Raw genomic sequence first — 144,179 nt, forward strand, 5'->3', positions numbered from 1 at the left:
ACTTCTGAGGTCATCAGTCCCCTAGAACTTAGAACTACTTAAACCTAGCTAACCTAAGGACATCACACACATCCATGCCCGAGGCAGGATTCGAACCTGCGACCGTAGCGGTCGCGCGGTTCCAGACTGTAGCGCCTAGAACCGCTCGGCCACTCCGGCCGGCTGGGACTTAACATCTGAGGTCATCAGTCCCCTAGAACTTACAACTACTTAAACCTAACCTAAGGATATCACACACATCCATGCCCGAGGCAGGTTTCGAACCTGCGACCGTAGTGGTCGCGCGGTTCCACACTGGAGCGCCTAGAACCGCTCGGCCACACTGGCCGGCTGTGTAGTGTGTTCATTTTCCTAAAAAATTGTCACTACCGTTAAGTGCAAACTGAATACAAACTTTGCATCATTATGTAAGTCAAATAATGGTAATAACTGGGCAACTAGAGCTAACGGAGTGTTGGGACTTGGAGATGTAATGGGACTTAGAGATGTAACAAAACAGCTAGATTTATCAGCTGGAAAGTCATGTGGTGCATCAAGTAACAAATGATACGAAATATCCTGTTTGTGACTTTTATGTTGGCATGCCAGTTCTCTCGCTTACTACTGCTAGAAATTGTTCCACATACTTCATTATCCTGAAAGTAACTTTCATTGAACAGTCGTGAGTCTGCTAGACATAAACGCCTTTGGTATTTAGTTGTGACATATATACGATTTGTTAGAGATGGTCGTAAAAATGAACTGAATCGAAATGACCACAGCATTCACAATCAGAGGTTTGTGGGAACTAGGCACTTTGTGAATCAGGCGGAGACGAATATACTGCTTAGGTAGTTGCAGTGTTCATAATGAAAAGTGAAACTTGTGGTCTTCTGCATAGAGGAAAGGAGTGATGGAAAGATATGATGTAACACTTAAAAACCATCAACACTCTACAATGAGGATATTTGCGTTCCAGTTTCTTGAAATCGCCGAACAGTCCCTCATGATTAACCACAGATGATGGAACATTTGTACTACAAGGGCCATGTTAGTGTACCACGCGACGAAGAATTCCTCAACAATGGTGTAATTATTCCGAAAAGATCTGTACATGTATGCATTATAAAACCTCAATGTTGCGCTTTTTTGTTTTTGTTTTCGTTTCTTTGGAAAAAGTTTTACACCACCTTTTTCTAAGACTCTATCTTTTTCCCAAATTGTCCCATAACTGATGTAGAACCTTAATTAAAAAAGCAATTCAAATCAGAATAATTAATCCCCACAGATATATAAATGTGCATCAGTACCAGTGACTGCCAATAGTCAACTAACGTAGATTACATTTTCATATCGAACTGGACGTTCACCTAAATAAGAGCCCTCTATAAAAAATCTTGCCCTGGGCTGTGAGCGAGCGAACATGTAAAGGGCCGTAACAGCCACCAAGAGGACCGCCGCAGGAGAATTCGCAGAATGGACTCTCGGACACCTGCAAAAGCCGATCGCCAGTGGTCAGACGCCCCGTGCTTTGAGGAGGCCGTCCCTCTGCGATGGAAGCTAAAAGTCACATAACAGATTGTATCTCCTGTCGTGTCTGGAGACGTCAGCCTGTTTTTAATATAATTTGTGTGGCAGGAGGGGACTTGCCATTTTTGGCAGAGACATGAAAGAACGCTTTGTAGGCAGAATGGTAGAAAGCAGGACTTCTTCGAAATACACAGACGACTATAGATAACATCTGTGAGTGGAGTGAGTAGAGTTTATCACGCCTTTGAAGTCGCTGCCCCCCGGCCTCAAGCATTGCAAGACAAAAATTTTAACGCCATTTAAAAATGCTACTATTGGTTAACGTAAATGTGCGAAACGCAGCTTTACTTACGAGGGACGTTTGAAAAGTCTGTGAAAAGTCCGAGAGATGGCACCAACGGCGCGTATCGAGGTCATGTTTAGTTAGTAGCGTCTTTGTAAAGAAGGCACACCATGTTTCAGCCATATTGGTCTATTTCCTTATGTTTGGCATTCGTGTGAATCAAGGAAATCCAGTGATTGTCATAAAATGGACGAAAAACAATTTCGTGTGGTAATTAAACATTACTTTATGGAAGGTAAAACTCCTTAGGAGACTAAAGAGAAGCTTGACAAACATTACGGTGACTCTGCACCTTTGTTAGAACAGTTTATAAGTGGTTTCAAAATCTTCGGAGTGGCCATATGGACACAAGTGATGTTGGACGTTCTGGACGCCCTGTGGAGGTTGCGACTCCAGAAATCATTGATAAAATCCGTGATATGGTGATGGATGACAGAAGAGTTAAGGTGCGTGTGATTGCTAGTGCTATGGGCATCTCTAATGAACAGTAACATAATATTTTGCATAAACATTTGGACATGAGAAAGCTATACGCAAGATGGGTTCCGCGATTGCTCACGCTTGACCAAAAACGGAATCGTGTGAAGTGTTGCAAGGATGGTTTTCAGCTGTCCAGGAAGAATGTGCAGGACTTTAAGCATCGTTTCGTCACTGTAGATGAAACATGGATACATTACTATACTCCTGAGACCAAACAACAATCTAAACAATGGGTTACCAAGGGAGAATCTGCACCAAAAAAGGCCAGACCATTCCTTCGGCCGGAAAGGTTATGACGACTGTCTTTTGGGATTCGGAAGCGATAATCCTCATCGACTATCTGAAAAAGGGTAAAACTATTACGGGTGCATATTATTCACCGTTACTGGACCGTTTGAAAACCGAGCTGCAAGAAAAATGCTGGCGATTGGACCGCAAAAATGTCCTTTTCCACCACGGCAATGCACCAGCACACACCTCATCAGTTGTGGTCGCAAAATTAATGGAAATAGGATTCCAACTCGTTTCACATCCCCCCCCGTTCTCCAGACTTAGCTCCCTCGGACTACTCTTTGTTCCCCAATTTGAAGAAATGGCTGGCGGGACAAAGATTTCATTCGAACGAGGAGGTTATTGCAGCAACTAATAGCTATTTTGCAGACTTGGACAATTCCTATTATTCGGAAGGGATGAACAAATTAGAACAGCGTTGGACGAAGTGTACAAGTGTAAAAAGAGACTATGTCGGAAAATAAAAAAGGTTTACCCCAAAAACGTAAGTAGTTTTTATTTTTGCACGGACTTTTCAAACGAGGTCAAGCGAGGTCCAAAAGAGGTCCATTCCCACTGACCACGCACAGAAACAGAAAGAGGGTAGGACACAGTTTTTCAGTGCCAAGTCTTAGGTACCTTGTTAGTGGTCAAATGCCTGAAATGGCAGTCAGGGAAAGAGACCAGCATCCTTCAAGACAACTTTCCACGAGTCGGCGCCCGGAATTTCTATTGTTCAGCCAATCGAAGTTACGTGACGATAGAAAAACGCAGAAACATGAGTCTTTCCTGTAGAAAGCAGACGGCACAAGATCACTCTCCGACCGAGTCTCATCAGCCGAGTGTCTCTCCATCCGAGCCTCTCTACAGCCAGGTGTCTCTGCAGCCAGGGGACTCTTCGAGCAGACTTGATGAGCTCGGGACTTAGGCTTTTTTTCTGATTTGAATTCAGATGCAGATGCAAGTTATTGGTACGAAACCATTGACTGATTCTGTACTCACTTCAGCCTCAACCTGCAAATTAACATGGTTTTCAGTTTAACGATCGATGTGCTTTTAACTCTGGCCATAGATACAAACGCGTATCCTTCTGTAGCGCTTTTAGTCTTTCAACACTAACCCTTCGGTGATAAGGGTACGACTTATGCGAATGCAACTGTTTTATCCTGACTTACGTTCGTTTGAACCATATTCCAAATACCCTTGTCCAAGCTTGTCAATGAATTAGCTTTTTATTTCCAATGTTTGTCAAACCATTTGTCATGCATTTTAATGTAATAAAATGAGTTATTTGTCATTCTTGTTTAATTTCGTATAAAAAGAATTCCTTAATCATTATTTTGGAGGGCAACGAATTAACAATGTCATATAAATAGGGCCACTTCATGTACATCTAATTAACATAGCAAGCATCCTCTCCACACGTCCATTTACAATGTACATCATTATTCTGAAAATATTTGTACATGCATGTACGGTACACCCCGCTGTTGTTGCATTTTTTTTTTTTTTTTTTTTTTTTTTTTTTTTTTTTTTGTACAGAGGCTTGCGTGCAGGTTTCTCTATTTTTTCCCTTCTCTTTTCCGTACAATGCATCGGAACTTGCCGAAATCTGGTTTCCGATTTAGTATTCTACATTCGATAAATGTGTCTTGCTCGATGCAGTCATTTCCAATCCAGAATGATGCTAGAAGGAATAAGTTCATTTCATTTTACATTCGCGTAGTCGATATGTCATCACATTTTGGTCCCCTGTACAGCTGATTAAGACATTTGCTACTTAACTTTTTCGTTAATAATACATTACAGAAACACATATTACAGACACATAATTTTACGTGAATGTCGCTAAAATAAATGCCTTAACATGTATGTATCATGTGATTTCAGCCACCTGAAAGTTACCTGCAACATGGTGAGATTACTGGATACCATGTTGGTTACCGAGTGCGAAATTCGACAGAGTCTTTCCTTTTTAAATCCTACGAAGTAATTCCGGGGACTGACCTCCAAATAACGTTGTCGAATTTGCAAAAGTTCACGGAGTATACTATCGTTGTGCAGGCATACAACAGAGCAGGAGCTGGACCCCGCAGTCAGCAGCTTGTTGCTTCAACTGATGAAGATGGTAAGTAGTTGAGTAAATATTAATAATTATTTGGTATTTTACATGACATATATTTGAATGGACAGTATTTATAGTCCAGAAAGTCGTCTTCTTAGGGAATGAGGATTTGAAAAGATTGTTTGTTACTGCCAGTAGCTGCTGATTGGATGTGAGTGAGGTAGCTAACAAATTTATTTTTTTCTAATACGAGCTTCAGTGCTCTGCACAGTTCTAACGTGGTTGTATGAAAATCATAAGACCCCCTTGATAATTTTGTCATTTATAACAAAGTAAATATGGTCAATTGCTCTCTTCCTGAACAACCTCCCACGGAAAAGCATACAAAAGCTGTCACTGATAATTTATTTTTTAAAACAATTCATCTTTACTTCCATAGTGATTTTAAGTTAATACCAACACGTTTATGATAAGCACGCAGATGGTTCCCATATTTTTTGTTAATTTTATCATTATTAAACATCTCTAAAGTTAGGTGGCACGATATTAACATGTAGTCCTATTTATTTACTTGGTATATGCAGAAAAATTTCTCGGTTTCTCCAGACAATAGTGTTGATGTTATTGCTTTGTTCTATTGTTATATGTTGCACAGCAATGTAACGAGGCTCCAAATTGATCTGTAGAAGAGTTTTATTTATGTAGCTTTCTACATTAGCCACCTTTTGGGAATTCCATCAAAATCTAATAACTAAAATACTCTGCTGTTACGAAATTATTTTATTTTGGTACAGCTTTTTAACAACAAAACTTCGTCCAAAGTTTACTAATGTTTATCAAGTGTCTGTTCCATGACTTTATGAGTTAAGAAACGTATGAGAAACTCAGTTACTGTGAGCCACACGAAGAACGCCTCAAAACTGTAGCTGCAGATGCAAACATAAAAAATATGCACAATCCGGTACTGCTGCTTGAAGATATATGAAATATCTGTCGCCACAGAGTATTATAAGAAAGAGTAAGTGACATTCACATGAAAATTTAACTATGAGGAAAATTTGCTAAATAGGTGCTGCATTTGGCAAGCTGCCACTACAAAAATACGGAAAAACAAAATTTTCAGTAACTCATGTAATTTGTACGGGTCGTCAGGGTAGAATAGCTCACACACGTCGTATGACGTTCAGGTGCTTTGAGGTGGGCGGAGGAGCTGTGGCAGTGCAAATAAATTAGTGACACACAAACATATACACTCCTGGAAATGGAAAAAAGAACACATTGACACCGGTGTGTCAGACCCACCATACTTGCTCCGGACACTGCGAGAGGGCTGTACAAGCAATGATCACACGCACGGCACAGCGGACACACCAGGAACCGCGGTGTTGGCCGTCGAATGGCGCTAGCTGCGCAGCATTTGTGCACCGCCGCCGTTAGTGTCAGCCAGTTTGCCGTGGCATACGGAGCTCCATCGCAGTCTTTAACACTGGTAGCATGCCGCGACAGCGTGGACGTGAACCGTATGTGCAGTTGACGGACTTTGAGCGAGGGCGTATAGTGGGCATGCGGGAGGCCGGGTGGACGTACCGCCGAATTGCTCAACACGTGGGGCGTGAGGTCTCCACAGTACATCGATGTTGTCGCCAGTGGTCGGCGGAAGGTGCACGTGCCCGTCGACCTGGGACCGGACCGCAGCGACGCACGGATGCACGCCAAGACCGTAGGATCCTACGCAGTGCCGTAGGGGACCGCACCGCCACTTCCCAGCAAATTAGGGACACTGTTGCTCCTGGGGTATCGGCGAGGACCATTCGCAACCGTCTCCATGAAGCTGGGCTACGGTCCCGCACACCGTTAGGCCGTCTTCCGCTCACGCCCCAACATCGTGCAGCCCGCCTCCAGTGGTATCGCGACAGGCGTGAATGGAGGGACGAATGGAGACGTGTCGTCTTCAGCGATGAGAGTCGCTTCTGCCTTGGTGCCAATGATGGTCGTATGCGTGTTTGGCGCCATGCAGGTGAGCGCCACAATCAGGACTGCATACGACCGAGGCACACAGGGCCAACACCCGGCATCATGGTGTGGGGAGCGATCTCCTACACTGGCCGTACACCACTGGTGATCGTCGAGGGGACACTGAATAGTGCACGGTACATCCAAACCGTCATCGAACCCATCGTTCTACCATTCCTAGACCGGCAAGGGAACTTGCTGTTCCAACAGGACAATGCACGTCCGCATGTATCCCGTGCCACCCAACGTGCTCTAGAAGGCGTACGTCAACTACCCTGGCCAGCAAGATCTCCGGATCTGTCCCCCATTGAGCATGTTTGGGACTGGATGAAGCGTCGTCTCGCGCGGTCTGCACGTCCAGCACGAACGCTGGTCCAACTGAGGCGCCAGGTGGAAATGGCATGGCAAGCCGTTCCACAGGACTACATCCAGTATCTCTACGATCGTCTCCATGGGAGAATAGCAGCCTGCATTGCTGCGAAAGGTGGATATACACTGTACTAGTGCCGACATTGTGCATGCTCTGTTGCCTGTGTCTATGTGCCTGTGGTTCTGTCAGTGTGATCATGTGATGTATCTGACCCCAGGAATGTGTCAATAAAGTTTCCCCTTCCTGGGAAAATGAATTCACGGTGTTCTTATTTCAATTTCCAGGAGTGTACTTTATTGTGCTGCGTTACTTAACTTAAGTTGTACAACAGTTCATTGGATGTGCTTGCTGACAGATACAGCAAAGCAGAGGCCTGTCAAGGCGTGCGTTGCCGAATACACTGTCACCAAGACTACGTCGTTCTGGGCATCACACTGTCAATCACTGTTGTAAACATTTGTCCCTACGGGAAGGCTAAAGGCGATCCCACTTGTAGACTAAGTCTGGGAGGCTCATCTCCACTATGTACTGTGGCTACGAACAGCAGTCCTGGAACTCCGTACCAGAACTGTAATACACAATTGCCGAAAATGAATCGTTACTACCTGCGTGCGTCGCTTATCACAACGCGGAGGTCCATCTCAATGGCGGCAGCGCGGAGGTTGCTGATTGTACCGCACTTGTGGTTGGCGGCGAACTTCAAAGCGCCACCAGTGGCGCCAGTCGGGAACTGTCTCAGTTCTCCAGCTCCAGTTGCGTTCATTTGCAAGGTCACAACAGTGTGGACCTTTTATTAGGAATCTGACATAGTTTATGCGCGCAGTTTTTACTGTGGACGTAACTTAACACTATAAAAATAGTCAAACAAATGAGCGGTTCAGCAGAAGCTGGGTGGCAGTGCAGTAAAAACTGCAACGTCGATTTCGATTTCCAGAAACGCTGTTGTTGTATCCGCCTGGTAGTCGATTCCTCCTCACACCAGGCAGACCGTGCGGGCAACCGCCCCGCCAGGAAGACGTACTGAAACGGGTCTCCCAACACCGAGATACACTACTGGCCATTAAAATTGCTACACCAAGAAGAAATGCACATGATAAACGGGTATTCATTGGATAAACGTTTTATACTAGAACTGACATGTGATTACATTTTCACGCAATATGGGTGCACAGATCCTGAGAAATCAGTACCCAGAACAACCACCTCTGGCCGTAATAACGGCCTTGATACACCTGGGCTTACACAGTGTACTGCTTTCAGTGCTATCTTCAGTGTCGATATGGTGTCGTTTGCAACTATTGGATTACAGGTACCATATACGTCACACTATAAACTCCCACAAAAGTTCTGTAAGTCTGTGAGTGATCGACAATCATTCAGTAACGTTAATGTACATGTTGTGTACCTTGAACTGAACTATGAACGCAAAAGACACGTGGATTACTTAGACATGATTCATATGCTTCGTGCCACAATGCTAATTTTATTTCACCCTGCAACTGCCTAGAAAAATAAGTGTGAATTTGAGACAAAAGAATAGTAAATTACGAATCCTTCTCCTTCAACAGTCTCACCTCTGCCGCCCCATATGTTCCTGTCACACTAATTCGCCTCACTTCACACTTTTACGTTTTTTTAACTACTTCTACCATAGATACTTTTTGGTTGAACCCAAATTTGCATAAATTTCAAAATTTTTAATTTCTTTCATGTAATTCGGAATAATTGAAAGAGTTTTATGTATTAAAATTTGTAAACGCAATCTTTTTACTTATGTTTTCAGGGAAAGTTTGTTACACATAAACTTGAACACTGTAGTTTTGTTTCAGTGCCTGGAGCTCCTCCAACTGATGTGCAATGCACTGCATTATCGGCATATAGCATTCTGGTTCTGTGGTCACCACCCCCTGAGACAGAAATAAATGGAATTCTTCTGGGTTATCGAGTCATGTACCATGCTCTCTCGAACTGGGATGGTGAGTTTAAAGTTTAATATTCACTCTGATCAACTACTTACATTAACAGCATACTGCAAAATTTTTAACTGCCGTTTGACATCCCTTAATTTTAGTAATACCTTATCTGTCATTTAATACAAAAGATGCACAGTGCAGTGCGATATATAAATACCAGAAGCATATTATTATAAAAACAGAATGTATTTTCTAAAAGAAATAGATTCACGTTGTGTGTTTGCAAGAAGTGCAGACAACGCAATTTGGAACACTTTCGCAGATTATGTGTCAATTATGCCGTTTATTTTTTGAAGTAGCAGTTCCCAGTCTCACAGAGCTGAAATAACTTGTATCAGACATTTCTGTCACTTAAATAATTGACTTGGTCCTTAGGAAGCAAACCAGAACCTTTTACAGCATCAGCTAGTGACGCTACCATGATTGAAAACAGAGATTCATGCGTAACGCCATTAAAATGTAGCCTTTATAAATGGTTGAATAGGAAGTATATTACAACTTTTTTTGAAAAATAAGTAACATTTTTCCTGTTTCGAGATTGTCTTCAAATATCCTGAACTTAAGGCAATTTTAAAACACCTATTCAACAATATTACCGATGTTTTTTTGTGTGCCCTGTAGCGCGAGTATGCACCATTCTGTAGTAAATCACCTCAAAATTAAGTTCCAAAGTCTGTCTTCATTAACTGTGTTTCACACCAATATCCCTAGGAAATTAGTAGAGTTCTCAATAAGAAACTTCTCATTTTGGATGAGAATACAGATTTCGGCGCTCTGATTACAAAACAGTAAAGTTTGTATACTGAGTTTCTAAGGAGTAAATAAATCATAACCCTAGTATCAATTGTGCACATCAATTAAACTAAAATCATCTCCAGATGCAAAGTGCTATGCAAGAACATTCATGACCTGTTCAGACACAAGTTTATGTTTTTACATGATTTAACAAGTTAAAAGCCAAAGTGAGCCTTTTTGCAAGCACTGTAACATATAAACTTATTTCTGAAGGGTGAAAAAAATTTTTTTCGTAATACGCAGACAGATAACATCATTCTTCGTATCCTATTTTACTGTTTCATTCCTTTTCTCAAACGTATTATATTTTGAGCGTAGCTGCAGAAAGATCTCTCTGTTTTCCTTCGTAACTATGTGAAAGCATTCATCTATACTGAAATCTTATTTTATATTCTTATTTCAGATATGTTCACTGTGGATGAACAAACAACAATAGAAAACAAGATTGAATTATTGGATCTCGCGCCTTTCTGTAACTACAGCATAGAAGTGAAAGCCTTCACACGGAAGGGTGATGGAGTTGCTAGCCGTCCAATCTTTTGCAGAACACAGGAAGATGGTATGTTTTAAAAAATTATCTTAGTTATTTAACAATTCGTCGTATTCTATCCATGTTCGATAAGCTAAAAAACGGAACATTTTTCTTTTCTCTCCTTGTAGAAACATTAAATTAGCTTGTAGCAATTATAATTATAGATATAGTATGTAAACAACTTCTGGCTAGTAATAGAATGGCAAGAAGGAAACAAAGGAAGCAAGCTTTCCCCACCACACAAACCGCCACAAAATGAATGAGAGCAAAACTTGCCGTTCTTCACTAGAAGCTCCAGAACTCTTAAGATGCAGTGCCGTATTTATCTCTTTTTTCTTGAGTGATTCTTAAATAATCGAGCTCGTCCTCGAACTACTGTCGGCCTAGTCCACAGATACATTTAGCCCGGTCTACCAATGTTTTTATCGCACGTCTTTTCTGATTGGGATGGTGATTGGAATTTTTGTGGAGCTATCTATCCATGTGCATGAGATTCCTGCAGGCTTCGTCCCCTAAAATTTTGTCGAGTTTTTTAAGTACCTGTACAACCAAAAATCAAATTTGACATTGTTTCTCTTTTGTCATATTACACTTCAAATTAGAGCTAACATCAGAAAATTTAGAAATTCCGACTCTTCTTTTTTCCATGAGATCATATAAACAACAATAGGATTTCTTCTTGGCCTTCTGAAAGGATGCTTCTTCAATTTTTTCTATATAGAAATGCACTAAAACTGTGCTGAGTGGGTTTTCCATAGCCACGCCATCAATTTGATCATGGAATTTGATGACCCACTCAAAGTAAGTTGATATGAGACAGTGTTTAAAGAAATCAGCAATATCCTTTTCGAAAATGCCTTCTAACTGCAATATTGTCTGATTAAGAGGAGTCATAGTAAACAATGATAAAACATCAAAACCGACCATAGCATGTATCATACTGTATGGGACACACATATGTTGTAATTACTTTCTTTCATATGAATTATTAACTAACATACTAGTTTAGGCAGACACTTCTCAGGACACCGTAGTCTCAGACGCGTAACTTTTGCAAAACTTAAGAACTTGAAGCTTTTTCATTGCAGATTAGTATTTAGTAAAACTGTTGCTCTTTCTATTTATGATATCAGGTAGTTTTCCTTGGTGTTCAATGTTATTGACTTTTAGGCTAACCCAGAATACTAACAGGCAGAATTATAGTCGTGTGCGATATCAATTTGTATTATCTAGCGGTAGATGATGTCTGATAGTATGTAAGCAGCTTTGGAAAGGCAATCTCATTCAGCTAACATTAGCATGTATCTGGCATTCGCTTCTGCTAGCAGCCTGCGCAGAACTCTACGACGTCACAGACCAAACAATGTCTGATAACTTCTCCGAACAGAATCCACAACCAAAGGCTTGCGCGAAGTTTCAGGTAGAGGTTTCCAGTGGCAGGACTAACACAAAATTCTGAGGCAGACGTCTTCAATAGGAACCCTACTGTACAATTACCTCTGTGTCTTGTTTCGTAACTCCAGTAAATCTTGAACAATACAAGTCTCATGTTCATTTGGCCAGCTTGTGTTTCCAGCTTCGCAAACTGAATTTTTGGTAGAAAGAAATCGTCACGTTGGAGGACGTGGTCTCCGCTCTCTACGAACTTGACGATGCAACATAAGAATGCCCTGGAGTTACAATGCATTATGCCAATAGCTTTTCACAGATGAACCCATTTGAAAAAGGTCGAAAGCCTTGAAATAATAGAATTCCCAGCTGCGGGTTCTAGCATGTATTATTTGTTTTCTGTCTCCTTTGACGACATCCGCTGTCCAGCCCACTGTGTGGCTATTAAGGCGGATTGGCTGTCACTTTTGGTGTTACTTCCTGTGCTCTCACCCTCCACCTGAAATTATAACATCAAAGTAGTTGCACCTTCGCATCCATTACTAACTAAATGTATGTATAGTATTTAGAATGGCCGTTTTGCGTGGGAAACCTGGTATATGCCTCCACCTAGTGGCACTATGACTACAGGTCACATTCTGCTAGACACAAATCTTAATTCGTTGCTGATGCGTGGATGCGTGGTACTTCGAAAGTGTTATATCATTCCTCATAGAGACATTAAACCAGAATGACGTAAATAATAATTATTAGTGTTAAGGACTCTGCTAATCATTTTCTCACAGAGACTCTGTAAGTAACAGTCGCAATTTTAAGAACATGCAGTGCCAAGGATAGGAAGGCTCGTTAATCCTAAAGTTAGCAGTGGAGGCAGTCATTCGATTGTTAGGTAATGGACAGCTATTGTATAGGCGGTTCAGACCTAACAGGACCAAGTAATCCCGACATTTTTCACACCATGGCCATGAATAGTTGATAATGTAGTTGTACTCTCCGGTGCATAAAGGGTCCTTGTGATAATTGTACCTAATGTTCCGTAATTGATGGAAACAAGACATCGAATCCGAAGGCCAGTGCTTCCCAATAGAATCTAGATAATTACAGCTCATCGTTAGTTAGGTTTAAGTAGTTCTAAGTTCTAGGGGACTGATGACCATAGATGTTAAGTCCCATAGTGCTCAGAGCCATTTGAACCATTTGAACAGCTCATCGTTATCGTACAAGTGTTTGCTGTGTACAATAAAAAACAGTCGTCATCTCCAGAATTAATTAAAGTTAAATTTGGTAAATGACTGTATTGACTTCGAAATTACGCAATTAGCAAACACAGTAATGCAGTAACTGAGCAAAGCGCACTCGCGCGAGCTTAGATGTAGAATACACTTCTAAGATGAACACTTCAGGCGTTAATTTTTTAACTCAATGACCAGTGTTAATTATAACTATGAAGACCAATTACGTGCAACGACTAGCGACACTTCATGGAAACTGCACTGCATTACATAACTCACGATGGCGTTGTTTATTTGAAAATTTGCTTACTGGTGACCAATACTGATTATTATTCTCCGCTGATTACTTTGAAAATGATTGCTTTTCAGATTAATGCCGTAAAAACTTTCATTCATGGCAACAAATATTTGTCAACCTTAATGTTACGTAACCATAGGCACATAGAATGATTAGCCAGAACATTACGACCTCCGACCTGCTATTGATATAAAGCCGTTCAGGTGATAGCTGCGTCACCTGGCGAGGAGTGCCTGCTAGACAGACACATGAACGGTAACATGAAGTGTCAGTGAGCGTGCAGTCCATGTGTAGAAATGGGATGGCGATCGATCTGTCTGAATGTGACCAAGAGGAGATCGTGATGGCCCAGAGGATCGGCATGAGCATGTCGGAATCTGCACGACTTGTCCGGTGTTCGAGGATTGTTTTCGAGGATTTCTGTGGTGAGTGTCTTCAACACGTGGCGAAACGAAGGTGAAACTACCTCCAGGGCAGCCACCCTTTTTACAGATGTCGGACATCGTAGGCTGGGCAGACTGGTGAAACAGGACAGACGGCGAACTGTGTCTGAACTAACATCAGACTTTAATCCTGGAGAGGGTACACGTGTGTCTGAACACACAGTGCACGACGAGCCTCCGCAGCCGACGACCCATGCATGTGCCAATGGTAACACCACGACATGAGCACTTGTCCATCGCACTATAAGTTGGCGCAATGGCAGAGTGTGGCATAGTCTGATGAACTCCGATACCTTCTTCATCATTCCAAAGGGAGGGCGCGATCCATCCTCTTCCAGGGAACAGCTCCTTGACGTCTGTACTGCGGGACGGAGACAAACTGGTGGGGTCTCCTGTATGCTCTGAGGAACATTCACTTTGGCATCCATGGGTCCAGTGGAGCTCGTGTAAGACACCATGATGGCCAAGGAGTAGCGTACTCTGCTTGCAGACCACGTACATCGATTCATGACAATCATATTTCCTAACAGCTGTGGCACTTTTCAACAAGATAATGCGCCATGTCACAAGGCCAGAATTGTGATGGATTGATTCGAGGGACACAGTGGTGAGTTTCAATTGACCTCCCAACTAGCGAGACCTGTGCCTACTGAACACATCTAAGATGTGACAGAACATGGCGTCAGAGATCATCGCCCACTCCCTGGAATTTATGGGGGTAGGTGATTTGTGTGTGCCAACTCCCTCCAGTGACCTATCAAGGCATATCTGCTTCCTCGCCACGATGCGTCGCAACTGTTTTCCGTGCCAAAGGTGGACATACAGGCTATTGGGTAGGTAGTCATAATGTTCTGGGTGGTCAGTGTAATATCATTTACGAAACACAACTTGAAGTCATAAAATTATTTTGACTACGAGAGAGCCAACATACTTTTGTCTTCGAAATATGAATTGCATTTAAATCACTTTTTGTTTGAAATGATTGTTGCAGTATTAGTGCAATACTATATGAACAACTACAGTCACCAATGCATTTTATTACAATTATTATTTGATTGAAAATCATATGTAAATTTAACTGAATCCGTTTTTCAACTATTTCTTTAATTTTTGACTTTCTCGGAAGTTACAAGGATAGGACAGTGCTACTGATTAACGACTTGGGTCAATAATGTTTCACTCGCAAAGTTTATTCTTTGAGCAAACATACTCTTAATGTTCGAGACAATTTATTATTACGGTGACATGCCTATTACACAGCTATAAAAATACTGGTTGGATCTTACTTTGCGATGAGTTGTTTGTGGTACGATGTAATACTTATGAAATTCATTACTGCCCATAGGCTCTTCTTGATAAGCGAACAGCCTCAATAAATTTGGGCAACACAGTATTCTTTATTAATTTCAATATCTTCTTGCGACCATGTACAGAGCCGATATGCGTACTTTGCCTTGAAGCATGTTATAACACCGTTTCCAGCACAATCTTCATTGGCAATTACACGCCAACACACACCACAGATCAAGGATAGGAAATAAAACCACAGATGCTTCACAACTCCGCTCTGCCCTGTCCTCTCTGACTAAGCGCTATCGCGCCAACGATATTATAGTTACAAGAAGGATTTTCTTTGTATTTCGTACAATATAAATTTCCCTGACATTGCCAAAGTGTTTAGTACAACCATTTGTCATACAGATTTCTTACTTATTCTTTCAGCATACTTTTTTTTCAGGAACACTAATTACTGAAAAAATTCATAAATACATATAGTTACACAAAATGATTTTAAATTCATGAAATCAAGGAGATGAAAAATACTTGAGGCACTAAGTTGTAGTGTAACAACTTGACATTTTTGATGTATAAATATTGTTGGTGTTACCACGTAGGAAGGATGAATTCTTACTCTCTGCTCCTTGGAGCAGCGCCACAATTTGCACCGTATGGTCAACATACTGAAACATCTTGAGTATTCCAAAGTACGCATTTGGCACCTCAATTTTACTGCTGGTGCAGTGCTTGCTTGCAAATTATAGTTTCTGCTCAGTTTTCCATGGAAAGGGCAATTAGTGAACCTCAATTTAGGCATGTACTTTTACAGTAACTACAAGTTAGGTGAATGCATAAAGGGTATAGTTGTTCATTAGCACGTGTGATAAAAGTGATGTGAGGCAAGGGATGGAGAAAAACAAACCCAGTATCGAAACAAAACCTAATCGTGTCAAATGCCATCAAACGTGGCACCAAAGCAACCCCGTCTAACACATGACACATGCAGGAAGACCTTAACAATCCCATACTCTCATCCCATTATACACTACGGTAAGATTTATAACATACGTTATCTTTTCAAAAAAAATTCGGTACTATGATAATTTGGTGCCAGTAGTGTTTTGGAGAGAGATGCGGCTGGCATCCCTGCACATACCTGTGTTTAATGTGTAATGCCGGAAGTTTCATTTTTGTATGCCTGTTAGTTCTTGTTCAGCGCTGTATTGAGCGGAACATTGTGTCACACAGTTTGCGAATTTCTAAACGGCAGAGTTAGAGCAGCAACACGTGCGCATTAAATTTTGTATGAAACTCGAGAAAACATTTACGGAGACACACCAGATGACGCAGGACGCCTACGTTGATGAGTGCTTGAGTCTTACTCGGTGTTACGAATGGTTCACACAGTTTAAAAATAGCCGGACGGAAGTTAAAGACGACCTTCGTTCAGCATTCATGTCGGGAGCATCAACGAAACTGTGCGTGCCAATCGAAGACTGACTGTCCGAGAGATTGCACTAGAATGTAACACTTCAGTTGGATCATGTGATGAAATCCTGACACAGCATCTATGTTGCCGCGAAGTTCGTACCACGGCTCATGAGTCATGACCAGAAAGATTTTGGCCCTTGCAAGCTGTGAAGAGCTTTCGGATCGCGCAAATGAGAATGAGATTTTCCTTAATAGAGTCATAATTGGTGAAGAAGCGTGGGTCTACGGCTGTGATGTTGAGACGAAGGTTCAATCTTCACAGTGGAAGGTTCTCCAAAACCAAAAAGAACTCGTCAGGTCAAAAAAATGGTTCAAATGGCTCTGAGCACTATGGGACTCAACTGCTGTGGTCATAAGTCCCCTAGAACTTAGAACTACTTAAACCTAACTAACCTAAGGACAGCACACAACACCCAGCCATCACGAGGCAGAGAAAATCCCTGACCCCGCCGGGAATCGAACCCGGGAACCCGGGCGTGGGAAGCGAGAACGCTACCGCACGACCACGAGATGCGGGCTACGAGATGCGGGCTCGTCAGGTCAAATGTCAAAGCCATGCTGAGAGCTTTCTATGACTTTCATCATAAAATCGTGCCACAGGGACAAACTGTTAATTATTATTGATGGCACTATCGGGACGTGGTGCGACGACTGCGAGAAACGGCCTGAAGTAATCCGAGATAATTCATAGCCCTTGGCATCACGATAACGCAGCCGTACGTTGGTACGTGACTATTGCGCAAAAAACGAAATCACTGAGCTACCCCATCCTCCGTGCTATCCTGACCTGGCGCCTGAGGACTGTTTTTTACTTTCAAAGTTGAAAACCGCATTGAAAGGACAAAGATTTGGAACGGTAGACGAGATAAAAGAAAATTAGCAGGCGACGCTTCGCGCGATCCAGCAAGAGGCATACCAAGACTGCTTCCAGAGGTGGAAACAGCGTTGGGAGTGGTGTACCAATTGTAAAGGAGAGTACTTAGAAGCAGAGCGTGCACAATAAGTGGAAGGTAAGAGTAAAAAAATTTTGTGGGCGAAATTCCGGAACTTTTTGAACAGGCCTCGTAGTACACGGCATAAGCGCAAAGTGTGGTGATCGAGAACTTTGCTTCGCCACCTGTCCTCCACTTGCCGGCCAAATACCGGCTTTGAAAACTTCCCAAATCTCGAGAAATCATGGCTACCTCTGAGCAGAGAGCTACCACACAAAATAGCGTTTTCAATTGCAGACAAGAAGGCGAGTCTGTGGTGAGCGAATGGGAAGTCAACACAGTATCAGATTACAACCTTCAATGAAGTAATACACCGTTGCACTGACACCTCACTGACGCGTTACACTGAGGTGGGGTACCTCCTAATACCGTGACGATCCTCCTTTTGCCCAGCTTAGTGTTAAATATCGAGCCGGCGTGTACTGAACAAGTCGTTGAAAGTCCAATGCAGAAGTACTGAGTCTTGATGCCTCTATACCATAGTCATCCATAATTACGGAAGTGTTGTCGATGCATGATTTTGTGCACGAACTGACCCCATAAATGTTCGATGAGATTCATGTCGGCTGATCTCGGTGGCCAAATCATTCGCTCAAACTGCCCAGAATATTCTTCAAACCAGTCCCGCGCAATTGTGGCCCGATGACACAGTGCATTGTCATCCATAAAAATTCCATCGTTGTTTGGGACTACAAAGCCCATGAATGGTTGAAATGGTCTCCAAGTAGCCGAACGTAACAATTTTCAGTCATCTGGACCGGATTACCCAGTCCATTCCATGCTGACACAGCCCACGCCATTATGGAGCCGCCACCAGTTTGCACAGTGCCTTGCTGACAACTTGGTTCCATGGCATCATGGCGTCTACGCCACACTCTAATCCTACCCTCACCTCTTACCAACTGAAGTAGGGACTCATCTGCCCAGAGCATGGCTTTCCAGTCGTCTAGGGTCCAACCAATATGGTCATGAGCCCAGAGGAGGCGCTGCAGGTGACGTCGTGAAGTTAAGAAAGGCACTCGCATCCGTCATCTGCTGCCATCACCCATTAACGCCAAATTCGCCGCACTGTCTGAACGGATATGTTTGCCGTAAGTCCGACATTGGTTTCTGCGGTTATTTCACGCGTTGTTTCATATCTATAGCACTGCTCTCGGTCGTTAAGTGAAAGCCGTCGGCCACTGCGTTGTCCGTGGTGAGAGTTAATGTCTGAAATGTGGCGTGTTCGGCACATTCTTGACACTGTACATTTCGGAATATTGAATCCAGTAACGATTTCCGAAATGGAGTGCCCCATACGTCTAGCTCCAACTAACAGTTCGCGTTCAAAGTCTGTTAATTCCCATCGTCCGGCCTTAATCACGCCAGAAACCTTTTCACATGGATTACCTGAGTACAAATGAGAGCTCCACCAATGCAGTGCTGCCCTTCTATACTTTATGTACGCGATATTATCGGCATCTCTATACGTGCATATCGCTACCCCATGACTTTTGTCATCTCAGTGTAAAATAGGAAAAGTAGCTCTCACCAACTCACATCTATTACACGAAATGTAGATAATTGTCGGCTTTTAAATGGTGAGGCAACATCACATTTTCCCTCCTGAAACACGAGACCGCAAGCTGTCTGTATTCCTTATGCGCACGATGTAACGATCACGGATTGCTCAATATCGTGGCAGGTGTCCTTTGCTATAATTAACTACAGGCCAAAAACTGAGGCTTCATACGGAATCTTCGAAAGTACAGCTATGTATTGAGTAACCACTGCAACATCTACAGATAACATGTAGCACATATTGAAAAATGTCTTCCGTCCAGTAAATTGTTGCATTTCCCATTATAGAGTTCACATAAAATTGTTTCTTACATGCACCAATGTGTCAATCTTCTCAGAAAGCCTTCTGTGTAACAGGGAATATGAAAGTGAGGATGACTATCAATTAAGTTGACGAATTCAACGTTAGAAGGTTTCCATTAGGCAGTGTACAGCACAAGCTGCTGAGACATTTCTTTAGTCTCTCATTAAGCTGCCTTTTCAGTTCCAGGTGAACCAGAGGACATTAAGGCGCTGGTTATGGACTCAAGAACAATACTTCTCTCTTGGAGGCCTCCTCGATATCCAAATGGAAGAATCAAGAAGTACAAAGTATACATACGGTCCGTAGATGGTGTCGGTATGGTACGTATCTAGAAAAAAATATTTCCAGAGAATCGTCGGAATTGCTATTATCTCCAAAGAGTCTGTAAATTTGTTCTCGAGTGCCCCAACTCCAAACATAAACACAGCGTGATACTAATAAGTTATGTCAAGTAATTCCTTTCAATGTGTGCATAATCTGTTCTGATATTTGTACAATTACCAGGACAGGGACCAGTACGATTTGCCTTCAGAGCAGACCTACTACAGTATATCACATTTGGAAACTCACCACAGATACGAATTTTGGGTAACTGCCTTCACTATTGTTGGCGAGAGCAAGCCGTCAAGACATGTGGTGCAGGCACCAACCAACCACGTTCCAGCTCGGGTTGCCTCATTCAGTGAATCGGTAACAGTGGCATGGAAAGAAGAACTCAGACTACCTTGCTTAACAGTGGGACAACCCGCTCCAATTTTACGTTGGCACAAAAAGTAAGTCAAGTCTCGATTTCTGGCAGTGTTAACTATCTACAGTATTGACATTGTGATAGCATCTGCAGTAGACATAAAATGTTTTCTTTAAAATCTCAGTGTTTCTTGTTTCATAAATACTGATACATGGTATTGGTTCTCTACAGTGGTAAAACAATTCAAGGGAACAGACACATACAAATAAACTCAGAAGGTACTGTTTATATAAGCTCCATACAAAGCTCGGATGCAGGAAATTATTCTTGCTTGGCGGAAAACGTTTTCGGAAAGGAAGAAATAATATATTTGGTGTCTGTTCAAGGTAAATTAAATGCGTGTACAGATAAAACTTCTCTCTTGAAAGTAGGAGGTAAATTAGTAATTACATTTCACAATAAGACTTCATACTGAGTCTTTGAAATTAACGTCAGGTATTTTGATCATAAGTAGAACAGAAGAATAACGTAAGATTCTGATGTCCGTTCTTTTTTCTTTTTTGCAACCTTCTATGAAGAAAGCAGGAGCAGAGGAAGTAAGTATATCGTTCTCCGGTAAATTTAAGTGAAAATATGTATATCTTTACAAAACTGAGTCCACACTGAGTGCTAATTTTCTTCCTCATTTAGTTCTTCGACATTAGAAAGCCGTTGAAAACCACTTACCTCAAAAATTTTAAAAGATCACTGACTCAAGGAAGTAAAGATCAACATTGAACCACGACAAATACATCATTGACCTCACACTGAGCAAAACGTTTGCATGGCCACTGTCAGTGACTACTGGTGTCGGGATCTGTTTCAGTTCCCGTTACAATCTCAGATACTACCACTGTAGCCGGCCTCTGTGGCCGAGCGGTTCTAGGCGCTTCAGTCCGGATCCGCGCTGCTGCTAGGGTCGCAGGTTCGAATCCTGCCTGGGACATGGATGTTAGTTAGGTTAGTTAGGTTTAAGTAATTCTAAGTCTAGGGGACTGATGAACTCAGATGTTAAGTCCCATAGTGCTTAGAGCCATTTGAACCATTTGAACCACCATTGTGAAATGCTCTGTACATAACAATGTATTTGAGATCAAATGACGAGTTGCAGCACACAGTGACAAGTAAGCAACCTAAGTCAACCTAAGTGAACAAACTACTACGAGCAGCATGACCTTCTTAATTTTTCTGTACTAATTATATCTTTTCCGTATGACGTGCAGACTATTAACCATCTAGTTAAACATGGCTTCTTTTGTGTTCTTAATTCTTCCTGTATCATAGCTGGACCCACACACAGTTCTGCGTTTGATGTTTAAAGTTTTTCTCAGAATGTTAAATTCGGTTTAAATTAAGAACAGGAGACGTCGTGCCATCTGCCGACTAAATACGCAATACATTGAATCCACATTGTTTTTCTTTTTGGTGTTCATAAAGTAAGTATATTGTGCTGCAAAATAGAGAGATCCAGAATTACCTTATACAAATTTGCAAATGCATCTAATACACACTTATATTTTAAGGCATGCACAACGTCGTCAATCTACAAATTTCAAGTCGCATCATACTGTTATATTTCTGTCCATTACCTATGAATAACACTGTTAATGTGTGTAGACTATAAGCTCGGCAGTATCCTTGAAATGCAGTTCTGGAACTAGTTTATTGCATCACTTGTTTTTTTGTGAGAAACACAGTAAAATTCGTCAATGTTGTCAGATTATTTCGCAAAGAACGCATACCTCCGTGCTGAGATCAAAGCGAAGTTCCAACCCGGGACTTAAGGAATCTGTCACAAAAATTGAAATTGCGTGTGTAAATGGCACTGATACAACGATTGGTATTATATGGGCGTCATACCTTGGCTACCTAGGTACAAAATTTTCGCCATTTTCTTCTCTCTGAGTAAAATGTGTTTCTTAGAACTGATCCAAGTTAGAGACATGTAAATGCAGAATGACGGTTCCAGTAGGAGCACGAGTTGGGGGAAAACATACGATATGTTAAATGCACTATTAGCCAATAAAATTGCAACACCATAAGGGTAGCATGCAACAGATATTAAACTGGCAAAATGTGTACTAAATGCTTGATTCTGCAGATGATTAGCATTTCAGGGCAACGCCTCAAAGTGGACGAGAGTGACACCATCAGTGAGGGGCGTTCAATAAATAATGCAACACTTTTTTTCTCGGTTGATTTTGGTCGAAAAAATATGGAATTTGTTGTGAGACATTGTGAAATATTCCTGCTTCAGCCGCCATAGTTCCATGAAGTTCTGATAGATGGCGCCCGTAACGGAGGTGTGTTCCAAGCAGAGAGCTGTCACTGAGTTTCGTTTGGCGGAAAACCACAGCAACACAGATATTCGTAGGCGTTTGCACAATGTTTGAGAAGATCTGGAAGTGAACGTAGGTACAGTGAGTTAGTGCAAGAGGCCTCTGTCATCATCGCAGCAAGGTCCACGAACCTGTCCAGCCTACCACGCGGCGACCAGTCTCACAAGACTGGGACTGCTGCAATGTTGGAGCGTGCAGACACTCTCATTCGAGGTGATCGACGGATCACTGCCGGTAAAGTCATGGCGACGGTGTTGTGGGACTCTGAAAGAGTTATTCTGTTTGATGACCTCCCTCATCGTGCAATGATCAACTCTGAAATGTGTTTTGCTACCCTCAAGAAACTGTAGGAACGACTCCAGCGTATTCATCGCCCAAAAATGCAAACGAACTTATTCTTTTCCATGACAAGGCAAGGCCTGACACAAGTCTGCGCATCCAAGAAGATTTCACAAAACTTCATTAGACTGCTCTTCCTCATCCATCCTACAGCCCACTTCTGGCATCTTCCTGTCTTCACCGAGCGAGGTGGCGCAGTGGTTAGCACACTGGACTCGCATTCGGAAGGACGACGGTTCAATCCCGCGTCCGGCCATCCTGATTTAGGTTTTCTGTGATTTCCCTATATCACTTCAGGCAAATGCCGGGATGGTTCCTTTGAAAGGGCACGGCCGATTTCCTTCCCCTTCCTTCCCTAACCCGAGCTTGTGCTCCATCACTAATGACCTCGTTGTCGATGGGACGTTAAACACTAATCCCCTCCTCCTCCTCCTCCTGTCTTCCATCTATTTGGCCCAATGAAGGATTTATTTATTTATTTATTTAATCGTATGTCTAGGGCCCCCCGTCGGGCAGATCGTTCACCAGGTGCCGGCCTTTCAATTTGATGCCGCTTCGGCGACGTGCAGTCCAAATGGCTCTGAGCACTATGGGATTTAACATCTGAAGTCATCAGTCCCCTAGAACTTAGAACTACTTAAACCTAACTAACCTAAGGACTTCACACACATCCATGCCTGAGGCAGGATTCGAACCTGCGACTGTAGCAGTCGCGCGGTTCCAGACTGAAGCGCCTAGAACCGCTCGGCCACAGCGGCCGGCGGCCTGCAGTCAATGTGGATGATAGGATGATGATGAGGACAGCACAACACTCAGTCTCTGGGCGGAGAAAATTCCAGGCCCAGAGAATTGACAATCCATCACACTGACCATTCAGCTACCGGGGGTGGACGGCCCAATGAAGGATGCACTCCACAGAAGGCAATACGTGGATGACAGGGAGGTTATTGATGCAGCAAGACGTCGGCTCCGACGTCGACCAGTAGATGATGATGTGATATTGATGTTTTGGTTTGTGGGGTGCTCAACTGCGCGGTTATCAGTGCCCATACAAATTCCCAACCTCTGCTCAGTCCAGTCTCGCCACTTACATGCATGATGAGGACAAAATAAACACCCAGTCATCTCGAGGCAGGGGAAAATCCCTGACCCCGCTAGGAATCGAACCTGGGACCCCTTGCTCGGGAAGCGAGAACGTGACCGCGAGACCGTGAGGTGCGGGCTCGACCAGTACAGTGGTAACATGGTACGTAGGCCTTCCCAGTAGGGTGGCCTAAGACCGTCACATCGAACAGAGACTACTTTCAATAATGGGTTTTGGAGCCAAAATACTGGGGGATAATACGACATATTGGGATCCTGAATAAAACCAACCTGCTTTCCGAAAAACAGTGTTGCATTACTTACTGAACATACCTCGTATGTCAGCTATAATAAGGAAACAACGAGTTTCTTAGTTAGAAATTGTACCTGATTGTTGTTTGTTTGTGAGAAGGCCATGTTATGCCTCTTGCAAGAAGAATAAACGTCTACTGGTACGTATTAAAATTCAACAGTGACATGATCATTGTCTATAGAGATTGGGTTCATCATTCTATAATGTTGCTTCTCGAGTTGGTCATGACCCTGCGACTGTCGTGCGGTTATGAAATTAGTCGATGGAGGAGGACCATACTAAATGTTAGGGTCTCAAGTACCTCACACGACTAACGTCGGAGTGGAGAGTCATATTGTTTCCTCGGCCGTGCAAGACCACACAACTATGTCATGTACTTTGAGTCAGAAAATGGGCTTGTTCTAAGCAAGACAATTATTCACACAGTCAGTGTGTTGACGTCTGTAGTACCACACAGTGCCATCAAGGAATCTTTGTTGCACCTTCCCTTGACATGACAGCAGAGAGAGGTGCGTCCAGCTACGACACTGGACAAAGAAGTGGTACAACGTCGTTTCCACAGCCGAGTCCCAGTTCTGTGCAGAAAATCATAAGGGACATATCTGTGTATGGAGGCTCATACGAGAATGAACGTTGCCAAATTGCATTCACTCTCCTTCTGGAACAGCACCTGGTGGTTTGCTGCAGAATTCTTGAACATATTCTCAGTTCGAATATAACAAATTCCCTTGAGAGGAAAGAGCTTTTGTCCACATATCAGCACAGATTTGGAAGGCATCACTCGTGCGAAACTCGGCTTGCCCTTTTCTTGCACGATATCTTGCGAACCATGGCTGAAGGGCAACGGGCAGATTCCATATTACTAGATTTCCAGAAAACGTGTTACACAGTGCCCCACTGCAGACTTTTAACCAAGATAGACGCATCTGGAACAGGTTCCAAGATGTGTGGGTGGCTCGAAAACGTCTTAAGTAATAGAACCCAGTATGATGTCCTCGACTTTGAGCCTTCGTCAGAGACAAGGGCACTGTTAGCAATGCCACAGGGAGGTGAGATTAGACTGCTCTTGTTCTCTATACACATAAATGATCTGACAGACAGGGTGAGCAGCAGTCTGTGACTGATTGCTGACGATCGCATGGTGTACGAGAAGGAGTCACTGCTGAGTAACTGTAGAAGCATACGACCGATGTAATATCTAGTTCATGTGATGAATGGCAATGGGCTCTAAATGTAGATAAGTATACGAGGGGTGTCCGTAAAATAAGGTTCCCAATTTTTTTTCCACTGTGTAAAACATGTTTATTTCATGAATTTTTGGAAATTTCAGACTTAAACCTATTTTTCTACATAGTCGCCACTGAGGTCAGTACATTTTTGCATGCAGTGTACGAACTTTTGAATGCCCGAGTCAAAACAATCTGCCGCCAAGCCGCGCAGTTACCTGAGAACCGCTTCTTCCAGCTCTTCTCTGTCACCGAAATGCGCTCCACTCAGATGTTTCTTCATGTCAGGGAAGACATGGTAGTCATTTGGGCGAAGTCCATGCTGTAGGGTGGGTGTTTGACAATACCCTGTCCAAATTTTCCGATGAGCTCGTTGGTGGCTTTAGCGGTGTGAGGTCGAGCGTTATCCTGATGCAAACGCACCCCCTTGGACAGCATACCCCTCCTCTTGCTTTGAATTGAACTGCGCAATTTTTGCAGTGTCTCGCAATACCTGGCAGCGTTGATTGTTGTACCAGTGGGCAAGAACTCGCACAGCAATAACCCCTTCCTGTCCCAAAACTCTGTTGCTATCACTTTGCCGACACTTTGCTTTTGTCTGAATTTTCGCGATCTCGGCGACTCTGGGTGCTTCCATTGTTTCGACTGTTCTTTGGTTTCGGGTGTGCGGTAATGCACCCAAGCCTCGTCTCCAGTGACGATGGGGTCGAGATATTCCTCGCCATGAGTTCCGTGATCTTGAAGAAGTTCTTGGGCCGCAACGCGTTGACGTTTGTGGTCTTCGGTCAACATTCTTAGCACCCACCTCGCGCAAACTTTAGCGTACCCTAAATGCTCTGTCAAAATCTTGTCAATAGAGGTTTTGCTGACATCAGGGATTATTTCGGAAAGCTCACGAACCGTCACTCTTCGATCTGAGAGCACCGCTGCCTCCACTTTTGTGATTGTTTGGTCAGAAACACATGGGCGTCCGGAACGCTCCTCATCATGGACGTCAGTACGCCCGTTCTTGAATTCTCTGCACCATTGGCGCACGTGTTGTACGCTCATACACTTGTCTCCATAGATTTCGCATAGCTGGGAATGGATTTCTGCCGGCGCAATATTTTTTGCAGACGGGAAACGGATCACCGAGCGCAGCTCACACCTGGCGGGCGAAGCGAGCGGGAGATCCATCACGTACGGCTGCAAAGCCAAGACTGAGCTCTGCAGGCGGCTCGCTAGGGAGGGGGTTTGGAGTGGGGGAACCAAGGTACACTACAGAATCGCGGGATCCACCGTAACAGCGCCAAGGGAACCTTATTTTACGGACAACCCTCGTAAGTTAACGCAGATGAGTAGGAAGAACAGTCCCATAATGTTCGAATACAGCATTAGTAGTGTGCTTCTTGATACAGTCATGTCGATTAAATTTCTAGGCATAAGGTTACAAGGCAATATGAAATGGAACAAGCACGTAAGGTCAGTAATAGGGAAGGTGAATGATTGACTTTGGTTTGTTGGGGTGATTTTAGGAAACTGTGGTTCAACTGTGGGGGTGACCGAGTGTGGAATCCTAACGCAACCCATTCCTGAGTACTGTTGAATTGCTTGGGATTCCCACCAGGTCGTATTAAAGGTTCAAATGGTTCAAATGGCTCTGAGCACTATGGGACTTAACATCTGTAGTCATCAGTCCCATAGAACTTAGAACTACTTAAACCTAACTAACCTAAGGACATCACACACATCGATGCCCGAGGCAGGATTCGAACCTGCGACCGTAGCGGTCACGCGGTTCCAGACTGAAGCGCCTAGAACCGCACGGCCACACCGGCCGGCTGGTCGTATTAAAGGCTGACATCGAAGCAATTCAGCGGCGAGCTGCTGCATGTGTTACCGGTAGGTTCAGTCAAAACAAGAGTATTATGGAGATCCTTCATGACCTTAAATGGGAATCCATAGAAAGAAGACAACGTTCTTTTCACAAAACACTACTGTGAAATTTTGGAGACCGGCATTTGAAGATGATTAGAGGACAATTTTACTGCCACCAACATTTCGTGTAAAGACCACCAAGGTAAGAGAAACTAGGTCTGCCGGCCGGAGTGGCCGTGCGGTTCTAGGCGCTACAGTCTGGAACCGAGCGACCGCTACGGTCGCAGGTTCGAATCCTGCCTCGGGCATGGATGTGTGTGATGTCCTTAGGTTAGTTAGGTTTAATTAGTTCTAAGTTCTAGGCGACTGATGACCTCAGAAGTTAAGTCGCATAGTGCTCAGAACCATTTGAACCAACTAGGTCTCGTGAGGAGATATATAATCTTTTCTTCTCGCCCTATTTGCGAGAGGAACAAGAAAGGAAATGACTACTAGTGGTATAAGGTAGTCTCCTCCATGCATCGTACGGTGGGCTTGCGGAGTATGTATGTAAATGTAGACGGTATTACGTGATTTGAGATCACAACACAATCACCACTGATTCGTGTAGCCCGTAATCTAGATAGCGGTCAATACATTTCTGATGTGTCAAGACCGGTAACAATGCTCTATCTTCGATGTCTCTATGACATTATCTTTCTTTCATGTAAAATTGTACACTTCACAAAACGTAATAACATAGTATCCTATGGATACAGTATCAGTGATCACAAATGCAATCAGTCAACTCAGGCAAGTATCTACGACTAATAATTTGTGGGACATGAAATGGAATTGTCATGTACCCTCAATAGTTGGTAAAGCAGTAAAGAAAGTGGCAGGCGTCGGTTAATTTGTAGCATGCAGGGTAAATTCATTCAGTTTGTGATACAGATACAGTTGTACGATCATCCTAGAATATTCCTCTTGTTGGACATGTACCATATAAAACTAACAGGGAATAATGAATTTCTATAAGGGACAATAAAATGAAAACCGAACACCCGCCACAACGGGACCATTCCTTTCAAAAGTAATCACCACATGTATTAAGAAATGTATCCCACGGGGTGACAAAACGATCAGTTCCGCCGTCAGGTGGCTTGCGGAGTATGGATGTAGATAGATAGATAGATGGATGGATGCTTCGTAGAAAGCACTTAGCCACTGACAGATCCACAACTGTACCCACTCTTGCATTTCTGAAACTGACATCCACGCATATCTTCGTTGAGGTCGTCAAAGATCACATGGCAAAAGGTTTGGGCTGTACAAAGGATGTTGCCGTATCTCCCAACCAAGTCCCGAAGCATAACCTTCGTCCGATTGGCAGTGCCGGGGTGGCAACAGAGTGTTTCCTCTGCTTGTCTAGTTCCTCGAGCGTGGAACCACAATCAATTCGCTGCGCTATGAAGACACGTTCCAAAAACTAAGACGCACCGTAAAGTCAAAATTCCTGGGAATGCTGTCGAACTGAATCATCCTGTTGCACGATGATTCCCACCCCACACTGCCAGCTGAACGAAGACTGCGCTTCAGCGATTTGGTTGGGAAACACTCCAACATCTTCCGTACAGCCCGGATCTCTTACCATACGATTTTCACATCTTTGGCAACCTGATGAAAAACACACACGCACGTCGGTTTCAGCCGGACGAGGAAGTGTAAGAGTGTGGATCTCGTCAGCAGCCGACCGCGCCCTGCAAAGCAGGACTCGATCATCTCGTATCCCAGTGGGATAAATGACATAACACGTGTGGTGTTTGCTTTTGAATGGAACCATTCCTTGGTCCCGTTGTGGCGGGTGTTCGGTTTTTCATTTGACTGCCCCTAATACAAAGAGGATACAACGGTGAATACCATGCATTGCACAGTGGACTGCAGAGTATGGATAGCTACGCAAATGTAGGGCAACATTTATTCAATAAATGAATCAATAATTTCTCTTGAATAACATTTTATACTTCGAACATCTTTATGAGAACCAAGGTCTTTCTCATAAATAATAAATCAATATTATCTCCTTAGTCTTTCTTGACTATTATTGATCATCCAACTTCAAGCTAGAAATAGATATTCTTTTTAAAATTACGGTAATTTTTTAATTTTTTTTAATGCGTTTTCATACTTTAATGTTTCGTTCAAGAAAGTGTCAGAACTTTTCGTTTATTTCACATAAACTAAATATCTTGTTTGTTAATGCCCCCGAAACAGTATCTACATATCACTCAACACACAACGTCCAGCAATATAAACACACCAAAAAAAGTTTTGCACCACCCCTGTTCCCAGAACTCCTGAAGATAGACGTTGACTGTGGATATTGTATCACAGGCACAGTCAATTTGACTGTTCAGAGATGTCACTAAACCCCACCAAAGATGTAAACAACCATGCATGAGCAGCACCTATTAGACGGAGGGGGTCCGACAGCCGATCAGTTCCAGTCATTCCACCAGGAAGGAGGTAAACAGCTAGTGTAGTCTGTAGTTCAACCATGCCTAGACGGTCAATACCGCAGTTCGATCACTTCCTCATTATTAACTTGTCCCAGGAAGGGCTCTCAACAAGGGAAGCGTCCAGGCGTCTCGGACTGAACCAAAGCGATGTTGTTCGGACATGGAGGAGATACAGAGAGATAGGAACTGTCGATGATATGCCTCGCTCAGGCCGCCCAAGGGCTACTATTGCAATGGATGACCGCTGCCTACGGATTATGTCTCGGAGGAACCCTAACAGAAACGCCAAGTCCAATAATGTTTTCCGTGCAGCCACAGAACGTCGTGTTAAGGCTCAGACTGTGCGCAATAGGCTGCATGATGCGCAACTTCACTCCTGACGTCCATGACGAGGTCCATTTTTGCAGTCGTAACACCATGCAGCGCGGTACAGATGGGTGTAATATGATGCCGAATGGACCGCTCAGGACTGGCATCACGTTCTCTTCACTGATGGGTGTCGCATATACCTGCAACCAGACAATCGTCGGATACGTGTTTGGAGGCAAACCCGGCCAGGCTAAACGCCTTAGACACACTGTCCAGTGAGTGCAGCAAGGTTGAGTTTCCCTGCTGTTTTGAGGTGGTATTATGTGGGGCCGACGTACGCCACTGGTGGTTACGGAAGGCGCCGAAACGGCTGTACGATACGTGAATGTCATCCTCCGATAGATAGTGCATCCATATCGGCAGCAATTTGGCGAGGCATTCGTCTTGACGGACGACAATTCGCGCCCCCATCGTGCACATCTTGTGAGTGACTTCCTTCAGGATAAAGACATCGCTCGACTAGAGTGGCCAGCATGTTCTCCAGACATGGACCCTATAGAACATGACTGGGATAGATTTAAAAGGGCTGTTTATGGACGGCGTGACTCACCAACTACTCTGAGGGATCTACTCAGAATGGCGGTTGAGGAGTGGAACAATCTGGACCAACAGTGCCTTGATGAACTTGTCGATAGTATGCCACGACGAATACAGGCAGGCAGCAATGCAAGAGGACGTGCTACTGGGTGTTAGAGGTACCGGTGTGTACAGCAATCTGGACCACCAGCTGTGAAAGTCTTGCTGTATGGTGGTACAACATGCAAGGTATGTTTTTCTTGAGCAATAAAAAGGGCGGGAATGATGCTTATCTTGCTCTCTATTCCAATTTTCTGTGCAGGTTTCGGAACTCTCGGAATCGAGGTGATACAAAACTTTTTTGATATGTGTATCTTGCACCTTTTCCGCTTCGAACAAGGCAAAGGCTGTTTCCTGAAAGTGAGTGGAACCCAAGACTCGAATGTAACCGAAGCGCCCACTACGCACCTAAATCTATGCAGTCAGGTACCGTTCCTAACAGTTGTTGAAGCCTCCTGAAGTGGAAGCATTTTCTGCCAACTACGGTTAAGTGATTTCCAGTCCGTTATCTTTAAAAAAAAAAAAAACGGCCGGAAAACAGGAAAAGAAGGTGTTTGAGCTTTATTTTTGATGCTTTGAAACAAACCTCTTCTACTGCAATCTCTTTGCTTTCCATATTTTGGGAGGAGGTAGTTGGACCAAAACAAGAAACAATTATGTAGCAAACACGGACTCTAAAATGCATACCTTAAAAGGTGTGACTACTTGTTCAGTAGAAGGGATGTGTTTCAGGGCTGCGAAGATGAACAAGTGCTGGTGGCTCTTAAGGTATGCACTTAGAGTCCATGTTTACTAGACTTTTTTTTTCTTCTTTTGGTCCCTACTTCCACCTCTCAGAATATCGAAAGCGATGAACTTGCAGTAGACGAAATTTGTATCACAGTTGCGAAGATGAAAAAGTGCTCATAGCTCTTAACTACGCATTTCAGAGCCCATGTTTACTAGACTTTTTTGCTCCATTTGTATGTACGTCCACAAGGATACTCTGAAAATCACACTCAACTGCGTGACAGAGCGTTCATCGAACCACCTTCACAATAATTCTCTTCTGTTCCACTCTCGAACAGCAAGCGAACATCTGCATCTTTCCGTGCGAGCCCTGATTTCCCTTATTTTATCATACGACCATTACTCCCTAGGTAGGTCGGCGTCAACAAAATATTTTCGCATTCGGAGGATAAAGTTAGTGATTGAAATTTCGTGAGAAGATCCCGCTGCAACGAGAAACGCCTTTGTTTTAATAATGTCCACCCCAAATTCTGTGTCGTGTCCGATCTCTTCCCTATTCCTCGATAATACAAAACGTGCTGCTCTTCTTTGAAGTATTCCGTTAATCTTATCTTGTAAGCATCCCATACCGCTCAGCAGTACTCCAAAACAGGATGAACAAGCGAAGTTTAGAAAGTCTCTTTGGTAGATCTGTTGCGTCTTCTAAGTGCTCTGCCAATACAACGTAGCCTTTGGCTCTCCTTCAGCACAAAATTTTCTGTGTGTTCTTTCCAATTTAAGTTGTTTGTAACCGTAATTCCTAAGTATTTAGTTGAATTTACAAGCTTTATATTTGACTGATTTATCGTGTAACCGAAGTTTAAATGATTCCTTTTAGCACTCATGAGGATGACCTCACACTTTTTATTATTTGAGGTCAACTGCTAATTTTGCACCATGCAGATACCTTTTCTAAATCGTTTTGCAATTCGTTCTGATCTTCTGACCCGACAGTGCCTGTATCACTACAGACGGCTAGCACAACAACGGTTTCTGCGGCTTCATGTGACACAGAAGCAGAGAGATGTGCCGAGAGAGGTGTGCCTAAGACATACACTGGACACATAAAGGCACCACATTGTCTTTTCGGATGAATCCTCATTCTGCGTAGACCATAGCTATGAACATACCCATGTGTGAAAGCTCTTGAAAGCTCTGGGAATGGACGTTGCCAGATTGCAGTGGTCGTCAGCATACAGGCGCAACACTTGGACTGATACTAAAGAGTGCCATTGGGTACACAGCATTATCACCTTTTATTTGCATAGCTGGTAATTTGAACGACACGCATTACATTTCTGACATGTTAAGGCAGCGGTAGTGCTGTATCTTCGAGGTCTCCGTGGCGTTATCATTCAACGAAATAATGCAATGCAGCATGTTGCACGTTCTATACTGAACTATCTACCTGCAAAGGATGTTCGTTGTTTTCCTTGGCTAACTTTTGAAACTTATTCTCACCACTGGAAACATTTGGTCATGGGTTGCCAGGATGCTGGTGACCCACTACTCACCAGCCACTCCGATTGATCAAAATTTTGCCATGGAACTGAAGTACATGAAATAAGATACCCATATCTCTCATCCAGTCTCAAGTACACTCGATGCACACCCAGTTTAAAACCATTGTTTGCATATAGTATGTAAACTCAAATGTTCTTTCCCACCCGTCCTGCTGACCAAACACAGACTTAGGTATACATGTGGCAATGTGCTGTAGCATTCATTCCAATCAGCGACACACGCTTGATGAATGCCCGTAACGTTGTGCCAAATAGTCAGAATCAGACCATGACTTGATACTTCACAATATGTTGTCTGCTGTGCAGTAACGTTCGCTGGAGCATTTGTCTAAAGTTAGGGACTGCTCATTGTGGACAGTTTTCTCGTTGTGATACAATTATAATGTAACCAACAGTGTCGTTCCGTTACCTACAGTCAACTCTGAACGCCAGATTGTGGTTGCACCAACACTCTACCCCAGCGTACTCAAACTTCTGCACACAACACATTGGGGAATGTGGTGATTGAAGACTCTATCATGGCATCCCGTCAACTGGTCCATTTCTGATATCAGCATAGGGGGTATGGTGCAGAGCCTCCAGTCCTGCACCCAAACCCAGAAAGTCCCGGAGCAGCATTTCAACCCTGGAGACCAGACCATTCCCGGGATAATGTGGTTGCTAGTTGTCGATGCCCTCCCTGATGTCAAGTATGTGGCATGGATGGCTAATACATTGACATCAGCTACCGTCTGTATCCTGTCCACCATGTGGCTGGTCCTGGCGGAGGTTCGAGTCCTCCCTCAGGTACGGGTGTGTGTGTTTGTCCTTAGGATAATTTAGGTTAAGTAGCGTGTAAGCTTAGGGACTGATGACCTTAACAGTTAAGTCCCACAAGACTTCACACACATTTAAACATTTTTATGTCCACCATGTTTGCAATATAATAGCTTCTGATAAAGGTCATCACTTCATGGTATCTGTGTTTCAAGGACTCCTATAAATGAACAGGACTGAATTCTGAAGTGGACCAGTTGGTCAGGACTTTCAAAACATATTCGTGCAAGATTATGAAACTAGCCACTTCTTCTGTGCCAGTCAATGGACATGCTCTGCCCAAAATATTGTGCGTGCGTACAGAACCACACACACACAAACACCCACAGTCTTAATGTCGTGTTGACTCCTTTGTATGTGCCCCTGTTTTGGCCAGAATCCCTGGTGGATTTATGGTGTTACCATTGTCAATAGGGGAGGATTAACATTTGAGTAGCCCAGATGCAAAAGGTGAGAAATGCATTTTTTGTGGATTTTGAGTTGAGCACATTGTCAAATAGATTTATTAAGCGCCTACACTATGGAATAGGTTCCAGGGTGCAAAACCCGCTATAAACCGTTGAAAATAGCTGTAGAAAATCGTGTTCTGTTGCAAAAGCCGCTAACTGTTCGTTTGTCTTTGGGTGCAAAGCCCACTAAATCTCTATCGTTTGCAAAACCCGCCAAGTTCAACAGGCATGGCGGTCGCCGTGCCTTGTCTGGATGCAAAGCACACTAGCTAACATCAGATTTACCAATCTAGACATTCAAAGCTACATTTCAGCTGTAAGGATTTGAAGGGATGTTTTTCTTATTCAGAGTTAGGTTGGCTGCGCTGTAGTGAACGCGTACATAACAGCTAAGCTCTCACTGGCGGTACATTCTCGAAATATACGCCGGTACTAAGCACAGTTCAGCTAATCAGCACAATGTTTGTTAACATATTTGAGTGAGTGTTTTGAAGGAAATGAATGATTTTGTGGTCGTTTTAAATGCATAATATGGTACAAACGAAGTAGGAATTCTGAAAAAAATCGAAGCCGTCGTAGTAGTTGAAAATGACCAGAGCGAGTCCGCGGGCGACGGTCCCTCCCAGGAAAAGAAGCGGCGTCCTAATCAGTGGAAAAGAAATATTCCAGAACAGGAAGGTAATGACATGAAATGTATTATTAAAGCAATGTTATGTAATGAAAACTTTGGCGACACAAATTGTGATGACATGCGCGCAAGGCTTAGTGAACGGAATGCCAGATTCAAAACCCCGGAAAAATCGCGTTCACGAAAAGCAAAAACAGGAAATTTGTCTAGTTCGTGGTGTGCCCTTCTACAACTTTGAAGCTAGACAGGGGAACAGCATTCCGAAAAGAGAAAAAATTTCGGCGTAGGGAACGGCCGAACACCAATCACAGCAAGTGTAGAACTTTCAACAGCTCAACTCGGAAATGTCAAGAAGCTTTTGGAGTTCCACGTTGTGAAGGCTGGGCAACCAACGACAGATTCAAATTCTACACTGAACTGTTTGATGAGCAAGAAGGCACTGCCGCCAACAATCCTCACCAGGAAAAAGCCGCAAGCGATATTGAGTTGACGGACAGTGTTAAGGTCAAAGTCACTTAAAATCAATTTTCTGCCAGTTTCATTTTCTAGAATTTTTGTCGCCGTTTTAACTAAGATGCAACTTTCTGCCAGTTTTATAATTTTCTGAAATTTTGTCAATTTCTTACAAAGACGCAACTTGGAGCTTATCTTATTTTCTACAGTATCTTGTGATGTTGAAAGCACGAGGGTGTATTTTTTTAAAAAAAAAAGGAACCTAATGTTGAAAATTCATTTCTGTCCTCTTTTTGACGTTATATTAGTCAGCTTTTGCTGGTAAAATGATGACACCCTCGTATTTTTATACGCCAATTTTATAGAATTTTCAAACTTCTCTTTGAAATAAAACGTATTCTGTTTATATTCGCAATAACTAAATTCCATCCTTCTGTCATTCCTCACTTATCACCAAATAGTGGGTTTTTCCGCCGACTATTTGTTTCGTAATTGGACCGATATATTTACAAAAACTGGCAACTGCATAAATCGAGTCAATATTTCACTTAAGATTAACTTATAAAACATAATTGCAGGTATCTGTCATTAATACCAAGCAATTAATATTTTTTTACTTGTTTTAAAAAAGGAATGAAGCCTATAACATTAATAGCTGTATGGGACAAGTTTTTCGTGATTATCTCAGTTTCACTTATCACGCAGTTAGCGGCTTTCGCATCTGGGCTATTCATTTGAAGTCGTGACTGATCCACCCCCACAGTTGATTTTGGCACAGAGATAAAACCACAACTATTACAAGTCAGCTTACAAACCTACTTGATAGCACTGTTAGGTAATTTCCAAGAATGATTGCCTATCGAAGTCGCGGGTTCCAAACGATACATATCGAACTTTCGATAGTAAATCGATCATTACGCTACAGGGGCAATTCCCTTTTTCCCATAGCCAGGGTAAACTCTGCCAATATCACGCAAGAATATCGGCAGAGTGTCGCATGCGTTAACTTTTCCCTGCAAACGATGTGGATGTATAGGTACTGAAACAAGTACAGTTCGTCTCTTTGTCTGGGACGCCCTTCTCTTTTTATGGAAGACTTAACAGATATCTACAGCCGCTCAGTAATCTCGGTGTGGACACTGGGGTCATCCGAAGACACGAACTCCATAGAATGGTTCACGAATTAGTGGTCGAACCCTTCAGCTTTCAATGTCTTCTAAGATTGAAATCCGTCTGTAATAACTTCAGTACCAGGCAGTATGAGGTGTTTTATGAGACCCACTAAAGTGGCCTTGTCTCGGGACAATACTCTGACAATGAAACACTTCCGGGACTCTCTTTCTATTCCACCGAATTCCCAAATGTGATCTATTTCACTTTTTGAATGTCGTCCTCTCTGGTTCTTTCGTCTAGCTATATGAGATTCGTCTACTTCTACAACTTTATTCGCTCCACCAATTGGTACACTATCATTTGTCACCACCACGTAACAGACTTATCGGCAAAACCTGAAATAGTCACACATGGTATTTGCAGATAATTCAGTTTCTGATGCTGTTGCTTGCAAGGTGTAGTCTCGAATCCAGCACAATACAAGAATTACTCTCGTCTGAATGGATAACTTGGAAGAGTGGAACCACGTATTTTTCAAGATACTCGTTCGTTTTCTGCACTCTCTGCAATGAGATTGCAACTGTATTTCAGTATCGACACTCCTCTTACGAAGTTTTACAGACTTTGCAGCACCACAGTCAACACAGTACCTCCTTCCCTCGTCTGTTAGAACTCCATATTTGCGTCAAAAAGTCAAACAATTCTCTATGCTGGATATAGGCTACATGGAGTTAGAGTTTTCCATGTCAGAGAATCTGCAGAAGAAACGTCAGAAACACCAGACATTACACTTGCCATCGACAGAAACCGTCTGGGTTTCCCAATCAAGTCACAAATAATTAGGGTGGGAATGTAATGTAGACGAACTAAAGGAACGACAGAAAGCAGATAAAAATGACGATCACAAATAATTGATCATAAAACCCGCCATGAGACTCGCACGATTGATTTACTATCGCATGTTCGATATGTATCGTTTGGACCCCGCGACTTCGATAGGCAATCATTCTCGGAAATTACACACTGTTATGCACTCTACCCCCATCTCTGAAAACTACTACGTCAAAAGCGAGCAGAGACATGGACTAATGGAGGTGGACACACTGCCTCCCATCACTCAAAAGGGTTGCAGGGGTTAGAATAAAAAATAATGGAGTGCTCACTGAGATGGAATTACAGTCTCCCCATCTGGTCCAACACTGGCATCCACCTCCCTGCAGGTAAGCCCAAACAGCATCTCAGAGAAATACAATCAGTCAGTAATACTGTACACTGTACTGGAACTAATAAACGAAGCAGTCAGTCACAATGTAGACTTGTAATAGGGTCCTTCAACAACCATTCCAGTCCTCTCTCTTGCCTTTCTTGGTGGACCAGACACGAATCTAACTACTTTTTATACTACTAATCAATTAAAGGTGGAACTGATACATACTATTGATACAGACAAATGGTCAGAGATCCCTGGGTTGTGTGGCCATAAAGTTGTGTCACAGTCCCATGGAGGGAGCAGGTGACACGTGGCTTGAGCATGCCCACTCGTATGATATTGCTGCTAAATATCTGCAATCAGGCATTTGCCAGTCACTCTCATTTAGGTTATAAAGGCCTTATATATGCACTAAAAGATTATTCTTAGCCTGACTTTGCTATTTATGTTTGTCGTTTTGGACTACTCTCTGAATTGATGTAGCAATCTTTCTGACAACTTTTGCTGTGTTTTGGAGTGCAGTTCTGGTCAGCAATTCACTAAGTGAACTCTGTCATGACTGATCACATGAAGCTGCTTATTTGTTCCACCAGTCTCAGCAACATGGTCTATGCAAGTAATCACTAACTCTGTTTCTACTTATGTCCAAGTAGGATAGGAAAGCCTCTTTCTTTATCTATGTTTAGTTTGTCTATGCAGTGGTAAGTGCTCATGTAGCACATGTGACTGGATTCTCTGTTGCACCAAATCACTGTGGAACAGAGCTGTGCCATCTTGTGACTACCGTATTTTATTGTGTATATTGTTGCTGCTTTTATATGTTAGCAAGCCCAGCAATGCTTTGTAATTATTGAATATATATGGGAATTGGATATATGTCCTAATCATAGATATCCCTGGGAAGTCTCAGGATGCAGATTTCATCTCATCATTATGACTTTACCCACTTTACAAGTATGAAACTTTATTATATATATTGTTGCTGCTTTTATATGTTAGCAAGCCCAGCAATGCTTTGTAATTATTGAATATATATGGGAATTGGATATGTGTCCTAATCTGAGATATCCCTGGGAAGTCTCAGGATGCAGATTTCATCTCATCATTATGTCTTTACCCACTTTACAAGTATGAAACTCGAAACTATAATAAATCAGATAGTATATGAATGAAAAAGACTCCTTTGTTTTCGTTTTTGGTTTTTATTGTTTATAAGGTTTTTTTTAATGTGCTCAATATAACTACAAAACCTGAAAGGATGCAACATTTTTCGTTTTTTGGATACAGTGTGGTAAGAGTATGAACTGGTTGTCTGAACTACCAGTTCATGGAAGGCAACATACAATTGAATATGGTAAGAATGCTTCAGTTGTGAATCAATTTCAAAGCATTTTAATGTCTGACCTTGAGTCTTCTTTATTGATACGCCGAATCAAACATTGATTCACCTGAACTTAATGAGTAGATATGTTGGGATCATTGGTCATGGGGTATGAGAGAGATCTTTACAGCTGCCGGATCTATGAAAGTAGCTTCAATGACATTATTTTGTATAGTTTTAGTTAACAAACAGATAGCATTATAAAGTTCTGGGTCATTGAGATTGCATAGTAGTAGTTTGATCAAAGGTCAATAAGTAGCAAACACAACTTCCCTTCCCTAATATACAGGGTTTCTATTAGAACCAACTGCAAGGAAGAAGACAGATCAGCAAGAGTTGTGTATACAATTTTTATTTAAAATTACATGTACAGAGAAGCAATATGTGTGGGAGAAAAAATTTTTCTAATGGTTTAAAGGCCACGTTATCATAGTTAAACTGACTGTGAGAAAGAAAACAAAACCACACAATTTTACAGAATAGCACATTAGTTTCTTTCTTGAAGTCATTTTCAAAAGAAAAGCTGTACAATTTTGCTTAAAAAATAATTATATATGCATCTTAATGTCCATTGGAATGTTCATTAGAGTATTGTAAGAATTTGTAAAATGGTCAAGAACGTTTCAAGATCTTTGCCAATAATGTTTCCTCTTTGCACATTAGTAAAGATTTGATCATGCTGCCTATGAAATGGGCATATTGAATTTGTCCATTCACTGGAGTCTAACCAGACCACAACACAGTTTATATCAGATACTCAACATTTGAGGTGTTTTTCTTGTTGTGGGTTGATTTTAAGTCGGCTAGGCAGTCCCACATATTTTACTGCTGACTTTTTCTTCAACTGCAGAGGAGTGAGGCCTATAAGAGAGCTTCTACATTTAAACAACTCACTACAAAATCACAAAACACAATTTCCATAGTTCATCTATATTCAAACAAGTTCTCAACTCACAACAACTGATAATTAACAAAGCTTTCCAGACAATGCTTCAAAGCTCAACCAAAACCACAAATTCATACTTAGCCCAAAATAGCATAGCATAGAGTCTATATAACAACATTCATTTTTCTTTAGTGCTCAACCAAACTAGAAAATATACTTGCATGTATTCTGAAAACCATTAAATGAGTGTAAGCAAATGCATTTTACATTTCTTAAATGTCAGCCATATCTGTGTGACCAGAATTAATCACTGATTGTTCAGTATTGTGTGACGAGTTCAGAATACATTTGCAAGCTAGTTCTGCAATAAAGTTTATAAGAACTGATATCATACTGTTGGTAAACTAGTTATTCACAAGAAGCACAGTTTATTTTAGTAATGTTACTGAAGTTTGTCAGTGATACAGTCAGAAATATATGACTAATAATTCACGTTCACATGTACACAAACACTGTGAGCAAACAACACTTTCCATTCATTATTGAACGCAGTGCATGTCTATAAAAATACTGTTCTTCAGTTCTTCACAGTACACAAATCACATTGTGATAAAACGTTAGTAGAGATGTTACCGCGTCTCACATAATGTATTTTACTTTATGATATGGCACTGTCCAGTTACTCATGCAAGTCCTGACAAATGCTAACTTCCAGCTGCCATGTGTCGGTGCTGGGAACAATGATCAGCTCTGTTGACAAAACCTCAAAGCAAATTATAAGCACCACTGTACTACTGAAATGTTCAAATATTGTACAAGGTGGTATGACAGTATGCTCACAAATATTATTTTGTGACTGATGCTGTTATCTGAGGTGAACTACTGTCCTTACTTGAACTGAACCTCATGTATTCTGCAGAAGGCTGGAGAAAATTGCAAATGGATAGCTTCCATTTTAACCCAGCTGTTTTTAATTAGGAAGCTGAGGGTATTTGCATTCTATTTGATCTTTTGGTGCACTTACCAGTAACTATCACATTATTTATTAATTTTTACATATTGGTATGTTCTGAATGTGTTGTCCTAGGAAATGGAAAAAATTGATAAATGTAGCAGAAAAACAGTTTATAAATTACCAAGCCTTATTTGGAATGTTAGCCAAGACTTGCTTTTAATAGGTTCCCAAAAACCAGTATCAGAGATGGGTTCTTTCCTCTACGTTGGTGAATAAGTAGTTTGACTACAGAATAAGGTACCAACCAATAACTGGTCCAGTACCAAAAATGGCATTTAAATGGCTACGCAGCTGGAATGTTTCATTTTGTATCTTGTTTACCACAAGCAGCAACTAAACAGCTTGATAACACTGATTGCTCATAGATCAACTATTGATTTATTTCTGTATATTTTGAACTTCATGTTTGATAGGAGATGGATTGGGAACAAAAAAAAGTAATTGTTGTCCATGTCTGATGTGTTTTGTTGCCTTTGAAACATATTTCCTGACTTGTACCATGGAAAAACCTCTGCTATCAACACAAGATTTTTCACTTTATTTTTAAATATCTGTCTTGATCACACAAATTTTTACAATTCAATGTTATAAGTTTTAGCTACTGCCATCTTCAGATTAATGAATTTCAGATCTATTTAGATGAGCTACAGTCTACAAATCCTGTTGATATTATTTGTATTTCTGAACATCATTTAGGCAGTGAAATTGAAATGCTTAATGTGGAAGGGTATACCCTAGCTTCAAAGTATTGGAGAAAAGGGATAGAGAAAGGAGGAGTTGCCACTTACATTATAAAGGGTCACAATTATAAAAACATTGACATTCTTAAGTAATGTAGTGATCAGCATTCTGAAGCATGTGCCACACAAGTACAAACACACAAAAGAAAAATAATTATAGTCACAATATACAGGGCTCCAAATGGTAATTTCCATCTATTAGAGTCTCTTATCACTTCTTGTAATCTCATTCCCTTAGTACAGTTCCAACCAGGGTTGTGGGTACCAGCAGCACTGCTATTGAAAACATTTTCATAGATACCACCACACTCACAAAATATAGTAGAAATCCAATATTTAATGGCCTTTCAGATCATGATTCTGTTGTGACTCGCCGATCTTTCAAAGTGCTGCTGTGCAGTTACGTGCGTCCTCTACATGCGGCGCGCTCTGCCAGCCATGCAGCAGCCGCGCCACTTGAGCGGCCAGGCAGCCAGCGGCCGCTACACTTGGACTCAGTGCTGATTTGAATGTTACCGTGTACACATGTCTTACTTTGTCTACTTGCTCTGTAACTTACATGTGGTGTGTTGTTTTTGAAATATATGTGTTCAACTTGACATCATAACAGATGCCCAATTTCTTACATTTAATATAGTGGAGTCTGATTCAACTAATAACAGGAAGGGGGAAACTAAATGAATAATAAATGAAACAGGAATTGAAGGTATAAAAAACTGTTTGAGGAATACGGACTGGAAAGATATACAGTTCACCTGGGATAAATGAAAAATATAACTGTTTCTCTAATACGGTCATAGGTCACACTGAAAACTACTGCCCTAAGAAAGTAATCAAAGCAAATAGATTAAATGATTCAAAACCTTGGATTAAAAATGGAATAAAAATATCTTGCAAAACAAAAAGAAGACTGTACTTAATGTCAAGGGAAAACAATGACTACAGAGCTAAATCACATTACAAATTACATTGTAAAATTCTAAGCAAAGTAATCAGAACCTCAAAATGTATTTATTTTCAAGAAAAAATAAATGGTTCTAATAACAAGATAAAAACTATATGGAACATAATAAAAAGTGAAACAGCAAAAACTAATCAGGCAAATGAGGAAATTGTGTTAAATGTAAATAATGAGTTGATTAGAGATACCTCCAAAATTGCAGACACTTTCAACAACTTTTTCCTTTCAGTAGCAGACAACTTATGTTTGCATAGTTCCTCAGAAGACAGCTTAAAATATTTAAAAAAATGCATTTCCGCAGAAGTTTGACAAAATTCAACTATATCCTACCCCACCAAAAGAGATTTTTAATATTATTAGCTCTCTTAAAAACAAATGTTCCAGTGGTTATGATGAAGCCAGCACTGTCATAATTAAATGTTGCTCCTCAGAACTTTGTGACATACTGAGTTATTTTTTTAATGAATCCCTCCACAGTGGTACTTTTCCAGATAGGCTTATATACGCTATTGTCAAACCATTACACAAAAAAGGAGACAAATCATCAGTGGAAAACTTCCATCCCATTTCAATATTGGCGATATTCTCAAAAGTGTTTGAAAGGGTTATGTACAGTAGACTTCATAAACACTTAGTACAGGAAGATATTTTCATTCGCAATCAGTTTGGATTTTGGAAAGGATTGTCAACTGATCAAGCTATATTCACTTTTACAGATGATGTATTAGAACCAATAAATCAAAAGTTATTACCACTTGGAATATTCTGTTATCTGGGTAAAGCTTTTGATTGTGTTAAGCATGATATCCTTATACAAAAGTTAAAATATTCTGGGATAACAGGAGTAGCAGGCTCATGATTCTCATCCTATCTTTTTTCTATTTGCAACAGATCTGAAGATGGCAGTAGGTGAAACCAATAATTGTGGATTGTAAAATGTGTTATCAAGACAGACCTTCACATATAAAAGTTCTAAAACATGATCGCGGAATCATTTACAGACTTAATGTCTTCAACAGACACAATTTTTCAGACAATCTGAATATTCTTATAGTCTTATGTAACGTTTAAATGCATCTGCATACAACCAAGAGTGTGCATCATATATTACATGTGTATTCATTTACATGCACAGTTTTAATGCTCATTTTATAAAGCATGTACTTTTTTTCCAGTTCCATCTGCTCCAACAGAATTTCAAGCAACTTCGCTTTCTACATCCACTATCACAGTGACATGGCAAGCACCTCTATCAAAAGGAAGCACTATTAAAGGTAAAACCCCAACTGTTAGCTTCCAGGCTAATGCAATCTTCCATCAAGTAAATAACTGTCAAGAACAGTGAAAGATGTGGAGAAAACATGTGTGGCTGTAAAATACAGAACAAAAAAGAAAAGTAAAATTCAGGGGAGAGAGAGTAGCACAGTATCACAGAAGTTACTTTCCACTTAATAACTAATTTACATTTATAGAATTATATTTTGAAATGAAACTATTAATTCAAAATACAGAACTAAGTCTGTAAGAATGGTGATATACTTTGTCTCTGTAAGTATAGAATGTCAAAGAGATGACAGTGCAAACTACCTGTAACTTCTCTCCAAAACTTATTGCTAAGCATTTATGACCCTCCTATAAAATTAAATAAACATTAAAGTATCTTGGACTAACCCTCAGGCATAAACTGTTATGGAAATGCTACCTGCTAATTACCTAGCATAAAGCTTACAACACAATAAAACTACTAACAGGCCAAACATGTGTTGGCATCCCTCCGCCATTCTCCATATTCACCAACCAGACTCAAGCAAACCCATGATTTCAACTGTAATTTCCAGTTGTAATAAGTTGTCATGCCTATACTAACAGATCCAACTAGCAATACATATGCAAACCAACCACATCCTCTAACATGCAATTCCAACTCCTCCCCACCCCCACCCCCCTCTTCCACACAGTTACATCCACCCTGACTTTTACCCTAACCCACTCTCTAACACTCCTTTGTTAACACACTGTTTTCCATAAGTCCCATTATGAAGGAGAACTTTCATGTATATAGGGGTCCAGAAAAATGTAGACAATCTCAGAGACAATAATAATGTAACAAAGTGACGTATCTTTACAGTTCTTGCATTGGGGGAAGGTTATTTTATGTGTTCAAAGTGACGCCCATTAGCAGCCAAACAACATCAATGCCACTGAGCTGTTGACCAAACTATGGCTGTCAGTGTTGCTGGTATGATAGCTGCACAGGATTCCTCAATAGTTTGTCATAGGTTGTCCAGTGTAGCTGGCTTCTGTTGATAAACTTCATTTTTCCAGTGTCCCATAGATAGAAGTCAAGAGGTGTAAGATCTGGAGACTGTGGTACATACCTATCCACTGTCCAGGAAGATTTCCAGCCAAGTAGGCTCTGACATCTCTGGTAATCAGAAAGAAAAGTAAAATTCAGAGGAGAGAGTAGTGAAGTATCACTGAAGTTACTTTCTACTTAATAAATAACTGCCATATCCTGAATGGCGTGAAGTAGAATGTGTACATTCCAATATTGCTGCACGCTATGAACAAGTATGACCTGGGTCAAGAGATGAAGTACTATGTGTGGTTTTAAGGCATGCTTTGTGAAGATTAACAGTTTTCAGGTATGTATCTGGTCTGACAAGGTGTAATTCAAACTGAGTGGTACTGTAAACTGCCACAACTGCATGGACTCAGCTCCTGAAAATCCTAACATTCACATTGACAAACGTTTTAATCTACTGTGTGTTAATTTGTGGTGTGGTCTGTCATTATGTGGTTTGACTGGTCCATTCTTCTTTGAAGATAACGTAACCAGCAAGGTGTATCTTCATATGCTGCAAACTTCCATTTTACCTGACATCCAAGAGGTGTTTGGAAATGAAAGTTTTTACCTACAACAAGTATGGATCCTAGGCCACTGTTAATACTCTGAACTATCTGTGTAGAATAAATACTCTCCTGACCTAATTTGCACTGTTCCATAAGATTGGCATAGGATAGTATTGAGTGAAAGTGTGCAAATACAAGAGCAAACACAAAGTTTGGGAGGTGTGACAATATGTGGTTAAATATCTCTGTGCTCAATAATTAATTTTATCCAAGTTAGGAAGAAGGGCAGCATTAGTCATAAATTTTTAATCTGTTCAATGCAGATTGATTTCAGCTACTGTGTAGCTATCTTAGTTTTAGGATGGCTTGTTTTTAAGAATGCACCAGTGTTGCAGTCATTAATCAAGAGCCTCCATGTGTGATCAGTCATGAAATCCTGGCCAGAGAACGTGTACTGATTTTTTCCGGTCATGTGTCAGAAGAATATTAAACATCAATCTGCATGTAGGGAATGTCATCTGAGATTAAGGCACTCATGAAAGTTATTTTGTTTGAAGTTCATGGCATGGTTTTGTTACTATGATTCAATAATAACCTTTGACAAAAGATCAGACAGAATCATAACTCTAATCATTAACTTGTCTACCAATTGTGTATAAGTATACAAAGTTACCGTGACACCTGACCATTTATCCTGAGTGCTTCACTTTTTTTGTCCGGCAGTGTGCTTGTATCATAAGCAAATATTACAGTTTCTGACATCCTGCAATGTCTTGGGTGAATCTGGAATACTATGATGTGTCCCCACTCCATATTTAGTTTTGTGCTTGTTCTTTAATTTGCTAATTTGACTGTTTGTTGTTAAGATAATAATTTGTCCATACAAGCTGAATGCCTCAGCAAGATCACAGAAAATAGCAGCAGAATAATGAAGTTTAATTCTACCATAACTGAGTTTGTGACCCCATAAGTTGCTTTCTCTTTACAGCAGCCTTTTTGAAAGGCAAATGAGATGCTGTTAACATGTAATTCTCAGATGGATAGTTTATGTTCTGCTGTACATTGCCTTTCCCAAAAATATTGAGAATGCAGACACAAGGGACCTCAGCCAGTAATTAGAGATCATTTGTTTACTTTCATGGCTATACTGGTATTTCAGTCTTTCAGGAAATACACCTTCTCTTATTGACTGGTTACAAAGGCAACTGAAGGGAAAGACTACCAAGTCAGCACAACATTTTGATGCTTTGGTTGATTTTTGTTATCTCTGGCAAAACTGATACAATGTCTACCAAAATAATTCAAACACATCTGCCTTTTATGCGTCTTTTTTTGTCCTTGTACTTCCTTTGTAGATACAGTTTGTTAATTTTAGTAGTCAACAATTTGAATTTGGTACCATGTTTTGCTGCTACTGTCATCAAGGAGCTGAATATCATTTGGCTTACTGAAATATTATTCTTAATGTCATTGCCCACTCTTCAGAATTAAATTTGTGTTTTCTTGTTAACATAAGATACCTTGACTGCAGATGTTAGCCACACTTACTCTTGACTTCCACTGTAAGTGTCCCTGACCCACTGGAAACAAAACTAGGTTAATGTTGTTCTCAGAATATTTTAAGGAAAGAATTAAGGTTATCAGCTACTTAATATCCTTGATAAAGTTAGTCTCTTTGTGGGGCGGCAGGTGGAATTATTGTATTAAATGGTAATGTTCCTATTATTTATTTAATGCTGTTCTTTTTATGCTGTTTGCCGTTCTCAACACTGGCTCTCTAACTACAATACTGGCAACCAGAAAGTGATTAGCAAAACATGAAGCCTGTAATTAGAATTCCTAGTGCCCACTTCATCTGAGAAATACATTTATAGCTACAGCTTATAGCTCTGAGGAATTAGGAGAGTGTCTGGGATTCATAATCAAAAACCATTCTCTATAAAATGTTCACTATATTCTGAAAGTCACAGACCAAAAATATCCACACAATCCAACTACCAGAGCAGTTCAGAGTCTAATGTGCTGATGCAACTATAACTGTTCAAATTACGAGGGCAGTTCAATAAGTAATGCAACACATTTTTTTTCTCGGCCAATTTTGGTTGAAAAAACCGGAAATTTCTTGTGGAATATTTTCAAACATTCCTGCTTCGTCTCGTATAGTTTCATTGACTTCCGACAGGTGGCAGCGCTGTACGGAGTTGTTAAAATGGCGTCTGTAATGGATGTGCGTTGCAAACAACGGGCAGTGATCGAGTTTCTTTTGGCGGAAAACCAGGGCATCTCAGATATTCATAGGCGCTTGCAGAATGTCTACGGTGATCTGGCAGTGGACAAAAGCATGGTGAGTTGTTGGGCAAAGTGTGTGTCATCATCGCCGCAAGGTCAAGCAAGACTGTCTGATCTCTCGCGTGCGGGCCGGCCGTGCACAGCTGACTCCTGCAATGGCGGAGCGTGCGAACACACTTGTTCGAGATGATCGACGGATCACCATCAGACAACTCAGTGCTCAACTTGACATCTCTGTTGGTAGTGCTGTCACAATTGTTCACCAGTTGGAATATTCAAAGGTTTGTTCCCGCTGGGTCCCTCGTTGTCTAACCGAACACCATAAAGAGCAAAGGAGAACCATCTGTGCGGAATTGCTTGCTCGTCATGTGGCTGAGGGTGACAATTTCTTGTCAAAGATTGTTACAGGCGATGAAACATGGGTTCATCACTTCGAACCTGAAACAAAACGGCAATCAATGGAGTGGCGCCACACCCACTCCCCTACCAAGAAAAAGTTTAAAGCCATACCCTCAGCTGGTAAAGTCATGGTTACAGTCTTCTGGGACGCTGAAGGGGTTATTCTGTTCGATGTCCTTCCCCATGGTCAAACGATCAACTCTGAAGTGTATTGTGCTACTCTTCAGAAATTGAAGAAACGACTTCAGCGTGTTCGTAGGCACAAAAATCTGAATGAACTTCTCCTTCTTCATGACAACGCAAGACCTCACACAAGTCTTCGCACCCGAGAGGAGCTCACAAAACTTCAGTGGACTGTTCTTCCTCATGCACCCTACAGCCCCGATCTCGCACCGTCGGATTTCCATATGTTTGGCCCAATGAAGGACGCAATCTGTGGGACGCACTACGCGGATGATGAAGAAGTTATTGATGCAGTACGACGTTGGCTCTGACATCGACCAGTGGAATGGTACCGTGCAGGCATACAGGCCCTCATTTCAAGGTGGCGTAAGGCCGTAGCATTGAATGGAGATTACGTTGAAAAATAGTGTTGTGTAGCTAAAAGATTGGGGAATAACCTGGTGTATTTCAATGCTGAATAAAACAACCCCTGTTTCAGAAAAAAATGTGTTGCATTACTTATTGAACTGCCCTCATAAATGTTTAAGTGAATGCTCGCCATAATTTGATGATAATGCTCATCAAACGCCACGCCAAATAATGGCAGAATGTCAGTCCCGTGGCGGCACGTGAAAATACGACATACACAAACTGAAGATAGATCATTAAAGTCATCCCAGAATTAACACTTCACTCGAAAATGATTTCATGGTTACGCGTAACCCGAGTAACTTATTGCGGCATCCGAGGCTGTTTATAGCAACGATACCAACGAGACGCGACGCGACTCCCGGCACAGGTGGTGCGCTAATCAGCGTCTGGAGAGAACTGGGGTGTCCCTTCCTCACGCAGCGTTCTTATATATAAAGCCGTGGTGCGGACGGCTAAGGGAGCACCTGATCAAATCCGCTCTCCCGACTAGCCACTGGGCTAGTAATGCACCACTGTAAGTTACCGAATAAATCATTGCTTCCTTTGCTGATGGCCGATGAAGCACTCAATTTAAATGTGCAGTCAACACACAGGTAAGTAATCATAATAAAAGTCTGACGTGGCTAAGTCAAATGTTTTGGGCGAGAGAATTAGTTTAATTACACTACACGCAGTAGACGAGCTCTGAACTTGCCCTTTGGAGATACGCTATCGCTATAGTTTTACAGTTATTCAGCTGAAACTTCTCACATCTTCATGATTGTAGTGGATCTCCCTTCTACTTAAATTTAAACATCCTAGCCTTATTTATTCGCCTACTTAATCTATCTTGCTTCCTTAATTTTTAAGACAAAAACCAGAAAATCATGAATTTCAACTGAAATTTTAATTTGTGAGATCCAGAATACTGTTTCTATTAAATTATTATGCAAAAGGAATCTAAATATAAATTTTTAAGTTTCTAGCTCTTTTCTGTTGCGCCAATGATTTTTACAGAAAAACGTCCAAATTTCGAAAATGGTTAAAGTTATTGAACTGATATTCAACACATATTAATTTAATATTACTCCTGACATGCTAGAAACGTTTCAGGTTATTTACTTGATTTTTAAAGTATTGCGCAACATTTATGACGTCAGAGCTAGTTACAGCGGACTAGGCTGGCACACAATGGAAAGACTGATGTGAATTTTATAAGGCTTGAGTAGGCTGCTTCCCTACATCTTTTCTTCATCCTGTAATTTCTCCCTAAGTAACATAACTGAGTCAGAATTTACAATTCTTTGGTGTTTTACTCTTTACTTATTAGTTACCCTTGATGGATGGGGATACTTCATTGCTGGCATTTGATCTCGCATCTGTTTCATTAGATAAACAAATTACCAATTCCTACTGCACTACATCAGCCTTTCTTGTTGGGAGCATTACTGTGCATTTCACTTCAAAGCTGTACATCTGTAACTCGGTGTCTTCTCTTTCAATACAAAACCAGATTAAATCAATATTAATATCTCTGTATACAATTAATTCTCAGTTATTTTTACTAATTCCTACTAGTATCCTTCCTAATCACTAAACAAAATATAAAACATTTCCAGTTGAGGTCTGTAGGCTGTCCAAATTGCTATGTTGTATGTTTGGAAATCTACAGCACTCAATGAATTGGTCAAAGCTGTACTCATTTAGATCTATGGTTCATGACGTTATTCAACTTTTGTTTACATAATCATTCCCTTTTTCTCATATTACACCTGTGGTAATATGATACTAACTTATATCCATTGTTGTACACCTGTATAATTTCTGTGACTTCCAATTTGTGTGTTTTTATGCAGTGTGCATCTGTAAAAATATCTTAAGCTTTTTGTATTTCATGCTGTGATGTAGAAAGCTCAGCTATCTTGTTTAAAAAGTTTCCCATATTTTGATTGAAAAGTCCAAATATATTATGATTGCTACACTTTTCATCATCCAAATTCCCATTTTTTATTTCTAAACTTGCTGTTGCAACTGTGTCTTAACTTATTCAGAAACTCTATCTGTTGGAAACATGTTCCCTAAAAAAGGCCTACCAAAATTATTAGGAATCCCAAGAATTGGACAGTCAGTCATCTGGTTACACTGAATGATTGCGGAAACCAGTCAGGTTGCTGAAAACATTCAGATGTAGGCTACGCTGTGTGTGAGGTTATGCTTGTATCATACCCATGTGTAATTACAGTCCTGTAGCAAACAATTCCTGTAGTTTTTAATTTATATTTTCAAGAAAATGCTTCATCCAAGGCTTGTTAGAATTACACAACCATTACATTTGTACAAAAATCATCCCAGCTATGTGCCTGGTATTATCCTCAACTGACTAGTTGGGGCTATGATTCAAACCATTTCTTCCCCACATGAAGACTCCGTCTCTCCTTCCCATCCTCTCCTACTGTTTCCTCTTCACAACCATATCCTAGCCTCCATCAACTTACACCTGTCTCAAATCCCATGTTTCCCTATCATCCACCCTCCCATATTACACTCATTCTCAAATATTGACCCTCCTGCTACATTAATACATGTCATACACTACCCCCAAATTATCTCCTACCAGCATAAGAACTTTCATTCCAGTGCAAATCCTGCATTGTTTTCATCAGTAAACATTAATTATTTTAATCAGTGTCAAAGCATCATTTTAATCACTTTAAAAATCATGTAAATATAGTTTTAAAAATAGATTTGAAGCTATTTATATTTGCTGAACTTCTTTATGACTCCTTAGCTGAGTAGACAGCATGTATGACTGCCCTGCAGCAGGCCTGGGTTCAATTCCCAGTTGGGTGAGAGATTTTCTCCACTTGGGGACTGGGTTTTGTGTTGCCCTCATCATCATTTCATCATCATTGACACACAGATCACTCAGTTTGGTGTCAAATGAAAAGCTTTGCAACTTCGTGGATGAACTCCCTTAGGTAGGGACTCAGCCATCAATGCCATTTCAGCTGAAATCATAGTGGCTGAACAACAGCCTTATCCTTGAGAGATGAAGGAATAAAAGAGTAATAAAGGAAAAGATTTGACTTCTTCATGTAAGAAGTAGTAAACAGCAGAGTATAAACATTAATTTAGGTGATCTGTAGGCCTACAGCACTTCATTGTTGGCTCTAATGTAGCAGTCACCACAGTCCTCTACTGTAGCAGTCACCTCTTTCCACATTTCACTGATTTCACTTTAGATTTTTATACATGGTCTTCCAATAACAAGTGTTTTTTACAGAAAAAGAGACTAGGTGCACTAGAAACTGAAAATAAATGTTCTACAGTCAGAAATTTATACCAGCAAAATATTTAACAAAAATTAAAAGTGAGAATATATTTCTGATAAATGAAGGACTAAATGTCCTTTTCATCAGTAAACATTAATTATTTTAATCAGTGTCAAAGCATCATTTTAATCACTTTAAAAATCATGTAAATATATTTTTAAAAATAGATTTGAAGCTATTTATATTTGCTGAACTTTTGTCCGACTCCTTAGCTGAGTAGACAGCATGTATGACTGCCCTGCCCCAGAACAAACATTAATCCAACTTTTAGCCTTTAGAGATAGTATTCCTTCATTTATAATGCAAGGACATAAACATATGAAAATGGCAAAGGAAAAATTGAAAACATAATAATAATGATAATAACAACAATAATAATAGGTCTACTACAACCTCAGACCCATTTGTGATGTGTTCCATGTATTTTTGTGTTAGTCACTCATTGGCCATAGAACCTGACTGATGCTGAAACAGTTTCATTACATTAACATTTAAACACATTGTTATGGTATTTGGTGCTACAGGCATTTCATAATTAATAATTATGAAATATCATTTCAGGTTATTATCTACACTTCAAAAGAGAATTTGGTGAGTGGGAGAAGATAAAAATTCCAGCTCATGATATGAGTTTCACTCTAAACAACCTTCAGTGTGGTACAAGACACCAGTTCTATCTTCAAGCATTTAATCAATTGGGACAAAGTTCTCCAACTTCCACAATATCACAGCGAACACAGGGTTCTGGTATGTATTAAATGGACAAAGCAATGTAGTCATAAAGCCTTACTATTTCTCAACATTTCAAACAAGTAATATGCTACTGTACAGTGCACTGTACAGAAAAAGATCAGGAAATAAACTGAACCTTGCACACCAAGCCATTTTGAGTAATGTGTATTACCAAGGGGGGGGGGGGGGGGGTGTACTTTCAGCCCACCATAAAAAAAGTAAAAAATAAATAAAATTTATTAATTGTTCTTGAATTACATTAAAAACATACGTTTGAAAGATCTTTTGATGCATAATCAGGATCCAGAACCTGAATATTTCTTTTAAAACTGTTTTCAAAAATTCATTTCATATCTTTCACTTACTCTGTCATTTAAGTTTACTAAGTCTAATTATCTTGAGAAAAATTAGTAGTAAACACATTACAGTACTATTGAAGTACACCTTACTATAATTAAAAAATATTACAATACAAATAGTTTAGGCACATAACATTGTTTTGTGAGAAGAATTATTCACCACTTTCTTCAGAATCTACTCCACACATGGAACAGACAACAGTTTTCTTGTTGTGTTTACTGCATGTGTATCTCTTACGATTGTTACAGATTATTGTTATTTTCTTCACTTTGTTGCACTTTTCTGCCTCTGTACAGCTTTCCCTAATGCACAAATGACATCTACCTTTACCTCCATGAGCTTCCTTTGCACCGAAGTTCTCCTTGATTGTTAAATTCTCATTGTTAAATTTTCTGTACTTGTTATCTACATGTGAGGTGGGGAGGGGGGGCATGTGCATGTGGGAACATGTTTGATTGTGTACACATTCATGCAGAATATTTATAAATGAATGATGTACAACAAAAACTGAAGACATTATTGGACTATTAAAACCATTCACTTTCCTGAATTAAGAAAGCTGCTAATCATCTGCATATTTCCCCACTGTATAAGAAATTCTTGATTTGAGTATTTGACAAAAATAGATTATACAGTAATATTTTGGTTAAAAGTCTGTGCAAATAAGGGAAGTGAGATCCATATTCTTAAGTTGCTTTTCCTTTTCTAAAAGCCTTCTATCTAAATCCACATTTGTGGACGTTACAGTTTTGTAAGCCATTTTAACCCATTCAGTTCACCAGAGCTCTGATGGGAGGATTAACCCTGGCATAAATTTTCTATTGACTAAGAAACTAGCAGCTGATCATCATCATATTTTAATACATCATATCATTTCATATCTATGATACAGTCTGTAAGTTATGTAATTAATGAAAGAAATTCTTTGAACTTTTCTAAGGAGTATTTCCAAAACACTGGGAAGTGTTATGAAGTCATGTTACAAGTTGCTGTTACATACTGCATACTGTTTAAAGTTAATCCATGAAATTTACATTAATTCACAACAGTGATAAATCACATTAACATGCTACACTCCTCAGTGTAATAAGAGTTGCATTGTGTGCTTATAAATAAACTGCTGGAAAAAAATTAGTATACCTGGATTAGTTTGATCAGATGATGGCATATGCCACCTGGAGGCAGTAGATGTACTGACAATGGTTTCAGCATCATCCGCCAACAGATAGTGTAGTGGCATAGCCATCAGAGCACCATCTGTGCGTATCCTTTAATAGGAAATGCACACAGCCAGAAGGCTCAGTGTGCGAAGCAAGCAGGCTGTCATGCCACAGAGATGCTCTCATGCTTCCTATAGCCAACTGAGCAAGTTTCAAAGAGGTCAAATTGTGGCCTTCCAAGTAGTGGGATGTCCTTGTGGAGAATTGCCACACAAGTTGGACATGCCACATCAGTTGTGCAATGATGCTGGAGTCTGTGGTCATGTGAACATTCTCACACCTGTAGATATGTTTCTGGACACCAACACATTACTGATGCCTGCCAGTGTCATCATGTTGTAAGGGCAGCAGTGGCAGATCATACAGCTACCACAACACAGATAAGAGGGATTGTTACTACAGACATGTCAACACGAATTTTTGCAAACTGGTTATTAGCAGTGGGACTGTAACCATGCACTCTCTAGCCCATCTTCCACTCACATCACAGCATCAATGTGCATTGCTTGACTGGTGCTGTCAGAGGATCACATGGAAGATGGAATGGCACACCATGGTCTTCAGTGATGAAAGCAGATTCTGCCTGCATGCAAGTGATGGTCATTTGCGTGTTCAGTGTAGGCCTGGTAAGTGCTGTGTTGTAGAGTGTATTCGTCCAAGACACACTGAATCCATCCTAGGTCTTATGGTCTGGGATGCTATATGCTACAACTCTTATTCACACTGGGTATTTCTGGAGGGGACACTAACTGGCACTCAGTACATGAAGAATGTTATTAAATTTGTTCTTCTGCCATTCTTGCAACAGCACAGTGATGTGTTGTTCTGACAGGATAATGCTCGCCCACACACTGCCCTTGAAACTAAATGTGCTCTACAAGATGTGCAGCAACTGCTCTGGCAGTATGATCTCCAGGCATGTCTCCAATCAGGCATATGTGGGATTTGGTATGACAAGATTTGTGTGACTCATCTACCGACAATTCTTACAGAACTATGTGAACAGGTTGAGCAGGTGTGGAATAACATATCCGAGGACAGTATTCACCATCTGTATGACTGACTGGATGCCAGAATCAGTGCCTGCATGCCACCCATGAAGGTTGTAACATGTACTAATGTGGGTGTTTCTGCATCGGTCAATACCTGTTACCTCTGAACTGCTTGTACTATTGATCTGGAAAGTAATTGTTTCATCAACTCTGTGTGCACCATTGCACAATAAATCTTGAGTGGACTGGGAACCTCTAAAAGGGTGTACTAATTTTTTTCTGCCAGTGTTTATTTAAGAGAGACACTGATTTTGTACTGATGCATTATTTGTGTCCTATTTTCCAGAACACTGCTCATCAAAGCTAATATAGTGTTACTCCATCCCAAATAGGTGATAATAGTGACTTAAAACAATCATAATAATTATTGTATATTGCATGTAATGCAAACAGATGAAATCATAATACTGGTACTGACTTTTATCCATTATTATTACTGTGAACATTTGCAGATATACCTACAGATATCTGCATCAGCACAGCCTTTTATAAACAAAGTAGTTGTTACTTCTGGAATCTTCTGATATCTGCATTCAGAACTACCTCTAATTATGGCTCTGTATACAATAAAAATAGTTTTTACTGTATAAATGAGAAATTCAATCACATAAATCAAAACAATGTTTTGTTTTATTTGCAGCTCCAGTTGCACCAAGTATCTTTGACCTCATAAATGTCAACTCAACTTCAATTTCCTTAAATGTTACATCATGGGGAGATGGTGGCTGTCCCATAACTTCATTTGTCGTGGAATATAAGTTGAAACATGGAGTGGACTGGACATTAGTCTCAAATAATGTAAAATTTGATCAAACAGAATTTTTGGTGCTTGATCTTAATCCTGAGACTTGGTACACACTACGGATGACAGCACATAATAGTGCAGGGTCTACAATTCACAAATATGACTTTGTAACCCTTACTCATTCTGGAGGTAATAATACAAGTCAAGATAGCCCATAGTCTCTAAGTAATTATGTTTCATTGAAAATAATCAATGCAAAATTATATTTTATAATTGTAGAATAATAATTGTAAAATAAATATGTTTGTTTAATAAGTTATTCTGGCTACAAAATTAAATTTGCATACTGTCACCATAAATTATTGAAAGATATTCTATAATTAAGTTGAAATGTACATGCATAAATTTACTATAAGGTATTATAAAATTGAATGAATTGTAAATCATTTCATATTTTGATATAAGCTCCAGTGTAAGTCTTCTAAGACAATAGTGTCTGAAGGAGTCATTATTATGTGGTAAGTCATACATAAGAATTAAAGTTTTTATTGTGTGAAAGTATGCATCAAGAATAATATGTGGTGCTCACCCCAGAGCAGCTTGTATATAATATTTAATTATGGTCTCATAAGAAATTAAATAATAGAAGAATTAGATGCAACTACTCATATAGTTGAATTTTGGCATCAACAAGTACATAAACAATATTGTCTGAAATGTTAGTAATTCCGTAATGTTCTTCCACAGAGATAATTAACAACAAAAGTGAGCGAACACATGTGTGACTACATTGTTTTCTAGGCTGTTACATTGGCCCAGTGGTGGTAGTGGAGTGGGGGGGGGGGGCAATTATGTTGATGATGTCAATGAGAGAATCAAGGAGGAGAGGAGGGGCAGGTAGGGGTAGAGAGAATGGAGATTAGTAGCTGAGAGGGATAGGTGACAAGGCCACAAGGTAGGAATGTGGCACTGACCTGAAAGGCAGGGAAAGTTGCAAGTGACACATAGTGAAGTGGATGAGTAATTTGAGAGGGAGAGAGTGTGGTTGATAACAAAAGAGGGAGACAGCAGGGATAATGCTGTTGGAGATAATTAATAAAGTGGGAGGTATGAGGCCAGGGCTGGAGATGGATGCATAACAGAGATGATCTATGACTGAGGCTAGAAGTGTATGGTCAGAGCTATGCTGTAAGGGACTTCCCATCTGTGTAACTCAGAGATGCTGGTATGGGGGAAGAAGAAGATACAAGATGACAGAAGGAGCAAGGAGGAGATTCACATTGCATAGGTTGTAAGGAGGCCATTGAAGTAGACCATATTACACAAAGAGCTGTGTTAAGCCTCTCTGTGCCTCTGAGGTGGAGATACTATAAGGGGGAGATATTTTTTTTAGTGTGAAGGCATGGCAGTTATTGAAATGGAGTAACTGCTGGCAGATGGTTGTCTTTAGATGGGTGGAAGTCTTTGTGGAGGCATCAGTGAGGTGAAAGTCATATGCCCAGGAAGTTGGCACACTTAACGTACAGGTAACAGGTAAATTGTGAAGGTTGCAGAGGAAGGCTAAAGTGTACTGACCCTGTATTAAGAATACAAGAACATAAGTATGTCACAGATTTGTTTATATATCTTCCCTCCAAAGGAGAAGCTGTGTGTAAGGTTCTAGTTGGTCATTCATAAACCTATCTCTAATTATGAAAACATCTCCTTGTCGAAGGGTGTTTACATTTTTTAATTTGAATTTCATGTGTGCCGGATTTATTTCTAAAACCTATTAGATTTCCCTTTTCACATCCCCCCTAAAAACATTTTTTTCTTCTCATATTTAACTTTTAACTACTTCCTAATATGCTACCTTTGTTGGTGCAACTTCAAGTTCTTTTGATTACTTTTTGCTACAAATATGACAACATTCTGCATGGGTTATGATGTTACTTCCAACTTTTAAGAAGAGACTCAATTTTACCCATCTATTTCTAGTTCTTTTTGGCAGTCATTTTACCATGGCATATCACTTAACAGTACTGAAGGCAGAATATTCAGAGAACTGAGAATAATTTTAAGAACATAAGATATTAACACTCTAAATTTCATTTTCCCTGTTGTGCCCAGATTACATTCACTTGTTGATATTATTTCCATTGTTGCACAACAGCATCAGAATTTACTAAACAAATAATTTGATTTATGAAATTTTTATATGTGGAATTCATCTTCACATTTATTTACAGCTATTGTAGCTCCAGAGCTAATCATTCACTCTGGTTATGGGCAAAACAGTATCTTTAGTGATCTTGGAATAATAATACCAACAGGAGCTGCTTTAGTCATCATAGTTGTGTCTGGTGCAGGATTTTTCTTGTATATGAAGAGAAAACAAGAATTATACAATGCAAATAAGTATGGAGGTAAGAAGAAGGTTTCATTCTTATAATGTTCAGATGTCTTATAGAAACCTGCAGAAAAGACACTTGTAATATTGTTTTGTTTCTCTTAGCTTATATTACGAAAATGTCAGCTTAGTATTGTGACCAATAAGGGAAGAGGAAAACAATAAACTTGTAAAAACTGTGTCACCAGACTTTATAATGAAATTCCTGTTTACATCTCAACAAAATTATGTTGTCTTTAAAGTCACACATCAGTTTTTTTTTTTTTTTTTTTTTTTTTCATGTTCTAAAGATGCTAGCATAAATTATTCTCTAGGGATGTAGAACAAATCAGAAAATATGTTTAAACAATCAGCCATTATAAATTATTATATTTTGCCTCATTTGTTGTCAACTATCATGAATAAAAGTTGACTTATGTAATATTAATAAAGGCTATTTGCTTTACTTTTTGTTTATAAGAGCAGCAAATATGTAGTGGATCACAGACTGATAAGAAATACCCATTGCAAAAAGCTGCTGTTTTTTTCCATTTTTGTGATTCATCTGGTATTTAATTTTTTTTCTTTGCCTCTGTAGGATTATTCATAACATTAATTCTGATCATAAATTCTGGCAAGATGGCCATAAAAATGCAGTTTTGTGAATGCATTACACACATGAGTTGTTTGCTTATTTGGAGGCGTGTCATATTTGTATTTAGTTGTGAACTGTATATTAGTGATGCCAGGCATTTACAAACACAAGCAGAACCAAAATTACTGCCAGATACAAAAATCAAGTGGTGACTCAGTTTTTGATTTCATAAAGCGTGAACAACTCTGACAAATTTGTTTGATTTTGAGGATGAGAAAATGTGTAAAACTAATATTCATAGGCAGCTGTAAACATTCATTTCATGATGCAGAAATGTTCTTGATTAAGCAAACATGGTTAGCCATCAACTATGAGAGAGTAATATATAGAAACAATAAATGTAGCACTTATGAAGAACACATGTTCCATAATAAAAATACTCCTCCTTTGATGCAAAAAGTGAAATGAACTGTCACTTGTAGTCATTCTAAAACTTAGACAGGGATGTGAGCTGCAGAATATAGTATGTAGGGCTGGAATTACATAGTTATGGCTATGGACAATAAAGATTAAATATTTGACTACTGTAACTTCAAACCAACAAATTGTTGTACATGATATAACCAAATGATGTAAAAGCTTCTCAACTGCACTGGTGCTTTAGAGTATTGAGAGTCAACTAGCAAGCTTTTTGTCAAGTGTTGCCAATGTGATGCCCTCCAAGCTTTGCAGCAATTTCCTACCAGTACCATCTCCATATACTAGTAACACTCTCTGAGAGCTACAAAGTAGTTAATATGAACTGTATATAGTTATTGTCCTGTCACACTGTGTTCATGTGCAGCTGATATAAATTTTTGCTGTTGGTAGCAGCATACTGGGTGTTCTCACTCGAAAATTCCCAGTCCCATCCTTTAGCTAGTTTTATACCCTGTAAGAATCTCTTTAAAGAGAGCATCAGTCTAAAATTGTATTCAATACATTCCAAAAGTTAAGAAATGTGGAATCAATCAAGTGTCATTGTGTACCTCATTCTAGAACTTATAAATGAATGGATAGAGCTGAGTTTCATGCAATTTTCATTTCCAAAATTTTCAACAATCCTGCTGCTTACAGGGACCATTTGGTCTCCAAATCAGTTGTCATGTGTGAGCACATAAACAGTTCCATATCTCTACAAGAAACGAATGTCATCAGTGCAGGCATTTATTTTCATAAGTCTATCCTGTGGGGTTTCTAAACAATTTGGAATGACCTTCATGGTCTTCTAGAAAATTGTCTACAGTAATCTAAAAAATACATAAATAAATTTGAAATGACCTTCATGGTCTTCCACGAAAGTTATATACTATAATGAGATTGTAGAAGAGAAATCAGTTCTATTGCAGAGCTGATGAAGACTTGAAAGATATCCCATCAGTTCTAGTGATGTTATCACATTAACACTCAGTATGCTGCCAACATCTCTGTGAATTGCACTCCTTGTGACATTAGGCTTTACATCCAGGGGTTTATAAATCAGTGAGCAGAGAGAACTCACTGAACTTGAAAGGGACATGACTGTTACACTCAAAAGTTTGGGAATTTCCACCAAGAGCTTTCAGTTGATTTACATGGGAGTAGATTCACTCTTGCTACTGCATAATTTGTACTTTTCTTCTTTCTTCTGTTCCTTTTCACACAGTAAAATATGATGTGTGTCTTCTTATTTCTTACGCCTTTGATGTTCTTGTGATGGCCACAAATCTTTTGTCTCATTCTTATTTTGCATCTTCTTCATGGTTCACTCTGTTTTCATTGCTGTGCATTCACTCCACGTATGTTCCTTCTTCAATCTTGTTATTTTTCTTAATGATGTCACACCTTGTTATTTCCATTTCATTATAAGGTCTATCACATTTCTTGTGTATTTCCACTACAATATCCTGGAGTTTTGTACATCACTATGCACTACTTGTAAGTCACTTTCTGTTTTCACATTTTGTTCCTTAGTTAATCCACACTGACTTGTATTTTCCCTCCTATATTTCCATCTGTTTCAGATTTGTTTTGTAGTCTTGCTTCCAATTCAGAAATTCTTCCCTGATTGTTTGCACCTAATCCCTCATATTTACCTGTATAGTCTTCCAACTTTTCATATATTGACTCAGAAATTCTTCAAGTTATTATTTTCCTTTAATCATTGTGCCTCTTGTTCTTTCTTCTTTTGCAATTGTTCCACCTGCTTCCACATTATTAAACCCATCAATGCTATGGGTTGATTTTGTATTCCCTATTCACTAACAGTCAGCTCTTCCTTTTGTTGATCTTTACATGACCATGAACAAGACACACTAGTGAATGTAAGATTTTCCTCTAGTCTGACATCACTAAAAAACAAAAAAACAAAAACAGACGCCATCTATACAGGCATTGAAGGGTACCAACTGGCCATTATGTCGTCCCAAGCCCTTAGGCTTCACTGGATGCAGACACAGAGGGGCATGAGGTCAGCACACTACGTTTCCTGTGGTTTTCAGTTTTCATGACCAGTGTCACTACTTCTCAGTTTGCCTCACAAGGGCTGAGTGCTGTTGGCAGAGCCGGACAGTGACCCATCCAAGTGCTAGCCAAGCCCAACAGTTGTTAACTTAAATGATCTGATAATTAATGTTGTGTGACTGGGGCCTCCTGTCGGGTTGACCGTTCGCCGGGTGCAAGTCTTTCCTTTTGGTGCCACTTCGGCGACTTGCGCATCAATGGGGATGAAATGACGATGATTAGAACAACACAACACCAGTCCCTGAGCGGAGAAAATCTCTGACCCAGCCGGGAATTGAACCCGGGCCCTTAGGATTGACAGTCTGTCGTGCTGATTGCTCAGCTACCAGGGGCGGACAGTGATCTGATGGGGACCTGTTTTACCACTGACATCACAATTGTCCAAAAATCCTTAATCTTCATCTCCTTCTTCCATTTTGTTATTATTCTGCTCCTTATTTATCTGCTGTTTTGTTACACTTATAAATTGAAATACTGGGTGATTCAAAAAGAAAGAAAAGATTTCAGTTGTTTATTATGCACAAACTATAAAAGATGGAAACACATTGCACATGTCATCAGATAGAGGAAGGTTCAAAGTTTTGACACTGCTGCAGTGTTGTTTGTTCATAGAAATATGGCAACTACACCACAAGAGAAATCATTTTGTGTATTGGATATTGTACAAAGTCAGGAATGTTGTACCTCGACATACTAGAAAACTGATTGTATCCTCAATTTCATGAAAATTCCAATGATTTCATTTCTATGCAAAATGGTGCCCTGCCTCACTATCACCTGGAGGTATGGGATTATCTTAACAATATTATCTCACAGTGTTGGATTGGAAGAGGTGGTCAACAAGATCTTGTACATTACTTTTGGCATCCCAGGTCACCAGAGCTCACACACTGCAATTGTTTTTCTGTGGGGGTACATAAAAGGCAGAATCTTTGTCCCAAATATGGCAGCTACTCTTCAAGAGTTGAGAAATCAAATTGTTGAAGCTGTCAGTTCAATTCAATAAACACGGACCTGTGGTTTCAAGTGTGAAACAAAACGGGCTACTGTTTTGATATTTCTTGAACAATGCATAGTGCTAATGGTGAATGTATGGTACAGCGTCTGTGTGAATGTAATACTTTGAACCTTCCTCTATCCAGTGACATGCCCAATATGTTTCTGTGTTCCTCAATTGATCTGTAATAATAAATTGAAATCTGTTCTTTCTTTTTGAATCACCCCATAGTACAAATTTGACAATCGCACTTAGCTGGAATAATCTTCAGATGCTATTTCACACCCAAAAATTCAACTGTTATTTCCAAAAATTCTACTGGAGCAATTCTAAGCAAAACTACAGCTTTGCTTCATGAAGCACTTAATTCTTGTTCTCTTGAACTGTTGTGAATGCACGGCACAGTGTACTCTGTGGTGTTAGAAATTGCTCCATAGCATTCTTGTGTCCGTCTTAGTTGTTCAACATATAACGTCATTCCATTTCTCACTTGATGTTCATTCCAGCAGTGGGAGGTTAATTATGCTGGTTGCTACTCACTGTTTAAGAATGTCTACTCTCCCACCAGTCAGTTCCTTTGTTGGCACATAAAATTAGTCTCTTCATTAGCACTTTTAATTTTAATATTTAATTTAAGTATGGGCTCCTTCATATTCTTCTGCACCTAAGGTTGTGCTAAATCACTCATTGCCACTTGTAAGGTTTCAGAGTGGGAGAAAAGTAACTGAATAAAAATATTACTTTGAAGAACAAAACCTTAAAACATTTAGAAGGCAACAGTTAAATCAAAACTTTTTGTTTCACTAGAACAATTATCTGTGATGACAAATGATGAACACATGCCCCTGCTTTTCTTCTCATTTGCTTAGTAGTATGACTACCATTCTCATTTCAGTCCCACATTCCTCCACTCATCAAGCTACCGTCCACCAAACTAAAAATCATCCAAAGAGCTCTAAAGACACAGTAATCTTACTATCATAACCTTACAACAAGCTTACTGATACAAATAAAGAGTCCAAAGTCATCTTCACCAGACAAAGCTCAGATGCTAGCTGAACAGCCTAAAACTGGTTACCAGCAAACAGTTTAATGCTTGATCTAATAAATAAAGACTTACATAATGTGATTTTAAACATGCGATAGTTACCTTTTACCATCAGAAGCAGATGTTAATGATTGTATACTAAATGAACCACTGCATGTCTGGGATACAGATGGATAACAAACCAAAATGAAGTCAAAACATAGTGAAAGCAGTCTAGAAAATCAGTTCAGCATTGTTACCCTTGGGAATATCTCTCATCATGTTGATCTAAAGACAAGAAAGTTGGCTTATTCCACATATTATCACTTCCTGTTGTCTTACGGACTCACCTTTAGGCAGTTCACCTTAAGTAAATAAAATACTTAGTCAACAGAAGTGAGCAGAATAAATAGTGAGTAAGGAAGATAAATACACATGTTACAGAAGCTTTTTTTCTAAGAACCTTGGAATTTATATAGTCTTGTCTCAGTACACATATTTATTCCATGATGTTTTATTGCTGTATAAAAACAGTTTCAGTTGAACTACAGTCTACACAGTCACAATTTTTATACAGAAATAGTTTTTATATAGGCTTTTCTTCTTTGTCTAAGATCCAGAGTGAAGTGACATTCTCTAGTGCAAAGATATTTGAGAAGCTCCTATCTAATACAGAGCAAAAAATTTTGAAAGCCAAACAATTCAAAAGAAAACTAAAAATATGTTCCATTAACTATTCCTTTACAAATTACTTAACATCCCAAACTCAGTGATTGAAAAGTTGTGTTGGCTACATAACAAGTAGCACTATTTATGTGAAGCATCATGACAAGTAGTAACATAATGTAATCAGCATTTTGTATTTACAGATGTAGGCAAAAATCCCCCCCCCCCCCCCCCCCATGAACCAAGGAACTTGCCATTGATGGGCAGGCTAGCATCCCTCAGTGATACAGATAGCTGTACCATAGCTGCAACCTCAACGGAGGGGTATCAGTTGAAAGGCCAGACAAACGTGTGGTTCCTGAAGAGGGGCAGCAGCCTTTTCAGTAGTTGCAGGGGCAACAGTCTGCATGATTGACTGATCTGGTCTTGTAACATTAACCAAATCGGCCTTGCTGTGCTGGTACTGCAAAAGGCTGAAAGCAAGGGGAAACTACAGCCGTAATTTTTCCCGAGGGCATGCAACTTTACCGTATGGTTAAATGATGATGGCATCCTCTTGGGTAAAATATTCTTGAGGTAAAACAGTCCCCCATTTGCATATCCATGCGGGGACTACTCAAGAGGATGTTGTTATCAAGAGAAAGAAAACTGGCGTTCTACGGATCGGAGTGTGGAATGTCACATCCATTAATAGGGCAGGTAGATTAGAAAGTTAAAAAAGGGAAATGGATAGGTTAAAGTGGGAAAGTGGGAATTAGTGAAGTTTGGTGGCAGGAGGAACAAGACTTCTGGTCAGGTGAATACAGGGTTATAAATACAAAATCAAATTGGGTAATGCAGGAGTAGGTTCAATAATGAATAGGAAAAGAGGAATGCGGGTAAGCTACTACAAACAGCATAGTGAACGCATTATTGTGGCCAAGAAAGATACAAAGCCCACACCTACCACAGTAGTATAAGTTTATATGCCAACTAGCTCTGCAGATGACAGAGAGATTGATGAAATGTATGATGAGAAATTATCCAGATAGTGAAGGGAGATGAAAATTTTTAATAGTCATGGGTGACTGGAATTCAATAGTAGGAAAAGGAAGAGAAGGAAACGTAGTAGGTGAATATGGAATGGGGGTAAGGAAAGAATTTTGCACAGAGCATAGCTTAATCATAGCTAACACTTGGTTCAAGAATCATGAAAGAAGGTAGTATACATTGACGAGGCATGGAGATACTATAAGGTTTCAGATAGATTAAATAATGGTAAGACAGAGATTTAGGAACCAGGTTTTAAATTGTAAGACATTTCCAGGGGTAGATTGGACTCTGACCCCAATCTATTGATTATGAACTGTAGATTAAAACTGAAGAAACTGCAAAAAGGTTGGAATTTGAGGAGATGGGACCTGGATAAACTGAAAGAACCAGAGGTTGTAGAGAGCTTCAGGGAGAGCGTTAGGGAATGATTGACAAGAATGGGCAAAGGAAATACAGTAGAAAAAGAATGTATAGCTTTGAGAGATGAAATTGTGAAGGCAGCAGAGGATCAAGTAGGTAAAAAGATGAGGGGTAATAGAAATCCTTGGGTGACAGAAGAAATACTGGATTTAATTGATGGAAGGAGAAAATACAAAAATGCAGTAAATGAAGCAGGCAAAAAGGAATACAAACATTTCAACAACGAGATCGACAGGAAGTGCAAAATGGCAAAGCAGGGATGGCTAGAGGACAAATGTAAGGATGTAGAGATGCATATCACTAGGGTTAAGACAGATACTGCCTACAGGAAAATTAGAGAGACCTTCGGAGGAAACAGAACCACTTGCACGAATATCAAGAGCTCAGATGGAAACCCTGTTCTAAGCAAAGAAGGGAAAGCAGAAAACCGGAAGGAGTATATAGAATGTCTATGCAAGGGCGATGTTCTTGAGGATAACATTATGGAAATGGAAGAGAATGTAGATGAAGATGAAATAGGGGATATGATGCTGCATGAAGAGTTTGACAGAGCACTGAAAGACCTAAGACGAAACGAGGCCCTGGGAGTAGACAACATTCCATTAGAACTACTGACAGCCTTGGGAGAGCCAGTCCTGACAAAACTCTACCATCTGGTGAGCAAGATGTATGAGACAGGCGAAATACCCTCAGACTTCAAGAAGAATATAATAATTCTAATCCCAAAGAAAGCATTTGTTGACAGGTGTGAAAATTACCACAATTTGAGTTTAATAAGCCACAGCTGCAAAATACTAACATGAATTCTTTACAGACAAATGGAAAAACTGGTAGAAGCCGTCCTTGGGGAAGATCAGTTTGGATTCTGTAGAAATGTTGGAACGTGTGAGCCAATACTGACCCTACAACTTATCTTAGAAAATAGATTAAGGAAAGGCAAACCTACATTTCTAGCATTTGTAGACTTAGAGCAAGTTTTGGGAACGTTGACTGGAATGCTCTCTTTCAAATTCTGAAGGTGGCAGGGGTAAAATAAAGGTAGCAAAAGGCTATTTACAATTTGTACAGAAACCAGATGGCAGTCATAAAGGTTGAGGGGCATGAAAGGGAAGAAGTGGTTGGGAAGGGGGTGAGACAGGGTTGTAGCCTATCGCCGATGTTATTCAATCTGTATATCAAGCAAGCAGTAAAGGAAACAAAAGAAAAATTTGGAGTAGGAATTAAAATCCATGGAGAAGAAATAAAAACTTTGAGGTTCGCCGATGACATTGTAATACTGTCAGAGGCAGCAAAGGACCTGGAAGAGCAGCTGAGCGGAATGGACAGTGTCTTGAAAGGAGGATATAAGATGAACATCAACAAAGCAAAACAAGGATAATGGAATGTAGTCGAATTAAATTGGGTGATGCTGCAGGAAGTAGATTAGGAAATGAAACGCTTAAAGTAGTAAATGAGTTTTGCTATTTGGGGAGCAAAATAACTGTTGATGGTCAAAGTAGAGAAGATATAAAATGTAGACTGGCAATGGCAAGGAAAGTGTTTCTGAAGAAGAGAAATTTGTTAACATCGAGTATAGATTTAAGTGTCAGGAAGTTGTGTCTGAAAGTATTTGTATGGAGTGTAGCCATGTATGGAAGTGAAACATGGACGATAAATAATTTGGACAAGAAGAGAATAGAAGCTTTCAAAATGTGGTGCTACAGAAGAATGCTGAAGATTAGATGGGTAGATCACATAACTAATGAGGAGGTATTGATTAGAATTGGAGAGAAGAGAAATTTGTGGCACAACTTGACTAGATGAAGGGATCGGATGGTAGGGCATATTCTGAGGCATGAAGGGATCACCAATTTAGTATTGGATGGTAGCATGGAGGGTACAAATTGTAGATGGAGACCAAGAGTTGAATACTCTAAATTCAGAAGGATGTAAGTTGCAGTAGGTACTGGGAGATGAAGAAGCTTGCACAGGATAGAGTAGCATCGAGAGCTGCATCAAATCAGTCTCTGGACTGAAGACCACAACAACAACAGGCAAAAATTTTCTTTGCAAAATACCAGTACAATCAGTAGTAGATAAATAAGGGTTCTTACGTCAATGCCCTTTTACTGACTCATAAATCATCTTCAGTTAACATCAGATACCTGACTGCTAGATAGTTTAGACAAGTTTTTAAATAATTCAAGTCAAGACCATTGAAGTTAATTTTCAACTGACACATATTTAATTTCAATGGTCATAATAATTATGATAATATTTCACATATCAAGATTCATATGCATCACAAAATAGTTCAGTAATACACAAATATTTCAAAGTGTCTAACTTAAATAATGAGTGTCAGTTCATAGGGATACAAATGATAGAATACACAGAATTTTATTCAGCATAGGGTAAATGCAGACTCTATATACATTAATGAGTGGCTTCTCAACCATAACTGACAGTAGTGGTGCATACCCTAAGAACCACAAAGTTCTCTATTCTCTGTGTTCTCAAGAAGCAATCTTGATACTTGGTTCTTGGTTTTCAGTCCACACTTCAAACTCTCCATTGATTGTTCTCACTTGTTAGTTTTTGTGATTCAGTTCCCGTATGGGCATGTATTTCTGGAGCAAATGTGATCAAAGTTCCCATTCTCAGATTTGTAGTCATTTTCATTTCATGCTTGCTGGTGGTTGCTGTAGGAATTAAAGTAATGTAATTGATTTGGTAATTTGCTATAAAAGTGGAATGTTGAATTGAAAGACATTTTCTTTTTCTTTTTTTCTTTTCAAAAAAAACATAAAATATGTTTACCACAACAATCACACAGAATTATGCTTTGAAACTTATATTTTAATTTTCAAAAATGATTATGAAACTGCAAGAAGATAAAATATGTTTAAAACAAGTTCTAATGAAAATAATAATGCTGTTTAAGGACTAATGGTAAATGAGCAGCAGAAATCTTTGTGGACACACTGAAAATATTTCAACATGCCATGGTGGTTGGACTGCTGTCATCAGATGGACTCTGGGAGAGTAATAGGTGACCACAGATTCTAGTCCCGTGTGGACATTAAATTTAGTACGTGCCATTGGTGAATATGCCCTCAATATGGATCAGAATGATAACGTCAATGAAATTCTGATTTCAGTTTTATTTGTTGTTCATATATTAAAACAAATTCTCATGAAAATAATAAATAATAAGTGATGTGTAAGTCAACAGTGGTGAGCAGATTGGAATCAGTGTCCTTGTATATGTTTCTACATTTCTCTGGAAGATTTGGGGCAGTATCAGCCAATCCTGTAACACATAGAACTTACTATCTGGTCAAAAATAGAATAAGGATAAGACAGCCTTTGCACACTTATGGATGAGGGTATCAGAGTACTGTGTGTACTGAGAATGACCAAGAATAGTTCAGACACACAGTATTTTGGGTCACTTGACTAACTGATAAAACACATGATGAAATTCATCCCAAATATTAGAGTGTAGAACTCTGTGTATCATTCTGAAAGGTTTTAGAAGTAACCAGAACTCTTTGGAGCCTTCTACAGGAAAATGAAATGTAAGACATTGCCATCTCGCTATGTTCTGAGAAATCGTTCATTTTCCTATACACAAACATACAAAAACCATTGTTATGATTTGTATAGGATGGTTTGAGGGGCCAAAACTGCATAAAGGGACACAAGTGGATTACTGTATCATTTAAAGCATTAAAAAGAGGCAACCTGCTGTAAACACTGACGTTCTTGGATTTGTAGTTGAGACCATTTGGTTTTCAAGAACAGAGCATTTGTTTCCTTGGAATTCTTGTTTTCCCATATCTAACTGGTAGTGGCTTTGTTCACAGCACCTATTTAAAAGATTAGTGTAGAAAGGTTTTTACAAAATGTTGAAACACAAAGCTATCACTTTTTCAATAATAATTTGAAAGAGTAAAATGATTGGTAATACATATACAGTTTTTGCAATGATTTTGTTGACTATCTATTCTTCAAAAGCTACCAATAATCAGGTTCTGCTATCTGGAAAAGATTTTTGGGTGTGCACTTATATCCCCAAGTTCTACAAAAGCCTGGCAAGAACTCATATTTTGGATCCTGAAGATTTCATTAAATAACAGGTTATTGTAGTAAATGTATATATTTTTGAAAGTAGAAAAGTCAACACCATAAGACAATAGGGCCTAACATTGCAGTTTTGAAAAGATTACATTTCAATATTTGAAGTCTCTGGAATTCTTATGCCAAAAATAATTTTATATGAAAATATTTCTTGAAACACAAAAGTTTCAGTAAAATTTAAATTTTATTTATAATGAAGGTAATGAGTGCTTTCAAACAAGATATGTCAATCCTAAAACAAACGATTATTACCTGGATTGGATTTTTATGTGCACATGGTTTTCCTGAATCATAAATTTTGTCATCTGTTACATGTAAATTATACTGTGAATGATAATGATATGCATCAAGCACACAAGAAAAGAAAAACTATACATATAAATGAACTTTCTTTGAGTATAAAGCTGAAATAGTAACCAAATGATGTCCTGCATACTATCAATTACATTTCTGCAATTTTTGATATGGAAGGGTGGAGACTCAAATCTCCATCATGCCATCTGGAAGTAAGTTTTTCATATCCTAAATTAGTTCAGGTGTGTCCTGGAATGGTTCCTACTTTAAGTCCACTGCTGACTAAAACTGTTTCACCCTTGTCAAACTAGACCTGTAAGTATATAAATGTCTTCAGGAAGGGGTAGGGGTCTTTCCATCATCATGATTATGATTAGTGAAGAATATTTAATATAGCAAACAAAACCTGTTTGATACCAGATACAGCATGTTAAAGCATTTCATTGACTTGTGCTATATTTCCGAAATTCTCATTCAAACTGGGGTCTGTGATAAATGTGTGTGTGTGAATTTATTTTTGTATTCTAAATTAATATTTTAATGTACCTTGTATTTTAACTGTATGCTTTTCTTTGAATTTTTGCACCCATTTCTTTTCCTTGTCCCACAATCTCGTAAAAAAATTTTACATACTGTAGCACACTGTGTTAATTATCAACAATCCTTGGCATATTTCCCATGCATACTTATAATTGCCATTGATTTTACAGAAAAGCCATCACAGATAGGACTTGTGCCTGATGTGCAGAAGACTGGAAGATGTGAGTCTGACACAACAGCAGGAGGTAGTATTGGATGTGGTGTAATGGTCAGTTCAAGCCCAAATGAATCACTGTGCTTGCCCACTCCAGTGCATATATCACTGGGGCGCAGACAAGATATTAGCCCTTATGCAACTTTCCAGGTACCTAATTCCACAGGTGGTGAAGGAGCAATGGAAAGTACACCACAAACCATTGATCACTGCTCACACAGTCAGCACATAAAGGGAGCCAATACTGATACATATAAGGTAGTATATTGTGTCTTTGAACATGTATTTATATCTATTTGTAGACCATATATTTATTAATGGAGTTTCACAAAGATTTATGAATACTAATTCATTCTGTCTTCACTTAAATTTGTTGAAACGACTTTGAGTAATGCCAGACTCAGTGATTCATAGTCACTGAATGCTCTGTAAACATTTTTAACACATTGCAAAATATATTGCACATAATGTGTATATCTGATTGCATTAATAACAATATGGAAAGAAAGAATGCTTGATCAGATGAAAAGCATCTACTTACAAAACACTGAAACAGAAATATGGTAGCTTGAAAGACACAAGAGTTAAAAATAGTCTCCAATCTATAGCTCTCAGTAATTTTAAGCCTTCCTTCCATCAGTAAAAGAGAAATGTAGGAAATAGGGAGAAAGGATTGAGACATAAAGGTGCTGAAAGGAAGGAAAGTCACTCTTTGTTCTGGATTATGAGAAATAAAATGTGCAAAAAAGATGAAAGCCTTACATCTGGTGACTAAGCAAGGATCTGAGAACCTTTAGCCTCCCTTCAGCATTTGTACAGCTTACCCTGCCCTCCAATTTCTTTTATGATTCTTCTGATGCAGAAACAATCTTAATAGTATGAAAACTAGGGACTGAAATGTAAAATCAAACAATAGGAGCTCCAGGTTAAAATATCAACAATAGAAGGAATATGTACAATATAATGCATTCTGGTCCAAGCAGTCATAGATGGTGGTCATGTGTGTGTGAGGGGTGCTCATTTGTGTGAAAGAAAGTGCTTGCATCTGCTTTTCTGAAGAAGGCTTTGCCCATATGCTAATGTGAGTCTTTTTGTTGTGCCTGTCTGCAACTCAGCGTGTAATCTTTATGGTGAGCAGCAGTCTATCTTTTCTTTGTATTTTAGAGATTGAATTGTCTTATTTATTTATTCCATTGATCTAGTGTACAAGATTACATGGATATGTAATGAGTCATAATTATACATGACAAGAGTACTTGTAGATGCTAATAGATATATATTACAGTATGTACAGAAAAACAAAATATGCTAACAATTACAAACTTAGACATTTCCTACAGCAATTTCCTACAGCAAAACAGAAGTATAAAACAATCAAATAATAAATTGCAAGTATTCTGCAATACAAATTATAAATCTGCTAGAACTGAAGTACATCATTAGCTTGAGTGAAAATGTCCATGCTGATGTACATTATCATGTTCAGTTACAAAGTGGTAAAAGCAAATGTTACAAGTACAATACATCACACCTAAGCTACAAAACAATGTAGAAATATACAAAGATGCTGTAACTTACAAATGAGAGAGTGTTGGTATGTTGATAGAGACAGCCCCCAGGGGTTCAGCATTCATTTGCTGGGTACGAGCTTGGCGACCCCGGGGTTCCTGAGCTGGGGAGTGGTAAGCGCCGCCAGTCCCCTGTCACCGTAAGCTCTGAGCATACTTCAGCGACCACCGTGCGGCGTGGCGGTGGAACGTTGTGTGTCTCAGGGAATGGGGATCTTGGCTTGACCGCCCGGATCGCGAGGATGGAATAAACCTCTATAAAAAAAACCTCAATCTCAAGGTGTGCTGCGCGCTGATGAGATGCATGGCTGTTGAGGTGGAACAGTCGATAGCGGGCAACCTCTGGGGAACGTGCCGCACCTCAGTTGTATAAGGCTTACCTAGGCATGCGGGGCTCTGTCTAGGTGGACTTGTAGTTCCCTAGCTGCTCGTGGGACCGCGATGGATCCTTCAAAACCCTCTTTTCTTCCTCCCAGCGGAAAGGGTGGGCTGCTGGAAGGTTCTAACACCCAGTCTCTTAAGAGGGCCCATGCAGTCAGTCCCCCTGACTCCGGCGCTTCTTTAAAAAGTCCAGTCTTAGGTAACAGAATGCATTCTGGTAATCCGAATGTGTTTCTCATTGTGAAACGGAAGGAGGGTAGTTTTGAGAAGGTTTCGCCCTTCTATATACAAAAGGGATTGGAGGGAATCTGTGGCTCCTTAAAATCGGTGAAGCGCTTATGTAATGGGACCTTGCTAGTGGAAACTTCCACTTCCCAGCAAGCAACTAACCTCCAATCTGCTAAATGCCTTGGAGAGTATGCCATAGACACTGAACTGCACAGCACCTTGAATTATAGCAAAGGTGTTGTGACATGCCGGGATCTAGTCGACATTCCCAAAGACGAACTGCAACGTGAGTGGGCTCCGGAAGGTATCGTTGATGTTCAACATATCATGAAGAGGGTTGATGGCACTCTTGTCAAATCCGACTCCTTTATTCTGACCTTCAGTAGCACAAAACTTCCTGAACATGTTAAAGCTGGCTTACTTCGCCTTAGTGTGAGGCCCTATTTCCCGGCCCCAATGCGCTGTTTCAAATGCCAGCGTTTTGGGCATACCACCTTAGGCTGTAAAGGCGAAGCGACTTGTGGAAACTGTGGTCAAGCTGCTCATGAAGGAGTTGGTTGCTCGTCTCTGGCTAAATGTATTAATTGCTCTGGGAACCACTCTGTTTGGAGTAGGGACTGCTGCATGTTTTTAGAGGAATGCAAGGTCCAGGAAATAAAAACAACCAAGCGTATCCCCTATGGTGAGGCCAAGAAGATTTATAAGTCGATGCAACCTCCCACATTTGCTACATCTTTTGCATCCCTGGTACAGAAGCCTACTCCAAAAGTCGATGCCTCAATGCAGACTGAGGTGGTGAGTGTTGGCACTAACACCTGCAGCTGTCAGTGCTCTTGCGACGCAGGCAGTGTTTCAGAGCCAGTAGCCCCTACTCGAACGGCAGACAAAGGTACAGTGGCGAACTTGGTCCAGCCCCTCACGCCTCCAACAGCTGCGGCTGTTCCCAAGCCCAGTGCGCCAATTACCACTCCCACATCCGCTCCCCCAAAGCCCACCAAACCACAGAAAGCTCCTGTACAGCAGCCACAGTGGGTCAAATCCCGTGGTAAACCATCTGACCATGCGGATGTTGTTTTACGTGAGGCTTCCTCTGACTCTTCCCCAGAGTTGATGGAATACGATGTATGTGTGGGGCCAACATCTCGCCCCAAGACTGAGCCTCCACCCGCTGCAGTCTCCCCTCCTCGGCGGAAAGAGAGGCCGAAAATACAACCACCGTGATGGCTCCCATATTGCAATGGAACTTGCAAGGGTTCAGGACCCATGTGGAGGAACTGCGTCTCTTGATTCAGGATAGACCTATGTGTGTATGTCTGCAAGAGACAAATTTTAGTGAAACATACACACCTGAGCTACGTGGTTATCTCCTCCACAAAAAGGACGACCTGAGTGGACAGAGAGCTCGAGGAGGAGTAGGTATCTTCGTCAACACCGACTACCACTCCTCGCCTCTCTCCCTCACGACGAATTTATAGGCAGTTGCAATATTAGTACATGTGCGTCATATGCTAACAGTATGTTCGCTTTACCTGCCCCCACATGATGTGGTCGACGAAGAGGCTCTCAGTGATCTTCTTACACAGCTCCCCCACCCCTTCATCCTCTGTGGTGATTTTAATGCACACAATGTGCTTTGGGGCTCTGTGAGTACTTGCCCCAGGGGTAGAGCAATCGAGAGGCTTCTTCTGTCTTCTAGTGCCTATTTGCTAAATACAGGTCAAAGCACGCATTTTTGCATTGCAACTGGGTCGTTCTCTGCCATTGATCTATCGCTTTGCTCTCCTGCCATCGCCCACACTGCTGCATGGGAAGTGGTTGATGACTTACACGGCAGCGATCACTTCCCCATCTGGATTCACCTGCCACATGCAGTGGAACCAGAAAGGAAACCGCCTCGATGGGTGCTCCGTCGAGCCAACTGGGCACTGTATAGTCAACTAGCCCAGTTTGAACATCGGGTTAGTGTCCAGGAATGGGTGGATCATATTACTGAAGTGATTCACCGCACCAGTGAAGCGTCCATCCCACAGTCCATGGGACAACCGAAGCGGCAGCCTGTCCCTTGGTGGAGCGACGAATGCCGCTCTGCAGTCAGGGCTCGGCGGGCAGCTCTGCGTAGGATCAAATGCCGGCCAACTGTAGAGAACTTTGCAGCCTTTCGGGTGGCGAGGGCAAAGTGTCGTCGGATTATACGAGAGAGCAAGAAGAGGTCGTGGCAGTAGTTCCTGAACACCATTAATCATTCTACACGAAGTTCTATTGTATGGGAGACCATAAGGAGGATTTCTGGGAGAGGTGGTAGGTGCCCTATGGCTGCTATAATGTGGAATGGTACTCTCCAAACGACCCCAAAAGATATTGCCCAGTCTATGGCGGCTCATTTTGCAGCTATTACTGCAACCGCCAGTCAGAATCCAGCTTTCCAGCCCCACAGAGTGGCTGCTGAGAGGAGCAGTTTTGACTTCCGCTCACCCAATACAGAAGAGTACAACTGCCCATTTTCCATGTGGGAACTGGATTCTGCATTGTGTGGGGCTCGTGATACATCCCCTGGTCAGGATAGAATCCACTATAGCATGCTGCGGCACCTCACAGGGAGAAATAAAGAAATCCTCCTCCGACTTTTTAATCTAGTTTGGATGTCTGGTCACTTCCCCGACTCGTGGCGTGAAGCAATTTTAATTCCTCTTTTAAAACCTGGGAAAGACCGCACGTGCCCGGGTAGTTACTGTAGTGTTGCCCTCACTAGCTGCGTGGGAAAGACCTTGGAGCGGATGGTCAACCGCCGCCTTGTCTGGATGTTAGAATCCAGACAACTCCTTAGTCGCTTTCAGTGTGGGTTCAGGAGGTATCGCTCCACCTTTGATAACCTGGCCCTCCTGGAGGCGGCTATACAACAGGCTTTCCTGCGCCAGCATCACCTGTTGGGAATATTTTTTGACATTGAAAAGGCATACGACACTACTTGGAGGCATCTTATCATCAGGCAGCTCCACGAATGGGGTTTTCGTGCATGTCTTCCCAATTTTATTTGGTCCTTCCTGTCGCCACGCTATTTTCGGTACCGAGTCGGAGACGTACTGTCTAGTCGCTTTGAACAAGAGAACGGTGTCCCTCAAGGTAGTGTTTTAAGTGTAACGGTCTTTGCTATTGCTATTAACAGTATTACGTCTGTTGTGAAAAGTCCTGTGCAGTGTTCCTTGTTTGTGGACGATTTCTCTGTATTTTGCTCTTCTTCAAGCCTTGCAACGACGACTCGTCAGTTGCAACTCACTCTGCGACGTTTGGATGAATGGGCACAGAAGAGTGGTTTTAAGTTTTCAACTGATAAGTCGGTGTGTGTTCTTTTTAACTGTTCTCGTTCCATTTTTGACTTGCCTGAGTTGCGGATGAGGGACACCGTTCTGAATTTTAAAGACACGGTGAAGTTTCTGGGCCTCACTTTTGATTCTAAGCTTACGTGGCTGCCACACATTAAGGAACTGAAAAAATGGTCTCTTAAGGCACTGTCTATTTTAAAATGTCTTAGTCACCGCACATGGGGAGCAGACAGGACTTGTCTGCTCCAGTTTTACAGAGCCTTCGTGCGGTCCCGGCTTGATTATGGATGCACGGTGTACGGGTCTGCAAGACCCACTTATTTGAAGCTGTTGGATGTGGTGCACCTTGAGGGGATTCGGTTGGCCACTGGGGCGTTCAGAACCAGCCCCATACCGAGCCTCTGTGCAGAGGCGGGTGAACCGCCACTTCACCTCCGGCGGCGTCTACTAATGGTGCGCCAGGCCTATCAAACATTATCCACACCATACACACCTGCATACCACACTGTTGCTCGGCCTCCACTGGAAAGGCTTTTTCGCAACCGGCAATGAGCAACAAGGCCCTATGGGATTCGTGCAAAGGATTGCATTTTAGAGATGGGTGTGGCCGGTTTTAATGTTTCACGTCGAGGTTGGAGCAGATATCCACCTTGGCTCCTCCAGAGACCCACACTGATTTTAGATTTGGCAAATTTTAACAAAGACAGTACATTAGATTTGACTTTCAAATCTTTGTTTTTTAACATTTTAGACAGGCATCATGATTTTACAGTAGTCTACACTGATGGATCCCAACAGGGGGATTTTCTTGGCTGCTCAGTCGTGTTCCCCGACCGTGTCATCAGGATTCGCCTTCCCCAGGAATACACTGTTTTTTCCGCAGAACTTCATGCGATCCTGAAGGCATTGGAGCAGATACGGTTTATTCAGGGCAAACACTTCCTCATTTGCTCTGACTCACTGAGCGCATTACAGTCACTGCAGAACCTGTACCCAGCGGAGCAGTTGGAACAGCTGATTTATGACCAACTGTACATCCTCCAACGACAGGGCAAGCAAGTGTCCTTTTGCTGGGTGCCAGGGCATGTGGGCATACGGGGAAATGAACAAGCTGACAGAGCTGCCAAGGACGCCTGCAGGTTACCGGAGGTGACGCAATGTTCTATTCCTTTGCAAGGTGTCGTTTCTGTGCTGCGGTGGAAGTATATGCAATTGTGGGAGGAGGAATGGCTGGCGGTGAGGGAAAATAAGCTGCGGTTGGTGAAACCCACCGTCCAGCCGTGGTGTTGCTCCTGCCAGTCACCTAGGCGTGACGAAGTGACCCTTACACGTCTTCACATACGGCACTGTCCTCTTACGCATGCCTTCTTACTACGGCGTGAGGAACCCCCTCTGTGTGCTGCTTGTGGTGTACAAATCACTGTACGCCACATTTTAGTTGAGTGTGATTTATATCGTTTTGTCAGGGCGGAAGTTAATATTAGTGGGGATCTGCCCTCAATTTTAGCCGATGACGAGGCGAGTGTCAAGAAAGTTTTAAGGTACTGTGATGTTTCTGGGCTTCAGCCAAAAATTTTAGGTTGGAATTTTTAGTGTGTTGCCGAGTGGCTTACCACTCCTTTCTATTCTTGTAATAGGCCAGTTCCAAACATGTGCTATGTGTTTCCTTTTCACCCCTTCCCCTCTGTTCTCTTGCAGTTCTCCTCATTATGTGCTGCTTTCCTTTTGCTACTGTTGACGAGCAAACTGCCTCTGTAGACTTTCATCTATAATTTTACTCCTATTTTTGCACTTGCCGCATTTTAGTGACACTCGTCCGTTGTTGTTGCCGTTCGGGCGCTAAAGACTATACTGTTGAGCGCCCATAACACCATATCCATCCATCCCACCACGTTGATAGAGACAATAAAAAACACACAAACAAACACACAAATTTCAAGCTTTCGCAACCCAAGGTTGCTTCATCAGGAAAGAGGGAAGGAGAGGGAAAGACAAAAGGATGTGGGTTTTAAGGGATAGGGTAAGGAGTCATTCCAATCCCGGGAGCGGAAAGACTTACCTTGGGGGGAAAAAAGGACAGGTATACACTTGCACAGACACACATATCCATTTGCACATATACAGACACAGGCAGACATTAGTATATTTTTCCCACGTGGAATGTTTCCCTCTATTACATTCAAACAATGTCGAAATGTTTACATTCAAGAACTCATCAAAAGAGTAAAATGAGTTTTCCAGGAGATAATCCCTCAATTTACTCTTAAGTTGTGGCATTACACTGGTAATACTTTTCGTGTCCAAACACCTTTGTGTTTGAGCAGTGTACCCCATTTTGTACGATAGTCAAGTTTTCCCTATCAACATGTAAGTTGTGTTTTGATCTTGTGTCGCAGTCATGAAAGGCACTATTGATTTTGTGCATGGGGAGGCTATTAATTAAAAAGCACATAAATGATAGGACATATTATTGTTAATATATCATTGTTAATATTTTATGCATTTTAAAATGATTTCTGCCTGAATAATTTCCTCTCATAATTTGAATTGCAATTTTCTGAGTGATGAGTACTTTATTTTCCATTGGTTGCTTACCCCAAAAAATTATGCCATAGGACAAAATTGAGAGAAAACAAAACAAGCAGCCTTAGTAGCATCAGTATTAGCAGTTGTTGCTGTTAAGTTATAGAGTAAAAGTTGCTGAACGAAATGTTTCATTTTTGTGTCTTACATATGCATTACTTGTTCCTTTTTCAGTAAATAATGATTAAATATGCATTTTTTTTTCTCAAATATTATCACTATATTTCCCCAGATGAATTTTATTTAAGTCATAATGATATTTTGCAACATCTTTGTCAGTGCTTGCTATTACATTCATAAACAGAGATACAGACTGACCTATCTCTTGAGGTTCAGATTATCAATGGTGATCTGAAAAAATTGATGAATTCATTTATCATTCAGAGAGCCATTTCTATTCTGGTGCAAAACTGGTTACTTAGCTGCTGACAGGCAAAAGATGATAGATTGAGAATCCATGGAACTTCACAAATAAATATTTTTTATCTGCTCCTTTTACAAGTTATATGAAGACCTGAATAGAAAATGGAAATCCATTGCAGTGCCTTAGGGAATTATGATCACAGGAAAATATTTTTCAGTTATTATTGATCATTGTCTACTCAGTGCAAAGTGTACAATGGTTTACTTTGCAGTGAAATTATATAAACAGTAAATGAAGATCCCGTTTGCAAAATAACTGCTTTCCTCACTACAGAATAACATGTACATATACAACAATTTATCAGATAGAAATTAATCCTATGACATGTCAAAAATAATGATAACTATAGCATCAAATGAAGTTGAAGAAAGTGGAGAAAATGGTCATTGCATGGGGACTGTTGATAAGTGTCAATAGAGGTAGTGTAATGCAATACCCATCACATTTTCCATGTCTAATGTAGGTTATAATAATAATAGGATGTAATGTAATGTAAAGTAAACATATTGTCTACTGTACTAAACAACCTTCACAATGTTTTGAGCTGGTTGGCTTGTCACCTTTGTGGTCTATCAGCAGTAACAATCATCACATTCTGAACACATTTGTGTCAGTATTGTGACCAAAAATAATCCTGACAGGTGGAGACCATTGTCACGTGTTACTGTCCATGGTTAAATCCCTACCCTAGTAAAGCCAACTGCTACAATTGTTAGCACACTGGACTCACATTTGGTAGAAGTGGGGTTATAAAATGTGTTTAGCCATTCATGTTTAAGTTTCTGTAAATTGATTAAGGTGGATACAAGATTATTCTTTCAAAACCATAATGGCCAATTCCTTTCCCCATTCTTGGATTGCTGGTCTTGTGCTCCATCTCCAGTGACCTCATTGTGAACATTATGTTAAACCATAATCTTTCATCCTTCCGTTTCTGTTTATTACATAGGCAGTGTGGCAAACTATCAATACTGATCCTTCTGGACCTGTTCATAGGTGAGTGCTATTGATATATAGAGCAGAACTGCCTGCAAGAAAGCTTTGTTTATTCATAGCGTTAATAAAACAATAGGAACAGAAGTAACCTCAACTAACCACAACGTAACTTTACTCTTGCATAGAAAGGAACAAAGTATGCAGTCATAAAATATTTGATCGCCTTCTTTGTAAATTAAATGCACTGACAGATAATTCAACATTTAAAAACAAACTGAACTGATTTCAACTTGACAACTCAGCCTACTCAACATTTGAATTACTGTGCAGTTAGTACGTATGTTGTAAGGCTACATTGATCAAATTTTGTCTTTGATTAATGTTAAAAAAAATCAGTAATGCAAATGGCCAGCATGTAGCCATGTTATCATAGAAAAAATTTATAATACTTGTGAACTTACTGACACATTCCATCTCATGGAGAACTGTACATGCATAACCCAAAGCCCACAAAAAATACAGAAAAGCTAAAACTAAACAAGCTCACACTGCTGTCCAGTTATAAAGGCAGAGAGATATGAGCAGGTGACTACTGAGGACTTGAAACATTATACAGGATATTCCAGAAAGATTTGTCTGATTTTGAAACACTATATCTTCCACATGAATGAAGATAGAAACTTGGGGCAAATTTCAACTTATCCATCAAAACTAAAAGTTGATTCAGTCTCTAAATAGAAAGCAAACTCACATCTGCAGAAAAATCTGCAAATCACTGCCTAAAAACTGACCCTGACCATATAATACTGCCTGATATCAAAGGCTCCACAACAGTGGTTATGAACTGTAGGATTTAACAGATGGAGGGACTCTGCCTGCTGTCAGGTATGTCCACTACAAGACCTACATGGTTCCTAAACTACATAAACCCAACAACACAGGATGACCCCTTGTGGCTGGTAACTGTGTCCCCACAAAGAGAATCTCTACATTTCTGGACCAACACATTCAGAGTATTACAAGTAACCAACCATTTCCTCTTACAAATCTCCACAGTTCCTGTTCCTTTACCACCCAGTGCCCTGCTGATCACTGTTGACGCTACCTCCCTCTACACTAGCATCTCCAGTGCCTATGGGCTTGTGGCTATTGAACACTACTACTTTTCCCAATGCCTGACTGACTCCAAACCTACAACCTCTTTTCTGGTCACTATATCCTCACCCACAATTATTATTATTTCTACTTTGAAGACATCACCTACAAATAAATCCATGGTACAGTAATGGGCATGTGCATGGCACCATCCTTCCTAACCTACTAGTGAGTCACTTACAGAAATCCTTCCTGACCACTCAGAATTCCAAGCCCTCATCCAGTTCAGATTCATCAGTGAAATCTTCATTATCTGGACTGAGGATGACGATACTCTAGTCATATTCCTCTATTTTCTCAACATCTCCTTCCCATTTCACTTCACCTGGTCCTCTTCAGCCCAAGAAGCCACCTTCATTGATGTTGACCTCCACCTCAAAGATGGCAACATCAGTACCTCCATCTATGTCAAACCTACCAATATCAACAGCCACCACCAATTTTACACCAAGAATTCCCTTACACACATCATAGCCACCCATGATTATTGCATTTGTAGTGGCGAGCAGTCTCTCTCCATATATGCCAAGGGTCTCACTGAGGCCTCCACAGACTGTTATTATTTACCCCACCTTGTCCAAAACTGATCCCCGATGCCTTGTCTCCCCAGTTGCCTACCATCCCCAAGTACCTACAGTCTGCCTACAGAGGAGCACCCCTCTCGTGATTCAGTACCACACAGGACTGGAGCAACTGAGTCACATTCTCTGCCAGGGTTTTGACTACCTCTCATTGTGCTCTGAAATGAGAAATATCCTCTCCACCCTCCAACAGTAGCATTCCACCACCCACCCACAATATCCTTCTCTGTCACCTCGTGCTCCCAACCCCTTGCCTCATTGCTCATAACCTTGCAGTAGATTTAGATGAAAGACCTATCCCATACACCCTTTCACTACCTCCTACTCCACTCTTAGGCAGGGCCACCTCTGCAACCAGACCATGTGATCTATCAACTTAGTTGCAACCCCTGTGCTGCATGCATCCTATGTGGACTTGACAACCAACAAGCTGCCTGTCTGCATGAATAGCAAAGAAACAGCTGGGCCACCCAGTTACTGAGCATACTGACCAAAATAATGTGCTTGACTTGAACATCTAACATCTGCTTCACAGCCTGTGTCATCTGGATTCTTCTCACTAATGCTAGCAATTTTGCAGGTGGGAACTCTCCCTGAAATATATCCTTCATTCCCATAAACCCTCTGACCCAACCTTTGCTAGTTCCTGTCCTTCACCTACCTCTGTCCTCTTCCCTACTCCTAATCCAACCTCACACACACCTTCTACACCTCCAGTAAACCTGTTTAATCCTTTTTGCTTCTCTGCTTCTCTCCTCTCCCCATTGTGCCTTCCCCCTCCCAGCACATTCTTATGTTGCAGCCCACTATCTTGTCCCCATCATGTCCCTGCATGCTCCCACAGGCAGAATTAGCATATTCCCCCTCCCCCCTCCCCCCCTCCCCCCCTCCCCCCTCCCCCCCTCCCCCCACACACACACCACCACCTACTCTGCCATCTCTCTTGCTCCACACCTCATACCTCTTCCGTACATCCACTACCTGCACCAGCAAAGAACATCACTCATCTCAGGTGCAGTCACAGTCTGGCCTTAGCACCTGGAGACCACAGTGACTGAATGTGTGTGTGTGTGTGTGTGTGTGTGTGTGTGTGTGTGTGTGAGAGAGAGAGAGAGAGAGAGAGAGAGAGAGAGAGTTGTGAATCTGTGTGAGTTGTGAATGTGTGTAAGCTTTGTACTAGTACAAGAGCTGAATAATATCTAGCAGTTTTTCAATGTGCGTGTCTGTCTGTCAATGCCTCCTCTATGTGGTGAGTAGCAATCTGCCCTTTTCATACTGTTGTAACCTCTATACACAATAGTATGTATTTTATTTTGTCACAAAGTAACTTGTGACCTGGAGTGGCCTGGAACAAGGACATAGCCAGGATTTTATCAAAGTGGGGTCCAATTTCTTAAAGAGGACCTTAAAAAGGCTCATGTTTTTCATTTTCTTCTGAAAACTTATTTATTTATTTATTTTATGTACATAATTTACCTTTGGGAGGCCATATATATTTGACTATAATGGATTGCTACTTTGCTAAGAAAACACGTCTCAGTCTTCTAATATATGTTTCACTGTCACAGAGAAGAATTTTAACATTAAGTTGAATATCTTATAAAGTTAATGTTTCAGATCTCCTTCGACAATAGCTAACTTTCTCCTACTACAATCTTCTATTCATCTTTCTCCTACTACAGTCTTCCATTCAAATATACAACTTATCTGAAACAAAGTCACAATTCCTTCAGCACATCAAAGCATCCCAAATTCCTCAGTTCACATTCTATTAAATATTTTAGATTTCATGACAATGCTTCAATTTCCTTGACTGATTAAGAACTTCTTTTAAATTATTATTTCAACAGTCAACTTGAAATTATTGTGACCAAATTTATTTACAAAATGAACTGGAATGCAGAGATACTTTGAGCTACAGTTTTGAAATCCTAACATTGAACCATTTGTTAATTTCAGCCAGATTCTAATGTATGTGACACCATAAATCAGTTTTTGTTTATCTATGATAGTATGATTATACAGTCATTGATGCTAATAAATTCATCTATACTGTACAACATACATTGTTACTTATATGACGTTCATTTACAAGTACATTAGAGGTGTGGTGGTTGGACTGACTGTTCCAAGGACATTACAAATAAGACATTTCACAGTAGAACATCATTCTTGTAGCAAAACTTGAAGATATAATGTATCACCATTTCACAAGAGAGGCATCTTTATGCACAAAATGACAGTTGCTAGCTGCCTTCCAATGTAAATGTAGCTTTTGGTCCCAAGAGTCTCTGAAGAGATGTTCAACTCAGCTTCGATGCAGCTCTTTTTATTTAAGCAGAGAGTCTGCATCTTTAAGGGAACTGGAATCTGTAAGCAAAATAAGAAATTTGAAAACAATCGGCTGTGGCCTATAGCAAGGCACCAACCCTGTTATTTGCGTAAACTGAAAACAGAAAACCACAAAAAACCATTTTCAGGTTGCTGCTGGATGCGTCCCCCCTGCTTCCTGAATACAGGGAATGCTACATCAGTACCTCAAGATGCAGAGCTACCCCAGTTGGTGGAAAATTTGGCAACTCTGGTTGTTGTACATTGTTTCCAAATAAAATAAAATACATCACAAAAAAGATGGAATTCTCATATTTTATATTTTTCCATTATTTGTGCATAGTATGTCATCTGATAGTGCTTGAATTCATGTGCATATTTTAAGATTTAATAGTGCTGGGAATTTGTGGCTTCAGTTATTATAGTATTACAAGAGTGTAAACTGATTGTGTATGAAAAGGCGAAGGATGCAGGCTGCAGTTGGCTCAGACAAATTTAAGCAGCCCAATGAGAAAATGTTTTAGAAATGAATAAACTAGAGACTATGCTGTCATCACATACCCCTTGTTCTTTCCACATACTCTTCCCCATCATTCTGTATCAGAACCAGTTTTCATAATCTGAGTATGTTCCATGTGACCAGATTGGGTTATACTTAAGCATTTGGGCTAATGATGATAGAATTTTTAGCAAATTTTTAAAGAATGTTTATGCAATATTTTTGTTGGTCAGCAAGGTTTTGGAGTGTCACAGGCAAATCCAAGTGTATTTTTATGCCCTGATTTTAATGTTAATTATTGCTCCATTGCCTTGTAGAATATTGAAATATTGCAACCCCAAAGTTCTATGGTCTCCAAATAACAAGTTCAATGCTTGCATTAAACTGCTATAGATAGGTAATTTGGCTATTATAGTAGTGCATACATATTTTTAACTTCTCACAATATGAGTTGATGAATCAAAATCAGTTTTCCTCTTCTTTTTTATTACAAACTTATCCAAAGTTAGAAACTATCAGAACAACACAGAAACAATAAATGACAGCACTTACATTAAATTCAGTTACAAGTAAACATTAAACTGATTAACAAAATAACAGTTGAACTCATTAAGGTCAACAATATACAATAAATGGTCTTGGCTATAGCCAATTGTACTGTCAATATATTGATGCCTTAAGTCTATTGATAGCCTTGTTGACTATAGATAGTGTGTAATGTCTTTTGTCATATGATTGAAAACAGATTACAGAAGGTGATCAACAAGTTTCCATTCAGAGGCTGTACAGTCCAGAATTGGTATGCCACTCAGGCAAAATTGCCTGGGCACTGAAGCAATGATTTCATTGATGCACCTGGTTGAAGATATTCTTATGATAAAACACCATGTCCTCCTGCATTAAGAAGTGCATAACTACGTGCTGCACATCCCCACCTACAAGAATTGTTGACCACTCAAGGCCTTTTTTAAGGGACCAAAGGCATCATAATCACACAGGGAGAGATCAGGACTATAGGGCAGGTGCTTGAGTGTCTCCTACATGTGTTGTGTAACTTCTGCGATAGGACATTTTTAATATGCCATATACACATTCTTCATTCTCTGATAGATGCCAAGAGAAGAATAACAGCATGTTGGCCCTGTTAGGATGAATTTGGTAGTAACACCACTATAGGTCATGTTTCTGCATTCAGTGCCCGCATGTCAGAAAGGCGTGAATGTCACACTAATCCCTTGCCCACATGTCAGTGATTATATGCCTACTCCAGAGTCATGTTACATTGCATAAAAGCAGCAGCAATTCCCTCAAAAGGAAACTTTCTGGTCACCCCTTATATATTACAATTTCACTACGCGGCAACAAGGTGGTGTATAATTCAATTTGGGACAGCCCCCCCCCCCCCCCTGTCTACATCCTTGCCTGTAAACACTCTCACAATGTAAACATCTCATGCTCTGTTGGAACAGTAGACTAGTGGTAACTATGTAACAGCATAAAGTAGGAAGCTCTCAAATTACAAATATACGTGGCCTGTTCAAAAAATTCTGGAACTTGGTCCACAAAATTTTCTGTGCTTACCTTTCACTTATTGTGCATGGTCTCCTTGGAAATATTCTCCTCCATAGTTGATACAACACTCTCAACTCCGTTTCCACCTCTGGATCGCGTGAAGCGCTGTCTGTGAAATTTCTTTTACCACATCTATCATTGCAAATCTTCATCCTTTCAATGGGGTTTCAACTATAGAAATAAAAAGAAGTTTGCAGGGGCCAGATCTGGAGGGTACAGGGAATGAGGCACCACAGCGATCTCGTTTTTTGTGCAATAGTTGCACACCAACAGGGACGAAAGTGCGGGTTCATTATCATGATGCAAGAGCCATGAATTGTCTTGCCACATTGTGAATGTGAATTGTGTTTTATTCATCTCATGATGTACATTTGCAATCAATTTGGTTTGCATACAGGAGAATTGTCAAAATTTATAAAACAATTACAATGATTTTTACATTAATAAATAATAGCACTATGATAAATAACAACACTACAAGGATAACACATTGCACCCAGCTCAAATTTCCAGTTTGTCCCGCATGAATTCCTCCATTGAGTAATAACACTTGAGTGTCAGTACCTCATATAGCTTTCTTTTAAGTGAACCTAAATTCATCTGCATCAACTTATTCCCCTTCAATTTATTACAAATTTTCTTTCCCATGTATTGTGGTCCCTGGGCATACAGTCTGAGGCAGTGGGTGGGGATCATAAAATTTTCTTTGTTTTTGGTATCATGTGAATGGACAAAATGGTTTCCCTCAAATAATTCATGTCTGATGTACAAAAATATAATAATCTCATATATGTATAAGGATGGCAGAGTTAGTAATTAAGTTTTCTAAATAATGGTCGACATGGTTCTTTGTGATTTACAGTGCACATATTTTGTATAATTTTTTTCTGTATTTTTAATATCCGCACTATGTTTGTCGAGTTACCCCAAAAAACAATACCATACCTAATAATGGATTCTAAATAGCTGTTTTTGTGTGTCCTACTTTTTGTGTGTCCATGTCAGTTGCAGTTGACAATATTTGCATTGTAAATGCAAAGCTGCTCAGTTTGTTTGCCAGGTATTCAATGTGTACCTGCCAGATTTTTATCTACATTTAAACCTAAGAATTTGACTGAATCAACTTCTTCTAAAAAAGAAAATTGGTTCAAATGGTTCTGAGCACTATGGGACTTAACATCTGAGGTTATCAGTCCCATAGAACTTAGAACTACTTAAACCTAACTAACCTAGGGACATCACACACATCCATGCCCGAGGCAGGAATCGAACCTGCGACCGAGGCGGTCGCGCGGTTCCAGACTGAAGTGCCTAGAACCGCTCGGCCACTCCGGCCAGCTAACTTCTTCTATACCTTGGTTGTTGTGTACAGTCTTAATCTGCTCACATTTTGACTGTTTGGTTCTGAACTGCATCACATGAGTCTAAGATATGTTTAGATTCGACTCATTTTTCTGAAACCAAGTTTCTAAGACACTGAGGGTACTGATCACAGATTTGGGAATTTTTCCCGAGTCCTGATCTTCAACTAAGACAGAAGTATCATCTGCAAACAGAACTGATGGGGGCTGATATTTAATGGTAAGTCATTAACATAAAAGAGAAATAGTACTGGGCCTAATATGGAGCCTTGTGGAACACCCTGAATATATATATATATATATATATATATATATATATATATATATATATTTTTTTTTTTTTTTTTTTTTTTTTTTTTTTTTTTTCCAGTCAGAAAAATATCATGTGCCATTTGAAGAAATGCTAACTGTTTGCTTTCTGTTGGATAAGTAGGATTTAAGCCATTGTAGGGCACTGCTGCTAATGCCATACTTATCAAGTTTGTAAACAAGCAATGCATGGTTTAAGGAATCAAATGCCTTTGTGAGATTGCAGAAACTTCCTGCCACCTTATATCTCTTGTCTAATGATGTACTTATTTTCTCAATGAAACTGTTTACTGCATCGAAGGTGCTTTTACCCTGATGAAAACCAAACTGATTGTTTAGAATAACAGAATATTTTGCAATGAAGTTTTGGATTTGCGCAACAGCAAGTTTTTCAAATATTTTAGACAGGACTGGGATAGTCAAGAAAGGATGATTATTTCCCATGATCTCTCTTGATCCCTTCTTCAAGATTGGTTTGACTTCAGTGTATTACTGTACCTCTGGGAAACAGCCCTCTTCAAAACATTGATTTATTATCTGAGCTCGTGGGTTTGCAATTCTATTGTGTACCACTTTAATAACTTTTGTGGGTATTCCACCCCAACCTGCAGATTTTTTGTTTATTAATATCAGAATAGCATTTTCTACATCCTCCACAGAAACTTTTGAGAATTTTGTAAAGCTTTCAGAGTTTTCACCTAGGCCAAAGGGATTTACTTTGTTGTGATAATCTGTTACATCTACATCAGACTTTGCTACATTTATAAAGAATTCATTAAAGTACTCTGTTATTTGAGTTGGATTTACAATAGTACTTCCTTCAATGTGAACTTTTGGAATTTCTTGATTACAGGCTTTAGCACCTAACTCAGATTTAGTGATTGACCACACAGCCTTTGTCTTATTTTTATTATTTAAAACTAACCTTTTATTTACCAGTTGTTTTGCTGCCTTGACAACGCTTTTAAATATGGTTTTATAGAGTATAACATATTTAATGAAATCAATATCTTTATTATATTTTAGTTCTCTGTGCAGTTGCCTCTTCCTTACACTGGAAATTTTTATGACCTGGGTAATTCACTTTACTGTATTTGTTATTTTACTGCTGCAGAGTCTAGGTGGAAATGTTTCATTAAAGTCTCCAAGAAAAATATTCAGGACTTTCTCAAAGTTTTCTTTACTTGAGTTACAATAATCAAAAGACCATGTTTTATCTCTTAGTTTCTCACTAAATGTTAGCAAGTTTTCTTTGCTAAAGTTCCTGCTCATATGGGTTCTCATACATGAAATGTTCCTGTCTGTGGCAGCTCAATGAACAATGCACAATGATCTGAAATACCTAGATCTAGACAAAATTTATACACATCTTCATATGCATAATTAGGTAGAACATTATCAATGCATGTTGCTGATTGCTCATTGTCTCTGGTAGATTCAAAGAAATTCAATTTGAAACCATATGTCTTTACTAAGTCAGTGAAACCTGAAGTGTGGCTACTATCAAATGTGATATCAATATTAAAATCAGCAGCTATTACATCTTTTTCCTTTTTTTCTCTGCAAAGGTCTTCTAGCATTATTTGAAGTTTAGATAAGAATAGTTCTGTTGTTGATGTCCCTGGAATTCTGTATATTGAGATTATTATAACATTTGCTAGTGGGTCCACTATTTCTACACAATAGCTGTCCAACATACATTCTTCATTTAAATAATTAAAGCAGTTTCTGGTCTCATAATTTGTATCAATATGTAGAAGTATACATGAGCCTCCATGTGACTTGTTTCTTCTGCAAAATCTACTTGCTAATCTGAAGTTCCCTATTTTGTATAGAATTTTAATTATGTCTACATAAAACCAGTGCTCATTTAAACAAACAACTTTAATATTTGCACATTCTGACAGAATGATTTCCAATTCATCTATTTTGGAGCTTTCATTGTTAGATGCATCAGTGCTTCAGCCATTTATATTCCAGTGGATAACATACCTACTTTGACTATCACTTACAGGCTTTAGCACATTTCCTGCCAGATAATGGTTTGCTTCTGTCTTTCTTAATGCTACACAAGTTTTTTCACCCCCATCACTACTGATAAGTTTCCCTTATTTTTTATGATCTGGCAAGTATCCATGCACATCTTACTGAATATTTTTGAGCCCAACCTATTCAGATGTAGATCATCTTTGATAAGACACTTTACACTTAGAAATTTGTTGGGATCAATGAAAATGACTCCTAGTTTATTGCGCTGTTCTTTAATATTGCCGTTTATTCTCTTCACATAGCTGTCACTCACCAATCCTCTGTACAAAATGCCACTTATTATTATTCTCGCCATTTCCTTCTCACATTTTCTCACACGCATCACAACACATCCTGATAGTACCACTGTTTAATGGTTTGTCTCTGTGGCACATATTGATGATGAACTAATCCTTCAAAGTCAAAGGAAACCATCAGCTTGGTTTTGACATTTGACCTGACAAGCTTTTTTTGGCCTTGGAGAACGTTTCCCAACCCATTGTGAAGATTTCAAGATGCTGTGTAAGGATTTCATGACATGATCCCACTGAAATGTTACATTCTTCTAAAATCTCTTTGATAGTCAGTCTTTCCCCCCCATGAACCATGGACCTTGCCGTTGGTGGGGAGGCTTGCGTGCCTCAGCGATACAGATGGCCGTACCGTAGGTGCAACCACAACGGAGGGGTATCTGTTGAGAGGCCAGACAAATGTGTGGTTCCTGAAGAGGGGCAGCAGCCTTTTCAGTAGCTGCAGGGACAACAGTCTGGATGATTGACTGATCTGGCCTCGTAACATTAACCAAAACGTCCTTGCTGTGCTGGTACTGCGAACGGCTGAAAGCAAGGGGAAACTACAGCCGTAATTTTTCCCGAGGGCATGTAGCTTTACTGTATGATTAAATGATGATGACATCCTCTTGGGTAAAATATTCCGGAGGTAAAATAGTCCCCCATTCAGATCTCCGGGCGGGGACTACTCAAGAGGACGTCGTTATCAGGAGAAATAAAACTGGCGTTCTACGGATCGGAGCGTGGAATGTCAGATCCCTTAATCGGGCAGGTAGGTTAGAAAATTTAAAAAGGGAAATGGATAGGTTAAAGTTAGATATAGTGGGAATTAGTGAAGTTCGGTGGCAGGAGGAACAAGACTTTTGGTCAGGCGAATACAGGGTTATAAATACAAAATCAAATAGGGGTAATGCAGGAGTAGGTTTAATAACGAATAAAAAAATAGGAGTGCGGGTAAGCTACTACAAACAGCATAGTGAACGCATTATTGTGGCCAAGATAGACACAAAGCCCATGCCTACTACAGTAGTACAAGTTTATATGCCAACTAGCTCTGCAGATGATGAAGAAATTGATGAAATGTATGATGAGATAAAAGAAATTATTCAGGTAGTGAAGGGAGACGAAAATTTAATAGTCATGGGTGACTGGAATTCATCAGTAGGAAAAGGGAGAGAAGGAAACATAGTAGGTGAATATGGATTGGGGGGAAGAAATGAAAGAGGAAGCCGTCTGGTAGAATTTTGCACAGAGCATAACTTCATCATAGCTAACACTTGGTTCAAGAATCATAAAGGAAGGTTGTATACATGGAAGAATCCTGGAGATACTAAAAGGTATCAGATAGATTATATAATGGTAAGACAGAGATTTAGGAACCAGGTTTTAAATTGTAAGACATTTCCAGGGGCAGATGTGGACTCTGACCACAATCTATTGGTTATGAACTGTAGATTAAAACTGAAGAAACTACAAAAAGGTGCTAATTTAAGGAGATGGGACCTGGATAAACTGACTAAACCGGAGGTTGTAGAGAGTTTCAGGGAGAGCATAAGGGAACAATTGACAGGAATGGGGCAAAGAAATACAGTAGAAGAAGAATGGGTAGCTCTGAGGGATGAAGTAGTGAAGGCAGCAGATGATCAAGTAGGTAAAAAGACGGGGGCGAATAGAAATCCTTGGGTAACAGAAGAAATATTGAATTTAATTGATGAAAGGAGAAAATATAAAAATGCAGTAAATGAAGCAGGCAGAAAGGAATACAAACGTCTCAAAAATGAGATCGTCAGGAAGTGCAAAATGGCTAAGTAGGGATGGCTAGAAGACAAATGTAAGGATGTAGAGGCTTATCTCATGAGGGGGAAGATAGATACTGCCTACAGGAAAATTAAAGAGACCTTTGGAGAGAAGAGAACCACTTGTATGAATATGAAGAGCTCAGATGGAAACCCAATTCTAAGCAAAGAAGGGAAGGCAGTAAGGTGGAAGGAGTATATAGAGGGTTTATACAAGGGCGATGTACTTGAGGACAATATTATGGAAATGGAAGAGGATGTAGATGAAGACGAAATGGGACATAAGATACTGTGTGAAGAGTTTGACAGAGCACTGAAAGACATAAGTCGAAACAAGGCCCCCGGAGTAGACAACATTCCATTAGAACTACTGATAGCCTTGGGAGAGCCAGCCTTCACAAAACTCTACCATCTGGTGAGCAAGATGTATGAGACAGGCAAAATACCCTCAGACTTCAAGAAGAATATAATAATTCCAATCCCAAAGAAAGCAGGTGTTGACAGATGTGAAAATTACCGAACTATCAGTTTAATAAGTCAGAGCTGCAAAATACTAACGCGAATTCTTTACAGACGAATGGAAAAACTAGTAGAAGAGGACCTCGGGGAAGATCAGTTTGGACTCCATAGAAATGTTGGAACACGTGAGGTAATAGTGGCCTTACGACTTATCTTAGGAGAAAGATTAAGAAAAGGCAAACCTATGTTTCTAGCATTTGTAGACTTAGAGAAAGCTTTTGACAATGTTAACTGGAATAATCTCTTTCAAATTCTGAAGGTGGCAGGGGTAAAATACAGGGAGCGAAAGGCTATTTACAATTTGTACAGAAACCAGATGGCAGTTATAAGAGTTGAGGGGCATGAAAGGGAAGCAGTGGTTGGGACGGGAGTGAGACAGGGTTGTAGCCTCTCCCCGGTGTTATTCAATCTGTATATTGAGCAAGCAGTAAAGGAAACAAAAGAAAAATTCGGAGTAGGTATTAAAATTCATGGAGAAGAAATAAAAACTTTGAGGTTCGCCGATGACATTGTAATTCTGTCAGAGACAGCAAACGACTTGGAAGAGCAGTTGAACGGAATGGACAGTGTCTTGAAAGGAGGATATAAGATGAACATCAACAAAAGCAAAACGAGGCTAATGGAATGTAGTCAAATTAAATCGGGTGATGCTGAGGGAATTAGATTAGGAAATGAGACACTTAAAGTAGTAAAGGAGTTTTGCTATTTAGAGAGTAAAATAACTGATGATGGTCGAAGTAGAGAGGATATAAAATGTAGACTGGCAATGGGAAGGAAAACGTTTCTGAAGAAGAGAAATTTGTTAACATCGAGTATAGATTTAAGTGTCAGGAAGTCGTTTCTGAAAGTATTTGTATGGAGTGTAGCCATGTATGGAAGTGAAATGTGGATGATAAATAGTTTGGACAAGAAGAGAATAGAAGCTTTCGACATGTGGTGCTACAGAAGAATGCTGAAGATTAGATGGGTAGATCACATAACTAATGAGGAGGTATTGAATAGAATTGGGGAGAAGAGAAGTTTGTGGCACAACTTGACAAAAAGAAGGGACCGGTTGGTAGGACATTTTTTGAGGCATCAAGGGATCACAAATTTAGCATTGGAGGGCAGCGTGGAGGGTAAAAATCGTAGAGGGAGACCAAGAGATTCAGAAGGATGTAGGTTGCAGTAAGCACTTGGAGATGAAGAAGCTTGCACAGGATAGAGCAGCATGGAGAGCTGCATCAAACCAGTCTCAGGACTGAAGACCACAACAACAGTCAGTCTTTGAATGGCATGCACAATTTCATTGATGTTCCTGCCATGAGCATTGTCAGTAGACATCAGAGGGTGTCCTCAAGAATCATCTTTAACTTTCATCTGGCCATTTTTAAACCATGTGAACCATTTGTTACACTGAGTACAGCTTAAGCAATCATCACTGTAGTCTTCTTCCATCATTTGTTGTGTCCCTGTAAAGGTTTTCTTGAGTTTCATGCAAAATTTAATACCGGCACGTTGCCCCTCTAACTCTGAATTCTCAAAATTTACAAACTGTGCTACACAACTTTCTGCTCAATATGTCACTGAACAATAATAACAGACATACAACAATGAGAGTTCTGGCAGTTACACGCTAAACACAAGTGTGTGCAGGGATGCCAATGCTGTTTCACTCCAACACACCATTGTAGCAAAATTTCAAATGTTCCAGAATTTTTTGAACAGCCCTTGTAAGCTTAAAAACATTAACAGTTAAAAAAAAGGATTGTGAGATAAACCCTTCTGAAAGTAGAAAACTATTAAATTACTACTCATCAACTGGTATAGATAAGCTAGACATGTACTAGAAGTATGAATAGAAGCATGAAATATAACACTAATCTGCAGATGCTATCAGCAAGTAGCAAACTAGTAGCTGGCAGTTGCAAGCATCCCTAAACGGCCTGAATGGAACATTGATAAATACTACTGGACAAGTGTGGACTGACAAGGAAACAAACCACAAAAAGGGGAAGGTAAAACCAAGGCAAAGAAGCATCCTAAAATCTCAAAAAATACTTCAGAAAAGGCTTTGTTATGGAAATAGCTTTGTTCATTAACAAATGTTCTGGTCATTTTTTTTAAATTAATAGAAATTTCAAGGAGTGTTGAAATGGCATCCATTCAGAACATAACGACAAAATAGGCTCTTTTATATTCCGATAAAATAGGCTCTTTTACATTCCTGACTATGTATTTATCATGAACTTCTTTCTGTATACCACATTTGACATCAACTTTGATTGTCAGTAAAGAAGACCATTGTCAGGCTTTTTTATTTTTTTAAAAAAAAAAAGAATGAGCTGTCTGTTCAGACACTTTTCCTCTGTAAGGTGTCAGTCAGTTCAACATATTTGCATATTTGTTTTTTTATGTTTTGCTTTTATCATCTACCCTATTCATCTGTTTGTTGATTAGTTTTTTGTACAATTTAATGATGCACTTTTCTTTAAAACTGTTTCACAGTTACTTGTTTCAGTATCCAAAGTCCCTAGTTGTACTTGTCCTGATTTAGAGGGAGAGTATGTTGTAAGATCAAAGATATGCCCACTTATATTCTACTAGCTCAGTTATGTCTAACAGTAGTTTGATTTAGCATATGGTTTATACAGGATGTTTAGTGTACATTTACAACTGCCAGCTATTAGGTCTGTTACTTGCAAGCTGCATCTGCAGGCAGGCTTCATCTATCCTGCTTCTAGTGCACATCTACCTTTGCTCCACCAGCAATTAAATGACCTTTTCTCAATCAATTCACTATTGTGAATATTTTTAATTTATATTTAAGATTTAAAACTTATGAACTTCATGTTATTATTTTGTTAACTGCAGTCTCAGTTCCAACAATCAGAGCGCAGATTAAGTTTACAATGTGAGTGCCATATGGGCCTGTTCAGCTGATGAGTTACTATGTAATGTATTGAAATAGATATAGTTGTATTTAGCTCATTTGATTTATCATTCAGTTTCCTTGCATTTTACTGCTCCCCTTTTTCATTCTTTTTAAACAGATTGTCTGTTGAGAAAAAGTAAATACTACCAAGCTTTTAGACCTAATAGTCCCATTTTCCATCCTCAGTGAGGAGAGCAAGATATGTTGGCGTTAGTCAAAAAGGAAGAACAGTGTGAGGGTACAGAGATGTGAATTAATAATACAGGAGCTTGTGCAACACTGGCTCGCATAATAGCTGATATAATTGAGAAATCATGGCTAGTTGGTAGGCAATCAAGTCTAAGTTATGTTATTATGGTTAGCTGGAGTATTTAACCCATTCTGGGATCATTGTGTTTGTATTTTTTTGTTGGAGGTGCTGCTGGGTCATTGTGTGGCAGGGAAAGAACATCTTATGATGAAACCATATCACTGGAAGTAGCCACAGAGTGTATAGTGCTGTGCATCACACCATGGAGACCCTCCACAATGAAGTTCCATGACAAGGATCAATGGTGACCTAAGGATATTGAAAAAAGTAAAGGAGGATTCTGCCAATAGCCTTGGAACAGTTCAGTCATACTTTCATTGCTAACACGTTGTAATCTGAGTTGCGAATTCAAGTCTATTTGTAAGCTGGTAAATAAGACCACATAATCTTCGAGAACAGTTGAGTAGTTCTTCTTCATGAAAAGCAAACTGTGGGAGGAACTTCTGGTATAAGAGGGGAGTTCTGCCAGCTGAAGGTAAAAGCATGCATCAAGAAGGTGGAATCCTTGTAACAGATAACTCAGACCTGAGGATTAGTGGTGGGAAGGAATATGGGTATTGAGGTACAAGGTTAGGTAACATGATGAACTTACTGAAAAAAATTAAACATTCAGAGATGTATTCTGTATTGATCCAGCTATACATGCCTAACAAAATTAAGACCTAACCTGCTATGTTATCTAGTTCAGTTATGAATCAAGCCATATGTTATGATTGTGACTCAGCCTGCCACTAAATTTTCACCAAACTACCATAAAGCACTGAGTCAGTCCTACTCATTGCAAATATGCTGTGTTGTGAAAAAGAAAATCCTATCTGATTATTACTAACAAAAGTTTGATCATTTTGCCTAACATTTATCTCTGCATACACAGTTAAGTACGGTACAACTGCATGCATATATGGTTATGATGATAAGGCAATAGGATGTTTGCTTGTAATTGAACACACAGTGCTCAGTCTGACACTTGTTATTATGTTTACTCAGATCTGTGTATATTTCACCAATCGGGTGTAAGCAGCTCTGCTGTCATTGGCTGTTGCATTCAGCTTAATGGTGGATGCCACAATTCATACAAGTAAAATGCCTAAATAATTGCACATTAAATTCACTCACAGAAATTTTACACTTACCAAAAGATACTTAAAACAGCAGGCAGTGGCAGCAGTGTTAAAATTATGAATGAAAGAAATAGGCATGGGATTGGAAACAACACTAATGGAGGTTGAGAATGTCTACATTAATAACAAAATTTCACTAACATGACATTTATTTTAAAGAAAAAGCAAATTAAAGATTAGTTTCTTTGAACAAGTTCCAAATATAAAGTTTACAGGTTTAATAGTTGTTTTAGTCTTTTATGAGGTCCAAAGCAGATTATCAGTTACGATGCAGGTGGTGAGCTGCAATGTTGTCGACAGCTTATCATTGCAGCTCCTAGATGCTGCAGATGAATTATCTCATGTGGAATTTTACTTTCCACTCAGCGGTGATTTCATCAGTGGGATTTTAAAGGCCACTGGATAGTTAGATGTTGTTACAATTGTTGCCAACTTTCAGCTTTGCACGAGCGATTTTTTATGTCTCTCATGCACAACACTGAAGTAACACAGTTCAGTAGAGGGTTTTAAAGTTATTTCCATTACAGAAAGGAGCAGAAATCTACTCATCGTTAATCAGTTTCACTCAAACCGATTGTTTCACAACACGACATAGTCAGCACACTTTTTAATCTCCTTCTGCCTTCCTGGTAGAAACAGCTCTGCTCAAACTGTTTGACCCTCACAATCAATGTTCTGATCACTCCCACTCTGCTTGTACAATATCTCAATATACATTTAACTTTGCAAAGGCATTCCAATCAAAATTAATGCAATAAATGATAAATAATCAAAATATCTTACATATTCAATAGACAAGAAAACCTAATTACTAATGACCAAACGGGAAATAAAATCTTTTGCATATTGTTATTTTCAACAAACAGTTACTCATTACATTATAGAACAAAATAAACACTATGCTATATTACTAGAAAGTCATGTACAACTATGAAAAAAGAAAGAAAGTGACAAAGAAAACAGAAAAAAGCTCTTATATAGGTCACAAGTAGTGATGTCTTCACAGTTCCCACAACACTCATTACACCAATGTTTTACTTCTGTCCATAGCATACTGAGGGCTTCTTTCTGATACTTCTTATTTTAATACTTTTGTATTAAAGGAAACCACACACCAAAATGCAGAAATATTGAGTTGTTGATAGGTGTACATAAAAGAAAGAAAACTTGTTAGCTTTCAGAATTATCCTTTGATGAGCTATAGTAAAAAACCCAACCACCCACCCACACACACACACACACACACACACAAAACAAACACACACACACACACACACACACACAAACACACACACACACACACACACACACACACACACGAGCCTATGCCTCTACATGGTGCCAGTTGAATTAACATTGAAAATGCTATATTTTGGTAGTTGTGGAGGGAGTAGAGTTTTTTGGGGTGGGCAGAGAGGGAGGAAAGCAAGGAGAGGGACTGTGGGTGGGTAGTTGCAGCTCAGGGGCTGGCAGCCAGTTTGCTAGGTACAAATGCAGGAGAGAAATGTGATATGTATGTGGGATAGCCCTGTGTCTGGATCATGAAGATGACATTCATGAACCTGAACCAGACTAGTGGTTGGGAGTTTTGGGAGTGTGCCCATGGCCATGCCATGGATTTGTTTGTAGTATGTAGTTGGTAAGGGATGAGGTGGTGTGTGTGGAGTCTGAAAGACATTGGGAGAAGTAGTGTAAATAGTGGATAAATCATGGGTATGAGGGATGTTGGCAGATAGGGAGGTGGTATCAACAGTGATGAGAAGGAATCCAGGAGGTAAAGTGGTGGGGATGGTGGAAAGTCTGTGAAGGAAGTGGTTAATATCTTTGATGTGGGAGGCTAGGTTTTGGGCGGTTGGTTGGGGGTGTTAGTCAACAAGAGTAGAAATCCTTTCAGTGGGAACATAATACCCAGCTGCATTGGGGCATCTAGGATTGTTGAATTTGTGGATTTTGGGAACCTTGCAGAAGATGGGTGTGCAGGGTGTTCTTGGGGTAAGGAAGGAGATGGACGCAGGGGAGAAATTCTTCTCAGGATTGGAGGTGGACTTCTGGGATAGGATCATTCTGGCAAAGCGTATTGATGGAGGAGTTAGACAATTGGTGGAGTCTTTCTGTCAGGTAGTCACTATGACTCATCATGAAAGTGATGGAACTTTTGTCTGATGGGAGCATGATTTGGTCAGGAACTGTTTTCAGGTTGTGAATGGCTGTCTTTCCTTCTGCCAAAAGGTTAGTGTTCTTAGAAGGAATCTGGGGAAGGATGGTGAGGCCAGGTTGGAGGTAAGGAATTCTTATAAAGTGACTGGAGGGTGTTTAGGTGGGAGGTGGATGGTAGTAAGAATGGGGGAAGGCAAAGTTCAATGTTGAAGTACTGCTGTGCAGTGTGGGATCCACATCAGAAAGGGTCAATGGATGACATCGAAAAAGTTCAAAGAAATGCAGCTCATTTTGAACTGTCACAAAATTGGGGAGAGAGTGGCATAGATATTATATGTGAATTAGGGTGGCAATCATTAAAACAAAGAGACTTTTCAATGCGGCAGGACTTTTCGTGAAATTTCAATCAGCAACTTTCTCCTCAGAGTGTGAAAATATTTTGTTGGCACCCACCTACATAGTGAGGAATGATTATCATAACAAAATAAGAGAAATCAGTGCTCACACAGAAGGATTTGTGTGTTAATTTTTTCTGTCCCATTTCATGTATCATATCTGTGACACTCTCCTTTGTTTCGCAATAATACAGGACAAGCTGCCCTTCTTTGAACTTTTTTTATGTCCTCTATCAACCCTATGTGATGCAGATCCCACACCATGCAGCAATAGTACAAAAGAGGAGAGACAAGTGTGGAACAGGGTGTCACTTTAATAAAAGAAAAAGGCCTGATATATTACTATTATGAAATCTTTCCTAGTATGTCATGACAAATGAAAACACTGATGATTATGCAATTCAGTGATGAGTGAGAGAAACATTCACAGATGGCAAACCTGAGCAAAAAGATATAGGTAAATGAAATTAATGATTACTGTCAAAAGATGTAAATTATGTATTTATGTAATTATCAGGTTTCTGCCTTTTATTATCATGAGGCACATTATTAACCAAGCCACTGAAGCAACTGCCGATGTCATTAGTTGAAGGGAATTGAGCGATTGACTTAACATGATTCTTATTCAAAAAATATTTGAAAGGAATCAAAGGAGATACTCATCACTTGATCTCATGTTGGTTATACTTAGCAATATTGAATAGGTAAAGAGAACATGTAATGTATTTGGTTGTTCTACACTCAAACAATTCATCACCATACTTACACACACACACACACACACACACACACACACACACACCAAAAAAACTTTTGCATCACCTTGGTTCTGGAACCTGTGCAGAAGATTGGAATAGAGATCAACATAAACATCATTTCCACCCTTTTTATTGCTCATGAAAACCACACATTGCATGTTGTACCACCATACAGTGAGACCTTCAGCGGTGGAGGTCCAGATTGCTGTATACACCGGTACCTCTAACACCCAGTAGCAGAACCTCTTGCATTGATGTATGCCTGTATTCATCATGGCATACTATCCACAAGTTCATCAATGCACTGTTGTTCCAGATTGTTCCACTCCTCAACAGCAATTTGGCGTAGAGCCCTCAGACTGGTTAGTGGGTCACATCACCCATAAAAAGCCCTTTTCAATCTATCCCAGGCACATTTGATAGGGTTCATGTCTGGAGAACATGTTGGCCACTCCAGTCGAGTGGTGTCATTATCCTGAAGGAAGTCATTCACAAGATGTGCATGATGGGGGCACGAATTGTCATCCTATGATTGCACTATCAGTTAGAGGATGCATTCCTGTATTGCACAGCTGTTACGGCCCCTTCCATAACCACCAGTGGCCCCACATAATGCTGCCCCAAAACATCAGAGAATCTCCACCATGCAGCACTCGCTGGACAGTGTGTCTAAGGCGTTCAGCCTGACCAGGTTGCCTCCAAACACGTCTCCGATGATTGTCTGGTTGAAGGCATATGCGACACTCATTGGTGAAGAGAATGTGATGCCAATCCTGAGGGGTCTATTCGGTGTATTGTTGGACCCATGCATGGTGTCGTGGTTGCAAAGATGGACCTCACTATGGATGTCAGGAGTGAAGTTGCACATCATGCAGCCTATTGTGGACGGTTTGAGTTGTAACATGATGTCCTGTGGCAGCACGAAAAGCATTATTCAACATGGTGGCATTTCTGTCAGGGTTATTCTGAACCATAATCCATAAGTAGCAGTCATCCACTGCAGCAGTAGCCCTTGGGTGCCCTGAGCAACGCATGTCATCGACAGTTCCTGTCTCTCTCTGTATCTCCTCCATGTCCAAATAACATCACTTTGGTTCACTCTGAGACACCTGGACACTTCCCTTGTTAAAAGCCCTTCTTGGCACAAAGCAATAATGTGGACATGATCAAATCATGGTCTTGACCATCTAGGCATGGTTGAACTACAGACAACATGAGCTGTGTACTTCCTTCCTAGTGGAATGACTGGAAATGATCGGCTGTCGGACCCCCTCTGTCTAATAGCCGCTGCTCGTGCATGGTTGTTTACATCTTTGGATGGGTTTAGTGACATCTCTGAACAGTCAAAGTCTGTGAAACAATATCCACAGTCAATGTCTATCTTCAGGAGTTCTGGAATTAGGGTGATGCAAAACTTTTTTAGGATTTCTGGGAATTGGGGTGATGCAAAACCTTTTTCGATGTGTGTGTGTGTGTGTGTGTGTGTGTGTGTGTGTGTGTGTGTGTGTGTGTGTGTGTGTCTACAGTACATAGAACTGTGTGCTTACTCCACAACAGCACAGAATGGCGAGAATTATTGAAGTATGGGTTCATTTGTTTTACAGCAAAAGATACACAGAGTTTGTTTGGGTTTAGGCTCTTTAGCGAGCCTCTGACCAAACATGTTTGTTATGATTTTAGTTATGAAATGTATTTTACACAGAACAACAAAAAACAGAAATTCATCACATATTAATACGATTCTATTGGTATATTTTCATCTCACACTTTATGCTGTTATGAAGTTAGATTAGGGCAATGCAAACATGTATTTCCTGGCTAACACAATGTAGCCCCCTTGAATGCATGAAGTAATGTTATGAACAGAACATGTTTCATGCACTCATCCAGTTAGCAACTAGTAGTTGTTTAATATTTTGTGATAGAATTTTAATTTTTGCTGAGTGAATCAATTAAGAATGTTGTTGTTTTGTTGTGTTCTTCAGTCCTGAGACTGGTTTGATGCAGCTCTCCATGCTACTCTATCCTGTGCAAGCTTCTTCATCTCCCAGTACCTACTGCAACCTACATCCTTCTGAAACTGCTTAGTGTATTCATCTCTCGGTCTCCATCTATGATTTTTACCCTCCATGCTGCCCTCCAATGCTAAATTTGTGCACTGCACTGGAGCACCATTGTTCTGAAACCACAAACTGTACTTTGTTCGTCATTAAAGTATGCCTGATGTGAACAAACACAAATGCAATGACTGGTCAGCAGCCACAGCTCTCATGCACTGGTGTTGTTCCACTCTTGGAATTAGGGCCAACTTATGTATTAGATATCTTATTGTGTATTAGATATCTTATTACTGTTGTTGTTGTTGTTGTAGTCTTCAGTCCAGAGACTGGTTTGATGCAGCTCTCCACACCACTCTATCTTATTACTATGTCACTGTAAATGAAATTTTAGGGCATTGTGGGGTATTAACAGCCATCAATGCTTTCCTTAATCATACTTCAGCTACATAATTTTTATTTCAAAAATCTTGTACAGGCACACTCTCTGTAAATGTTACTTGGGCTCTGATTTTCTAGCTGTTCATATGTACCATGAAAATGGATGACATTGCTTCCTGCTTCTTAGTGAAACACGCATGCGGAAGACCATTAATGGTGAGAAACAACTTGTTGTCAATGTTTTTCATGAGACTACAAGGAAAAATTAGCTTTCACATTTTTCAAGAAACACTATGTACTAATAATAAAGGAGGATATTTTAATTATATGCATGGTACAATCAATAGCACCATAGATTGATACTCATGTATGTTGGCGGGCAGCAGTTTGAAATTCATTGTGGTCTATAACCTTTTTTTGTTTGGTTTGAATAATTAAATCCTTTAAATGTGAAATTCATCAAATATATGGTAATTAACTTATACTTAATCATCATTTTGAAGAAAAATGTTTGTCTTCTAGTTTTTAATTACATATCACATGCAAAATTCTGAATTTCATTGAAAATACACTTTTTTAATTATTGATATTTTATGAAAGATTGTAAAAGGTTAAGAAAACATTGCACAATTAAATTTTTTGGAGAAAAATGAAAAATCAAATACCCTTTGTTTGAATATGCCCGTTGTTTTCTAGAACAGATGTGGTCTCACATGAGCCAGAGTGATAAGCATCATAGAAACCTGGAAAACAATCATTTCCATGGCATTGAGCACACTGTACAAATACTGCAATTTTACAGTTGTCACCTCAACACTGCAATCGGAACCCAATAGAACTGATCTGGAGCCAAGTTAAGGGATTCAGAAAGAGAAATAATAAGACATTTAAACTGCCAAAAGTACTGGACCTAATGCACAAAGCTTTGTGACACGTCACTCCTGAACTATGCAAAATGCAGAACAGCACATCATAAAAGAGGAGGAGGAAATGTGGATTTTTTGGTGGCTTGCGGTTCTATTGCTGATCACCTCATTATAAATGTAGCAGTTATCAACATAGCAGTATTCCTCGGAGCCCAATATCAAAGGTGTTCAGAGGTCACATTCAGTGGCTTCAATATTTACCTACATGGTGAAATCCCAGCTGCATATTTTTATGCCACACATAGCTCATGCAGAAAAATTACGCTAGTTAAAGTCAGGAATTTGTATCACCCTTGTTTTAAAATACAAAGTTATGTTACCTAATATCGAGAGCATGTTATGTTTTCCATCCAGTCACCTATGAAGTGTGTGGCTGAGTCTTACCATATATTATTTCCTTCTGTTTAAAAATTAAATGACATTCAAAGCTATATTGCTCTGCCCATCTCTTTTTATCTCTTTGCTGGAACTGTTCACATCACTGCAGGTTAGTTGGATCAACTGTCTGGCCAGTACTGTCCATGTTAAATGCAATGGTAAAGGTGTTGCCCCATATTATCACTGACTCAATGTACATGTAATGCACAGCATAAAACTTTTCCTCATTATCATACTTGGCTTCTGCTCCATGTGAAACAAAATCCAATGAGATTCCAGCAAATGCATAAGAAAGCATATTGTAATCTTTACATGAGTTTCAGTCTTATGATGAATGGTGTATAGTACACAGCAGCATGGGACCATTCCCCAGTTCAGGCAAGGCATTATCTACAAAAGTTCAAATGTCATGCACTATTCAAATGATATGATATGTCATCCAGTATGGTGATCTCCAAGAACAACACACAAGTATCCTTTGAGAATCTCACCTGGTAACTTCTCATACAGGTAACATACGGATTTTCAACAGCCCAGTGGGGGCAGTAGAAACTTTATTCCACATTTCTGGCTGTAGGTTCCTTATATCAAAGCATTAAAAATTTTCTCCTCCTCAATCTCCCAAATTTTTAAAATGTAATTCTGTTACACTCTGTACAGATAAGGAACAGCAGATGGCCTATAACACTTCATTTGGAGATTTCCAGTCTTTAGGTATGGAACATTTGACAAGTGAGCAGTTGTATCTGGTTGCTAAGCATGCACCTATTGCACCTATTGGCATTGTCATCAGTAACATCTTACCATTGCTATCCCACATCAGAAGTTTTGACTATTTCTTGTTACTGGTGTACCTTATTACATACGACCAGACTCTCTTTGGAGTTTCTGCCAGATCTTGAGTCAGAGTTTCATTATGTAAAGTATTAAAAGCATCTCACATTTAAGTCATTGTTAAATTTTGAGCTTCTATAAAATTGGAGATTTTGTGCTCTTTTAAATTTGGCACATTGTTTTTGTTGCTTCTGCAACAGTATATCAGACACTGTTTATTGCTTACCACATGTCTTTTTGCCAACATATCAAAGATATATGGAGGTCATCTCCAACTATAACCGTGTGAGTGAGGTACCCACTTGAAATGAGACTCTTGTTTTCTTTGAATTGTTCAATAACTGCATCATCACAGGAACCATCTGCTTCAGTTTCATTACTAAGTAAACTATTTCTAACAGGATTAAACATTCCACTCCAAGAGTATTTAATCTATCCACTCTGAATGTTGTTAGGTTCTGTGTAAAAATTTAGACTGAATGAATTTCTCTATGAGGCACTACTAATGTGGTTGGGCATTATGTTCTATGGCACCTTCTCAGTCATATCAGGTTCTGTGTCTAATTTGATCTCAGCTGTTAATATTTATAAATACTGAGAGCCTACAATTAAATCAAGCAAACTTTATATGGTGAGAAATTTCTGATGGCATTTTTATTTCCTCTGATCTCACCATTCATATTATCATAGACATGGGTTCTGGCAAGTCAAAGACATATTTACATTACTAAATGATTGCTATAGCTGTTGAGAAAATTTATTATGTAATAAAATGTAGAATAAGGTGCAAGAAAAAGATAACATCATTGTAAACAGGAAAAATTGGAAAGTTATTGGTTGTGCCCACCAAATAAATACACTTACCTTGTGTTATGCACCTCAAACAGCAGCGCATAGATCCAAAATAGCATCTTAGAAGAGATGTGAGATCTTTGGTCCCTTTGTGTTTATTACAAAAATTCAGACTTTCTGTTTGAGACAGGCGCGCGCGCACACGTGTGTGTGTGTGTGTGTGTGTGTGTGTGTGTGTGTGTGTGTGTGGTTATTTTGTATCAGGTAACTCTATAAAACAGTCCAAAAATTCAGCAATGTTTCCACTTTCATTTATGTACCTGTTGGTCAGTCAGTGTCTCAACTATATGGTTAGTGGTTGTCTTTATTCATTGCATTATTTGTTATAATGTAGTGTGTAAGGTAAATGCAGAAAGAATGGTTCAGGTACTATCATATAACTATTTGTAACTTCAGTATTAATGAAGTCTGTCTTCTTTTTCAGTATGGCAGCAGTGCAGACTCAGTTTATACAAAGATTTGTAAGAAGTCACAGTATGGTGATGATGATGATGCTGTGGACTGGATTCCTCTCCACAGTTTGTATAAATCTCACAGGTACTGACAGTAAATTGACTTGTGCTGGTATGGCATCTGTCTTCCAAACCGTTTCCTCTGTCGTGCATTTCTTGGATAAAAGAAAATGGAAATATAAGATTGTGGATTTAATAACATAGTCTAAGATTTTTCAAGTGCCTTATTTTAGGAATTTGTGAGAACTGTTTTGGACGTGATACTCACAGTCAAGGATAACTTCGCAACACCTTAAGTGCCCAGTGTATATGAAATCATACAAGTGAGCTCGAGAGGCATCATTACCTACAACATACAGCAGTACAATGACAAGTGGTGCCTCACATAATGTTGTGAGAAATGAATATATACAACTGCTGGAAAACAATTGTGTATTATTTTAAGATTCCCTGATTAAACTGTTAATTCCTTAATGTTCCCATTCATCTGTCTAACATCCATCAGATACCAAATATTTGTGGTGTAATAATATTTGATTTCACATAGTTAGCAATGTTGTTGATTCCATTTTCCTGCAGAGTAGTTTGACAGAGTAGTGGTTGTCAAAATATGGTGCAGAAAAATGGAACTGTCAGCTTGACAATTAAAATGGAAAAAATCTCAGGAATCAGTTGTGACATTGTCGAAAAATTTCATTTATAACACAAGTAACTAGTTGTTTGCTGTTTTATGCCTTATAAAATGCAGTCTTTTGTGGTTCAAGATACCTTATGTTTTATGGTTTCAAAGGAATACAGTGTCACCATACATTAACACACTTTCTATTATTTATTTCAAACACATGAAAGGTTGATATTTAGATAATCTCATTCAGTTGTGGTGAGAAGACAAGATAAAAGTCTGTTATGTTTAGATTAATACTGTACTTTCTCAAATCTGTGCCACTAGAACATTTTGGAAATAAGCTTTTTATAACCTGGTGATATAATTTTCTATGAATAAAGTTCACTTTCTAGAATATTAAATGAAACAACAAGCTTACTGTTACCCGTCACTGTCTTGTGACAGGTATAAAAAATAAAATTTAAAAAATATAAAAAACAGTAAACTTGTTGTCTCATTTAATGTCAATAACAGTCATGGTAAAGCGTAACTAAAATGTTCTAGAATATTTATGTACATAAAGTTGGCATAAATCTGACACACTAGAATGTGGAATGAAACAAGAAGCTGCAGTCATCATAAAGACAGTCAGAATTACGATTGTTGATATGATGAACTCAAGTATCTGGCTGAATAAAACTTGTTTTATTGTGAAAACTCATCTTCTCAGCAGCTTATCTTTTATGACTCTGCAGCTTCTTCCATTGTTTTACTTCTTTGAGAATTCAGATAACAACAATTAAGAACTAAAAATTTTAAAGATGTCTATATGTTTGAAACTGATAATATTATAACAGAGAGATAGCTATAAGCTATTTGCCTGTTGATATATTTACAGCCAATAAATGAAGTAATAAATTATTTTGAAGATGTTATAACTTTCAATAAAACAACTGTAACAAAATCTCATGTCCTGTTGCATCCAATGAAAATGATAGAAAGTAATAAATTGTGTATGTCATGTGCTCCAAAGAGTATAGATTCCTATTTCCGGTGATGCATGAATCCAGAACACCATGAAACTTGTACTACTCCTATTAATTCCTTAAATTCAGAGAAAACTGAACTATCAATTTGGTTGCCTTATTTCACATAGACACCACACAGCAAGAAATAACATTTCCACACTAACACCTAATTCACAGTACATTAATTAATTGTTCACTTTATGGGAATGGGATTGGTAATCAGAATATAGAAAACTTAATTCCCATATATTTCATAGTTCGTATGTATTTACACTTGACACTGCGTCCATACAGAATGAAGTATAACAAAGAACTAACTAAAGTAAAGTTAAGATGGAGGCTTGACAGAGCACTTAGAGTTCACAGATATTAAGTTACGAACTATCAACACCACACAGCCCCCCCCCCCCCCCCTTGCTGTACGGAATACTTCGTGCACGTAGGCAGGCACACCACAGGTACTTCCATCTCGAACGAGGTGGGTTGAGCTGCTCAAGACGCAGGTCCATTTCGTAGCCAGTCAGCCACCGTGGCTGGATGAGATGGCGGCCGGCCCAGAAGTAAACGGGCGGGGCGGTCGACGGCATGGTTGAGGCATGTGTGGCCTTTAAGTGGATCGAGAAGTCCATAGAAATGAAAGCACATAGAGATGTTCAGTCACACTCTTGTGGGAGTGTGAGGTTGTGTGCACTGTTAACGGGTAAGGGATCGTCTGATGGCGGGACCTCGGTATCTGTCAAAAGAATGAGCACTCGGTCGTCGAACATCACTATAGAAATGTTGCTCACTCAGTGCGGTGGCATGCTGCAGGACAAACTGATAGTAGGTGTGTGTGTCTCTGATGTTGTAGGTCAGGGCATGAAACCTGCATGGAGTGAAACAGGGGGCGAGGTCGGTAAACCAGTGAACGGTGGCAAACAGTCTTCGGCGGAAGAGGTGTGCGGTGAGGTTGATGGGAGCCCATATTTGTTCTCGATCAAGGATGGATCATCTGCAGAGTCCAACTGCGGTGATGTGAGACCATCTGTGTCGGCGAAAGCCAGTTTCAGGCAATGCAGAGAAACTGCCTGTGTGTGGTCTTTAATCATGATATCAAAAGTTGTATTCCCCCACCGTAGTACCTTGTAGGGGCCAAGATAAAGAGGTTGAAGAGTCTGCCTAACTGCATCATCACGCAGCATGATGTGGGAGCAGACAGAGAGTGCGGTGGGAACATAAGTCTCAGGCGGTGAGTGACTGATGGGTGGGTGGAAACACGTTTGTTGAAAATGCGTGCACATCCGGCTAATGAAATCTGGTGAGGGGGAAAGATCCTCGCTAACCTGGGGATGACTCAGTTCCCCTGGTAGGACCAGATTCTCACTGAAAACAAATTTGGATATAGTCCCCTGTAGGTCAGGTTTATAGGTTGAGTGTAGACCAAGTAGCACCCACAGGAGAGCTTCTGACCAGAGACAATCATGGCATCAAACGGCCGTCTTGAGGGTGCGGTGCCACCTCACCACCAACACATTGCTTTGTGGGTGATAGGCAGTAGTGTGTATTTTTTTAATACCACAGATATTGCAGAGGGTTATGAAAATGGAGGATTCAAACTGTCAACCCTGATTAGTGGTGATAGTGGTTGGGCACCCGAAACAAGCGATCCACGAGCCAATGAAAGCCTTGGCTACCATCTCGGCAGTAATGTTAGGGAAAGGGACAGCCTTGACCCAGCGAGATAAACAGTCAATAGTTGATAAAATATATCTATGGCCCTCCAAAGGAGGAAGAGGCCTGATCAGATCAAAATGTATGCGATCGGATCATCCTGCAGGAATGTCGAACTTGCCCAGAAGCGGGGAGGTGTGGTGGCTGATCTTGTTGCACTGGTAAGTAACACCGCATGCCCAGGTTTGACAGTCCCATTTGATATTCTTCCAAACAAAATGTTCTGACACGAGACATGTGGTGGCTCGAACACCTGGGTGGGCTAGGTTATGAAGGGCATCGGAAACCTGTCAGTGCAGCCCGGGTGGGAGCAAAGGGCATAGAGTGCCGGTCAATTATCACACCACATCTCGTCAGAAATGCCAGGAAATTTAGCCTTTGTGAAAATAAGTGATGTTTGTGGGTCTTGTAGGAGCTCCAAGCTTCTGACGAAGCTTGGAGGGAAGCCAGATCGGAATGATCAACGATGCAGGAAACAGCACTGATCCATGAGAAGAAATCCGCAGTGACGTTATCTGCACCCTTGATGTACCTGACGTCCATTGTGAATTGAGAAACCAGGTCAAAGTGGCAGTAACGTCAAGGGGCTGGGTCCTCAGGTGGGTTGCAGAAAGCTTCTGCCAGTGGTTTGTGATCGGTGAGAACGAAAAACGAACATCCCTCAACATTGGGATGGAAATGTTTGATTGTCTGAGCTCTCTATCGAATGCAAAATATTTTCTCTGAGCCGTAGATAGTTTCTTGGAGAAGAAATGAAGGGGAGAAACTGTGTCGCCCTTGTGTTGTTGCAGCACTGCTCCCACCGCAATGCTGCTGGCGTCCATAGTGATGAATAACTCAGCCGAGGCATCGGGATGGGCGAGTGTCACACCATGAGCTAAAGAAGTCTCCAGAGCCTTGTAGGCCTTAGCATCAGAGCAGTCCAAAAGATGGGTTTGATACCAGAAGTTTGTTTGCCTGATAGCGTGTCCATGAGGGGTGCCTGAACAGCGGCAGCAGAAGGAAGATGGCGACAATAGTAATTGATGGTGCCGAAGAAACAACGTAGCTCTTTGTAAGTAGCTGGAGGCGGCAGAGATGTGATAGCCTGCACACAAGATCTGGGAGCTGTATTCCGTCAGCGGAGACGGTGTAACCTAGGAAGGAGACTGATGCCTGGCACAACTGAAACTTGTCTTTGTTGACCTCGACACCATTGGAGGTCAAGGACTGGAGGACCGTAGATAGATGATTTTCATGTTCCTCTGCTGAGCTGCTGAAAATGAGAATGTCATTTAGATAAGCAAAGCAAAACTCGAACTGTCGCAAGATAGAGTCAATGAAACGTTGCCATATTTGCGTCACGTTCTTTAGGCTGAACGGCATGAAGCGGTATTGGAATAAACCGAGCAGTGTGATAATAACTGTCTTAGGAATGTCTTCCAGCGCCATGGGAATCTGGTGGTAGGCACGTTTACAGTTAATAACACTGAAAATTTTGGCACCCGATAACATATGAGTGAAGTCATTGATGTTCATCACTGGGTGAGTGTCCATGACAGTACGAGTGTTTAAGCATCTGTAATCGCCGCACATTCAAAAAGATCCATCGTGTTTGGGGACGAGGTGGATTGGTGAAGACCAGTTGCTGTCTGAAGGTTGCAGAACACCTGCCACCAAAAGTTCATTAATCTGCTGCCAGGCTGTGTGTAACTTGATAAGGTTGAGGTGTCAGACCTTATGCCTAATAGAAGGGCCAGCAGTGGTACTTATCTTGTGAGTCATTCCATCAGTGATGGAAGAAACTGAGAACTGCACATAAAATTGGTTAACATCCTGACACCGAGTCCTCAGTCGAGTAGGGTGCTACAAGGCATAGCCATTAGCGCGAGTGGGGAAAGGTAGCACGAAAGTCACATGTTTCTTACGGGAGTGCGGCATGCGCTTGTGTGGAGGGAGTGTGTGCATGTGCAGTGCCGAGCGAAGGGAACGCGTGGCGACTGTCGACTATTAACCTTGCACTGGACAAACGGTGCAGGCGAGAGCAACTTTGGCATCGCATGTGGGGCCACAATGGCTGCTGGGTCATGTGACCGGTGAGAGAGAGAGGGAGAATGTCTATCAACACGCGTGGTAGCTGTCTCAGAGGTGGGTGTGGTTGCAACACATGTGCAACTGTCATTAGCAGCAGTGTTTGAAACACACGACACTGGATGAGGCGAGCATGACGGGGGTGGGGGTTGTAATGTCACACATAAGTAAGTTTGTGGACTAACCTGGTGAGAGTTCGAGCTAGGCTTGGTCAAGCAATCTTGTTTAGGTAGTGGCGCCATGGACTGCAGTTGCAGAAGTGAGGTACAAGCCGTGACAAGCTCACTGTAAGTGGATGTGATGCGTTGTTTCAGCTTCTTGTTGTCCTGGCAGAGTTGCGTCGCTGAGTCGTATTCTGACAGTAGGTCGGTAACTCAGATCACAATGTTGCCCACGAGGATGGAGCACTTGCGTATTATATTATATGTTGTGGTGAAAATAGAGCATTGGATATAGGTGCGGGTGCATGGTATGTGAGTGTTCATAGGCTGGTGGAGCACTGAACCCTGTATGATGTTCGGAGATAGTTCGTAATGAGACAAAAAATCCATATCCAGGATTGGTTCATCAATGTCGGCAACGTAGAACATCCACAGAAAACACAGAGAAGGAGATGGGGTCACTGTAACCTTTACTGAGCCTGAGGTAGGTAACGTCGTTGTGTTGACAGCTTGTAGAAGTGACTTCATCTGTGAAGAAGTGGGTGGAGCCATCGAAGTAGGTATGATCAACACATCAGCACCAGCGTTGACCAGGAAAGCTAGACCTGACGCAATGTCAGCCACATAGAGACAACCACTCAGCCGGGAGGATGAGTAAATGTAAGAGGACGCCTGTTAGGTTCCTCACAGGACGCGGTATCTCTTAGTTCCTGTGGTTGGTGTTTGGGTGTTGGCATGGCAACCTGCACTTCTGGGCGTCATCACCGAACACTTTGTGGTACCAGCAGAAACAGTAAGCAGGGTGAGGAGGAGGTGGAGACTGCGGTAGCAGAGGCGGCTTGTCGTCATTGATTTTTTCCGGTAAATAGACCAGTATGTAAGCTGCATGAGTGATCCTGGAGTGCTTGGACAGCAGAGAGAGTGAGCTGAGACTGCCAGGAGAAGCCAACGAGGTGATGGCAGAGCGAGCCCTGCCTCTGCTGGCCAAAGGTCAGTATGCGGGGGCGGCTGTGCCGACAAATGGTGTGGAATGAACCAGCTGATCTTGCCGTAGCAGCAAATACAACTGGTCAGCGTTGCATATGCGGGAGCTGATGGACTTGAACAAGTATGGTAACAGATGGATCTGTAGATTTGATAGGTAGTTTGGCAGACCACACAGCCCATAGCATGGCATCAGGCATGGTATGCTTGTTCACGAGCAATTGAAGCTAGCACCTGAGTTGTGAGGCAGTGCATTCCCCCAGGTGCTCCTCGTAGAAAATCTTGATTATTAACTCTTGTGCTGAGTAGACAAGTCATTCCATTATAGTCTTCTTTGCAAACTCGTCTTTTAGTGCATGTGGTGGCAAAAGGAGTAGGTCTCAAATCAAATCCGAGTGGTTGTGGAGGTGTGTGACGAGGCAGGGAAACTTTAAGTTGTCGTCAGACACATGGTATAACTCGAACAGATGCTCAACAGGTGCAAATCGCGATGGCTGGTTGTCCTGGTGTAAGGGCGGTAGCTTTGGCAGGTGGCCAGGAAGGGGTGTCAACAGCGGCTTTGGTGACTCCTGGGGTAGTGGCTGAACTGAGGTTAAGTCAGAGGCCGGTGCAGTAGGCTCGGATTTAAACAAGGTGAGCAAATCCATAGTAGCAGCAGCTGGTATAGTTGACTGTGTGTCACAAAGACATGGTGCGGCAGGCACGGATAGTACCGTGGAAACGGGTGGATGGACGGCACAGAAGGGGGGCCCGGAAACTGAACCATGAGTGACGAGTGCTGGATGGAAACAACAACCCGCTTCCGGAACAGGGCGAGAGACTGGCACGGCAGACACAAGCGCACAGGCGGTACTGTGGGAGCAGCAGGCAGTTGAGCAACCGGAAACAGGAACTTCCGCAAGTGGGGGGGGGGGGGGGGGGGGGGGTTGAGAACGCCACCTGCATGGATGCATAACCTGCCTCTGGTGCATGTGGTGGTGGGGTAAGGGGTCCAAGTTACGCAAAACACTGAATTGTGCGTGTAAATTAGACACAACTGGAACACCACATGTGTGGAACGGATCCAGCGCAGTTTGTAGTAATCGTGGTATTACACACGGCCTGACAGTAACTGATGTAGAATGGTGGTGGATGGCTAAACACGTGTTTGAATGGAGATTACTTTTTTCTTGAAACACTCGATTAGAAGAGACACAATTTGAAATATTGTTCAGTTCACATTTCACTGTTGGATGTATATAATCCAGTGATGCAAAGCCTGAGTCCATTGTTCACTCTAAGGGCATAGTTGTCAACCATTGAAAATTAATGAGGTTAGCACATGGCATTGGTTGAGAACGCGAATCACTGTGCGTAGATGATGAATATGCCGTTGGCGAAGAAACGACGAAATTTGGTGAGGGTAGTTGTGCTTCCACATCTTCGAACAAGGCATTGTTTGGCATGGTCATTGTGTAGTGCATACAACGTGTTGCATAAACACTGGTGGGGAAGATGCGAAACACAAGCGAACTGCAGGGTCACCACTATGGGAACGGGATTGGTAATTGGGATATAGAAAACTAGATTCCCAAATATGTAATAGCTCATACATATTTACACTTGACACTGCATCCATACAGAATGAAGTATAACAAAGAACTGACTGAAGTAAAGTTAAGCTAGAGGCTCAACAGAGCAATTAGAGTTCACAGATATTAATTTTCATGGTCGATATGAACTATCAATGCCACAACTTTTCCCACCACATTTGTTTTATGTAGAAAGCCACCTGAACCACTATATCATTTTAAATATCAATTTGTGCTCACTCAGATACTGTATCAGTCACTGCTGTATACCGTTGCAGAATATATAAACATGACCTGTAGCAATCTGTTTGCACTGATAATTATAGGAATTATTTGTACATTACCTGATGTATGTTTGTTAGGAAAAAAGAAAATGAGAAAGGAATCACAAGATGCTAACTGGAATTGGAAACAAGAAAGGAAAGCAGGAAAGTAAAGGTATGTGAAGCTGAACACAAGAGAATGGATAAGAAATGATTGACACAGTGTTTTTTAATTGTCCTAGTCTGCCATGTAATGTGTCTTCTTTACAGTAAGTTGCAATCTGTCTTTTCCTACATTGTTGTTGACATGTTACTAATAATTTTGGTTGAGGGTTAAGTTCACAAATGTAGTGATCAGTATAACTTAATAGTAATTGATCTAAATGAAATTATCCAACAATAATGCAACTATTGCTAGCGAGAGCAGCACTTTACTTAGGTGGTGGGAATATGGACTTAATAACAACTGTTACTGTGTGTGTTATGACTACATAGTATGTTCAGCAAAGGATATTGTTTAGTTGGACTGGTATTTGACAGAACTGAAGCCCAACACAATCATTGTTCACAGAAAATTGACCGAGTCCCTCTCCCACCAGTGTTGATACAGGGAAAGTGTCAGAGTGTTATCAGTGCTATTGTGGCAGTCTCTGTAGACAACTGGTGATCGTGTGCAGGCAGCCAAACTGATGGTAGTGGTGTCAAACCCCCTCATCAGAATATGACTTTATGAAACAAGGTGAGAAAGGCAGTACCAATAGAAAGATAGAAGCTGTAGGGCACAAAGCTGCCAATGTGTAGATCACTGATCAAACTGCCTGTTGTTGCTAAAGAAAACTTGCAGTTACTTAATGCAGTCATGATCCACAAATATGTAGAGGGACTTATGTTATTCACTGGTACTAGTATTTATGTTTGCTGGCTTTACTAATACCAAAAGTAAATTGATTTATTTTACACCTGGTGGCTCCATGGTTTATTGTTCCTTTACTTACTCTAATACTTTGGCACATGCACTACAAGAGTGTCCCTTCATGGCAATCGGGTGTAACCCATGCACAGTGAGAAGCTTGAACTTGCGTGATACTGGCCTCCTGCAGCCTCACAGGATCCTGTGTTTTCACCAAATTCATCACTCATCTCCACCCTACACGCAGCTGGGCAGAGGTAAGTGCCTTTTTACTGTGCACACTCGTATATATCACCAGCACTTTGTTTTCTCATTGGTGATACTGCTTTTTGCGCAAAGTGTTCCAGCACTTCCATTTCATTCACCAAAAGTGTTATTTTGATTTATACTGCTCTTGTGTTGTGCCATCTTCATTTTCATCACATACATTAGCATTTCTTTTTTTTACAGTCCCAGGCTCTTAATAATCAATCTTTACAAAGGATTTTAACATTACACATGCTTTTCTGTTACAAACTGCAATGATAGGGTACACATAGATTTTGAAGTGTATATATTGTTACTCATTGACCATGTTTCCAATTGTGGTATATACTGCCCAGACACTTACATCTTGGCCCAGTACTCAAAACAACAGAAATAATTACATGGAAAGTGTTAGAAGGCCAGGCATTCTACACGTGAACATGACTTGTTTTAAGATACCTGACTTTTTGGAATGAGATATAAAATAGCAAATCCCTAAGTGTGTGACCATCACAAATGGTCAAGGTATAAAAGAAATTCTCTAATTACATTGCATTCCTAAACCTTTACAAAAACAACGTGTGACCCAATTTGCCTTTTGACACTATAACAACACAAGTACAAAAAAATAACTGAAACAATATTAGAAAAAGAAGACACATCATTACTAGAATCTAAAGTGGATTAGTAAATATAATGACCTACAATCCAAGTAACTATTGCCTTCGGCTTGCTACTTAAACTAAGGAATGTCACAGTGCATAGCTTTTGCACCATCTTTACAATGTACACACAATAGTTTGCTATTGGCAAAAGATTTTCAGTTCTATGTAGGCCTAGTGTTTAACACGGTTTTCTCTCATGTTTCAGCTTTCACTGGACAAACATCTTTCCTATTTTGTAATAAGATAACTCTAAATTCTAAATTGGTATTTACAACATAAAGAAATTTACACAAATAGCCCTAAATGGACCTAATAGCTACATGCATTTTTCATTACACAGCTATGTTATATCATCGCTTGAAATCTACTTCGTAGTTATGATCATTCAACATTTCAGAGTAATCAACAAATCTTCACATTAACATGCAGCATTTTAAAATGTGACATTGAATAATGGTTTCATCTTACAATTAGCTCTCATGACACATTTATTTATACTACATTTTAATGGAGTTCATGGGCTTTCACATACTCCATTACAAAATGAAAACAACAAATCACCTCATAGAACAATAAAACCAACAAAAATTCATCCTAGGTAGCTCCTACTTCACTGCCTCCTTCCCCCCCCCCCCCCCCCCCCACTGACTGGAATAAGTTTGGTGTTAAAAGCTATCATGGGGGATGATATTCATATGCTGTGTGTATCCATTTATAACTCTGGATTTACCAAAGAATATATGAACAAATTACTGTAATAACTTTCCTAGATCAGCCTTCTTCCATTCACTAAGGCACCCAGATTCTTATGCCTTGGTGTAAAACTTATTGGTATGAGGCTAATTGCCTTCTACAGCTGTTGACAAAGTATCATCACATTTGTAGTCTACAAGGTCACTTTGTGGCCCCAGCACCTTACTGGCTACAATTTTTCACTTAAGTTCTGGCAGAATCTGCTCTGAGTACAAATTAAATTTAACACTATTTCTCTTCCTCCAATATCTAGCAGGCAAGTTCCACTTCAGAAGTTGATTCTTGCATCCCTCTGTCATAGGAATTCTATGACCAGTATGCATGCACTCAATAGCACTGTTCTCAAAATTTAACTCCACCTGTGCCTGCTTTTCTACCCTCCATGTACAGGTGCACTAGCCCCCAACACAATGCAATTTGTCACTAGCAAAATTGGAATTTTAGCAGTCTCGCAGATCTTTTTAAAAAAATGACTTGCTAAGACATTCATTTCTGCACCTATGTCTATCTCTATCTCTATCTTGGTTGGTATTCCACCCACAATAGTGTGAACTGTGGCCTGAATCTGGCCTTCAAAGTGTTCTGTACATGACATGGGACTATCACATAATTTTTTGCATATATATATTTTCATTTGTTATAATGTAACATGTGTTGCTGCATCATAATGTGTGCCCTCATTCCATTTTGCAGTAGATATCCAGGAGCAGGATAAGACCACCTCTAGATTGTTAAGTGATTAGAGGTCAGAGGCAACTCTTCAGTGACCTCAACCACTCTTATAGGTTCAAAATGTTGTTGTGGCCAGAATAATTAACTGGCCGATTGCTGATAGCATTCACCTTCTGTGTAGATGGTGGTCCACAATACTTTGGTTGCCACTGGTTTCTGTTATTTGAGGGAGTCCAGTATTCCTTATAAGATACATTCCTACCCACCTGGTACCCAGGATGGTACCAATGCCAATAATTTTTTTTTCCTCAAGAAATCTGAACCATTTTGTAACTGATTGTGACTATTTTCATTCTGAGGGCCTGCTGCATGTGGCATCATTGCCACAAGTGACATGATTCTGGACATTGTTGCTGTGGTTTGCAGAGTGTGGTGTCATCACACTAGTATTGCAATTAATATGCTTGATGTCCTGAATCAGATTTCATCCTCCTGAGTCAGACTGAGTGAACCTACCACTGACAAAAAGTTTCCTACAGCATCCAACAGTGTATAAATTAATTTTTTGTGACTACTGATCAGTAGTTTACCTTTCAGTATTCCTGTGACATCTCTGTGTGCCATTGAGTTGACTCAGTAGCATGTTTTTCCTAAATGTTTCTTAAAATATTTTCTGAGACGCCCATTTCAAGTTGTAGGTCTCAGGATTAAACACTTCACATCTTAAGCAAGCTTGGACATGCTCTGACCAATACTTCACAAAAAAAGCATGTTCAAATTGAGCAAAAGATTTCAGAAGTTGCCATGGCCACAGCACAGATTTTTTGTCTCTCAGTCCAAGTTCTACGTAGAATACCCTAAAAACTTTGAATGAAAATGATGGGATGTGGACATTTTTCCTCATGCATGAAAACATGGAACTGCTGGTGTTAGATCAAACTTTCATATAAAAGCTCGAAAGTTATGTGTTATCCCCACTGAGTCACTTGAACATTCCAAACATGGGCTATTAGGCTCTGAATGATTTGAAATACACTGATTACAATGACTAGTATTAACATACCTTTCATTTTCATGCGCCAATGTAGGCATTGTCTCATGCAGTGAGTTCTTTATCATCTCAAGTTCAGGTTAGAGACTTGTGTATTAACATTTTCATACCAGCCAGGTAGGTGCCAGGTTGATATCTGCCTTTATCTGGCTGGGCTCATTTCACATTGTCTTGCTTGTAGGCCTTGTTTCAGATAGAACTTCCACAACAGTGGATAGTACCACTGCAGGGATTTCCTTTTTGGCATTTTCAAAAATATCAGTATTTTTCTCTGAAATCTTAGTTAAATGATTTGATAAACTGTTCACCTTGAGCAGACATGGTTTGGATTATTTTCTGTTATTGCTCAAGTCACAAATTAACTTGTTACAACAATTTTGGCATTTTAGTCTCTGTTATACTTTGGATACTTTTTACTTTCTTAACATCACCAGATAAATGCTTACTACATCCATTGTTTCATGGTACACTTCAGTACCACCTAATATTTCAGTTTTCACTGAATCTGAAGTTGAGGCAATCTGATTATTTACATTATTCTGTTCATCCTAATGGATTGTGCTTTCAACCTATCACTGATTCTAGCGTACTGTTCGTTTGCAATGTGAGAAATATTTTCATTTACTTTAGTGGCCTATTCTTTTGCAGTGCAAGAAAAATTTTCTTTCAGTACATTCACTTAGCTTTGTATGCTGAGAAGCTAACTCATTCTTTAGTTTATCATCTTGAGGAGACATTATTTCCACAAATTTTTCAAATGAATCATCAAACAATGTGAGAGGTTGTCTGTTTGGTGTAACTTCCATTTAAACTTTTGGTTGTAATTCAACCTTCTTGAACAAATCACTAATGTTAGCAACTGCAGGTTCTGAAATATCAAAGTCAGAATCTGCTTTTTCCACAGTTGAATCAACAATGTCACTGCCATCAACATGGACTTGTTTTTCTGTATCAGGTTCCATTTCCATCTTTCCTGGATTCCAAAATTTTGTCATGATTAAATCTCATAGAAACAGCATAATATTTTAAAACAGAATTATTCACAGAGTTTGTGTTCTCTCATTCAACAACCATGCTCTGCAGCCATTACTGTCTAATACAGATAGACAAGGTGGATGCTCATGTAACAGAAGAATGGCTAGCCCTCCATCTTGTCAATGCATGGCACAAGAGTGGCCATGTTGGGCATCTTCCATACAACACTGTGCAAACTGATATTAAGGTAATAAAATTTATCGCTCAGAATCCAAAATGAGCCAAGAGCTATTTAGGAAAAATTCAAGGAAGTTGTTGAACATGTAAGGGTGGGCTAGCTATCCTGGCATTCCTTAAGTTTTCCTTACAATGTTGCATCACACCATAACAAATTCTTCCTTGTCCAAAAATATAATACAGGAAACAAAAAAGACAAATATGCAACCTGTACAAATAATTTGCCAATGGCCTTGCCACAGTGGTAATACTTTTTCCCATCAGTTCACCGAAGTTAAGCACTGTTGGGCTGGGTTAGAACTTCTTGGATGGGTGCTCATCCGGCCTGCTGAGCAATATTGGCAAGCGGGGTGCACTCAGCCCTTGTGAGGCAAACTGAGGAGCTACTTGATTGAGAAGTAGTGGCTCCACTCTCATTAACTGACGTACAGCCGGGAAAGCGGTGTGCTGCCCACATGCCACTCCGTATCTGCATCCAGTGGTGCCTGTGGGCTGAGCATTACACGGCAGCCAGTCGGTACTGTCGGGCCTTCATGGCCTTTTCAGGTGGAGTTTTAGTTTTGTAGAAATAATTTGTTATGTCCTATATTGGGTGCCAGAAAGACACACTTCTCTATAAAACTTGATAACAATTTTGGCTGAAAGTAAAGATTGTAACTGTAGTAATAAGTTCAATTTAGTGAAAACTGACCTAAACAGAATTGTTCACCAATAATGAAACTGTCACCATTGAGAGCAACACATCATTTAGATGTGTGAATGTGGATTTAATAACTCACCACTATTGTATGTGGTGTGACGATGTAGTATGCTCAGTAGAGGGTATAGATATGTTACCAGCAAATACCTAAGTTAGTTTTCATCAACCACCACCATCAATATTGCTTACAGGAACCAGTGTCTGACAGAATCAAAGCCCAACAGAATCATTGTTCAGAGACAAATGACCAAATCATTTGTGATAATGTCTGGTAAGACACATTAAAATGATCAGCATATAATATCAGGGTTGTGATCTGCTATAGGTAGCAACAAATTAATGGCTGAACACAGTGTATGTTCTGCCATTATGTCTCTTCACAATGATATACTGATTTTTGTTATTCCAGCTAAATTATCTGAAACAGTGTTACTGTGTACACAGATCTGTAAACTGGTAACTTATGATAAGAATAACAACAAAGTGGTGTTTTTTTATATATATAGTAGAGGGAAACATTCCACGTGGGAAAAATATATCTAAAAACAAAGATGATGTGACTTACCGAACGAAAGTGCTGGCAGGTCGATAGACACACAAACAAACACAAACACACACACAAAATTCAAGCTTTCGCAACAAACTGTTGCCTCATCAGGAAAGAGGGAAGGAGAGGGAAAGACGAAAGGATGTGGGTTTTAAGGGAGAGGGTAAGGAGTCATTCCAATCCCGGGAGCGGAAAGACTTACCTTAGGGGGAAAAATGGACGGGTATACACTCGCGCACACACACACATATCCATCCACACATATACAGACACAAGCAGACATCTCACAAGCAGACATATTTAAAGACCAATATGTCTGCTTGTGAGATGTCTGCTTGTGTCTGTATATGTGTGGATGGATATGTGTGTGTGTGCGAGTGTATACCCGTCCTTTTTTCCCCCTAAGGTAAGTCTTTCCACTCCCGGGATTGGAATGACTCCTTACCCTCCACCAATTTTAAATACATCTTTTGTTTCAGCCACAGGTTGATTTTAAATCACTGATTTTCCTTTGCAACTGTTTTTACATTACATAATTCTTGAATTACAGAGATTTCTGAAAAACTTTTATGTATTCAAAGAAAATAAAGTGCACACACATATGAGATACCGTTTCACACAACATATTCCAAGAAAAGTAACACCTTTACATTAAGTAATACTTGAGAGCCAACTAAATAAAATTAAAACGAAAAGCAGAAATAAAGGCAAAGAAATTATGAAATAAAAATGTAGAAGACAATTACTAAGAAAAGAAGAGAAAGAACTAGCATGTGCTGTGACTTTGTTAACTTCTTATGTCTTTCATTTTTATGTAATATTACCCTTTTTTTCTATAATTTATATTTTCATTCTGTGATTTGGTTTCAGTTTTTAATTCCCAACTTCCCCCTAGTAATTACCTGTCAGCAGTAGCATCATGCAATTCTTGCAGTTTAGAGTAAATCCGCCTTACTACAACATTTAAAAGCACAGCATACAATGGTGTAAAACAGTCTGAGAATTCATAGTGAGAATCAGTACAATGAATAATTAGAAAAACAAAGGAATAAACAAACATCAGCAATAGTGATGCATTGCTTAAGCATTTTGCATCTTGGACATTTTGATACAATGATGCACAATCACTGCAACCCCCCTCCCCCCCAATGTGCTAACAGTATATTCAGTCAACTAAAGTGGACACAAATGGCTCTGAGCACTATGGGACTCAACATCTTAGGTCATAAGTCCCCTAGAACTTAGAACTACTTAAACCCAACTAACCTAAGGACATCACACACACCCATGCCCGAGGCAGGATTCGAACCTGCGACCGTAGCAGTCCCGCGGTTCCGGACTGCAGCGCCAGAACCGCTAGACCACCGCGGCCGGCTAAAGTGGACACACCTTCCGGATCATGTGACAACAGATTTTGTGGCTGCTGAAGCATCGGGGCTGGAATTCAACATCTGATGGGGCTTGTCCATGATGGGTGGTGGAATGTTGGATGATTTTGTCTTGTCTGTGGTTGATGTGCCAGATAATTTCCTCGTACCAGTCTAGGCAGTGCTGAAAGACAGTTTAAAGTGGTCAATGGAGGTTGTTGTTGGATACCATAACATCAGCCTTAAACATTTTGACATCTCTGTTGAGGACTGGATACCATCCATCATAAGGTGGCTGCAGAAGCTTGCAGACAGCATTGCAGTGAACAAAAAATTGGTCACTTTTGCACAGATTGGTCAGTACAAAAGAGTGGTGAGTCTTTTGATTTCTCTGTGCAACAGGACACAGCTGGTGGATCTATGTAATAGATTGTTGACAAAGTCTAATGCCTTGATAACAGCGTCCAGCATGTTGCTGAGGAACTCACCAGGCAGTCAGATCAGTGGACCATAGACAAGATCTGCAGCCATAGCTTTCAGATCATCCTTGATGGATGCACAGAGGCCCTGGAGGATGATCGGCAGTGTTTCTGTCCACATTGTGACTCGTGGCATCAAAGGAATACCTGTAATTGTTGGTGCAGATGTTCCACTAAACCATTTTCTGCAGAGAGATAAGCCATTTTTTGAATGCACTTCACGCTTAAAAGGGTGGCAAGTGCTTCAAACAGGTAGGATTCAAACTGCCTGCTCTAGTCAGCAGTAATGTGAAGTAGAACTCCACGATGAGCAATCCATCTGTGAAAGGAGGTGGTCGCAATTGTTTCAGCAGTGATGTCAATCATGAGAAAGATTTAGGACTATGACTGAAGCAGTTGATCACTGTTAGGCAGTAAGTAAATCCTTCAAATGCTGGTAAAAGTCTGACAATGTCAACTTGTGTGTGATTGAACCATTGGTTAGGTGGCGCATGTGTGTCAGATGGTGCACTGATATGGCGAGTGATCTTATTCCACTGACAGGTCGTACATTGGTGCACAAATGCTTTGAAATCTTTGTCAATATTTGGCCACACAAAAGTTCATTCAACCATATTTGTCCTGCCTTGAACCCCTGGATGAAACAAAGTGTGCAGGGATGTAACTGCCTGTTGTCAAAAGTCAATAGTCACAAATGGTATTGGCTTCAATGTAGAGATGTCACACTACAACAGCACACTTGACAGTGGCACTTGGGCATGATAAAGCTGCAGACCAGATGGCTGTGCCATTAAAACTTGGAGCTCGTTTTCAGATTGCTGCACCAAAGTGAGTGCTTCATAATCAACTGTGCCTGTAATTGCTTCTACATGAGAGATAGCATCTGCTCTCCCGTGATATGGACTATAAAAATTCTAAATTGTCCTGTACAGTCTAAGAGGCATAGTTCCCATGGTTATGCTTTGTTTTGTTTCTGAAAGACAGCACAGATCAGTGGCTTGTGGTCAGTGATGAGCATAAGCTGTTGACCTTTAAGTGTGTGCCAAATCTTTTTGATTGAAGCATATACCACGTACAACTCATGAACATACATTGATCAACTCTGCTGTGATGGAGATTGCTTCTGGCTAAAGAATGCTAAGCACTGCCAATATTGATCTACTTGTCACTGAAGCGCAGCACCTACTTGTGGTCGCAGATGCATCAGCCATTATGCCATTAAGATGAGAGGTGCTTGAGGGACAAGGTGAGTGGTGGAGTAACCTCTGGGATAGCAATCATCACCTTGTTGAAGGCTGTCTGAGCTTTGCTTGACCATGACAATCTGTCACTTTGTTTCAGTGGGCCTTGTAAAAGTTCATTTAATTGGGTGGCCAAGAGTACACATGAAACAACAACAGAAATTAGTGATGCTGAGAAATTGTCACAACTCAGGGACAGTCACAGGCTGCAGAAAGTTGGTTATAGCTTCTGCCTTCTCCTGTGGTGGCCACATTCCTTGAGTATTGATATTGAATACCAGGAAGTGGACTTCTGTAGTCCCAAAGATGCACATTGACAGATTTATGAGTAGTTTATACTAAAGGAGGAGAGGAAATGTTCCAGGTGTTCAGTTTCATAACTGGACATCATCAATGCATCATTAACATAAACGTAAGAGAAGTCAGATCTCATGTCACTTCATCCATAAAATGCTGAAAGGTCTGTGCAGCACTTTACAGTCCAAAAGGCAGTCTCATAAATTCAAATAGAACAGATGGGGTACAGACAGCAGTTTTACCCATATCTTCTGGAGCCACTGGTACTTGGTAAAATCCACGTACCAAATCTAATGTGGAAAAGGCATGCTTGGCATGGACATTGAATGCAAAGACTTCAGTGGTGGAACTGGATAGCAATTAGGAATTATTCTAGCACTAAGCTGTCACTAATCATTACACGGATGCCATCCAGTGGTCTCCATGGGAACTGTGTAGCAGCAACACCCTGCTATTGCTTGATTGGTGGCAGATTCCTTGTGCAAGCATAAAGGAAAAATCTTGTTTCTCTACTTTCAACTTTTCTGCTATCAGGTGATGAGGTCAGGCATGAATTGGTGGTCCTGGTGTTGTCAGTGTGTAATGTACTGTCGAATGTCATACTGTTGCTAGTGTAGGTAGCTGCCAACACAGCATACACATCCATAGCTGGCCAAATTAATGGCGGTGTCAAGAAGACAATGATGATGAAGGTCTGGTAGCAGGCCATAAAATGATAGAAAGTCTGCTCCAAGGATCAGGTACATCACATCTGCCACAATAAATTGCCACTCAAGCTTGTGACATAGGCCTAGGTTTAGTGACAGAGTCATGTGGTCATATGTCTGGTGGTAGAACCACTAGCAGAAAAGAAATGGCAGTCTTCGCTACTGGGGCAAGGCAGATGCTAAGATGAATACGCTGATGTGCCATCTCCTGTTTTCTCTGAGAATTGCAATTCTATATAGAACTCAGTGACAACCAGTCAGTGGCTGCTGTTTGGAAAGTCAGTCACCATCATTACTGACCCACAACACAGGGAGAACTGTATTTCTGCACTTCTGAGCAAAGCCATCTGTGCTACCAGCAAAGCTTCGTGGCTCAGGCTGATGGGGTGCATTTCTTCAGTGAGCAGTGGTATCGTGGCTGGTGACTGTTTGCTGTGTTTGCAGAGCAGCAACTTGCACAGTGAGTTCAGTAATTTGCACCTGTAATGGTGCAGCAGTATTATCTGACTGCTAATAGCTGCTACACCTGTGGACATTTCTGTGATGCAGTCTGCAGTTTGTGCAATTGTGTCAAGACTGCTGATGCATATGTATCTTCTGCAAGTATCTTCATGGCACGACAGCCAGATGTTCCATAGGATATGCTTGTTGACAGCTTTACCTGCTAGGGTCCAAAGCCTGCGTAGTAGCTGCAATGGAATGCTGTCACCTGACTTGTTTGTATGCAGTAACTTCTCTAGATGCTTTGCTTCAGACTGTGACAGGTGAGTGATCAGGGCATTCTTGATGGTCAAATACCAGTTGGTGCTTGGTGGTAAAGACAAAATGTCCTGCACTTCCACAGCAATGTCTTCGTTTCATGCAGTGGCAATGTAACTTTGGTTTCATCAGAGGTGACGTGAGCTGGCAAAAGCTATCTCTTGACTTGCGCAAACAACAAAACTGAGTTTTGCTGCCAGAATGGTGGTTGTTTGCCCATTACCCTGATAATCAGTATGCTCAGAGGCACATCAACAGTCAGTGGCAGATCTTACATTGCAAACTGTGATTCAGTACATGGACAGCATGTGGTGCAGTTGATTTGTACTTGACAATCAGACGGAACTGCATTTCAGTGCATGGATGGCACGTGGCACAGCTGGCATCATTGGTTTGTGCTTGACATTCAAATTAGAAAAGTACAAAACATTGATTAACTCAGGATCACATTGGCTACCACCAGATATTATATCGATTGGCATAGGTGTTCACAAAGGAGTCACCAAATGTTGTAGTTTTAGAGTAAATCTGCTTCATTTGCAACATTTAATGGTGTGGTGTGCAAAGGCATAAAACAGTCTGATAATACATAGTGAGAATCAATAGAAAGAATAATTACAAAAATAAAAGAATAAATGAAAGTTAGCAATAATGTTGCTCAGCATAAACACTTCATGTCTTGGATATGTTTGATATATCAGTGCACAGTCACTATTCAGTATGTTCCACACCTTTATAACTTTCCTACCTAATATTTCTAAAATGTTGTTTTCCTGCTGCTGTTTATCTCTTTTTGCCATATGAAGTGTAAACGGATTTCAGATAATAGTGACTCTTACAACTTTTGTGTTTGTTGATCTATAGTTGCCAAGTAAGTAGTTTTCTCTGGTTAGTTCGATTTTAGTTTCATTCTGGACTGTTCTTTCTTCAAAACACTATAAATTTATGGCTGTTCTGACTTTTCTTAATGACACCAAAATACGTGTGTTAAAAAAAGAAAAAAGACTACTGAAACAGAAGGGAGATTTTTAAAAATAGTGCCATATTATAAAAGAAGAGAAAAGAAAAGAAACACAATAAGGACAGAGCTACAAATAGAAAGTATACATATGTACTTATGATGCAAGAATCCCCATAAATAACTAACAACTTAAAAAGCTGTGGAAATAACTACTATTATTAACAACATTTGTTATATTGACACAATGACTTTAAATACCGGTACTTTCACTGTAGCTCCAGGCTTTTCAGTTATGTGAGCTTAAGTAACACAGTCAAAAAAATTGCCATGGATAAGAAACATTGAAAGAGAATCTTTCCCAAATCTGAAACACTCACCAAATATTTCATAGTCAGTCAGTGCTTTTGGTTCACAGTCCTGCCAAAGAATACATCACACCTGAATTTCATTATATATATCGACATAAATAATGTGTATTTTTGAGAAATGTCAGAAGCTAATATTGTCCTTTGCATACTCTATGAGCAATTTGTAATAAATCAACATTTGTGATTTAGTTACTATAGCAACTATTCTAACATACTGCATTACATCTAGTTTTCCCTTAAATAAGGGTAGCCTTATTACTGTCTGCATTTGTTGTAAATTAACTTTGTTTTTGTGTTTGCTAACAACTACATTAAACTCAAAATATTTTTGGAAACCAGTAATTTTTACCACAGGTTTTTGTTTTGCCTTAATAGAAGTCTCATTTTGTGTATTTGCTTCAGTTCTTATAGGGAATTAACAACTTTTTAGCTCAACAGATTAAAAGATAATCAATGGGATTAATTTTGTTCACTGCCTTGTAATATATTTCAGCCCCACTGTGAATGCTGTTCTTGAACATGGGATGAGTTGGTTGCCATTCATATGCAGCTAGAAATCATTCTAATTACTGTCAAATAATTGGCAGCTTCTGTGAATCAGTGTGTTGGAAGAGCTTCTGAGGTGTGTACCTGTAATACTGGTACCACAGTTACCTCAAGTACTATCCTTTCTTGTGGCTCCTGTCTCCACTGCAGAAAGTACAGGATATGTCATTACTCATCCACTTGACTGCAAGTGGAGTGTCAGTGGCGGATCAAGGTGTCCTGTACAGGGTTTACAGGGATTAGGGAAGACTCAGGATGTTGTATCGATCCCCCTAACCAACAAGTCTGAGGTGCTGTCTGTTACTGAAACTGATACTGAGCCAGTAGCACTAACTTCAATTGTTTTGGGGAAGCCAGTTTTGTATGGCATCAAGAGGAGGCAAACACAAAAGTGTAGGGGTCTATTAAGCACCAGCAGTTCAGACATACAGTGAATGATGGTACCTCTTAGGGAAATGGCAAAAAAAGGACAGGAAAGGACACCAGATGCACTCATTGTGTATGCCTGGAGGACTTGTTCAGCACATTGAAGAGGCTTTTCCAGCAGCCAGTGAGGGAACAGGATGCAACCAACTGCATATTGTGTGTTGGAACAAATGCTGCTAGTTGTCTGGGCTCTAAAGTTGCTTTTGGGTCATTCCAGTGACTGGTCGAGAAGATTGAGAAGACCAGCCTTATGCAAGGTGTTTCAGTGAAGCTCACAATTTGCAGCACTGTCCCCAGAACTGATAGTGGCCTTTTGGTTCTGAGTTGAGTGGAGGGATGCAACAGTACTCGGGCTCGTTTACTACCTATTTTTCACGTGGCTCATCTGTAAAGGGGTTGGTAGTAAACGGTTGCATTTGCACCACTATTATTGAGCCTGATATTGGCTGGCTTTTGAAGAGCAGTGAATTGAACTATACACGTTCAGATTGTAACTTATTTATTCAAAAGAAACACTTTAACGTTGTGGCCATGCATTTTTAAGTTCACAAATAATAATCGGTGCAATTCGTACACTGTTTGTCCCACACCCACACACTTTCACTTTGTTCCTTCGCATACCCTGGCGTCCATGCTTGCACTCGCGGCACTTTCCCACTCCCAACTCACCACCACAACGGCCAACGACAAAAGACCCCCATTTTCCCGCTCACATCCACAGTCCTGAGTCGGATCACATGACACCACAGTAGTCAAAACAATTGCTAAACATGGCCACAATTCGTTTACAATATTTTATAATATTAAATACTTAAATTTAAATACATTATATAATTTTACAAATTATCACCACACTTATATAATTCGTTGCAATTAAAAGAAAACCAAAACACTATCCCACGGAACTACAACGTCCATCAAAACACAAACAAGTATTTTCCAGTCTATTTTGCCCAGCATATTATCTCTGCTGCCGTGCTTTAAATTTTAAATTACTTGAAAGAGTTCCATATTATCCCCTGTTACCTTACATACCCCCACTTCATGGTGACATTACCTTAGTAACGGCAACATGAAGTAGCACCAAATGGAGTGAACCCATATTACTTTATATATTAAACATTTTAATTATATCTATAATGGCACCAAAACACGTAGAACAGTGTTATAGTGGTGAGTTAATCAGTGTATGTACTGTCATTAGGAAAACATACATACATAATCCAACAATGTATCCAACTCAAATATACAATTAGATAGTACCCTATTGAGCGACTGGGCAAGCAAAATAAATGCCCATGTTAGTCTATATGTAGGTTGCCCACTCACTGCACATTAACACTTCCACTTTTTACACAGTTGTTTCTGTAAGTTGCACGAAGTTGTTGTAACCAGATCCTTGTGTTCACAGGTTTATGCATTGGAATACAGTCTTTCCAAACTTGTCAGCCAACAGCACTGTGCTTCCTCTCATTAGCCAAGTCATCCTATCAAAATTTAATCAAATACTCATAAATCTTGCCTAGACATGCAGACCCACATTTCCCAGGAATCAGGCTATCCAAATCCTCCCTGGAACATCCTGTTTTCACTGATCAGTTCTTATTGAGGTTTGTACAAATGACAAACATGCACACAAATCAAACACAAACATGGCATAGTTAAATATATTCTATTTCACCCTTCAAATGTTCCCAGATCAGGACCTCCGACACTTCTACCCCCACGCACCAGTATCAACTCCAGGTGCCACAGATACATTAGAAATTTTAATAAAAATCTCAACTATTTTTTTAACAAACTATTTGCAGATTTCCTCCCTCCTATATTCTCCACATATTTATACAGAAATAGACTATATGTACAGTAGGTTTCAGTTCCCGTATGACTTTCAACAAGGCTTTTATCACACCCACACCAGTTGTGCAAATCCATTGGACAACAGATTCCCTTATTGCAAATATATACAGTATAATGAAGTTTGTTGAACACCAACAATGGCATCGCAACATACACAGTAACACAAATAATACTCCAATTATAAATACATGTATACATAGCCCCCAATAATGTTTTTTTAACTCGACAATAGTGTACATGGGAATCTCACTTCCTTAATCTTTATTCTTTTACCACATATTTTTTCAACTCCGTTACATTTCTCAGTCCAAATGGCTTTTTGGACACTGGATATACCAACCTATATGCATTAGGGTGTGGACAACCCATTATCTCAAAGGGTCCTTGGTATAATTCAAATAACTTTTTGATTTCGCCATCAATGTCACTGGATTTTTTCTTGTTCCTCACCAGCACCTTATCTCCCTCCTTGACCTTTGTTGTCTTATACCTTTCTCCATGCCTCCTCTGTCTCTCATGTCCTTTCTTTAACATTTGCTGTCTGGCCACCTGCATCTTCTCTTGACTTGTCAAGTCTTGAGATGGAGGAAAATCTATGTTTTCTGCTATTAGATTGTCAGGCTTGATATCTTTCATGAGCTCATAGGGTGAGAATCCTGTTGCACAACTCTTCACTGTGTTCATAAGATCCTCAAACACAGTTATATATTCTGCCCAAGTACTATGCTTTTTACTGCAATATGTCCTACATAGCCTACCCAGCTCCCTCATATACCTCTCAGCAGGGTTTCCCGCAGGGTGATACACTGAAATCCTTATATGCTTCATCCCAGATCTTTGCATAAACTTCCCCCACACACTAGATACAAATTGTGCTCCATTATCAGACAGAACATTCTCTGGTTTTATAACATTCACAAAGTAATCTTTCTCTAGCTTGTTAATTATATTCTGGCTAGTGGCCTTTTTCAGTGGATACAGCCTTACAAACTTTGAGAATACATCAACAGCTAAAAGAACATACTTTACACCCCCTCGACCTGTTGGCAGCCTCCCAAATAAATCAATAGCCAGCAGTTCACCATTTCTTTTAGGAACAATATTCTGCATCTCTCCTTGTACTGCAATAGTATTATACTTCACTTTTTGACATTTGTCACAAGAAGCCAACTGTCTCTTTACTCTCCTGGCCATGTTGTTAAAACTAACATAGTCCTGCAGTATTTCCAAACATTTTTGAGCCCCATAATGCCCATGGTTAAGGTGGATGTAATTTATTAATTTTTCCACATGCTCATCTGGAAAACATACCTTCCACTCCTCTTTGTCCAAATTTCTTCGTCTAAATAAAATACCTTTATAAATTCTATAATATTTAGCTATTTTTTCATGTTCTTTACTTCCAAAGTTTGTTTTGATAAACTTCAAGGTTTGGTCCCCATTCTGAAGTCTCCTCATGTCCTTACAGATGGATATGATTTCCTTCTCTCCACCCACTCCTTTCATATACAATATCTGTAGTTCTTTCTCGTCTCCATTCGCTTCATGTTCTTCTCCAATGAAAGGTAATCTTGATAAGGCATCAGCCACATTGTTGTCTGTGCCCTTAATATATCTTATCTCATAGTTAAACTGCTGCAAAAACATGGCCCATCTCATGAGTCTATTATTTAACAGCATACATTCTTGCAAATAGCTCAGAGCCTTATGGTCTGTGTAAACAATCACTTTCCTACCTTCCACATATATCCTGAACTTCTGAAATCCAAAAACTATGGCTAACAGTTCCTTCTCTGAGATACCATACATCAATTCATGTTTGGACAGCATTCTGCTTGCAAAAGCGATTGCCCTGTGCTCGGTCTTCCCATCTACTACCCTCTCCTGAAATAGCACTGCCCCTATCCCATAATCTGAGCTGTCTGCCCCAATACAGAAAGGCAAAGACAAATCTGGATAGAACAAAATTTTGCTGTTTTTTAAGCTATTCTTGATGGCTTTAAATTCCCGGTCACAGTCAGATGTCCAGCACCAGGTTACACTTTTCTTTAATAGTCTACATAAGTTAGGTGAATTCAGGCTATAATCACTTATGTACTTCCTATAGAATGAACATAGTCCTATAAATGATTTCAATTGTTTCCTGTTCGTTGGCACCTTGCAGTCAACAATAGCCTTGATTTTCTCTTTATTGGGCAGAATGCCATCAGGAGTTAACTGATGACCGAGAAATAGTAATGTTGCTTGAAAAAATTCACACTTACTTAACTTTAGGGTCATCCCCCCTTTAGATATAGCCTTGAATACATCCTCCAACAGCTGACAGTGCTCTTGCCAATTGCTACTCTTAATCAAAATGTCATCTACGTACACTGTCAATTTTCTCATTAGTTCATCACCCAACACATGACTTAAAGCCCTTACAAAGACTGCTACAGATATTGATAAACCAAGTGGCACAACTGTAAACATATAAGTCCTGCCCTCAAATAAGAAAGCAGTGTACTTTCTGCTCTCTTCAGCCAATTGCACCTGCCAGAACCCTGAAGTCAAATCAACACTTGACAGAATTTTAACATTATAAAATTTTTGCAACAGCTCATCCATGTTCTCTGGCTGATCATTTTCTTTGACTATTATTTTATTTAGCTTTCTTGCATCCAGTACTATTCTTATAGAACCATCCCTCTTTTTCACCACTACTATTGGATTACAATACTCACTCCTCCCCATTTCCAGTATGCCCCACTTCAACATCATCTGTATCCTTGCCCTTACAGCCTCTCTATTAGCTATTGCTATAGGATAAGGTTTGGCCCTTATCACTTCATGTGGCAATACCCTCAAAACATAACTGAAATCCACGACTTTTCCAGGTTTGTCAGAGAACACATGCTTATGCTTACACAATAAACCTGTAGGCTGCACCTTTTGTTCCTCATTTAAATGTCCCATTTCATTTACTTTGTCATGTATCTGCTGTTCAGTGCAGATCTCATCACCTACCTCTTCTAGCCTTTGTAAATGAGTAATTGTCTCACCTCCTTTTAATTCCCCTTTAAATTTTATTCTTCGTCTATTTCCACCAGCATCAAATTCTACCACTCTGTCCTTTACAAAAATGCTACAGTCATACTTGTACAAGAAGTCCATACCCAAAATTACATTCAACGCCAAACCCTTCACCACAAAGCAACTAATATCAAAACAATACTCATTACTATTAAATTCCAGTAATACTTCCCTGCTGATGGGCTTGCTACATGTCCCAGTTGCTGTCTTAATTTTGACTTCTGTAACTGGTAATTCTATTAATCCTAAACCTTTAATTTGCTGCCAGAAAGATTCAGAGATTGCAGATAAACTTGAGCCAGAGTCTAATAATGCTACATCTGCAACTCCTCCCACACTGATATCAATTATTGGCTGTATCACCTCTATTTCTACTCTGTTCAGCCCTGATTCCTGTAATAAATCTCTTTCTACTTCACTCCTGCTTTCCTCTTGCATAATGCAAATATCTTTAGGTCTTTCTCCAAAACATACATCAGTATCCCCTTCAAACAGATCCTTAATAGCAAACTCAACATTCTCTTCTTCACTTAATTCTTCCAATTTTCTGGCAATTTTAAATTTTATTTTACCCCATTCTTCAGGCATCAAAGCTTTATGTAATTTTGCATAGGACACCCAATCACTCAAATCATAATCAGCCTCCTCCTTTCCTAACCATCCACAATTAACATCTTTGAGGCTTGCATCATCAGTTAAGAAAACATAGGTTTCAATTTTATCTTCTGGGCAACCTACAGCAACATTCTCCATATCATTACGCATTTCCATATCCACACTGAAGTCATTATCACTACCACAGTTAACACCTGCACCCACAAGCACAGTAACATTATCAGCAGGTAATTTACCAGCATTTTCCACATTGTCAAATACACCACTCATATTAGCCTTTACATCACACTGAATAACCATCTCCTCACCTTTTCCACAATTCTCCATACTATTTCCAATAGACATCTCTACCCATTCATCACACCCATTATTACTGTGAACATTGCCCCTTAATTCCATATCCACTTCTGTTCCCCCTTTTGATGAAACTACCTCTGTCTCTGATCTTTCAATGAATTTTGCTGCACACAAACCAATATTGTCCTCCTCTGCTTGTAATTTCTCTTCCCTTTTAAACATGTCATCAATATAAAACTCACACTGTTGATTGCTGATATTAGCCTTGTTCCCTTTTTTCCTCTTATACCTTTTATCTGTATTTCTATAATTGTTAAAACCCCCCCATAGATTTTCATTTCCTAAGACAGCATCCATATGACATATCCCAATTTCCCTATTCTCCTTGCTGACTTTATTACTCATCCCATCATGTCCTTGTCTGGCCCTTTTCACATAATTACCAGCCCCCCTGCGGACCTTAAGTGAGGCATCAATTAGTTTTTTGATTGCCTTCCCTGTCCATTTGCATCTGGCATTCCTACTCTCATACCTTCTCTATCACTCCTCATCTGATCAAAATTGTCTCTTCTCCCTCCAAAATTTCTGTTATACCTTTGTGGCTTGCTTCTCCAATCTCTATCCTGATTATTCTGATCACTTCTATCTTCTCTCCACCTGTTATGGTTATTACTGTATTCATAATTAATACTGTTTCCCCTTTCATGATACCTTCCACTCTCCCTATGTTCCATGTATTTAGGTCTGTAACACAATGCCCTGTCCATATTATCCACAAAATTAAGAAATTCTTCCACTGAATCTGTTGCACTGTGAATCAAATCCCATTGCAAATGCTCTGGTAATCTTCTCTTTAGTGTAGATATTTCTGTTAATACGCCCAGTGGCCTATCCAGATGATTTAATTTATTCAGTTCTCTAACACAGAACTCTCTCATACTTTCCTTTCCACTCTTGTAACTGGATCCATTCAAAAAATCGTTTTGCAATCTTAATTGTTTTGCTTGGCCCCAGTATTTGTTCAAGAACAGGTTTTCGAAAGTTTTAAAATCACAAAATTTATCATCATTTTGGTTTGCCCATGTTTGAGCTCCCCCTTCCAACTGCCTCTTAACATATTTAATTTTTGCCTGCTCACTCATCCCTGTCACAAAGTTATCCTTACACGCAGCTAGAAAGTCAACTGCATGGTATTTATTCTCCCCATTAAAAGGTTTTGCCTGAAATCCATGCCCCAGAGGATATCCCAACAATAAATTTCCATTCCCTGCTGCCACAGTATTAACTGTTTCCCTCAAGACATTTATTTCCCCTTCTAATTCCTTCCTATTGTCAGTAATTCCCTTATGGCAATCCAGCACTCCTATCTTAATGGATTCAATGTCTGCCTCTGTTTGTCTTTGAAATAATGTGCATTTCTGTTCCTGTACCTGAATCTGCCCCACAAGATTACTTTGCACAGTGTCCACCTTGGCTACTAGGCCTCTTTCAACCTCATCAACTCTCTCAATAATTCCCTCAACAATTTTAACTGTGTTTTCAACTTTATCTGTAATTTGAGTGAATTTGAGATCTAGCTGATCAAATTTTTCACTCACTGTCTTTATTTTATCACTAAGCCTTACTTCCATATCCCCTATTTTCGAATCCATTTCTCCAACTATTGCAGTTTTTATATTCCCTATTTTTGAGTCTATTTCTCCTAATTTACTAGTAAGTTTTACAAAAAATGTGCTGAGGTCACTTCCTGGTATCCAGCCTATTTCTTTTGGCATGCTAGGGCTACTACAGGTACTCCTAACATCCACTGATTCGCCTTCACTTTGAGATTCACGCGTCTCATCGGCCATGGCTAATGAAAGGACACAATTTTGCAATGTAGCTGCTGGCTGTACTTATCTTTTAAATCCTCGTGTGACGCGACGTCTGCAGTGAGCTCCACGGCACAGCTATGCAATGAATCTTAATCGGCGGCGTGGACACACAGCAAACTCAATCAGGAGCGAGAACACGTTGCGTAGGCCCCTGGCAGCATGTAGTCGTGTTGGTCGGTGGCACGGACGATGGCGTTGATCGTCGGCAGCACGTGGATACAGCTTCGACTGCTTTACCCGTAGCAACACATGGACGTGGCACGGACGACTGTTTCTTCTCGCGGCAGCACGTATCGCGGCACGGACGACTGTTTCACCCGCGGCAACACGTGGATACGGCAAGCACGGCGGTTTTACCTGCGGCAACACGTGGTCGACTCATTAGACTGTGTAACTGACTGCTTCACAATCGTGGTGGCCTTATATCGGCGTAACCACGGGGCAGCGCGTATCGTGTCCAGCACAAACACTCCGGTACTCCTAATGCACAGATTTAGCTCAGAGCCCCCACACTGACTGTTCAAAAGCCTAACATCAGACGGACATTCGATTCCGAAATACTATGGAATATGGAAGAAAGTCCTATCCCGGACGAGCCCCCAATTGCAACAGTACTCGGGCTCGTTTACTACCTATTTTTCACGTGGCTCATCTGTAAAGGGGTTGGTAGTAAACGGTTGCATTTGCGCCACTATTATTGAGCCTGATATTGGCTGGCTTTTGAAGAGCAGTGAATTGAACTATACGCGTTCAGATTGTAACTTATTTATTCAAAAGAAACACTTTAACGTTGTGGCCACGCATTTTTAAGTTCACAAATAATAATCGGTGCAATTCGTACACTGTTTGTCCCACACCCACACACTTTCACTTTGTTCCTTCGCATACCCTGGCGTCCATGCTTGCACTCGCGGCACTTTCCCACTCCCAACTCACCACCACAACGGCCAACGACAAAAGACCCCCATTTTCCCGCTCACATCCACAGTCCTGAGTCGGGTCACATGACACCACAGTAGTCAAAACAATTGCTAAACATGGCCACAATTCGTTTACAATATTTTATAATATTAAATACTTAAATTTAAATACATTATATAATTTTACAAATTATCACCACACTTATATAATTCGTTGCAATTAAAAGAAAACCAAAACACTATCCCACGGAACTACAACGTCCATCAAAACACAAACAAGTATTTTCCAGTCTATTTTGCCCAGCATATTATCTCTGCTGCCGTGCTTTAAATTTTAAATTACTTGAAAGAGTTCCATATTATCCCCTGTTACCTTACATGGACTGAACCAGAGACTTCTAAGGTCTGTGACAAGGTAGGCTGCGACTTCCTGGACTTGCTCCATTGGGTTGAGAACTTTAGGGTCGCCCTAAATAGGTCAGGTGTGCACCACACATCAGAGGCTGCTACTCAGGTATCTGCCTGTGTGTGGGGTGCACATAAAGGCTTTTTAGATTAGGCAACTCTCTGACCAATCCAGATAATGATAGCTGTAGGAAGCCCAGAAGTATCAATGTAAAATCGAAAGAAATGTGTCCCACAGGTGAGAGTATTAAAATCCTAATGGTTAACTACTGAAGCATTTGCAACAAAATACCAGAGTTTGAAGAACTTATGAAAAACAGTGAACCTCCCAAAATACTAGGTACAGAAAACTAGTTTGAAACTGGAAATTGATATCACTTAGATTTCTGGGGAAAATTTAAGTGTATGTTGAAAGGCTAGGCAAATGGGAAATGGAGGTGGTGTACTTGTCACAGTACATAAGAAACTCAAATCCTACAAGGTAGAAAATGAAGCCACATGTGAGATTGTTTGGGCAAGGTGGGGGTATAAAATGATAATTGGATCCTTCTATTGCCCACCAGACTCATCTCCTAATGTAACCAGAAACTTTAGAGAAAACTGCAGTTTGCTTGTATGTAAGTGCCCCAGTTGTACAGTAATCATAGCTGGAGAGTTTAACCATCCAATAATAGATTGGGAAAATTAGTTTTGTTTGTGATAGGTGTGATAAGACATGCTGTGAAACATTACAAAATGTCTTCTCCAAAAACTACCTAGAACAGTAGTTAGGAACCGCCAATAATAATGAAAATATGTCAGATCTAATGGCAACAAATAGACCTGACCTTTATGAGGATGTCCACTTCAAAACTGGTACCAGTGACCATGGTGGAGTCCCTGTCAGATTTTATGCTGAATTTGCAGCTGAGTTAGTCCCTCTTCTAACTATAATCTATCATAGATCCCTTTAATAAAAAACTGTGCCCAATTCTTGGAACAAGCACAGGTCATGCCCATCTACAACAAGTGTAGTAGAAGTGGTTCACAAAACTACTGTCCAATATCCTTGACATCAATTTGTTGTAGATCAATTACCAAATCATAAAGGATAACTAAAACAAGCAATAAACTAGATAAAAAATCAGTACTGTCATATCTCAGTGAGAAACACGAAACTGTCAGCACAGGACAGGAGCATATAGAGTAAATATGGTTCAAGTTTAAAAGAATAGTTGAGCAAGCACTGGAAAGATATATACCCAATAGAATAGTCCATAATGGAAATAAACCTCCATGGTACGCAGTCACTGTAAAAAAACTTTTAAAGAAACAAAGATTACTGCATAATAGGTGTAAAACAAAGCATAGGGCTATAGATAGGCAAATGCTGAATGAAACTTGTTTGGTTGTCAAGGCAGCAATGCATAATGCCTTCAATGACTACCATAGCAGAATATTATCAAATAATATTTCACAAAACCCAAAGAAATTCTGATCATGTGTACAGGCTGCTAGCAGCACAAAAGTTAGTGTCCAGTCCCTAGTGAATGAGACTGAAACTGAACATGAGAATAGCAAAACAAAATCTGAAGTGCTTAACTCCATTTTCAAGTGTTCCTTTACAAAGGAAAAACTCAGGAGAATTGTCCCAATTTAACCCTCATACCACCAAAAAGATGAATGAAATAAGTATTAGTGTCAGTGGTGTTGATAAACAGCTGAAATTGTTAAAGTTGAACAAAGCTCCAGGCCCCAATGGCATCCCTGTTAGATTCTATAATGAATTTGCGGCTGAGTTAGTCCCTCTTCTAATCATAATCTATCATAGATTCCTCAAACAAAAATCTGTGGCCAGTTCTTGGAACATGCACAGGTCATATGCATCTACAACAAGTGCAGTAGAAGTGATCCACAAAACTACCATCCAATATCCTTGACATCGATTTGTTGCAGAATTTTAGAACGTACTTTGAGCTCAAATGTAATGAAGTACCTTGAAACTGAATGACCTCCCCAGCGCCAACCAGCATGGGCTCTGAAAACATCAATCATAAGAAACCCAGTAGCACTTTTCTCACATGACATACTGAAGGCTTTGGACCAAAGCAGTCAGGTAAATGCAGTATTTCTTAATTTCTGAAAAAAAAACATTTGACTCAGTACCACACCTACACTTGTTGTCAAACATATGATCATATGGGGTATCAAGCAAAATTTGTGACTGCACTTTTTGGTAGGAAGGATGCAGTATGTTATCTCGGATGGACAGTCATCATCTGATGTAGAAGTAATATCAGGTGTGCCCCAGGGAAGTGTGCTACGGTCCTTGCTGTTCATGTTACATATTAATGATCTTGCAGGCAATATTTATAGTAACCTCAGACTTTTTGCAAGTGATGCAGTTATCTATGATGGAGTACTATCTGAAAGAAGCTGAATATATATATTCAGTCACATCTTGATAAGATTTCAAAGTGGTGCAAAGATTGGCAACTTGCTTTAGGAGTTCAGAAATGTAAAATTGTGTACTTCACAAAATGAAAAATGTAGTATCCTATGACTATAAAAGCATGGAATTGACCTACTCATACAAATGCATGGGTGGAGTGCTTTGCAGGAGTATGAAACTGAATGATGACATAGGCTCAGTCATGGCGAAAGCAGGTGGTAGACTTGGGTGTATTGGTAGAATACTGGGGAAGCGCAATCAGTCTACAAAGGAGACTGCTTAAAAATCACTCATAGAACTGGTTCTAGAATATTGCTAAAGTGTGTGGGACCCATACCAAATAGGGCATATTGAACATATACAGAGAAGAGCAGCACAAATGGTCATAGGTTTTTTGGTCTGTGTGAGAGTGTCAGAGATACTGAAGGAACCGAAATGGCAGACTCTTGAAGATGGACTACAACTGCCCCAAGAAAGTCTATTAACGAAGTTTCAAGAACCAGATTTAAATGATGACTCTTGGAATAACTACAATCCTGTATGTATTGAGTATGAGGTTAGAATAATTAGAGCATGCCCAGTGGCACTCATATGTTCGTTCTTTCTGTGCACTATACGTGAATGGAACTGGAAGAAACCCTAATAACTGGTGCAATGGGACATACCCTCTGCCATGCAGCACATGGTGGTTTGCAGAATATAGATTTACATGCAGACAAGACACCCTTCTGACCATTTTATACAGTTAACATATATGAGTATTTATATTGAAAAATATTTCCCAAAATGGACTTCACTGCTGAAATAAATTAACCTTCCTGTCAGTTGCAGTAATGCCACTACTTATAGACATACCAGTGTATTATTATTTATTTATTTATTTAATGTTCTGTAACTCCAGGTTGTGAATAAATCAAAGGATATGAAACAAGTCCATTTCATAACCATGTTTATGGTTATTACAATACAGACATTCTGTGAGATTACGTTAATAACAACAATCAATTAAATACTTAAATATGTACATTTTAGACAGGGTCCCTTACAAAAAATAAAATATTTAAATAAACTTACAGTGATAAACACACACAAGTATCTGAGGATAAATCTAAATGTTACAGTTGTGTGGATAATATACGTTATGGTTTAAGATCTCTTGTATAGTGTAAAATGAATGTTACATCAGGAAATGTCTTAATTTTTTTAATATGGTCTAATTATTCACTAGAAATTTAATTTGTGAAGGCAGGGCACTGAAAGTCTTGTAGCCACTTTACTAAATGCCCATCTACCACATAAGAAGGTTTGTACATTCAGAGTAGATGTCTTCTTTTCACCTAGTTTCATGACTTTAAAGAAGAGAGGCCTTTTCAACTTATAAGAGATATCATGAAGGATGTGTATTGTGCAGTAAATGTGAGGATCTTAAGTTTATTAAAACTTTTTCTGCATGTGGATGTTGGATGAGTTCCACTTATATCTCATATGACCCATTTCTGCACCATATAGCACTTTCCTAGCCAATGGCTGAGTACCCTAAAAGCAGATTCTATATGCCGTAATGGGATGAAAGTAACCATAATATGATAATGTAATAGAATCCATATTCCCACAAGAACAAATTATGCATATAGTAAAAGCCCAGAACATAGTTATTTTTAATATTCCTGCTGCCATTTGCTAGTCATCCAGTTTTTCTCCGATCTCCTTATGGCCTTATTATTTCTTCAGAACTGAATAAAGCTTCTTTTTTTGAGGCTGACAGAAGATCCATTTATGATAAACCAACTCACAACAACCATAAAATCTTATTTTTGACACTCCAAGTTTGTCCACTGAATTATCAGTAAGTACATAAGCAAAGAAGGTAAATTTACAGTAGTCACTAAAAAGAGGTAGGTCATTAATAAAAATAATAAAAGGTAGAGGATGCAGAACTGAACCCTACACCACTCTAGAAGTGACAATATCCCAGTCCGCTGAGAATGAGACACCTTCTGCTCTATCCAATAAGAATTTCTGCTTTCTGTTAGAGAAGTATGAATTGAGCCGCTTCCCTGCTGCACCACTTTTAATTATGTGCTTGGATTTCTGTAAAAAATTTCATGACTGATACAGCTGAATGCTTTTGTTGGGCCACAAAATATTCCAACTATCCTAATTTTTTCATTTCTAGAATCCTAAAGATTGGTAGCAAAAGCAAATATGGCATCTTCTGCTGACAACCCTTTTTTAAATCTGAACTGACTTTTGTTAGCGATTTTATTGTCACTAGTATGATGAAATATTCTGGCATGCATCAGTTTCTCCAAAACCTTTGGAAAACATGTAAGAAGCTAGATTGCCCAGTAGCTAGCAGCATCTTCTTTATCTTCCCTCTTATATAGTGGTTTAATAACTGGATACTTGAGATGTAGGAAGTATTTCTTGTTTAAATAAATGAACAAAAATATAGCAAATAATTTCATTTAAGTAGCTACAGCAGCATTTTGGTAACTCGTTAAATATCTTAAGAGTTCAAGTAGGGTTTTTACTTTTTAGGGAATTAATGATTCATTCAATTTCCTGTATACTTACTGCTGACTGCACTAGGTACACTGACTTGTAGAAACTTTGTAGCTTGAGCCTTGCAATCCTATTTGTTCTGCTACTGTTATATAATGTTTGTTCAATTCATCCACAACCATTTTTGGATCAGAAGTTAAACAATCCACTCATTTGATTTTGATATGTTTTCTATAGACTGCAATTTTTATAAATTCCTTCTTCACAAATTTCCAAGTGGTTTTCAGTTTGTTGTTCAATTTATTAGTTTATGTCTTCAAGAACATTTTTTATTACTATATGTTGTTGTTAAGAATTTTATTACACATGTATTCATTTATTTGTCTTCTGACCCTTCAACACTATGGTATAAGATGTGAGAGGTACATACAGACATAATGTATGCAAAATATACACAGACTTGGATTGGATTAGGCAAGGATGGAGCTGGAAGATGGAAATGACCTTTTCAATGGTACTATCTTAGCACTCCCCTGAGCAACTTGGGGAAACCATGGAAAATCCAATAAGTCAGGGTGGCCAGAGAGGAGTTCAAATCCTGCTCCTCCCAAATACAAGTCCAGTTCCATGACACTATACCTGCTCAATCAGTACATGATTTTGTACGAAATATGTCAACAGAAGCACACACATATAGTTTACATGAACTTGCATCTTGGACAAGGTGTATAAACAATAACGTTACCAGAAGGTGAAACTTTTTACCTAACACTTCTGACAAATGTAAACACATAAACATATGAACAGCAGCAAACACAATTTGGTTCACAATTATTCTTGTAACCGATTCCCTTCATTGAAGTTGCACTGTGTCTACTAGCCCTATTCACCTTTCCAGACAACATAAAATTATAATGTTTATTGTAAACCTCACTTTTAACAGTGAATTAGTTTGGCTCACTGTCCTTCAACTGTTTAAAGAGCTGAAGATAGAATGTGATGGATTAAACTGTAAATCTTAATATCAAGAAAATTGTAAATAATTATTTGGACTTATCTTAATTTACATTTTCTTATTAGTGCTGGCACAGTCATCTTGAAGCATGAATTGTTCCTACATGGTGCAGAAGATTCTTTGTATTTGTTTAATTTTGTGTGTTATCATTAGTAATAAAAGATGCATAATGTTTATATTCACTTTGTAATTAATGCAGACAGACACATTTAACAAAGCAGCATATTGAGCACAAAAAAGAAATGGCATTCACCTTTCCACATCTCATCAACAACTACCACTTCCAACTCATCAATAAGTTAGACTAAAAGTTACTAACAGTAATCAGCTTGCAACACAAAGATATTTACAGTTACATATTGATCTCTACATTCAAATGTAAAAGTTATATATCATTAATATTTTGCAAAATTTACATTACAGATGCTTTCCAAATTATAATCCAAAAATTGTACAAGTAATAATAATAATAATAATAATAATAATAATAATA

At 39.9% G+C, this 144,179-nt stretch overlaps 2 protein-coding genes across 2 annotated transcripts; both read left to right on the plus strand.

Moving 5' to 3' along the window:
* Positions 1-4,469: 4,469 nt before the first annotated feature.
* LOC126235073 (Down syndrome cell adhesion molecule-like protein Dscam2) lies at positions 4,470-19,669 on the plus strand. The gene is made up of 5 exons (XM_049943807.1): positions 4,470-4,517; positions 4,667-4,730; positions 8,880-9,026; positions 10,222-10,377; positions 19,518-19,669. Exons 1-5 carry the CDS (start codon positions 4,470-4,472, stop codon positions 19,667-19,669), a joined length of 567 nt encoding a protein of 188 aa, XP_049799764.1.
* Positions 19,670-20,367: 698 nt separating this feature from the next.
* On the plus strand, positions 20,368-107,783 carry LOC126234440 (Down syndrome cell adhesion molecule-like protein Dscam2). Its single transcript, XM_049943135.1, has 8 exons — positions 20,368-20,411; positions 20,604-20,621; positions 43,783-43,881; positions 52,615-52,800; positions 56,058-56,351; positions 58,391-58,567; positions 70,935-71,236; positions 106,367-107,783. Exons 4-8 carry the CDS (start codon positions 52,680-52,682, stop codon positions 106,484-106,486), a joined length of 1,014 nt encoding a protein of 337 aa, XP_049799092.1. The 5' UTR covers positions 20,368-20,411; positions 20,604-20,621; positions 43,783-43,881; positions 52,615-52,679; the 3' UTR covers positions 106,487-107,783.
* The last annotated feature ends 36,396 nt before the right edge of the window (positions 107,784-144,179 follow it).

The sequence above is a fragment of the Schistocerca nitens genome, chromosome 2 (genome assembly GCF_023898315.1).
Source record: "Schistocerca nitens isolate TAMUIC-IGC-003100 chromosome 2, iqSchNite1.1, whole genome shotgun sequence".
NCBI lineage: Eukaryota > Metazoa > Arthropoda > Insecta > Orthoptera > Acrididae > Schistocerca > Schistocerca nitens.

Bases quoted from the DNA above. Each gene is read 5' to 3' on its own strand.
- LOC126234440 (XM_049943135.1), top strand. From the start codon at position 52,680: ATGAGTTTCACTCTAAACAACCTTCAGTGTGGTACAAGACACCAGTTC. The intron at 56,352-58,390 runs GTAATAATACAA...ATTTATTTACAG, and splicing joins AACCCTTACTCATTCTGGAG to CTATTGTAGCTCCAGAGCTA. The intron at 71,237-106,366 runs GTAGTATATTGT...CTTCTTTTTCAG, and splicing joins CCAATACTGATACATATAAG to TATGGCAGCAGTGCAGACTC.
- LOC126235073 (XM_049943807.1), top strand. From the start codon at position 4,470: ATGTATGTATCATGTGATTTCAGCCACCTGAAAGTTACCTGCAACATG. The intron at 4,518-4,666 runs GTGAGATTACTG...ATCGTTGTGCAG, and splicing joins TGAAAGTTACCTGCAACATG to GCATACAACAGAGCAGGAGC. The intron at 4,731-8,879 runs GTAAGTAGTTGA...GTTTTGTTTCAG, and splicing joins TGCTTCAACTGATGAAGATG to TGCCTGGAGCTCCTCCAACT.